Source organism: Enhydra lutris, unplaced genomic scaffold, assembly GCF_002288905.1.
Source record: "Enhydra lutris kenyoni isolate GAN:26980312 unplaced genomic scaffold, ASM228890v2 scaffoldscaffold3, whole genome shotgun sequence".
In the NCBI taxonomy this organism is placed as follows: domain Eukaryota; kingdom Metazoa; phylum Chordata; class Mammalia; order Carnivora; family Mustelidae; genus Enhydra; species Enhydra lutris.
This window is the reverse complement of record NW_019154087.1, coordinates 16,562,371-16,706,549: the sequence shown is the minus strand read 5'-3', so window position 1 is coordinate 16,706,549 and position 144,179 is coordinate 16,562,371. Positions and strand designations below refer to the sequence as shown.

Genomic DNA, 144,179 nt, shown 5'->3' with positions numbered 1-144,179 from the left:
AAGCTCTGATAGGATTATTTATGGTACGAAAGGAAAGGGAATTCGTAAATATAACTAGGTGTACCTAGTCATCACATTGTATAAACAATTTTAAAAGTAGTTTGCGTCTGTTTTACAGTAAGAACCTTAACTTCTAGTGATACCCTGGAAAGAGCCACACAATCTTGATTATCTTCACATTATAGAAATATGCTCACACTGAAGTGAGCATTTTTTCCCTACTGGGTTGCCCTTTTTATGGGATATTCCTTCAGAGAGTTTATTTATTACAGCATAGTTCTTTGATACACAAAGGTAAGGGAAGCAATGAATGGAAAACAAGGCAGGAATAGATACTCAAAATGGGATTCCAACTATAAAGTAAAACACACACAGGTAACGTAAGTCTGAACACTAGGGCCAAAGTCCTTGTATTTATTGTTTTACATTGATACAGAAATCTACTTTCTTGGCAGACCTCGGGACAGTCAGGCTTAGAACTAGCACTTAATGGACAAGCATATACTTAACAGTGTTATCTGCCAGATGATGTGTGGCCTGAGAAAGTGACCTTTGAAGTACTATGATTCCAAGATAACCACATGAAATGAGTCATACATAATTGCTTATACCAATCTGCCAAAGCAAGTCCCTTATTTCTTGTTTGAAAATAATACAATTAGTTCTTTATGTTCAAAAGCAGAGGGTTTAGTTCTAAAAAAAATAAAAAAAAAATATGGTTTCTGGGTGTTCTCTTTAACCTTCCCAGTAAATGCAAGTTGACAATGCAGATAATTCATGTTTACTTTGGGAAGCACATAGACCATGATACTAGGATGATGTGATATTGGTGAGGAAGTTTTGATATTTTAGAATTATATTCAATGGCTCTGAGTACTGCTATAGAAGAGTGATAATAAAAAGATATGGATGTAGATTAGCATCTATAAAAGTGTAAAGCAGATATGGTAAACATGACCACATTCACCTAGTGCTAGAATTACTAGAACTGGTTGGTACTGCTTGGAGCTTGCAGTGTATTTAGGTCAAATAAATTATGGTGCTATAATTGGAATATATATAAAACTCTTCATTACAAGGAAGCATTATAGACTACATATAGAAAGGCTGCAATAAGAAACACCTGCAAAATGGGTGGGAAAGGAAGTGGTCGTGGACATAGCCTTAATTACCTTTGATGTTATGTAGGACTACCTTCCTCTCCTTTAAAATCTTAGCTGGTGTCACTGAAATTCAATATAGGGCTACATAGGAATCCAGTATAGCAAACTTTCCAATTCTGAAAGGCTAAAGGCCGTAAGATTTGCTACTCCCATAAGTTTCCTACAACTAACTCAGAACAGGGTTCATCATGAAGTTTTGGAAATTATTTTAAAAGATTTAACTTACAGGGTACTAGATTAGAGAGCAAAGGTTCATTGAGGACATTATCTGAGCATGAAAATAAATATTGCTTTAAAGGGACATATAGAATAAGCTAATAGCTACTGTCATATAATCAAAATTATTAAGAGTATAAGCCTTTTTGGCTTGCCTTTTATATGAGATCTACTTTTATACAGTTACAGAAAATCTTTTGATGAGAATCTGGAAGTTGTCAGGTGCTCTAGCTATCTCCATCATTTTCACAGTTCCAGAAATCCCTCTTTGTTCCTCTGATCCTTCTTCTCTGTTACAGTTGGATCCATAGATTAATTTTCTAACATTGTCTATGATGCATAGTAAAACTGAATTATGAAAAAATTACTTTGCATATTAAAAATTAAGAAAAAAATGAAATCCGTGCATATAAAAACATGGGGTATGGCACATTTGTATATAGTGTAGAATTGAAACTGAATGCAAGATGTTTGGAAGATAATAAGAGATTAAGAAAAAGGAAAAAGGAAGGAACAAAAAGGGAAAGGTGAAGATGCGACGGTGTGACTGTTTTTATCTTAGGGACTTTGTGCATGATCTTCATACTGTTTGCTCTCGGGTTTAGTGTTCTTATAAATACAGCAAGTCAGAGTCCACAGGAAACAGGAATTAAAATAATGGTGAAGATTTAAGAATTGGATACACAGAAAATTACACCCCTTTTATCATGAAGCATCTTTGTCCCATGGCATGCATATTGAGCAGTTGTTCTGGGGTATAAGACGAGACAGAGCAAGACAGGCTGGGTTCATTATGTGCTTCTTGAATTTCAAGGGTTGTCCAAATGGCCAGGTTGCATTTATGTACTTCAACTTTTTCTCTAACCAAAATTTACACTGTACTATGAGATCTAGTCTGAATGGTCCTAGTAACTTAGGGCATCATCTTTGACTCAAACAGACTTCAGTTCCCAGTTTTGTTACTTTCCACCTTGATCTTGAATAAGTTTCATTCTCCAACTCTCTGCTACTTCACCTTCAAAAGGGAACATAATAATAGTACCTACCTCCAGATTTTTTATGAGGACTAAATGAGATCATTCTTGTTAACTACTTAGCACTGTACCTGGAATACACTTTAAAAACTCAAGTAGAAGAAATAAAAATCATTATTGTTATTATGGGGGGGCAGCATCAAATTTGAGCTAATGAGTCTTTGTATATACACAGCTCCAAAAAAACCACAATCCTATCTCAAGGGGTCTTAGCAGATTTGTGAAGTCAGTGATGTTTTAAGTCATATGGTACCCCATTGGAATATATTAGAATATTTGGGAATGTTAGCAAAGGGGTGTTAGAATGTATAACCACCCATATTTCTTCCGTGATTGAATCTAAATCCATTCTGCTGTACTTTACATTATGTGGTCTACATTACAGGGTCAACTGATAACAAAATCGTGTCATTTATAACTGACTGAAGTTCAACTCTAGAAAGTTTGGTTCCAGAGCTTATGGTTAATAATCACCAGGCTAAGCTAGTATCTCTCATAGGTTACTATTTATTTAAAAAAATTATATAGGCCCAACTGGCTAAAGATCAGAACAAGCATTTTTTAAAAAATTAACAGTTGAGTATACTGATACACATGCTTATAGAAATAATGAGGAATTTTAATGTCATACTTCACATTGGCTAGAAGTTCCTTACTATAGATAATGCTGTCCAATTCAACATTTAATATACAAAAATGATAGGGAGAACTGTGTGTGTATCTGAATGGAAACTTGGAGGATAAATTAAATATGGGAAATATGCGTTAAAGAGAAGTAGCAAATGCTTTCATTATTTATCTGGTCATTCAGCCAGTAGTATTAAGTGCCAAGTACAGGTAGATTTTTTTAAAAAGGAGATTCTCACCAATTTTTTTTTATAACTATAAGCTCCAAAAATGCAATTCAACTATTTATACAATGATTGAATTAACTTGTTTTAAGCTATAGAATGTCCTGTGAATAAAGACCTGTGAGAAATTCAATAATCATTAGATAAAGACTATAGAAGGCATTACAGAGACCCCAGAAACAATACACAGGGACGTATCCACATACAATATAATAATACATTTTCCTTCCAAAAGTCTGACAAAAATCTCACATTATGGTCAGTTTACATGCTTTTATTAAGCAAAGGAATGTGACACAAATTTTAAAAAGGTTTTTCATAAAATAAAAGTTAAAGTTTCTGCTTTTTTTTTTTTTTTAAGATTTTATTTACTTATTTGACAGAGGGAGAGAGATCACAAGTAGGCGGGGGGTGGGGGGGGAAGCAGGCTCCCTGCTGAGCAGAGAGCCCTATGTGGGGCTTGATCCCAGGACCCTGAGATCATGACCGGAGCCAAAGGCAGAGGCTTAACCCACTGAGCCATGGAGGCGCCCCTCTGCTTAATTTCTAATGATTTTTTTTTTTTTTTTAACCAAGAGTTTACATGTGTTATCAAAACAACAGCTTGCAATTGCATGAACAGTTGCTTGAAGCTTGACCCTTGAGAAAAGAGTTTTTAAGTTCTCTTGTGTCAGATCATTATCTGTTATGTTTAATGTTTATTATCTTTACGTTTTCTTTTATTGCAAGTTAAATGAAAAGTAAATATAAGGGATGGTAATCTTTTGCCAGGTACAAAGACCGAGAACATACTCCTAGTGTTTTTCACAATATTTCGAATTTCTAATCTGCAAAGAAGGAAAGTGTGTTCCTTTTTGAACTCGGCATTTGAAACTCACTACTTCAGTGAACATTCTTTAGCGCGTGGACTTTAGATCCTGGACTTATTAAATACAGGAGCATTAATGAGAACAATGGTGTATATTAGTGTTTTTTCCCATTTATCATTAAGTTATAACATATACAAGAAAACATAATTTCCAATTTCTTATCTAAGTGCAGTGCCTCAACCCATTCCTGAAATTCGGTTCGGAGCAATTAAAGAATGGCCTGACTTGGCATTTTTTTTGATTTCCAGTGTTTCAGCGTATAATGTTTGTGCGCACTGGAAACATTTTAGCTTTTGGAGTTTTATGTCCCACATGATTTTCGCTCTTCTTAAAGTCGTAACAAACAATTCTGGTCACGTCATCTATGCATTTATTGAATACAATGCCTATGGGGCTTAGAGAAAATCCGAACCACACGATTAGGTTTTCCTGGTTCCCAGGAAGCTCACAATCTACCCTCAGACTCTTAAAGGCGCTTGGCCTCTCAGGTCTGAGGCGCCACAAGAAGGCTGCTCCAGCAGGCCTGGGTACGTAAAGTTGCTTCCTGGCCGGAACGCCAACTTGGCAAGGATCTGCTGCTGGCAAACGCAGATTAGTAAGGATAAAGTCGCCACAGACTCAACCAAGCAAAGCATAAATGGCCCTTTCAGCATGAGCCTGCGAGAAGGGATGTTACTGAGCCCAGCAACCCAAATTACTTCTTCTGGGATCACCAAACTCGAGTTTTTGGGGTTGTTTTGTTTTAACGCTTTCGGATTCATGAGGCAGGTACCTCATCACCTAACCCTCTCACCTCGCTTTCTTTCGCGTAACTCCTCTACCTCCTTGCTCAAGTTCAACTTTTTAATGGGATTTAGAGGAGCGCAGTAGGCTGAGAGGCTGGGAAGGTGAGGGAAAGCGCCCTACCACCACGTTGATTTCCACTGCAATAGCGTGATGGCGGGGAAAAAAAAAAGGCGGGTACGGGGACCAAAGGGGTGGTGGCAGAAAGGGCACGGGCACGCATCGCAGAGGGGGAACAGGGGGCGGGGCCACGTGCCAGTCCCAGGGTTCCCAGCTCGGGTGCGACCGGCGGGCTCCTGAGCGTCCCAGCCTGCCAGCCGACCGCCGCTCCCCGGGCGAGCATCCTTGTCCCAGTACCTCCCCCTCGACCAGCGAGCGCGTCGCACGAAGGCGCGTCCGCATCCATGCCCCAGACTGGGGAGCAGAAGGCGTTCACAGACCCGGGCGTGTGATGTGAGGCTGAGCGCGTGGCATCCGCGTCTTGCCCGGCTGAGCCGGACGCGGGAGAAGAGGGGCGCGCTCCAGCTCTTCTAGCGGTGCGCTGGGCGGGGCGCGGCTTGGGGGGGGCCCGGCCACCCGCGGGAAGCAGCGGAAGAGCAGGCGCGCTGCGGACCCGAGGGAGGGCACCGTTAAAGCTTTGCCATCAATTGTGAGCCCAGTGAATCCGTCCTAAGCTAACACACTAACTCTACAGCTTCCCTCACGCCCCCAAACCACCGAAGGCGGCGACACCTGATCCAGCGCACAAGCACGGGTCCCTTCTGTCCCCGGATACAATTACGCGGCAGAGACACATTCAAACTCACGCGCAGCAGCCCGGAGCCGAGTAAGTAGAGGGACCGCGCCGTTCCAGTGGGCGGAAGTGGGGCGGGCTGGGAGGAGGAGATGGGCGTTTGCTCCCAAAGGTGAGCGCTGGGCGAATGGCTGCGATCCAGGGGCGGGGGGCTGGGATCGGAAAGGACGGATGAGGTTGGGCTGAGAGCGACAAAGGGAGTGGGGGTGGGGGGTAAGGAGAAAGGTTAATAAGGTTTGAGGTCTTTCCTAGCTGCCCCCGGTAGCTCCCGTACTTTCTTCTCCCATATGGCACCCTTTTGAGGGTCTACTTGAGTTCATGCGTGTTGAACTCGAGAGGGGAGGGGAGAACCTGGCGCGGATCTGGCGGAGGACCTTGCACTTGACCCTGGAGGGATGGGCATCAGGGAGCTCCAAGGCCGGTGCCCGCTGCCTGCAGGGATGGGGGACCAGGAAGTTTCGGACCTCTCTTAACAGTCTTCTACTTCGTCCTCTCTCTAAAGGGGAACTGGGTGTGTTGGGGGTGGGGAATGTCTCGGGGCTGCGCGCGCGCGCGTGCACACACACACACACACACACACACACGCACACCCTCACGCACACACCCTCTCGCACACTGTCTCTGTCTCTGTCACTCACTCTTGGGACCCTTGAGCATCTGCCGGAGCCCATATGCCCGCGTGACCCCCCGCCCCCAGGAATGTATAGTGGTGGCGGGGTCGCTCGCGGGTTCACACGCGGTTGAGAGAACCATGCGGAGTGCCCTTGCGTTAGAGAAGCTCCTATGGGCTGCCGAGGTTAGAGAGGAGTTGCAAGAAGGACGTGCTGCAGGAAGTAGGGCGCCTTTCACGGGTTGGAGGAGCGGCGAGGGAGCCTGGGATGCGTGATTTGGGGTTGTAGGAGGCGAACCGCATCGGAAGGCGCAAGTATGTGCAGTGCGACCGGGCAAAAGAACAGGCAGAGGTGGGGAGGGGCGTACCCAAACGTACTTGGAAGCTTGCTGGTTCAATTTTGCGTTGATAAAGTTGAGTGCGGTGAATGTACTACTCTGCAGCACTTCCTCAGGGAAAGAACCGCTTCTGTACCTGTACTGCTGGTTGCCGTCACCTTAAAGTATCACGGAGCGCTGGGGTGGGGAAGAAGGTGGGCCAACTTCTGAGACTCCCGCAGACTAACTCACTGGAACGCAAGATCATGCTAAGTAGCCATTCTTAAGAAGGAGAGGGCGTATCACTAGAGGACGGGTGGTGGGCGGTGTTCTCCAGCAGGAGTGACCCAGAGTCCGTGTTAGTAATAGAGATAGCCCTTTATTCCAGGTGGGTTCCACCCAGAAACAAACAAAGGAACAAACAAACAAATACACACTACTCTAGAAACAGTCCCCTCAGGCTGTGACCTTGGATATTGAGTTTTTCAAGATTAATAGCCTAAAGGTGTGGTTCTTTGGCTGTATATGCCAGGTGTGCTGCGGTTTCTTCTGATAATTTCATGTTTGAAAAAAGTTCTCCACTCAGAATTTCTGTGCTTTTATATCTCTAGGGGGAAGAAATGACTGTCGTTTGAAGGAAGGATAGAAAGTCCTTTTTAATTTGTATTCTGCTCATATTAGGATTAATTACACTTTATTCTCTGGAGATTTTTAAATTAATTGAAGAGTTATGCACTTCAGTGTTATATGATAAGGGATTCCAGAATTTGTTAACTAAGCTTAATCATAAATCAGCATTTTTTTTTTTCAGTGCCAGAGGGGGAAACAGTGGATTTAGTTTTCTTCTGTAAAAACTCTCTCTTGATAGTTAGTTTGAGGTTTTGCTTTAGGAATGTAACTCGGTTCATCAAATATTCTAGATAATTCCAAAGGGAAATACTCCAGTAGTATTTGATTTGCCTGCCACCCAGAAGATGAAGGTGACATCTAGTGTGTGATTTAGTGCGGTAGGACTGTTCAAAAACTACAGTGAAGCGTGATGCCTTGACATTTGGTAAAAGCTTAATAGTGTTTTAGTAGCTGGGCATAACTTAGGAGAAACAATATTTCTGACTTTTTCTGGGTAGTACTACTATAGAGATTCAAACTCTTTTAAATTTCCAGAACTTTGTGCATGTTGTGTTAATACTTGGTGCACTTATTAGGATAAATAAACCAGTAAAATAAAAAAAGATATTTATAACAAAATCTATTTCTTATAAAATCTTTTTGTGGAAATAGTTTGACAGTTAACATTTAATTTAAATTACTTAAAACATTTCATGATACCTTATCAGCTTAATTACCACTTCAATATGGATGACAAAGGAAGAAAATAATCCACATTCCCGATTTGCAGACTCCTTTTCAAAGTTATTTAAAAATTACTTGTCAAATAATACTGAGTTGGTGCTGTTTAATTCAACTAGATTTTCAGAATATACCAGGAGAATAAGAACTCTTGATTATTTTTGTAATATATATTAATACTACAGCTATTGATACTGATAACTCTCTGGGTTGTTGCTTATTTACATAAGTGCATTTTCTCCTTAGCTGACCCCTCCCATGATCAACTGATTATTGAAACTTAATTCAGCTGTTAAATAATTTCTAAATCTTACACTCTTACTTGCTCCCTTGGATTTAAATTAAATTTTTTTTATTGGCTTTATGAGCATGAATTCATAGAGAATTGAATAGTGCTATTTGTTGAGGTGTATAGAGCTGTTTTTGTTTATAGTAAATGGTCTCAGTCTGCGCTGTTGAAATACTAGATTGGAGACAGAAGTACTATTCTTTTTACGGTTTTTCTGGGTCCTCTTTCTGTTATCAGCTATCTCTGCTGCTGTCAGGCTGTGAGCGAGTCCTGCTGCTATGTTATCTGTTGTCTTTTCTTTCTGTGAAATGATGTGGGCAATTGGTTGAGTATAAAGCCTGTGGGCTTTGTGTCAGGTACTTGGTGTTCTCATGCTTTATTTCTGCGCTGGATTGTAAACCGTATGGCTGAGGTTCCCAATGGGACTAGTAGGATGGCCTCTGTATGTATGGTTTTAATGTCATTGTTTTACAGAATATTTTGTGTATGAGATCTTTAGAAGGGTGTCTTAATTTCAGACCGTTCAGTCTTATGAAAAATCTTTGCTTTTCTGAGAAATTGCAGTAGCCCTTAAAAAAAAAGTTTACTTTTCTTAGAGTAGGCCCAGATTGTCTTTGTATAGGAATATGTGTCCAGTGATGTTTTCTTTTTATTTTTTTAATTTTTTTTTATTTTTTAAAGATTTTATTTATTTATTTGACAGACAGATCACAAGTAGGCAGAGAGGCAGGCAGAGAGAGAGAGGTGGAAGCAGGCTCTCTGCTGAGCAGAGAGCCCGATGAGGGGGCTCGATCCCAGGACCCTGGGATCATGACCTAAGCCAAAGGCAGAGGCTTTAACCCACTGAGCCACCCAGGCGCCCCCAGTGATGTTTTCTATACCACTTTCTTCCTTTGAAACTAGCTAGCTGGATGGAATGTTGGTAACATTTTCCTACTCTGTTGTAAAAGGTGTGATTTGATAATCTCGATCACCTATTGAAGTGAGGTCAATCATTTCAATACTATTTTGCAAACTCCCTGTGGAGGAGCTACATAATCAAATTAGTTTGAATAAATTAGTTTAATTTAGTTTTGGAGGACAGTAGTAATAATCAACATCTTCCTAAACTAAAACATTTCACAAGCATTCCTTCTTTTATTCAGCAAATATTTATTAAAAGCATACTATGTTCTTGTGCTTTGGGGATATACAGACACAGAAGGCCGTGAAAAGGCTCTGGGTTTAAGAGGTTAGATAGATTGAAAACACACTAGTTTCAATAAGTGCACTCACAGAACCTACAACATTATATTGCACTTACTGAAACTAGTGTTTTTAATCCATCTAACCTCTTAAACCCGGAGCCTCATAGTCCATACAGGCACGGGCAAGGTCATGGGGGGCTGTTTGCCATCATAAGGAATATGGACCATTTTCTGTTCAGGTTTGTTTCAAAAAAGGAATGATACGATGCAAAGATAGCTCTTAAAGCTGTCTAGAAGGATGGATCTGAGGAATGTGAGACAGGAACGGCAGTTTAGAAGATACCAGAGTGATCTCATTGAGGACTTTATACTGTAGTGGTAGCAGAGAGATGAAGAAAAGGTTTTGGTCACAGATGTTAAGGTAGGGGAATCTCTAGGATCAACGGTGTGACATACGAGGAGAGGCAGGTCAGAGGAGCAAGGTTGTTTCAGTTCAGTTTTGAAAGAGTATGAAGTACCTACAGAATGTCCAGCTGGAGAGGAGTGTCCAATGGATCATTGCACAGAAGTTCTGAGTAGAGGAGTCTTGGCTGGATAAATAAGGTAGATAAATGGACAGATGGATAGGAAGGTAGAAAAGTGGATGGATAGATGGAAGTGGATGGATAGATGGATGGATGATTGGATGTGCCTTCCAGGGCAAGTACAATGAGTAAGAGAGAAATAGAAGCCTAGGGAAATCCTAAAATCCTAACAATCCTAAAAATCCTAACAGTTTGGTGAGAAATAGGGAACAGTAAAGAATGAGAAGTACAGAATGAAAGGTGGGAGGAGAATGAGGCTAGAACAGCTTTTGAGTAGCCGAAGGAGGAAAGAAATTCAAGAAGTAAGATCAAGTACTAAATGAGGGGTATCAGACAGTCCTGATTCTGCTCCTGCTTAAACTCTGTGACCTTGAACTTAGGGTACTGTTCTCACCTACAAAAAGAGGATCAAAGTGTGTACACCAAGTGGCTACTTTGAGGATCAAGTGAGATAAAGTCTGGCATGCTCTGTGCCTGCAAGGTCATTGGTTTGTGCTTGGTAAACGCTAGCTGTCTTTTGTGAAAAGCAGAACTTCGATTTGGTGATTAGTTGGTCTGTGGAGACTATTGCTTTTGGCATTACTTGCTGTCAGGATTCAAGGAGGGTGATTAAAGTTATGTTTAAGATGAAAACTTGATCAGATTTATAGCCTTTGGGGAGGAAGCCAGTAGAAGAGAGGCAATTGGAAAATTTGAAGGGAGCAGAGAGAGCATTGGAAGGCATTCCTTGAGGAGAGGGTGGGAATTGCAAGAGCTCTGGGGCTTTGTTGGCATCCTCAGGACAAGCCTCACTTTTCTACCAGCCTGGAGGGTTCTTACTCTTATCCCTTATTCTAAAGCAGGCAGGTTGTTTTTTAAAAGCATCTGGTAATCAAATCAAATCATAGATGTTTTAAATGTTAAACCGTTTCTGGTATTATAAGTGAGTTCTAGTTTCTTAGATAATCTAATAAGGGCATAGGTTAATCATTTTAAAAGAGTTGGAACAAAAACAGCAAAAAACAAGACAGACGATATTAAAACTGAACAAAATATTTAATAATTGATGATTCAGAAGGCATCTCCATATCATATGGGGTCTTAAAAGTCAACACTGTGGGAAGCAGTTATTAACTTGTGTAATAAGAGAAGGACTGATTCATTAAGTGTTTTTAAAAAATTAAGTGTACTGTGGCAGATTTAAAAATACCTTTTTTCCTTAGGATTTTCTCTATTTGGAGGAGGTAATGCTTTATATTAGAGATAAACATCTAAAATTAGATTTCTATTTTAATACGTGTTTACATTTTTCACCCTGTAATTCGTGAGCATTTTGAAAAAAATGTTTGCATGTAGGAACTGGTTTGGTAACCAATCAATAGCTGAACATAATGCATATTATTTACTAATTGGTTACAAGCCATATTAATGATTAATTGGTTATAAATGATTTGATTTTTCTTTTTTAGTGCAAATTAGTATGGATCTTCCTTTCTTTTTTTTTTTTTTTTAAAGATTTTATTTATTTATTTGTCAGAGAGAGAGAGGGAGAGAGAGCAAGCACAGGCAGACAGAATGGCAGGCAGAGGCAGAGGGAGAAGCAGGCTCCCTGATGAGCAAGGAGCCTGATGCGGGACTCGATCCCAGGACGCTGGGATCATGACCTGAGCCGAAGGCAGCTGCTTAACCAACTGAGCCACCCAGGCGTCCCTAGTATGGATCTTTCAATACATACCTTTATTTGCCGCGTGTCATTTGTTTATATAGCACTTAGAGTATATGTAGTTTTTAGAATTTCTAATAAAGTTTTTTTGAATAAAATGGAATTAAATGTTCATATTTTTAAGGTGAATCGTTGTATCTGTAGTATTTACATGTTCAATGTGCGTGGTTTTTCATCTCTGTGATGATGTTCTTTACTTGAACTTCTCTAGCCACACTCTTTGTTACCAGGACCTCTCTATTTTGAGGTTGAATTTTGGTACTTTTTGTCCACTTGGCGCTAATTCCCTCACAGTGTCTCGTTTTATTCTTGCAAAGCGGGGTGGTCTGTGCATTTCCATATTGTATATTCACCAACTTGGTTTTAGACTAGATACTGTCCTGCTCAGCACTGCCTGTGGAGATGACAAATGCCAAGTTGAAATTGACTTGGCTGTGTGTGCCATCCTTAGGTCAGCATTTGGGGGTGTGGAGCCAAACAAAAACGGAACCTTTGGATTTATGAATGGTGGGGCATCTAGGACAGCATAGGTCAGTTCCTACTTCTTGGCTGGAAATTTATATAAGTATTAAAACATTTGGAAAGAACGTGTGATTAGGAACATTTCAGAGAGACTGTGTATTTTGCTCTTAGTTTTGTGCTATTTATCTGTATCGTTAATAATCAAAATAATCACTGTATTGATATATTTGCCCTGGCTTGGTTTAGATAACAGAAATACATCTGTAGGTATTCCAGTTCATTAAAAAAATTTACATTATAACCGATTTGGTAAATATTTGCTTGATTTTGGAATATTATTAATACAAAATTTGTGTAAAATTACTTTGAACTTTCCAATTCTGTTTTTTTAATTAATCCTTGAAATATTTTCAGACAATGAGTCATATTTTTTTAGCTATAGCATTGGCTATAACTAGCTTTATTAAATAATAACTGGTGCTGATTTTCTTTCAAGTGAGATGTTTCAGTTTAATACTATGTCCCCATGAATTAAAAAAAAAAAAATTAAAAGGAAGTAGGATCAAGTGTTACAAATATGCTCTATTTTTTGTATGTTCCTGAAAAGTTGTATAAAAAATCAGGTTTTATAAATCAGATAATATTTATAGAATGTAAATAAAGGTGATGGGTATACAGATGTTTGTTAATATTTATAATACTTTTTCTGTATGTTTGAAATATTTTACAGTAAAAAAAAATATGGACAAATGTACACACTAAGCCTATCCGTGTACCCAGAGACTTTGCTATTTAAAGCAATATCAAAGTAAATCTTTCCATAAAAAGAATCCCCTTTCGATTAATCTGTTTGGCAAATTCAAATTTTCCTAATCTACTTAAGCAAATACACGCCACTCCCACACCAGCCGCAAACTTTGGCATACCTCTGTACCATATTTTGAATGTAGTTGCAGCCACCAGAATTTCCTAAACTTCTGAATTTAAGATAAAGGTTTAATGTGAGCCTCATCATAATATTCCTTACTCTAAAGAGGAGGCATCCAAAGAAGGATTTGTGTTTCTATTTTCTGGTTTTGAACCAGCAGTGGAGTGAATGGTTCGAGAGCGTTGCCTTTCAGCTTTGAGAGTGTTGCTCTAAGACTGAAGGGTCAGGGCACAACTTGCAGGCCCTTCCCTATGGGCTCTTGGGAAGAAAGGCCATTGTGCTTTACACAGCTTTTGCATGTGTGCTTCTGTACCTGGTGTTCATTTGTACTCACCAGCCAATCAGGGAGAGCGGGGCTTAGAGGAAAACTAGTCAAACAGGTTTGCCGGTCTATTTAAATGGGGGGGGGCAGCACAGTGAAATTTGTGGATAAGGTCAAGGGTGAAACTATTTTAAGGAATATTAATGCTGATCACTAACTCTTATTTTCTCCAGGGTTTTGAAAATACTCTGGGGGCATTTGTGAGAATACATCTTCATGGAGCTTAGAGTGAGAGTAAAGGGAACTGAAAGAAGTGAATAAAACATAGGGAATTAGAACAACATGAACAGAGGGTAAGGAAAAACAATAGCGGAGGGGGAGTAAAAACAAAAACAAAAACAAAAAAACGATAGGAAGAGGACCAGTGTTTCAGTGCCCCTTCTAGGCTTTGTGTAAGCTTTGATCTGAGAATGAGTTTAATTAAAACAAGTGAATACCTGTGGTCTTCAGTACCCAATATGGAGAATGCTCTACTGGGTCAGGGCTGAGGCTTCCGAGGAATATTCCTGGGAAAATGTTATAGATAACCATCTCTTAACACTGACTTTATCTTGGAAGTACATCGTTCCCTTGAACAACAGTAAAATGTTATATTCATGCAGCTTTTTTGTGGCTTATAAATCTCTTACTCATATACTCTTACCATGTGATTCTCATTACACCCCTGTGCGCTGTCCAGTAAGGACTTCAGTAACTTCCGGAGGTCGCTAGCACAGTCTGTGAGGGTTTGGTGTTGGAACACAGCCTTCTTTCCTAGATCGGTCCCTGGAGCTACAGCTCACCACCTGCTGAGACCTGGACCTCCTTGAAATGACCGTTGTTGAATAAGTCTTTCTGTAGATCTCACCAGAGAAGCTTTACCCACTCATTGAAGATTTTCTTCCCCTTGACCCTCTGGGCTGGTTAGCTATTTGTGCGCAGGCATTGAGGTTTTATTTATACATCGGTGATGCAGATTTGCAAGGCTAACTCTGGTCTTTCTCTCTTTGTAGAGTCTTAACAGATAATTACATGTATTTAGTTTTTTATTTTGTATTTATATACGAATATAAGCACACCTCATGTCATAACAGCAGTTGGAAAAACAAACGATGACACACCTTAGGAAGATCTGACTTAGGAGGCATTTGAATTGCTCCCTTCCTCCTCACCCCCAGATTAAGACATTTTATACCAGTTAATTCAAAGCACCAGTCCAGGCAGAGCCCTTTTCTCCCTCCTCTGTGCTTATTTCCTCCTTTGGTAGTTGGCAAAATTCTCTGGTTGCAAATGTCTCCTCTTCTGTCTCCTTCTGGGCAGGGCAGTAGGAGTGGGCATAGGAAGGAGAGCACATTTTGAGGAATCTCTTCAGCCAAACTAAAAAGAAAATAAACAGTTTGTTAAGGCTATTTATAAGAAATGATGCCTGACTCTTCCCACTTGCCTGTTTAAATTTTTTTTTTTAAGATTTTATTTATGTATTTGACACACAGAGAGAGATCGCTGCTTGTGATTGGCAGAGAAGCAGGCAGAGGGGGAGAAGGGGGCAGGATCCCTGCTGAGCAGAGAACCCGATGCCGGGCATGATCCCAGGACCCTGGGATCATGACCCAAGCCGAAAGCAGAGGCTCAACCCACTGAGCCACCCAGGCACCCTTAATTTTTTTTTTTTTTTTTTTAATTCTTGAGAGCACTGGGAGGTAACTATGTTATTTTGATCAGTTAGACTTTAGCATATGCTTAGGAATATCATTTTTGTTCAAATTTCATAACTATGCAAAATACACAGAAACACTTTCCTCTGGCTGTCCTGCTCCTTCCTTTTGCTGGTCCACTCTCTTTCCTCCTACATCTGCTGGCCTTTCTGAAGATCAAGTCCCTGCCTTTTGTGGGGAATTCAGGAGAGGGATCCTAGTGATTGGGTTAAAATTGGTGGGAGGGATGCAGGGAAATGTGTAAGGGGGTGGGCCAGCAGGTGTCACTAACATAGGAGCTGGTCATTTTGTCCAGATCACCCTGCATAGTACTTGTTCAGCCTGTATAAGGACCTTAATTGCTTTATGCTTTCTCATCATTATTTTTACTAGTAAAAATACTTCAGCTTACAGTTTTGATACTCCTTAAATGCATTCCTCTTCCTACTCATACTTCTCTGCTCTAAAGTTCATGGCAGGGGAGACATTTTGAACCAGACATGTTGATTCCTGGAGTTCTGTATAGTGAGCATCTGTAATGTTACATGAATTAATTCAGCCATTCATTGAACAAGCAGCCTATTATATGACAGAACTCTTCTGCCTTAGAGCCACAAATACATGGCGATTCTTAAAAATCTAATACAAGGGGCGCCTGGGTGGCTCAGTGGGTTAAAGCCTCTGCCTTCGGCTCAGGTCATGATCTCAGGGTCCTGGGATCTAGCCCCGCATCGGGCTCTCTGCTCAGCGGGGAGCCTGCTTCCTCCTCTCTCTCTCTGCCTGCCTCTCTGCCTACTTGTGATCTCTCTCTCTGTCAAATAAATAAATAAAATCTTAAAAAAAAAAATCTAATACAAAACGTACAAGTTGTATGTGTAAAGGTTTAAGAAGGTCATTTTTAAGGCTTTTCAGAAACTGCTTTTGATTTGCATATCCAGAATTTAAGAAGTTGATCTGTACTCTGACACAGGACAGTGGCCACTTTGGAGAGTCTATGTGGTAGAGGTACGAGAGAGTGGATTGGGACCTGGGAAACTCAAGTGCTGCATCCCACTCTGCCAGCAAGTAGCTACAGACTTAGCCAGGTGATGCCAGGCGACCGCCCCCCTGGAGAGCTTGTCCCTTTCTTTACAAATGAGAGGATTTGGATTCTGTTATCTCTAGTTTTGAAATTGGGCCTTTGACATTTTTAAAATGAAAAACATATTTTAAAAATATTTGGTATCGTTTCATAATAAATGTAATAAGTACCAGTATTAAGTATATTTATGTTTCCAAGACTAGTAACAATGGCAGTGCTATACAAAAGACTTCTCTGACTTGCTTCATTATGCTGAATACTATTTATAATTCCAGATGAATTATATATTCAGGTAAAATTATATTTTCATCTGTTAGTAGGGAAACATCAGAGCAATGCATTCAGTCTTTCTACGGGACCTACCAAAATCTTCCTTTTCTGGGGAAACTATAACTTTGCTCTTTCATCTAATACCCCATAATAACCTTCTCTTAGTGGTTATGCAGGTATTTTATAAGACAGCATTGGGAAAGTTTGTTGTTTGTTCACGTGAATAGGGAAAGTGTCCAGAAGTTTGTTTTTTGTTTTGATTTGTTTTTGATTATGTTAACGCAGATGTCTTCCGTTCTAAAACGTGTTTAAGACCTCACTTGACAATTTTTTTTGGTGACTTGTAATAATGTAGATAATTGTTAAAAATCCATTTGAACTAGGGATAGTAACGAAAGGATTGTTTTATTAATATAAGAGAAACAATCCTGTGATATTTTGGGGTCCTTGCAACCTTAAGAATGTCATGTGATGATATTTTGAAAAGCTGTTTCCTGGGGCATCTGTTTGGCTCAGTTTGTAGAACATGTGACTCTTGATCTCATGGTTGTGAGTTCAAGCCCCACTTTGTGGACGTAGAGATTACTTCAAAAAATTATAATAAAATCTTAAAAAGAAAGCTGTCTCCCCACATGTGAATTTGTCTTGTTTTGGGAGAAGGTGAAAATTTGATCTGGATCTCCTCCACATTCACTGTGGTATTCCATGATTTAGAATCCCAGTAAAAGAGAATTATAAAAAGTCCTAATGAAACATTTTAAAACATTAACCAAACATCAGTTTTCTTTTAAGAAAGCGTATACCTATAAGAACTTAAAGTCTCAAGTAGTCTCATTTATGAAACTTTTTTCATTTGCTTAAAGATGAGATCAGAAAAAAAACAAAGAATTTCCTTATTGTTTGTTGAGTGTGATCACATGATACAGTTGCATGGAGATAACTGTACCAGGCTGGTCTTGAGATGAAAAGAAACCCACACTTATTCCTGTGTGATGTGATGATGTATATATATATATCATACATATTTTAAAACTGGGTATGTGATGGGGTGACTGGGTGGCTCAGTCAGTTAAGCATCTGCCTTGGACTCAGGTCCTGATCGCGGGGTCCTGGGATTGAGCCCCATATCCAGCTCAGTGGGGAGTTTGCTTCACCCTCTCCTCCCCTCCCCACTTATACTCTCAAATAAACAAGTAAATAAAATCTTTAAAAAAAACCCTGCGTATGTGATAAAGACCAAAAGTGTTTTAATGCCACTGTTTTCTTTATTAAAAAAGACAATTGCATTTTTTAAAATTGCAAGCTTTTATCTCTGTGATTCTGGAAATGGGGCCTGAACCAGCAGCATCAGCATCAACTGGGAATTTGTTAAAAATGAAGATTTGGGGGCCCAGCCAAGATCTCTAGAATTTGAAATTGGGAGGACACTGCCAAAAGTCTTTAATTAGCTTTCCGGATGGTTTTGATGCAGGCTGAAGTTGTAAAACCACTGATCTCTGATACTAAGTGAAATCAGTTTAGTTTTCCCATGTGATGAAAACATCTCTGATCATTTTAGGGACAAAGAAAAATTAGGTTTCGATTTCAAAATGCTTTCCTGTTAATACTTTCCTACATACACACTCTGCTCCTTCATTTATTAAATGAAGCATTTTGTTTAAATAATGGGTTGGATTAGTTGTTTACTTTTGTGTATTTTACTATGATTTTGTGTAAGTGCAGTCCAGTGGTTCTCAGTACTGTAATTACTTGGAGGGTATTATAAAAAAGCAAAAGAAAAAAATGCTAAGACCAAAGTCTTATCCCCAGAAATTCTGATTTAATTGATAAGCTAGGGGCTGGTAGTTTTCTCAGGCATCTCTAGTTCTTAGAAGCATCCAGGTGATTATAAGGTATCGTCAGAGTTGAGAGCCACTGGAATGTAGCCATATGTTTGAAGATTGGCTCACCTACCACGTAACAGTCCCTTAAAAAATTATATAAGTAAATTAGGTCCTTCCATTATTTTAAGCAAATTATCTTTTGTTTATGTGCAATTAGAAAATAATTTATGGGACGCCTGGGTGGCTCAGTGGGTTAAGCCGCTACCTTCAGCTCAGGTCATGATCCCAGGGTCCTGGGATCGAGTCCCGCATGGGCTCCTTGCTCGGCAGGGAGCCTGCTTCTCTCTCTGCCTCTGCCTGCCTCTCTGCCTGCTTGTGTGCTCGCTCTCTCTCTCCTTCTGCCTGACAAATAATGAAATATTAAAAAAAATAATAATAATTTATTTTCCAGTAGGTTATGGTATTGTTGACTGGTTGGCCATGTTATTAAATAGGTTTTAATTGTCCTTAATTCTATTTCTTGACTTTACCCTGGATCCTCACTTACCAAAAGGCATTCCGTGTCCCTGCACCCTGCTGTTCCACCAGAATGCTTAGAAGGAAATGATCCGGGGCCACACACTAGCTGTACTGAGTCAGAATTCCCATTTTAATAGCATCCCTATGAAATTTGCCTTTGCATTAAAAATTCTTGATAACATAATCCTCAAAATTGGGGTGAGTTTCCTTTTTCTCCTTTTTTTCCCCTTAGCATCTATTTATCTGATCTTGACTACTTTATGAACCAAATCATATCAGTGTCATTGAACCTATTTTTAAATCCATTTTTTCAGTAAGTTTTTTAATTGTAAGGGATCTCCAAGACGATCTAATCTCATAGCTTACCTGGCAGGAGAAGGAAATGAGGCACGGAAAAATTAAACGACTTGGCCCAAATTACAAAAGCTGTTGATCGGGGAATCCATAGATGCATGCCATATATATTTTTATTTTTTCTTGCATTATTGAGACTTCATTATAGGGTCACTAAAAATGATATTATTTTCATAATGTAAGCAACTTGAAATGCGAGCTGCCTGAAATGACAGTCTTAGGTTACCCAAGTATGACATATATCCAAAAAAACAAAACTTTAAATACACAATGACAGTTATTTAGATTACCTATCTAATGTGACACTGGTTAATACATTACTAATACACTAATATTTCAAATTACGTCATAATTTGTGGGGTTAAGTGGTAATGAGAAAGTTGGATGTGTAATATACTGAAAATTGAAAGGTACCATCATGTCCTTATAAATCACTCAAACTGTACTCATGTGTTCCTGAGAGAGTATAGGTACTTCATAACAGAATATTAAGAACATACGCTTTGGGAGCGCTTGCTTGTTTATTCTGAGTTCCTCCGGATCTTGAGTGGGTGTTATGCTTTCTGAGTACCCAGCACAACTGAGCTTTAACTCTGTCTTTCTATTTCAGAGGCACATGCCCTTTGAATCACTTGTGTTTCTCTTGATGCACATAGGATTGAATATTAGATCCTTGTCTTTCAGTCTGGTGGTTGAATTGCATCAATATCTCCAGATGCTTATTAGAAATGCAGATTTTGGGGTTCCCCCCCCCAGACTTCCTAATAGCCTGTGTGATGAAGAAACCCCAGAATCCACATTTTTTAGTAAGCACCACAGGTGATTTTTCTGGACACGAACATTTGAGGACTATTTCATTAGATAATTAAATTTGCGTGTTTAATATAGCTATATTTAATCACTAGTATTGAGTAGTAATTTGATACCTATTCTAGGCAAGGTACTGAGTGGCATTGTATGTTGGTATCCATATCATCCTGTTGTTCCTTCCTCTCTTTTGCTTGTTTGTATCTTCCCTTCCCACCTGATGATGCCGGAGAAGTGCCCAGGAGGGCCTGGGCCAGCTTCCACTGATAAGGGAATAGCATTCGGTTTCTCATGACAGCTTTACCATCTGTACTAGATGCCCGACAAGATACTGGCAGTGTAGAAAGGTGGTTAAGTGCAGCTAACTTGGAATGCTGTAAGAACAACAAAGGACAGCAGAAACATTCTTTATAATCTCTCCTTCACAAAGAGGTTTTTCGTGTGCCCCTTGGCACACGTCTAAGTCCCAAGTGCAGAATTAACATTTTTGAATGGTATTGCTACTGGTTTATTCCTTTCAGTATTTCGTGTGTATAAAGAAAAATCTGCCTGTGTGGTACATTTAGAAATTTATGTTGGTCTCATTTTCTTTAAGGTGACATGGCGTTGTCAGGAATGTGGTATTAATAGTAGAATATTTTCTTTTGTGCCTTTTGATTTTGTTATTAGACACAAAAGCAATATTAAAAAAAAAGCAAAAATGACTGTGCTAGAAATTTTGACTGAAAGCTTTTGACAAGTAACTTTGGATGAATTTATTGACTAATTTCTTAAGTCTGTGAAATGGAACCCAGGTTCTTCCTTTGCATTTAGCATATAGTGGTTGTACTTCTGTAGTTATATCGTACACTTCCATACAAATAGGTAGTAACCGTGATTTCCCGTGAGTGACCCAAAACCATGAATATGGGGAAGTGGTTGACCTTGCCAGCCTCCCATCTCCAGTCAGGGTGTTCCCTTTTCACAGCGTGATTTTAGGGGACTCCTTCCTCCCTGTAGTTTAGTTGCAAGAAGACAGTCGTGGTTAAATTCAGAGCACGAGCTATTGCCTGCTTATGAAACTGTTGACTAATTATTTAGCAATAAAGCAGTTTCCTTCCAGTTTACCCATAGTTACAACTTTTTTTTTCAGCTTGGTTTTCTTCTTGGCGTTGTAGGATAAAAGTGAGTAACGTGGTTGAGGATGTGAACCTCTGCAGTATACAAATGCTAGATCTCACTCAGGTTCTCAGTCTTCCTGTCTGTGAAATGGGAACAACTCTTTTTCCTTGGTGTAGGGTCTTTATAACATGAGGTCATGCTCATTAAGCCTGTAGGGCAGGGAAGGCACACAGTGCATAGTATAGCTCTTTTTTAAGATCTGCTATTTATTGATATTATGTGAGGATGCAGGGCCCCAGCTGGAGGGTGACTAGCTTGTTCCGGTTTGCCCAGATAAGAACCCTGGAAGGTCCACATCCTGGAAATCCCCTCAGGTCTAGGCAAGGCAGGAGGGCGACTCACCCCAATGCTGGACACAGAGACTCAAGATAACAGTGGCTTTGAAAAAAGTAGTAGTAGAGTTGCTTCACGGAGAAGGGTCCTCGGGTTGGAGCAAGGCGGGGCTGATACTAGCTTCTACCTTGTCACGCCAGTATCTTTGTTGTTCCAACTTTATACTTCTGCCTGTGTGGTCCAGGATGTTAATCATTCTCCTTCCAGCCGCCAGGAAGGTGGAAGGTGAAAAGTGAAACCTCTGAAGGCATAAATTAGAGATTGTGCCTATCGCTTCTGCTTCTGTTCTATGTCCATTCACCAGAACGTACTTTCAGGGCTCAAACTAGCTCTTAGTGAGGCTGGAAAGTGGCTTTGGTCTTCCTGGAGGTGAGTCAAGGGAAGGCAGAGGATTCCCTTACTAGAAAAGAGGATAAAAATATATGCCGCCGCTGTCTCTCCTGGGCCTAAAATGGCCTCCAACAAATTCCAGCCTCTTCTCCCATTCTTTTGTTATTTAATGTAACGGTCATTTATACATCAAATGTGTAAGAAGTTAATAAATAAGATGCAGAAAGATCCCTAAATTTAGGAAGGGCTGAAATGCAGTCTATGCTACTTTCTTCCTCCAACTGCAATACCCATTACCTTAGAAATTTTTTCTGTAACTGAGATGTGTAACTGACTTTAGCGCCTCAGGCAAAAGCTTTTGATTTAGAATTTTGTTGAGAAGTAAGGCAGTTGATAAAATTGCATTTCATTCATTGAAGATTAAAGAAAACAATGGGTCTGTTAGTGGTAATGCCTGTGGTCCAGCTACATATCCTGGTTCAAAATCACAGTTATAGTTAATTTATTCAGTAAATATTTATTGAGCACTTACTACAAGGTTAGCAAAGGGAATGAAATAGTTACCTACTTTGACTAAAATCTCCAACCTTTTGGAGCTTAAATTGTGCTAGAGGATACAGAAATTGGATTTGTTTTGTTTTGTTTTGTTTTTAAATGAAGTAAAATTAACATTCAGTGTGGTATTAGTTTTAGGTGTATAGTAGTGATTGGATAATGCTACACATTACTCAGTGTGTGCAGTGTTATTACGGTATTATTGACGTATTCCCTGTGTTCTACATTTCAGCTCCATGACTTAATTATTTATACCTAGAAGTTTGTCCCTCTTAAACCCTTTTATCTATTTCATCCCCCGCTTTGACCACCACCAGTTCTATTTAAAGTCTTGTTTTTTGTTTGTTCATTTGTTTTGTTTTTTAGATTCCTTAAATAAGTGAAATTCTATGGTGTATGTCTTTCTCTGACTTGTTTCACTTAGCATAATACCTCTAGGTCCATCCATGTTGTTGCAGATGGCAAGATCTCATTCCTTTCTATGGCTGAGTAGTACCTCATGCATATACAACACTTCTTCATCTGGTTGTCTATTGATGGACACTTTGGTGGCTTCCATAACTTGGCTTTTGTAATTAATGCTGGCAGTAAACATAGGAGTGCATATGTCTTTTCAAATTTGTGTTTTCATTTTCTCTGGATAAATACCCAGTCGTGAAATAATTGGATCCTATAATATTTCTATTTTTAATTTTTTGAGGAATCTGTACTGTTTCCCACAGTGCATTGCACTGATTTACATTTCCATCAACAGGGCACAAGATTCCCTTTTTCTCCAGATCCTCACCAACACTTGTTATCTTTTTGTCTTTTTGATACTACATTCTTCCTGGTGTGAGGGGATATCCTGCTGTGGTTTTAATTTGCATTTCCTTGATGAGTCCTGATGTGGAGCATCTTTTTGTGGGTCTGTTGGTCATCTTTATATCTTTATGTCTTCTTTGGAAAAATGCCTATTCAGGTCCTTTGCCTATTTTTAAATCAGATTTTTTGGGGGTTTTTTTGTTTTTGTTTTTGTTTTTGGTGTTGAGTGATAGAAGTTCTTTGGATATTTTGGATACTAACCCCTTATCGGACATATCATTTGCAAATATCTTCTCAGATTCCCTGGGTTGCCTTCTCATTTTGTTGACGGTTTTCTTTGCTGTGCAAAAGCTTTTCACTTTCATGTAGTTCTGGTAGTTCATTTTTTGCTTTTGTTTCCCTTGCCTGAGGCACCTATCTAGAAAAATGTTGCTAAGGCTGATTTCCAAGGGATTACTGTCCATATTTTCTTTTAGGAGTTTTATGGTTTCAGGTCTCACATTTGGGTCTTTAGTTCATTTTGAGTTTATTTTTGTGGTTGGTGTAAGAAAGTGTTAATGGAACCTGGACTGGAACCTGACGGAAGAACCAAGCGGCACTGGGAGACTTTGGAGGATTGGAGGTTTATTTAACATGGGTTGGCTCAGAGGAGGTTGTTCTCCAAAGGTCTGAGCCCCGAGCACAGGCAGGGCGGGGATTTATACCCTTCTTCTTCCGCATATTTGGTACTTCTGTCACGGGCGGAAAACAGGGTAGGAAAGGAGAACCCGGGAGGGCTTTGAGACAGGGACTGGAATTCCCTTGCTGGTTTGGTCAGCCATCTTCAAGTACAGTTTTTCCCTATCATTCCCCTCTTTGATGCCCCTTTAAATACCTAGTTTAGAGGGCATCATTATCATCTATTATAATGGCCCTGCAAGGCTAGTATCTGGGGCGCAGCTCACGTGTTAACAGTGTTTTCTATGAACTTAGCAATCCATCTTAAGGTTCCTAAGGCTGTCCAACAAGCAATAACAATAACAAGTTTCCGGGAGAAAGTCCAGTTAGAAGGGGCAGTAGTGTTAAGTCCAACAATGGAGGTGAGGGATATTGTGCTGACAATAGTCCGGGACCATGGTGAACAGATGTCCGTCAGTCGGTGGGGTCTGATTGAAGGTGGAGCTGGAGCCGGTCCATAGGATCTGGTTGGGCTTTCCACTGGTGTGATTCATCCAACTGGTGACAGCTGCCTTTACTCTAAAGCAGTGAATCCATTGGGTGACACCCAAGACCTTGAGAGCAGTAGGGGTGGTTAGAACAACAGTGTGGGGGCCCTGTCCACCATGGTTTGAGGGGGTCCTTTCTAATGCTTCTCAGGAGATGTGCCTTAGACTTTTTCCCAGGGCTTGGAGATGTTGGGACACTTCTAAGTTTCCAATCTGTTCGAGGTCTCCTCTAAGCCTACTTACTACAGGGGGTGGCCTGCCATAGAGCTTTTGAGGTGAATTATATCTGTGGCAATCTTTTAAATCCAGTTGACTAGAATAAACAGGATCAATGACCTCCAACAGTTATGTTCTACAAAAGTATGACATTCAGGTCCAGGCATAAGGATAGCTGGATTTAAAGTTTGGCAGGTTTTAGGTATTATTTCAGGCATATCTACCAGTGTACCTGGTATTAATAAGTTGGCCTCCATCATCCATTGGTGGCCTTTGGTTTCTAAGACACTCTGGACCTGATGTGAAGTCATTACAGTCAGGGACTGTCCCCTAGTGAGCTTTGAGGCTCCTTTTACCAAGAGCACTATTGTATGCTTAGCTAAAGCCTTTGTTTGCAATTGCACCTCAGTAGAGGTGGCTTCTAGGATAAATATAACTGAAAAATACCATTATGAAGACCTCTTTGTTTGAGGTAAAGAGTTAACATACTAATTACAAAGGATCACTGGCAAGTGGGAGAAAACTTGTCTCAGGAGATCCTAAGTGCATAACCCAATCCAGTCATAAAGAGAGTGGCGTCGGGGTGCCTGGGTGGCTCAGTGGGTTAAAGCCTCTGCCTTCAGCTCAGGTCATGATCCCAGGGTCCTGGGATCGAGCCCCGCATCGGGCTCTCTCCTCATCAGGGAGCCTGCTTCCTCCTCTCTCTCTCTCTGCCTGCCTCTCTGCCTACTTGTGATCTCTGTCTGTCAAATAAATAAATAAAATCTTTTTTTTTTTTAAAGATTTTATTTATTTATTTGTCAGAGAGAGAGAGAGAGGGAGAGAGAGCGAGCACACGCAGACAGAACGGCAGGCAGAGGCAGAGGGAGAAGCAGGCTCCCCGATGAGCAAGGAGCCCGATGCGGGACTCGATCCCAGGACGCTGGGATCATGACCTGAGCCGAAGGCAGCTGCTTAACCAACTGAGCCACCCAGGCGTCCCAATAAATAAAATCTTAAAAAAAAAAAAAAGAGAGAGAGAGAGTGGCGTCATCCATTATCTCCACAAGTCCATAGTCACTCTACATAGTCTACCCTCTGGAGTGGGGTATTTTCTGGCTTTTAGGGAATGATTTCGTTATCCCAGCCACTTAGAACTGGTCAAGGTGATAAGTTATACAATTGTTGGGGAATCAGTCCCCTTTTCCAGTTGTTTAATCGTGTGCCATGGAGTCCTGTTATTATTAGCTCCACAGAATAAAAACAAGAAGATTGTCTAAACGAGCTATTGCGCAGCATCTCTGAAGTTTACTTTAAGTTGTCTAGTTTAGGTAAACAAAAAACGCTTAAAGACAATGAACTCTAGAATTTACATCCACAAAGGTGGATTATTTAAACATATTTTTTCTCTCTAAAATAACCCTCATTTCCAGAGATAGCCAAATCAGGACTAACTTACTCGAGAAACAAGTTAATTAGTTACATAATTAGTTACATTAATTAGTTAATAGTTACATAAACTCAGCAAGAACAGTGAGTGATCATATTGATCTTTTAGAATCTGCTTTGCTGGAGCTTTATAAGGAATCTCTAGTTTGAACTTCTGGTAGCCTCTCCAGGCCAGAAGCCAAGCCATGCACTTGCCATCAGACATACCTGCAATACCTCTAAGATTTGGGCAGATCCTCTTCATGAGGTGCCCAGAGTATCCTGAGGTTCCTGCCCCTGCCAGGAAGTGACATTCTTTACTCATCTGGTGAGGTTCCTGGGACCTCTGAAAGCAAGGTATCAGGCCAACAGTTCCAAGGGGCTTTACGGCTCTAGGTTTCATAAAGTCAACCTTAGCTCCTTAAAGCTGTCTGGTCATATCTGAGTCTATGCATGTCTTCCTCAAATAATGATATCCCAGTCAAACAAAGCCTTGGTAAAATAACCAATGTTTCCAATAGTGTCCTGTTACAAGAACAGATTCTTACTGAACTTACACAAATGACTAGGATTGCCATGGAAGAAGGTATACTTAATGAGACCTTCTGAGTTTCAGAGGGTTCAGATAGAAAAGTTGAATGCTTTAATTTGCTTACAAATGATTATTTTATCATGTTTCTGTATGTCATAGAAATCTTATGTTTCCTTAATTAAGAAGAGTGAACATTAAGGAAGCAGCAATGTTTTTCAAACAGGGATCACAAAACTATAATCATTTTTTTAGTTCATTTAGTCCCATATTACTGATTCTTGTTCAGTCTGAATGCAGCTTCTTAGTTCTGGAAGTTCTTGCTCATTTCAGTTTTAGGATTTTTAATATACTGAATACTTGTATCTGTCCTTTATATGAATCTCTTTGAAGATCTAAGTCACTTTACAAGAGAATTAGGATAATTATAAATGACAGAAACTCAGGATAGACATGGTTAATGATCTGATAGGAGAGTTTACTATGATACGATTGATGAGGAAACTCAGTTATTCTGTGATATGTAACACTTCAATAGCCGGAACCAGATCGTTACATACCAAACAAGCAAGCCTAATTAGTCAGCAAGAGTTTGTTCATGATTTAAATCTTGGGGAAGTTTGTTAAAACCTTAAAAAGTTTTAAAACACATACCTACATAGGATTGGGGATGTTGAAGACCTGATAAAGGCAAGACATAGAAACTTTTTTTTAAGCAGGCAGAGAGAAAACAGCTATTTGCATTTTCTTATTAAGAGCAGACCAACAATTGAGAATACTGTCTTTTTTTTTTTTTTTAAAGATTTTTTTATTTATTCATTTGACAGATAGAGATCACAAGTAGGTAGAGAGACAGGCAGAGAGAGAGGAGGAAGCAGGCTCCCCACTGAGCAGAGAGCCCAATGCGGGGCTCGATCCCAGGACCCTGGGATCATGACCTGAGCTGAAGGCAGAGGCTTTAACCCACTGAGCCACCCAGGTGCCCCGAGAATACTGTCTTTTTGAACAGAGAGAAAACCAACTTTCTATACCAATGTCTTTTATTTTTTTATTTTTTTAAATTTTATTTATTTATTTGACAGAGAGAGATCACAAGTAGATGGAGAGGCAGGCAGAGAGAGAGAGAGGGAAGCAGGATCTCTGCCGAGCAGAGAACCCGATGCGGGACTCGATCCCAGGACCCTGAGATCATGACCTGAGCTGAAGGCAGCGGCTTAACCCACTGAGCCACCCAGGCGCCCTATACCAGTGTCTTTTAAAAATTCATTTCAGGGACGCCTGGGTGGCTCAGTGGGTTAAGCAGCTGCCTTCGGCTCAGGTCATGATCCCAGCGTCCTGGGATCGAGTCCCACATCGGGCTCCTTGCTCAGCAGGGAGCCTGCTTCTCCCTCTGCCTCTGCCTGCCATTCTGTCTGCCTGTGCTTGCTCTCTCTCCGTCTCTCTCTCTCTGACAAATAAATAAATAAAATCTTTAAAAAAAAAAAAAAAAATTCATTTCAATCTTAGTCCATCCTGACCACACCTAAAATTCATTTCCAAAGATTTCCCATCTGAAACCTTCTACAACTTCCCTTTGCATTCAGGTTTTGTCCCAAGCCATTTCTTTCCAAACAACCGTCTCATTTAAGACAAAATTACCTTCTTTTACCTTCAGCAAATGCATTCCCATTCTTTATCTTTCTTACATATCTCCTACTTTTCCACATACAGAGTTGATTCCCTTATTTCCATCAGTTTTACAGTTAGCAGGATTTTGCACTCTTTAGAAATCTTAATCTCCAGTGAAGACTAAGGAGTAGCCAATTGTGAACTGTTACAGCAGAATTCTTAAATGGCAAATTTGTGAAATCAGTTAAGCACAAAACATGTTTACCAACAGAGTTAAATATTCTTAGTTCTTTGCAGTAAGTCAAAAGCACAAACCTATGTCCAGTAATCAGTGCTTTAGCACTTTATCCCATTTGGAAAGGACCTAGATGTTCAACAAATTTAATTCCATCTGTTATCCAACCAAAACTTTATGAAGTTTCAGGTTACCAAAGACTTTGAAAGCTACTTTAACAATTACCCATGAAAACTTTGATGAGATAATTAACCATTTTAGTCATCTTTTTACAAACAACTCAACAGAGATAACATGAGGTTATTTGACCTTTGGTGAACCTTGATAGAATAAAAGTTTCCTGTTTACCACCAATAACTTAAAAGACACATCTTTCTTAACTAAACGAACAAACTTAGTTTAAATGCTGAATTATGTTCCACTTGGATCCTCCCCATGGTCAATTTTTACCTGAGACACATGTAGAAATCTGGAGTGGATGGTGTTAGGTCTGGGGGTGCTTTTCTTGGTCCTGACAGTGAAGAGAGGGGCCATGGTGCCTGAGGCACTGATGGTCCAGAAGCCAATAATGCAGGCCACACCCAAAGTGGTGTAGAAACAGGAAAAGGTGGATGGGGAGACAGAAGAGAGAGTGCTTCCAGAGGGCAGAGAAAAGGTTCCCGGTTCAGGAAATCATCATCAGCTCCAGACAAGCAGACACCATGTTTTCCAGCCGACAAGGGGGGATAGGTAGTCATGTCCGGCCAGATAAGACAGGGAATTTCCCGGAAACAAAGGGAGTTTCAGCAGCTGCTTGGGAATATTCCTTAAAGTCCTTGCCCTGAAGGACACCGGGGATCGTGACCTGAGCAGAAGGCAGACGCTTAACCCACTGAGCCACCCAGGCACCTCCCCCACTTTCTCTTAAAGATAAATATGAGAGCTCCTGTTATTTTACATCCTGTTTCTGTCTGGATCAAGTTTCCTATGGGCTGTCAGAGCTGCTAAATCGAGTATCTCCCCATACATGCCACTTACAAGAAGCAGAAGCACTGTCTTCCTGCTGCTCAGCTTTAGGCCCTGGGTCAGAGGACTGTGGTCCCCACACTTTCTGATGGGTTCGTCCTTGTCTAGAGCTCATCTGTGTTGCTGCCCCTGGTGCCCCTCAGGTAGGGTCTCCCTCATAGGCTTTGCTTCCTTACAGCCTTTGGGCTCTTTTACTTGGGTTACAAATGTCCTACTTTGGTCCTTCCTATTAGCACAGAATCAGACCCATGGGGGCAGAGTTTGGGCTACCTGAAGGCAAGAATCAATATATGGGAATTGAATCAGGGTGTCTGGGAGTCCCGACTATAATTTTGTAAATGACCTGGACAGTGGGTAGGTCTTAGGGCCAGTCGACCCCAAAGGTGGCCCATTCCATTTCACATAATGTGCCTAATTTTCCAGATGTTTTGATCCCATAGTCTCCTGAGAATCCTTTCTTAAAATTTTGAGCATACAGTCTAAAGACTGTAGGTTTTGAAGAGCTTCCTCCCATGAGGAGCAGGGGGGCTCTCTTGGCCACCCTGTGTGTTCCCTCCCTGTGTCATTGGTGTAAAGACAAAGGGTGGTTGTCCCTCCAAAGGAGAGACCAGTCAGATGCCCACCTGTCCGTCCTCTGGAGGAGAACTGAGTGCCTCTTAGCCTTAGTGAGTCTGTATAAATCCCAGACTGGCACCCCAAAGACCCTATGAGGTCACCATGGAAGCAGGTTAGGGCCCACTCGGAGTCTGCAGGCTTCTGGGACCCTAAGGGTGTCCACCCGTGGAGAACAGAATCAGTCTGCCTGACAAGCCAGGTCAAACAGCACATTCCCTCACGCATTCACACCGAAGTTATTACAGTTTCTCCCCCCAACTCCAGGAGGCCCTGACCTGTAGAATTCCTTTAGGAAATTCCTTCCTGTCCCCTCTTTTGGGGGTTCCTGACCTGAGGGACCTCCTCCTCTCCCCTGGGGGCCCTCTCCCACTTTGAGATCTCTAAGAGGTCTCTGGGAAGTGATCAATTTCCCCTTCCACCCTCATGGGTGGACCTGAGTGGGTCCTGGGGCCCCAGGCCTTACCGGAATCTGACATTGGGACCATGTTCTCACCTGCCAAGTCTCCTTTGAGTCCGGTGGGAACAGCGGGGCGGGCTGGCCTGAGGCGACCAGGTGGGAGACTGCCTAAAATTAGGCAGGGCACGCCTTCTCCCTTAGGATCTCTCGTTATGTCACTGCCCCACCATTGCCCCAAACAGGTGGCAACAGTGGGTCAGCACGGTTGGGTTTCCCTGTTAGGGAACCAAATGTTACAGAACCTGGACTGGATCCTGACGGAAGAACCAAGTGGCACTGGGAGATTTTGGAGGATCGGAGGTTTATATAACACTGGTGGGCTCAGAGGAGGTTGTTCTCCAAAGGTCTGAGCACCCACTCCCCAACCCCCAGCACAAGCAGGGAGGGTAATTTATACCCTTCTACTTCCTCATACTTGGTACTGTTGGCACGGGTGGGAAACGAGGTAGGAAAGAAGAACCCAGGAGGGCTTTGAGAAAGGGACTGGAATCCCTTGCTGGTTTAGTTGGCTAGCTTAGAGTACAGTTTTTCCCTGTCAGAAGGTCTAGTTTTTCCCTGTCAGAAGGTCCAGTTTCATTCTTTTGCGTGTGTCTGTTAAGTTTTCCCAATACCACTTATTTAAAGACTATCTTTTCCCCATTGTGTATTCTTGCCTCCTTTGTCGCAGGTTAATGGACCATGTAGGTATAGCTAGCTTTATTTCCGGACTCTCTGTCCTGTTGTGTTGATCTATGTGTCTGTTTTTGTGCCGGTATCATAGTCTTTTGATTACTATAGCTTTGTAGTTTATCTTGAAATCTGGATTGTGATAACCTTCAGCTTTGTTCTTCTTTCTCAAGATTGCTTTGGCTATTTGGGTCTTTCGTGGTTCCATACAAATTTTAGGATTATTTGTTCTAGTTCTGTGAAAAATGATGTTGGCATTTATTTAAAAGCACTAGTAATGATTCCTAATTAGTCTTTACTTTGATTAATTTGATTTTTTATTTTTCATTTTACTGGATGGTATTTTCTTAGGCTTACTTATAAAAGGTGCTTTGAAGAGAGATGAAATTATAATAAACAGTATTTCATGTAGTACCAAGGTTGACCTCTGGTTGTCATTATGATTGATCTATTTTTTCATGTTGATACTCAATGCCAGGGAAACTTAAAAGTACTCAGCATTCTAGCTGTTCAGTTTACCAGGCTACATAATCTGCTTTGAGAACTAAATTATTCACTTCATTTTTCTAAATAGCTCAATTCACCACGTACAGACATTTTAAATTTCCCATTAGCCTTTATTTTATTTTTCCTTTAATGCAAAAACACTTCGATCAATTCTTGTTTAAAATGATAGTCTTTTTTTTTTTTTTTAGTTTTTTTAGTTTTTACTCGATACCAGTTAGTTAACATACAGTATAATACTAGTTTCAGGTACACAATATGGTGATTCACCACTTCCATACATCACCCTGTGCTCATTGACAAATGCCCTCCTTAATCCCCATCCCCTAGGTCACCTCTCCTCCACCCACCCACCTCCCCTTAGGTAACCATCTGTTAGCTCTATAGAGAACAGGTGAGTCTGTTTCTTGGTTGGTCTCCCTCAGCCCCCCTCCCTGCTTTGCTCTGCTGCTGGGCTGGTAGACTGTCAAAACTTACATTGTTTCCTGTAGTTTAGGCGCTTGCCATTTTTTGCTTACGTAGTTCATCCTCACCTATGCTTCACAGCTCAGCATTATTCATGATCTAACCTCAAACAGCAAAAACCAGAGAAATGATTCTTTCATGTGGTGATTCTCTACTTTTTTTTTTTAATAAGTAGATGGAAATAGCATTTTAAAGTGAGGTTGCTAGAGGTCTAGTAAGGTAGGGATTAGACTCTGGTATTTTAGACTCCTGTTTGAGAAAATGGGAAAATAAGGGGTTCATGAAATCTATTTTTTTATCTTTGAAAAATTGTAGTATAGAGGCCCCTGGGTGGCCAAGTCTGGTAAGCTTCCCATCTCCCGCTTCTGGCTTCATACTAAGCACAGAGTCTACTTAAATCAAGTCTTTCTCCTGCTCCCTCTGCCTCTCCCCTCCAGCTCGCTCTTTCTCTCTGTCTCTCTAAAATAAATAAATAATTCTTTAAAAAAAAAATCTCAGTAGTATATTGGGGTGTTCTGTTGTTGAATTTCAGCTGGAATGAACCATTGAGATTTAGGATCAGGAACAATATAGCTAATCTGTTTTTTTTTCTGGTATTTTAAGAGTTTGGCCTTAGAGGGATCACTTTTGCAAATGAGTGTTTTGGATAGGCAGCAGTCAAGTAAAATGCTGCTCTGATATCCTTGCTGAACTAATTTGCACTCAAATGTTGACTGGCTTCCTTGTGGTGAGAGGTGCGCACTCTTATTAAAATTGGCACTGTTTCTTACCCTGCATGCAAGCAAAGAAATTGTTTTTTTTTCTTAAGATTTTATTTATTTATTTGACAGACAGAGATCACAAATAGGCTCAGAGGCAGGCAGAGAGAGAGAGAGGAGGAAGCAGGCTCCCCGCTGAGCAGAGAGCTTGATGAGGGGCTCGATTCCAGAACCCTGGGATCATGACCTGAGCCGAAGGCAGAGGCTTTAACCCACTGAGCCACCCAGGTGCCCCGATAGTTTTTAATATAAAGAAGAAAGGGTGGGCTGATATGCAAAATGAAATTTTTAAAAAAATATATTTTATTTATTTATCAGAGAGAGAGAGAGAGGGTGGAGGGAAGGATAGAAGGAGAAGTATACTCCCTGCTGAGCAGGGAGCCTGAGGTGGGACGTGATCCCAGGACCCCAGATCATCACCTGAGCCAAGGGCAGATGCTTCAAGAGTGTACCACCCAGGCACCCCCAAAGTGAAATTTGTTCAGAGTCTTTGAATTCTGAATTTTCTTCATTCTTTGGACGGTGGAGTACAGTCAAGTAGCAGTAGCATCTCAACTGAGAGAGAATTAGGAGGAGAAAAGGGAGAATTCGTGTATAGTGTTAGAAGTCCTGTGAGAGAAGTGTTGGGGAAAAGGGCATTTGTGTGACTATTATGAGGTATTTAGTGCTCTTAGCAATGAGTGTTTGGGCACAGTAGTGGTGGAAACAGTGCCAGACTGTAACCATTTGGGGAGTAAGTGGATCCCAACAAATAGCATTGATATTTTAAGACATTTCACTCCAAGAAGAGAGTGGGAGTAAAGCTCCAGCTAAAGGGGCATGGGAATGGAATGAGTGTGTTATAAATATTAAATATCTTTGGTAAAAAACTTCAAAAACCTGGAAATACAAAAGTAGGAAGAGAAAACATACTCCTCAACTTGAAAATCCAAATGTATTACCGACAACAGTTTCTTATTTAGTTTGTGAGTCAATATAATCATTTTACGTATATAGGTGATATATATACACACACACAGACACACACACACATATATAATTTTGTTTATGTCATGAGAATTTTTTCATGTTAAAAATGTTTGAAACATAGTCTTCATAGTTCTGTAATGCTCCATGGTAAAATATACCATGATGCAATTAATCCTCTATTGCTGGATTCGTAGTGGTGTCGGGCTGTTTGCTGTTAGAAGCAAATACAGGAACATCTTTGTACGTGTGTGTTGATATTTCTGATTTAGAGTAGTTAACATTTGTACCTATTTACATGTTCACCATCTGCCTAAAACTGTTACCATTAAAAATGATGTCCTTGCTAATTTTATAAAAGAAAAATCTAGTTTGTTTTGTTCAGTCATTCAGCAAACTTAAGCTCCTTGCCTGTACCTTGGAGGTTGGGTTCAAACTGTGCGGACGAAGCCCCGCTTTCGCTGGAAGGCACCCAGGAAAAGCCGGCATCACCTCCTGCAAGGAGGCTTTTACTCCGAGTTCTCAGGTCCGATCACTCTACGGGCACCTCACCTCTTTCTCTAGAGACCTGATGTGCGTTTTTACTTTGGGGAGCGAATGCAACTGGGAGTGAAGGGAAGATCTAACGGATGGGGAATCTGCTCTAGCTCCTCCTTCCCTTTGATTTCTTGCTCCCCCACTACTCCTGCTTCCGGGGCTGGTCCACTTCAGCTCTCAGCCATTCTGGAGGCACTTTTCACCTCTGCTCCAGGAGCCTCTTCTGTGTGTTTTGGGTCATGACTTCCTCCACTCACTTTTATTCCTCAATAAGCTATTCTTAGCATTTGTTTTCTAGAGACTTGTCAAAAATCCATTGCACTGACTCTAGTCCAGCCCACACCTTGTTTCCTCAATACCAATTCTCAGAGAGATTAGGTTTTCCTTTTATTCTGCTTTCCTGTCATTTCTGAAGAAGCTATAGGAAGAAAGGAGTAGAAACATTTGGGTTCAGTCAGTCATCTTGGACTGGAAACCTCTGCCCCAGATGTTTTAAACATTCCAAAAATATTTTATGATTATGTAGTCTAATAGTATCTGTAATAAGGATTTCTTTCTTTGCTTTATGCTCAGATTGTTTTTTGTTTTGTTTTGTTTTTCTCTTTCCAGAGATCATTTAAAGTTCAACACTTTTTTGGCTGTATTTAAAAAAAAATTAACACTATTCTGATTTGCTTTGGGGAAAGTTTAAGGTAAAAAATTCAGAGGTTTTTGTTTCTCAGATACAAAGCTAGATTTTAACACTCATTTCAAAGAAGTTATTCCTCCCTCATCTACCTGTGCTCCCTTCATCTCATGTTATGTTCCTGTTTATTCAAGGAATTGTTGTAGGCTACCTACTCTTATCCATTTATCTGAAGTAGGGTTCTTAGGCTAAATCCATAGGGTTTTAATTATTTTTAAAAAATATGCTTTAATATTTACCTTGCTGTCCCACCACTTTGCAGTTTCTTTTCTTAAAGTGTATTCCCTCTTCTTGCATATTCTAATAAGTGAACATGGATAGAATTTGGTCAAATTCCAAATAAAACAAAACCAATTATCTAGTAGGATGTCATGGGGAAATTTGTTAAGTCTATTTAAAATATGGAAAGAATTGACTTTTTTCAAATACCATCTTTCACTAAAATAATAGAGTATTTCTGGGGCACCTGGGTGGTTCAGTTGGTTAAGCGACTGCCTTCAGCTCAGGTCAGGATCCCAGGGTCCTGGGATCGAGCCTCACATCGGACTCTCTGCTCAGCGGGGAGCATGATTCTCCCTCTCCCACTCTCCTGCTTGTGTTCCCTCTCTCTCTCTGTTTCTCTCTCTCTGTCAAATAAATAAATAAAATCTTTAAAAAGGAATAATAGAGTATTTCTCTACACTTAGTATTATTTCTATGTATATGTCTTTAGGGAAAGCCTTGCCATGCTTAGTATAGTAAACAATCATCCTGTTTAGCCCATTTTAAAGGTATTTTATGTACTTTTTTGTTATTGTAAATGAGGTCCTTTATCACGTGTTATTAAAAACAATACTTACTCTTTTTATTAAGAGTAACACATGCCCATTGTAGAAAATGTGAAATTAAAATCCCTTCTAATTTACACTACTATATTCATATTATAAGTAACAGGCATTTCACTTAGTAATATGCACTTAAGTTTCTTCCCTTTTTTTTTTTTTTAAGATTTTATTTATTTGACACAGAGAGAGAAATCACAAGTAGGCAGAGAGGCAGGCAGAGAGAGAGAGGGGAGGAAGCAGGCTCCCTGCGGAGCAGAGAGCCCGATGCGGGGCTTGATCCCAGGACCCTGGGATAATGACCTGAGCCGAAGGCAGAGGCTTTAACCCACTGAGCCACCCAGGCGCCCCTCTTCCCTGTCTTTTAGTGGATTTGATAGTTCATTTTCTTTTTAGCACTAATATTCCATTCCAGTTAATCTACCCATTTACCTCCTGGAGGACATGTTGGTTGCTTCTAAGTTTTGGCAATTATGAATAAAGCTGCTGTGCACATTCATGTACAGGTTTTTGTGTGCACAGAAGTTTCAGCTCTTGGGTAAATACCAAGGAGCACAATTGCTGGATCATATGTTAAGAGTATATTTAGTTTTGTAAGAAACCACCAACCTGTCTTCCAAAGTGGCTGTACCATTTTACATTCTCACCAGCAACGAATGAGAGTTCCTATTGCTCCGTATTCTCTCTAGCGTTTGACATTGTCAGTGTTCTGGATTTTGGTCGTTCTGACAGGTGTGTAGTGGTCTCTCGTAAAGGTTTTAATTTGCATTTCCCTCATGACACATGATGTGGAGCATCTTCTCATTTGCTCATTTGCCATCTGTATATTTTCTTTATGAGTTGTCTATTAAGTCTGGCCATTTTTAAAATCAGCTTGGTTACTTTCTTATTGTTTAATTTTAAGAGTTCTTTGTATATTTTGGATGACAGTCCTTTAGCAGATGTGTCTTTTCTAAATATTTTCTCCCAGTCTGCAACTTGTCTTCTCATTCTCTTAACATTATCTTTCTCAGAGCAGAAGTTTTTAATATTCATGAACTCTAGCTTGCCAGTACACACACTCTGATAAGTCTGGACTAGCAAGAACCTCACCATTTGTTGGTAGTTGTGTTAGTTATTCTGTTTTCCACCACAGTGGTGTTTGTGTGATTAAAGTGCTGTTGTAGTCCTTCATAATTAATTTTGAATTGAACAGCAAAATAACACACTTGTACAAATGATGCTTCTTTGTTGGTAATTACTATTTTTTCATGAAGACCTAGTAGACATTCTTTTAGAAGATATTTTGTCACACAGATATTGGTATGTTTGTATAGTTTCTTTTAGAATCCATATATATAGAATATATGCACTTTTTCTAACCTTACATTAGTACTGTATAGCTACTAGTACTAAATTAATTTAGCCACATGTTAAAATGTAAAATTCATTTCCTCGATCACACTAACTACACTTCAGCTGCTCAATGCTGGATAGTGGGGATCTAGAACATTTTCATATTTGCAGAAAGCTCTGTTGAACAATGGTGTTCTTGAACATAAGCAGTTGTGCATTAAAAAAAAAATTCCTGTAAATTTTTTTACTTCGTAGTAATTACTGAAATAAAATATTAAAATGAAAAAGGAAGAATAGAATAAAAAGCTCAGTGAAGGGATTTGTTTCCCTACTGTTATTTTTGGTTTTGTGTCTTAGTCATTTATGATAGATAAAGCAATGGTTTTAACTGTAGCTGAATGAACTGTGTGTTCACTGCTCAGCCAGATGCAAAACCTAGTGGGAGGAGCAGTTCAACGGACTGGTCCATCAACCGGTCTGTCTTTGTGGACATGCAAACAGTGACAGGTAGTATTAATCACAGCCCCAGACTCTAGCTTCTGCAATAACCATGTTTGCATAAATCTCATTCCTAGAATTAAGAACATGTCTGCCGAGAATCCCTGATTTTTAATTCCTTGGAATTGGAAGGCTGCACCAGAGACACAATAGAGACACAGTACAATAGAATAAAGGCCCAGAAAATTTCCTCCAAGAATGGCTATTTTTTCTTTATTGATCTTGTAATTATTGAATAAACTTACTTGATTGTTATAGGAATAGTGTTTTCTCCAAATTTATTTTTTTAAAGCCCTCATTTAATTCAGGCAACATTTAACATAGGCTATTATATGCTTATAATGTGCTTTACTTCTGTTTATTCTTAGTGGTATAGTGTCAGCTCATCTAGAAATAGTTTGAAAATTTCTTTGGAGTGAGACAGGTAAAAGGCACCTGGAAATAGAACACATTTCGTGGTTTAATCTTGATATTGGAAGAATCTGTCATTTGTCTGCTATTGAATTCCTTTTTTGTTTTTTTAAGTTTGCTTGCAGTGTTTGAATGTTGAGAAGGTATAGTTGCTAAAGCTGCATTTAGATGGTGGGAATTTGTATGAGGAGGGTGGTTAATACGTGATAATGAGTAGCAAGGGATACTGGTTTGGGGATGTGCATATAAATCTATTTTAGCTGTTTCTTCGAGTAAAAAGATCCAGTTTGCATGGGTAACTGTTGTTTAGATCTTCGCTGTTCTTGGAGGCTGATTTAGAGCGTAAGTAAAAACTATCCTGAGTTAGGTAGAGGGAGGTGGCACACTCTAGAGGCCCATAGGTAGGACATGTATTTCTAAAAAATGACAGGGGATAACTAACTATTGTACCTACTCTACTACCATGGAAGGGTAGGAAAAGTGATAGGTGTCATCATCTGTCTTGCCCTCTGCACCTGAGTTACAGATACAACACAAAGGAAGTGTGGTCTGGGACATAATTCATTCATCATCACTTCTTCCATAAGCATTTACAGAGATCCGGTTAAGTGTCTTGAATTTTTCTATTGAAAGTTTTTCATTTAATGCCCTGAAATGAATTGGCAAATTGATAGAGGTTACGTAAATAGAGACTGCCAGGGTACATAAGCATATTTAGGTAAAGGGGAAATTCACATTAAAGATCATTTTTCCTGTAGAAAAATGTCTTTTCTATAGAACTCTTACTTGAAAGGACTATTTTTTCAAACATAATCTTCCTTTGGTATGCTTTGGTGGTAATTGGGAATGTAACTGTGATAAAATGATTTAAAAAGAGATATACATGCTAATGTACCCAGATATCAAAAATCTTGGCTCTTCTTCTGGAATTAACATTGACGTTCAATTAAAAGATAAACAGATGTTTCATAGATGGGGGATTATTCAAAGAAGAGAGATCTTTGGACATTCAATTTTAAGAAGTTTTTTTTTCAGATTTTCAAAACTAGTTTTCAAAAAACAATCTTGTTCTCTGTTGTTGCTGCAGTGGTGTGCTCAGGAATGGATACACTTGAAATATATTTTGGTTTCTGCCAGCTTTACTGTCAGTTCTCTACTTTAAAAATTATCTTTCAGAAACAGGTAATTAGAACAAAATCAGGATGCTTTTACACAGAGGAAGTATCGAATCACGTGCTACTTTGAAAAAAAAAAGCCTCTCTGATTGTTTTGAATGGTAAGGATTGTACTTTGTTTTAAGTCGTTTTCCGGTTTTCCTTTCAGCGATGAAGTCTTACACTCCGTATTTCATGCTCCTGTGGAGTGCTGTGGGGATAGCGAAGGCTGCCAAAATCATCATCGTGCCGCCAATTATGTTCGAAAGCCATATGTACATTTTCAAGACACTAGCCTCAGCCTTGCATGAGAGAGGCCACCGCACAGTGTTTCTTCTCTCCGAAGGCAGAGACATCGCGCCATCTAATCATTACAGCCTCCAGCGATACCCAGGGATTTTTAACAGTACCACCTCGGATGCTTTCCTGCAGTCCAAAATGCGGAATATCTTCTCTGGGAGATTGACAGCAATCGAACTGTTTGACATACTGGATCACTATACCAAGAACTGTGATATGATGGTTGGCAACCGTGCCCTGATTCAGGGTCTGAGGAAGGAGAAGTTTGATCTGCTGCTGGTGGACCCTAATGACATGTGTGGATTTGTGATAGCTCATCTTTTAGGGGTTAAATATGCTGTATTTTCAACTGGCCTTTGGTACCCTGCAGAAGTGGGTGCTCCCGCCCCATTAGCTTACGTCCCAGAGTTTAACTCACTCCTCACAGACCACATGAACTTGCTGCAAAGGATGAAAAATACCGGCGTTTACCTCATTTCGAGATTAGGGGTCAGCTTTCTGGTTCTTCCCAAATACGAAAGGATAATGCAGAAGTACAACCTGCTGCCGGAGAAGTCCATGTACGACCTGGTCCACGGGTCCAGTCTGTGGATGCTGTGTACAGATGTGGCGCTGGAGTTTCCGAGACCCACTCTCCCTAATGTTGTGTACGTAGGAGGAATCCTCACCAAACCGGCCAGCCCACTACCAGAAGTAAGGTTTGCTGAACTCCTTGGTAATCTTTTCTAAACTGGAAGGTCAATTTGTTAGCTTTGATTTTTGGAGAGATGGGATTGGTTATTGTTGGCTGATAAGTGCTGCTCCCAAAAGCAGCGAAAGTGGTGGCTAGAGCCTCCCGAGGTCCCTTCCCTTGTGGATGCACCATGCCTGTGCAGCACGTTTCTGCTTTAGTGGAGCGTTTCTACGATGCTGAGAGGCCATTCTGCCATATGGTCAATAGACGGGCTGGGAAATAGACTTTTGATTAAGTACTAACTGTAGTATGTGAGGAGAATGAGTTAGATAGTTAGCTTTAATGAGTATAAGTGGTTTTGCTTTTAATTAAACACAGAGTTCACTCTCTTTATTCTCCCCCAGATAGCAGTCTCCAGTCTCCACGTCTAGATCAGGTTCAGTGAAGTCAAACGGAAGCCATGTGAAGAAAGGCCCTTCTTTTAGAAGCCATAAGCACTAGAAAGCTTATGTCCAACAATGAAAAGGAGGCAGTCCCTTCTGTCAGACTCGGGAGCCAACTAATTTTTAGCAAACAGCTGTAACTGTTTTAAAGAAATCCTGCCCCATTGCGATTTCATTTCAAAGATGGAATTGACTGCCCTTTAACAAAACGCTGTGTCCTATCTAAGTCAAACGTAAATTCTTTTTCTGGTTGAGCTGTCAGTGAGTCCCTTGTATTCTCTTCTCCATCCTAGTTTGTTTTGTGTTAGGTAACTCAAACTCGCAGGAGCCAAACTTGCGTATCTGTTGTTCTAGGGTTTTCTGACCTCAGGCTGGCTCTCTGGGTTTAATCTCAACATCTGATGGCATTTACCTGGAAGCAACAAGTTGTTCTGTGATTTTGCTCATTACCGAAACTGTTTCTACTCTTGAAAATCTGAAAAGACACACAACACCTCTGCAAAATCTCTGGTCACTACATACCAAAAAATTTGTCAGGGCCTTGTTGAAGAGCAAATCCAGATTTTTTCATAGAGGCATCAAATAAGGACAGTCACAGGGCAGAATGGAGAATTAATGTGATTGAAATATACAGCCTGTAGATTTTTCTCATCCTTTCGAAGTACATTTAATAAAAAAATACCTTTATATATTATATCACATCACATGAAAAAAATAGAGCTTGCCGGATGTAGGGCTTTTTCCCCCGCCCCCTATCCCCCAGCATTTCAAACTGCTTCAGTTAGCGGAGTCTGGGAGGGCTCTGCTCTCTGACGTCAACTGTAAAGGATAGGAACTCATCTCAGCGTCTCTCAGCCATTCATGAATTTATCCAAGCCCATTTCAAATCCTTAACTGTTCTCTGCCAGAGTCACCATGTGATGTAGTAACTCCCCTTCCTAAAGCAAACAAAAATCAGATTAAGAAGGAACTTCTACTCTAGCTGAGCTTACTCTGAGTCATTCATAATGTTACACAGATCAGTCCCGTTCCCTCCAGGTCTTCCATTTTTTCCTCAACCAGAACCCTGCCCTTCTGCGTTGCTCCTTTTGGTTTCTGTTTGGAGGCTGTCTCCCTTCTTTAGTGCTGGGATTGAAGAAGGAATGGATGATGAAAAGGAACATTCTAACAAATTTTCAGTCCCTGTCCATTTGTCTTGAGTTGCAGTAATTTGACCTACATAGCCTAAGTACAGAATAATACATTTTTTTCTATCCTCTACCCTTCATTAAGATGCATAGTATGTGATAATGCTTTTTTTCCTATAACCCAAGCTTATCTTTTCCTCTGTAGATCCCTCTGCCAATTAGTTTCACTATTTTATTTTACTCTTAAAGCATCTTTTTTTTAAAAAAGATTTTATTTTATTTATTAGAGAGAGAGAGTAAGAGCGAGGATGACAGAGGAGAAGGTAAGAGGGAGAAACAGACTCCCCTCGGAGCTGGGAGCCCGATGTGGGACTCCATTCCAGGACTCCAGGATCATGACCTGAGCGGAAGGCAGTTGCTTGACCAACTGAGCCACCCAGGTGCCCTTAAAGTATCTTTTGAGTGGTTTTGAAGCCTTATGTAAGGTTATTACTCAAAATGTTTTCTGAATTGTGTAATTCTAGTTTGATACTAGCTTGACTTACTTTTTGGGCTCCTTGTTCTTTCCTCCTCTGTGGGCTTTTTGTAATGATTCTCTTGACAATGTGCTTTTTATTTACGGTAACCACTTTGGCTCTGCCGGTGAGGTCACAAACACAGACACATACAAATATGGCATGTGCACGTGTTTGATGTGTAGATCTAGATAAGTCTGTTGTTACCATTGAAAACATCTTAGGTCATAAGTGTGAAGGACCATTTTCATTTCAGTATGCCATTTCCAAAGTTTTTCACCTGGGAATGTTTTGAAAGAAGAGGTGTCCTACCCTTTCAGATACTTTCTACTGTGCTGAGGCTTTATATGCTTAGGAACACATGTGTTCCTACCGGGATTTCTCTAGTAGTTTTGTCTGATACAATAAACTGTACCTCAGCATTATACAAGTTAATGAGTTTCTCAAATACCTGTATTATTTACAGGTCATGGTTGTGACACTAAAATAATAGGGCCTAGCAAGTGATGGTTGAGAACACATGAATCACTAATAACAGCTTAATTGTTAACTGCCTTGGTATCTTACACTGGGAATGGATTAGGTTTTCCAGATGTCTGGAAATGATTTGACAGTGGGATTTCATTTCAAAACCTGGGATGAAAGGGTACAGAAAATTTGTAAAAGGCACTTTTTAGTAGCTTTCATAATGTTTGAGCCCAGAGAAACTCTAGAGAGCATCTAGTTCAGTTCCATTAATTTAGTTTACCCCTCCCCCCCAAATAAATAGTCCATTCATTTGTCACATAGGAGATTCAGAGACTTTGGATGTCTCATCCAAGGCCATTAAGCTAGTTTGTGACATAGCCAAGTAAAATGTGGATTATTTCGCTGTGAATGGATATTTTGTCAAGATGCCTACATCTCTTGTTACTCATACCACTCATTTACACGTTTATAGTGCATACAAAACTGTGCAGAGACAAATATTTTTCAGTTCTTTCTTTGATATCTCAAAGATTATGAGGACTTAATGTGAGAGTCAAATTTTAAATCATGCATATTCCCACTTATGCTTTAGAAATTTAATAATCACAATCACCAGAATCCAAATGCTTTTGATTACCAGGTATTGTCATAAAGCGAAGCAGTTGTGTGCCTTAATAATACAGTCATTTTAAAAATGCGTGTTAGCAGTGTGCCTAACTTATCATACTATTTACTACCTGAGTGCCTAGAGTGTGAGTCCTTAAAATGTGTCAGTGGAGAAGAGGTCTGGGTTGGATCATGTGTACTTCATCATTGAGGGGTGTCAGAGAACATGAATACACATTTCTTTAAAAAAGAACTTTTGCCTCGGCCAGGAAGGAGGTCTGTAAACAGATCCTATTTGACTAGGTCCTTTAAATGTTAAATGTGAATGAAATAATATCTAATAGAGAGCCATTGTAGCTTTTAGCAGTTTTATTAGGGGGGAATAATAACATAACTAAAGAGTAGTACATTTACCTAAGGAGTCTATTAATTTTTAAAATTAATGTGTTTCAGGTGATAATTTTTAAATGATTTCTCATTGACCGAAATGGCATAACCCTGCCAGGCAGCTGATCTCTCCCATTTCCTGCTTCTACAGCCCCAAATTATTTTTGCACTTAATAGATTGTACTTTAACTATCAGTTTTTCACATGGCTCTCTCCCTAACTAGAGTGTGGATGCCTCAAAGGGGATCCTCTACTTATTCATCTTTGTACCCTGAGTATCTGGAAAATGGTAGGAATTCAATGAATGTTTAAGATTAAATGAACTGCATCAAGTAGAAATAGTTGTCCCTCCCCCCCAAAATAGGTTTCAGCTAGTACAGCAATGTTAATATTATGGCCATTATCTGCTTATTTCAAATTTATGTCTACATACCATCCCAGCTACTAAGCAATTAAACATTCCAGGCTAGCTTATTTTAATGAATTAGAATTGCTACATAATATTATTGATATTGACAGAAGGTCATCATACATTACTCAGCTGGTGATCTAAGTGGTCCCTACTGTATTCCGGATGTGCATACACTAGGGTCAGTAGTGTAAATTAGTCTGGCTCTTGCTGTCTTGAAAGATGTTTTGGGGTGATGAGGTACTCATTTGGTAGACCTAACCTCCCAGGTGCTTTGTTGCGGGGCTGGGAGTATAAAGGGCAACTTCATTTCACCCCCGGTGCAGACATTTTTAATTGAAGGAAAATAGTCTTGGGGAGAGAGACAGATAAGACATGAGCATGAGGCCAAGGACGGGGTCATGAAATCCTCACTGTTTCTCATTTTGTTATTGCCACAGCTCCCTCACAGAGAAAGGTTTTAGGGAGAATGAGACATTGAACAGCGGATTCATTAACTTGTGAGCGGATCAGGTTATGAGAAGAATAACACGGGGGAGTGAAACAATGGCTTTCTATGTTCAGTTTTTATTGATTCTCCTGGAAGCCATTATTTACTGTTACATATGGTAGTGGAAAGCGGACTTCCCCAATAATGAATGAAGTGTCTAGGCTGAGAAATGGGACCAGAGTCGTGGGGCTGACAGACTTGATCCAGGATTACAGCAGATGTGGAAAATTAAGGCCATTTTAATATTGTGTAACATACAAATTTTGTTATCGTGAAATGCTAGAGATAGGATTATAACCATTGTAACATATTGATTAAAATGTCAACTTTTAAATAAGTGTCATTTAATCAAAATATATATCTTTCATATCTGGTTCCTTATTTTGAATACCATCACTCACAAAGAACTATGTAAAATGTTTTCATCTATATAGTACTGCTGTGCTGTTGGTAGCTATGTGGGAATCAGAAAATTGATAACTCTAATGTTTGGACGAGACTAATGATTTCATTCCCATTACTAATTCTGAGCTTAAATATTCACTACAACGTGGTAGCTGGGCAGAAATGATTGATTCAGCGGGATTCAATGGGAGCTCGTTAATGTAATTTGTTGTTGCAGATATTTCTTGCAGAAGTTTTATAGGTTGATCATATATTTTGTCTTTATTTTCTGGTGAGAAACGAGATTACCCTGCTAAATGAATCTGTCCAGGAAGTAAATCGGACACTGTCAGAACCATCAATAATTTACTGTTCAGCTCACTGATAGGATAATTTCCTGAGCAGCCCTGGAGTTTTAAGTAGCTTATCAGTTGCTTCTGTAAGCATTATGGGTTTACAGAGGTTCCCTGATATGATAGGAGACCCAAACATAATTGGAGTTGCAGAGTCTGATATGATTTTTAAACACCTTCCTCCCTCTGCTCTTAGGTATTTAAGCTTTAGGGTGCCCTATAGAATTGTTCATTTAGATACTAACTCAAACACTGGCCAGGTCAAGGGAAATATTTTTAACTGCTCATCTTTACAAATTACAATTTTCATCATTAAATGGCTATTGGTACTTAGGTTTTTGGTATGATATTTATCGCAAATGCTCTCATTCTAAACCCCAAACAGTTCTGTTTTTGAAATTAAAATCTCCGCTGTCAGTTGAGTTTGCCAGACCGACTCCTGAGTGCAGATTTTGACAGAGAGCACGGAGCTTCTCAAGAGTCAGTGTCACTGGAGACAAACTACCTGATTCATAGTTTTGTTGATGGAATTTTTTAATACGAACTTTCCAGGAGCTTGTGGCAGAAGTAGCAAAGTAGAAAAACATGGGCTTTTTCAGCCAAATGGTCTTGACTCTTAATCTTAGCCTTAATAGGACTCTTGGATGAGGGAGTCGGCCTCCTTAAAGGGAGGATGGCAGTGCTTACCTCGGAGGGGTTGGTAGACGAGAGCCGTGGCAGTAGCTGGTGGTGGTGCTTGTTGCTTTTGTTACTGTTCCAGTAACTCTTATCCGTTAAGATGAGCTCTCATTACTGAATCACTCTCGCTTGCTGTTTTCCACATGGCAAATAGCATGGTTTCAGGGGCGAGGGAGGGATGCGGAGGAAGTCTCTGTGGCTTCCCCTCTACTTATTTTACGGATTGGCACTTGGTCCTTCTACTTCTCTCTTGGGAATGTTTATTTCTCTTTCCTTCATCCTCTTTCTCATCCTCTTTCCCACAGAAATAGAAGGAAGATAACATGACCAGTGAGATGCGTAGACCTTAGTCCATCTGACTTGTAAGAAATTAGCAGAAGCAGACAGATGTCTTTCTCAAGGGTGAGAGAATTTTGGGAATAGCTTCATGGTACTTGGGAATGCTGGCTTCTTCAGGCTCAGTGATACTGTCTCTGGTTTTTCAGTCCTTTACATGGAGGAGCTGGGACTCAAGCCCCTGTTCTGCTGGCTCTACCCCTGTCCGTTTTCCTATTTCTGAGCTTTCCATTCCTAAAGGAGCTTAGGGCAGATAAATAACTGCCTGCCTTCTAGCCAGAGACTCTCCTCACATTCTCCTCCACAGTCAGAGCCTGTAAACTACATTGTTAGATTAGATAACTTAGAAACCTACAAAAATATATAAATAAATAAATTTAAGTTTTTTTCCCAAGATCTATAATGCAGACTCAGCAACCAACCCCAATCTTTATCTTGACTTCTTTCTATGTCTCTATATCTTGCCCCACTTGTATTTACTCTTTTCAGTATTGTTCAGATGAGAGTGCCATGACATTCTTGTTAAAACAGGGGTTGTAGGGCCAGTTAGTGGGTCTGGGATGGGCATACTAATTTATGACGAGTTCCCCAGTGATGCTGATGCTGCTGGTCTGGGGCCAACCATACTTTGTAGACAAGCTGTGTGATCTCTAAATTTTAATTATATTATGTAACGCACTTTGCTTGAGAATCTTCTTGTTTTCTGATCATTATAGTTTTCTCTCTTCTAGACAATTATTTTCAGTGTAAATTGTGTGTGCATGTGTATTTCAATAACTAGAAAAGCCCTGGATTCCAATGTACATTTGGAGAGCTTATTATCTTACCCCTCTGTGTTGTGAAATTACAGTGCTGCTGTTGAATTATCAGTCACTGCTTTAAGATACAGTCCTAAATAGAATGTCTCTGTGCAGCCATGTTAATAATAGGTAGGGTTTTCAGAACTAATACCCTCAGCTCTTTTCCCTATTTTCATTCATCTCCACTATTTTTTTTTTTTCTTTACAACATTCTAAAAATATTCTATCTCAGGGTGATATACAGAATTTGACCAAAGCAGGTTGTGGTTTTGTTTTGTTTTATTTTATTTTATCTATTTTTTTTTCTTTTTTTTTTTTTTTAAGATTTTATTTATTTGACAGAGATCACAAGTAGGCAGAGAGGCAGGCAGAGAGAGAAGAGGAAGCAGGCTACCTGCTGAGCAGTGAGCCCGATGCGGGGCTCGATCCCAGGACCCTGGGATCATGACCTGAGCCGAAGGCAGAGGCTTTAATCCACTGAGCCACCCAGGTGCCCCTTTATCTAATTTTTAATTAGGCTTTATGCTTAGTGTGGAGACCAGCATGGGGCTTGAACTCACAACCCTGATCAAGACGAGTTAAGAGCAAGAATCAGATGCTCAACTGACTGAGCCACCAGGCCCCCTAAGCAAGATATGATTTTAAAGTTATAAGATATAAATGCCTGTTTTTAAAAGTCTAAGGAGTTATATGCCACAATAATATTTTTTCTTACCTGTGATCTTATATCCAAAATTTAGTAGCCAGCAGAATGCCATGTACTCTATATAGCATTCCATAAATATTCACTACCCATTGTTGACATACTATAAATACAAAATATGAGAAAAGATTTTTTAGTGTCCAGTTTTTGTGTCTGCTTGCTTACTCCAGAAATGTTTTTATGCTGTGAGAACCACTTTATCTTTTTACTTTGAGGGCGTCTCTCATAAATTACAAATCTTGAACATGTACTTACACAAAATACTGGTCCCTGTCTGATATGCCCAGAGTTGACCTGGGACAGAGAGCTGCTTTGTGATGGGTATTTTTGTAGCAAGAAAACAGGATTAACAGCCAAAGAGAAATAGGCACTGAAGTCATGGGACAGTTTTTCAGGCACTTCTTAATCCAGAGTGGGCTCTAATTCTGTCTGAAATCACAGTGGTACAGGAAACTCCTACTTACATAGTGTCAATGAAAGATCATTTCACAAAGCACAGGGGAGCGGGCTGCAGGGCACTCATAATGCCTGCTCTCCCTCTGTTGTCTGTTCTCAGCCATGGGAACTGGGCACCAAAATAAAAATGACGGAACTCTGCAGACCAGAACCCTGGGTATTTGTGGAAGAAGGCCTATTTTGTTAAATCTTGGGCACAAAGCAGTGATAGCCCCTGAGACCCTCTGCATAGTCAGACACAATTGTGCTACCAGAAAGGGATACATGTACCTCCACCATTTTTTCTTTTGGATTTCTGTCAAGGTGTATTTTTGTAAAGCAACATTATAGAGACCACTTCTAGTAGAAGGTGCAAGAATTCTGAATCTGTCAGTATAAATATAATAGTCTGTTAACAGAGCTTGCATTCCCGTGAGTGCGTATGAGATGAAGGTGCTATGAGGAATGAAAGAGAGAGAAAAAGAAAGGAGCACAGAGAGGCATGTCTTCCTTTTTCCTAAAAAGTTTACTTCAGAGAAGAGTACCTGTTCAAAGGGGCACTTACATATAATTAGATTTTTCATATGGTGGCTTTTTGACTGGGTAGCTTTTCAGGACGGTTACGGTTTTCAGATGCAGGAGGAGAAACTTTATGCCATTTTGAAGATATTATTTGTTTCCCCTTGATTTTCTTCTGCTTTTTCCCCTAAATATATGATAGAGTAAAAGTAAACTTATTAAAGTAAGCTGACATGATTTTATACTTCTTTGACTATAATAAGTATTTAATTAATGTCATTTGAATTGTTTTATACTTAATTAGAGCTAGAGGAGTTCTTTTAAAAGCAGTTGAAAATATTTATTTGCATAGATCTTTAAGAAGAACACTAGGTTCTAAAAAACTGAAAACCTTTCAGAAAGAGTAATGGAAGAAGCAAAACTTGAGAGCAGGGATTCTAGTGCATCTATTTTTTTTTTTTTGAGAAAGAGCATGTGTAAGAGAGCATGAATTGCAGGGGGAGGGGAGAAAGAATCTCAGGCAGACATCCCGCTGAGCACACAGCCTGATGCAGGGCTCATCTCTGGGCTTGAACGTTCCCTGAGATCATGATCTGAGCAGAAATCAAGAGTCAGATACTTAACTGACTGAGCCACTACAGGGGCATATTTTTTTTTTTTTTTTTCAGATTTTATTTATTTATTTGACAGAGAGCACAAGCAGGCAGAGTAGCAGGCAGAGGGAGAGAGAGAAGCAGGCTCCCCGCTGAGCAAGGAGCCCGATGTGGGACTTGATTCCAGAACCCTGGGATCATGACCTGAGCCCAAGACAGCCGCTTAACCGACTGAGCCACCTAGGCATCCCAGGCTCATCTTTTATATCCCACCCACTAACATAGCTAGTGCACAGCACTCCTCACATATAGGCCTTAATATATGTATATAAAATGTATTTTTTTTGAATTAATGTAATTTCTAGTTGTAAAAGCCAGTGTATTTGCCCAATTTATTTTGCAAAAATTGTTTTTATCCTATAGATTCCAGAGCTCAAGTGACCAGATAAATATTACTAAAACTTTGAGGCTAACCAATTAACTTACATCTTCAGGCTGTCATGAGGGCAAAGCCAGCTTGACATTGTAGAACTTTTTCATGGGTGGGGCAGTGAAAAGCCTTTGCATATGGCAAAGGGATGGCCATTCATGAAAGGGATAGATAGCTATTTTGTTACACAGCCAGTGCATATTTCTTTCTTTCTTTTTTTTTTTTAAGATTTTATTTATGTATTTGACAGACAGAGATCACAAGTAGGCAGAGAGAGAGGGAGGAGGAAGCAGGCTCCCCGCCAAGCAGAGAGCCTGATGTGGGGCTCCATCCCAGGACCCTGAGATCATGACCTGAGCCGAAGGCAGAGGCTTTAACCCACTAAGCCACCCAGGCACCCCTGCATATATCTCGAGAGCCTAAAATGTACCAGGCACTGGGCTAGCGATATTAAGTGCAAGTCCCAGTTTCTCTGTTTGTGCCACTTAGACTGTAAGTGATTAAAAAGATGTAAATAAATGAATAAGATCCATAATTGCATCACTAACCTGTTGTGAAGGAAACCCACTCTGAGATCATGCACTGATAGAGAATGCATTGATAGGGTGCATTGATAGAGAAGAAGGAGTCTTCTCAGGAGATAAAGTAGGGTCTTTGGAGACGTTGGAGCCAGCCATGCAAGGAGAATATTCCTCAACACAGGGATACAGCATCCCAAGGTACATTTTGAAACCCTAAGAAAGTTCCGTGAGGCTGGGCTGAAGGCAAGGGACTAGGGCAGGGTGGCTCAGGGCAATGTTGACTGTTGAGCAGAGATCATCTCACAGAAGGCCTTAGAGGCTCTTAAGGGATTTGGGTTTTATTCAGTGAGTTTAACTATGACTGGATTTGCTTTTAGAAAGAATTGCTCTGGTTGCTTTGTGGAGAAATACTGTTAGAAGAGGAGAGAGAAGACAGGAAGACCAGTTGAGTGAATGTTGCCTTCACTGGGGAGAGAGGTGGGCTGGTGAAAGGAGGGATGATTCCAAGCATATTTGGGAGGTAGAATTAACTGGAGTGGAATTGGGTGAAGGAAATTTTAAGAGAATAGCAGGTTTCCTGCTTGAGTAACTGGTAGAAGGTATTTCCTTAATGGTAAAGACTGACGGATGAGTGGGGTTTTGAAAGAAAAGGCTCCATTCAGTTGGGATATACTGAATTTGAGAAACCGGGGATCTATGAGTACAAATACCAAATTTTGCAGATATGAGCACAGAGCTGATAGGAAAGGTCAGGGCTGGGTATTCAGATGTGGGGGTTATCTTCCAAGAGACTGAACTAAGGCAGTGGTAACTAATGAAATTACTTAGAGAGGTATGGAAAGAAAGGAGGACTTTTGTTCGAGCCAGCCACACTCAACCATGTAGAGGCTTTGTAAAGGAAGACAAGTCTTCAAGAGCTGTGGGAAGGCATGACCTAAGAAGTGGAGTATCCAGGAAGAAGTGGTGTTTTAGAATCTGAGAAAAAAGTGTTTCAAGAAGGAGCAGCCCACTAGTTATCACTGTTGCTGAATTAGGTTTTCTAGGTGTTAGTTGGGAACGTATACAGGTGGTCCTAGGTCACTGGACAATATTGGCGGTTTGCTGAGTAGATAAGTAGCAACAAAACAATAGATTTAGGCTCTCCTTTAACATCCTCTTATATCTGCGTCGGTCCACTGGTAAAGTTGAAAGAGTGCTCATTGGGAAGGTATATAGCCAAGGTCTCCAGTGGGGTTCTTGGAAAGATCACTTTATCTTTCTGGGCCCCAGTTTTCTTTATTACTAAATTGTGGTCAGGTCAGTGGGTGGGGATTGGATTAGTTTTTTTTTTTTTTCCCTTCCACTTCAGTGATGGTGTGAAATAGAATGTTTTGAGCACCATACATTAAAATACATACATTAAAACAGTTTATATTTTTAAAACATTTTTATTTCTGGTGTAGTTCTGTTGACAGAACCAAAGTCAAGCAGACCTCTCTGTGTAGGTGTGATCTTAGTATTAGCTTAATGAAGGTGGAGGCTCATAGAGGATGGACAGGGTTAGTTATAGAAAAGGATTTTTACAATTTATATGTAGTGAAACTTTGATTTTCTAGTAAATCATAGCAATCATTAGAAATAGTATTAAGATAAGTAGTTTTTGACTTATAAACAATTTATGATTAAAAATGCAAACCATCATTTGGTTTTATTTTATACAATACAGAAAGTATATTTTTTTCAGAGAATATAGTTGAATTACCACTTTCATTGAACAATTTTTTTTCTTGAACTGTAATCTTAAGCAGAATTTTAAGACACATCAAACCATATACATAATTTGGTTTCTTCTCACTTGAAAAATTCTTTCAGCTTTTTATGATAGATAATCTGTGAGTACATTTTGCAAAATGTGTTTCTTCTGAAAGGCAAAAATTGAAATAGGAAATGCTTAAAGCCTTTGGAAATTGGATTTCATTTTGGTAAAGTTCATACTTAGTTGAATTTTATATAGAGTAGTAAAAAAGAAGGGAACTCGCTCCCTGTGCTGCCAAAGCTCAGAGATGTAAAAATTTGGCTTGGTTAGAAATACATAAAATTGAGAATAACCAACCAGTCATCTGAGGCATGTAATACTAACCTGTTTATTACTATGCCTACCAAACAATGCATTTTTTATTTGTTTTTTTAAACTTAGAGTTATTTTGGTTAAGCCTTAGGTAATTTGCTTCATAAATAAAACTTTAAATGAGATCTATTTATACGATTTTTACCATTTAAAGGGTAGAAATGTATACTGACACATGTAATTTGGATCACTTTTCTATTACGAAGATAGAAAAATCTCCATCATTTTTAGCTATTAAGAAGTGTTAGGTGTTTTCAGGAAGAAAGCAAAGTAGAGAGGGAAATCATTCATATACTAGACAATGCACAACTTTTTTTTAGGTGAACGCAAAAAAGTTCATTTTTTCCAAAAGTATATGGGTTTCCTAGAATAATGTTTGAATGCAGATAGTTAAGTTTATCTCTCTAGACTTGCTTAGTAATAAAGTCTTTTTTTTTTTGATTAAGATGATTTAATGGAGCTCCGTACATAATACGTAATAATGTGAGGTCGACCAGTCGATGACTTAGGCTAGGCTTACTTTCTTTTAGTCCGAAGAGCTTTTCAACAGACTTGACGAATACTACATAGCTATTAGCTTTATTAATATGTTATATATGATTGCTGTTTATATTGATAACTTCCCTTCTTTCAGCTGAATAGGGCCTCAAAAGTTTTTTATCCAGTATTTGAGTACTTTTGTTTTTCTCTTTTAAAAAGTCAGTATTAGGCACTACTGGTTACTACCAGCTGAAGCCTCACACAGCTGTGTATTTAGCATTTAATCATGCTAAGAATTGCTAATTAGAACATCAAACTGGACAAAGCGTACCCAGTGGAGTTAATACAATACCATTTTTGTTCGAAAAACATAAATAAATAATCTTTACACATTACTGGTTTCATTAATAAGCATTTGTGTCGAGTATGTAAAGCAGGCAATCTTTAACAAAATGTTTTAACCTGCTGGGAATAATTTAGCAATATCATCCTTTTATCAGGATACATAATCTCTCTAAAATAATGGCCAGCTCAGTAAAAACTGTCCAGTTTACATGTGACCTTTCGATTTCTCTTTCTGTTCTTCCCTTTCCTCTTTCTGCTCCCGTTCAGCAACTGCCCCCAACTAGCCTGACTGCCCCCACCCCGCGAGCCCCCCAACACACAGAAACTATGTTCTGCTCTCCTCCCCTCTGCTTTGTTTTATGCCTAATCTAAACCCTGGTGCCAGGAACCCTTCTGTAACACCTCAGTCCTTTACCGTGGCTCCGACTGCCTTATATTCCAAAAGCCCCATCTCCTTTTCTTTTATTAAACTACCTTGTTCCTAAATAATCAGATGCAGTGAGCTGAAGCAAACAAAGGTCAGGTCTAAGAAATTTGTTTAGTGCTGTGTTAATGGCCGATAGCAATGTAACGTATTACCTTTCTAGCAGTAGTGAATATTTTATACTGAAATCGGAGGTCCAGTGACAGTAAGACCTAAGTCAGAAGAATCAATACCAGTAGCGTAATTAGTCTGGTTAGTAAAAGGCAGAGGCGAACAGGCCCAGGGGATGGGGACCACACTCTGGGTATCTCTCATATCAGCTCCCGTTGCTCACTCATGCGGGGGATTATGCTCTGAAGGGTTCAGACTGTTTCCGGGGAGGAGAAAATGCAGCATTTTTAGTTTCCCACTTCTCCGTCTCACAGTCATTATGAGTTCAGCGGTAACAGGCCTGTTAGCAAGCCTGACATGGTGCTGGGATTAGGCATGCTTAAACTGACTTCCCCCTTCTCTGGTTTGGGGATTAAATAGGCCAGACAAGGAATAATACTACATTGAGAAACTAAGGTGCGCAGAAAATCTTCAAATACTTTTTGAGTGTTTAAATGGCACAGATTTTGTTGAAAATGTTTCATTTCCTCATTCTCCAGTACGCGTTTGCGGAAGTACCGAGGTTGTGATCACCTGAAATTCCACAAGAGCACACTTCTAGTCGTGTTGCTGCTGTTAGCGACCTTCGTAGACTACCTCTGCTCCACTGACTCATGGGATCACACCCGTGTCCCTGCATAGCACGAGTGTCCTGGGATTCGAGAGACAGGAGTGTGAGTCCCATGTCTGCCCCTTGCTACCTTTGTCATCGCGACGACTGCCCATGCGAATTTCTCAGGGGCTGTTTTCTACTTGTAAAAGGAGAAGATCTTTGCCTATATATAAAAAAATGTTCACTAAAGATCAGTTTAAATAATATTTGTAAGGACCTATGAATTACAGAGTGTTACATTAAAGTAGAGGATATTTAATTATTATGTGGGGACTATACGTTATGAATTTTAAAAGATGTGTTGTTGACCTAAAGTGAGCTGCGTTTTTAAGAGAACATTTAGTGGAGATCTGAGTTTGGGTGCCATTTTTTCTGCTAACTCCAGTTACAAACAGGCTTTTTTTCTGGCAGTCTCCTTTATCTGGATGCCGACCAAGAGCTAGAAAAGCAAGTCAAAAAGACATTTGAGAAGCCAAAATAAATGCCCAGATGTCCAGGAACTCAAGTTTGTATACTTGACTCACAGTAGATATCTTTAGGTTTTGTCCATCCCGAGTTCATTTACTCTAATTATGTACCTATGAAACAGCTTGGTTAAAGGTCACCAGTGTTCTGGCAAAGCTGGCGGCTACCCAACACGAGGCCAGGCTCCAGGACTCCACTCCTCTTGGGCCACTTTTTTTTTTTTTTTTTTTTTAAAAAAAAAATTTACCCCCCCAAATTTTTTTTTTTTTTTTTTTTTTTTTTTTTTTTTTTTGCTTTGCAAAGTAATTTCAGAATGTTGAGAAATAACAAGCTCAGCTTACACATTTAAAATACAGTTTTTTTAACTAATCTCTGTGACCAATGTGGGGCTTGAACTCACCACCCCAAGATCCAGGGTAGCAAGTTCTACCAACTGAATCATTCAGATGCCCCTAGATTGATTGATTGATTGATTGAAAAGATTTTGTTTATTTATTTGACAGAGAGAGACACAGCGGGAGAGGGAGCGCAAGCAAGGGGAGTGAGAGAGGGAGAAGCAGGCTTCCTCTTGAGCAGGGAGCCCGATGTGGGGCTCCATCCCAGGACTCTGGGATCATGACCTGAGCTGAAGGCAGTTGCTTAATGACTGAGCCACCCAGGCGCCCGCCCCTAGATTTATTTTTAATTCATGCTTTCAGGAATAGTAACTTTGGAAAGCTCAGTACTAGCTTTTAAATGACAGATGTATAAATGATACAAAATCACACTATTTGGGAATGTTCTAGACCTTGGAATATTTTGACCTGATGTTCTTATTTTATGAAATTGAGGACTAAAGTTCATCTGCTGAAGATCTTAAAAGGCGAGAAACCAAGATGAAGAGTTGCCTGGGGGTGCCTGCCTGGCTCAGTCATGTGACTCTTGATGTCTTTCTGGATTGTGGGTTCAAGCCCCATATTGGGTATAGAGATTACTAAAAAACAAATTAAAAAAAAAAAGAAACACCTTGGTTATTTTATTCTCAAGCCTGCTGAAGATTAAAAGAGCAAACAAATTTTTGAGATAGGCATGCTGAAAACAGTGAAAAGTGACAGTTTAATAACATGACAGAAAAAGGAGACCCTTCCGAAATAACCATAGGAAGAGTATAGCATAGCCCTCTGGGGCCATTTAGTGTAGACACTGGGGACGTCTCTCTGTTACAGTGACACAAAATATAATTGGAACCATGTGTTGTATATTCTTTGTGTAATCAAGGACAGAAATGCATAGAGCCTTTTATAACTAACAATAGGCCTTAGATATCATGTAAACCGAAGGACCCAGAATGATGCAGTTCACAACAGGCTTCAGATGTATTTGTACTTAGGTTAAGGGATTCAGAAACACTTCATGGAGATAGGCCCAGTTTATTCATTTGCAAAATGAAGAGTTTGGACTAAAATAACTGTTGGAGTTACAGGCCAAAATATGTAACTTCATATACCCCTTCTATCAGATTAATACTACGTCTTAAAACTCTGTCAGATTTCTTAAAACCAATTTTCCAATAGAATACAAACAATATAGATCTAGAATGACATGTGGTACTTGCTTTATTCACTTAAAAACATCAAAAATGCTTTTGTCATTATGATCTGACCATAAAATAAGACTTAGAAATTTTTAGGTCATATTCATTTATTTACCAAATATGCATTGAGCTCTTGCCTAAATCCAGAGACTGCATTAGCTCCTGGGAACACAGGATTTAGCAAAACAGTCTTGTGTCCTCAAGGAACTTAAATCTGGTAGGAAAGACAGATATTAACTTCTAATCACATTAAATGACATTTGGAAGAACTATGGAAATGACAGGTGCCTGGAGAGTTTGGCATTAGAATGTAGGGATAAGAAACAGGGTCCACTAAGAGCTTTTTCCCTGCGGGTCCTAAGAATGTTCCACTGTAGTTTTTCTGGATCTGTGCTATGGAAATGCTTCCTGAGTAAGACCACTTTGCCTTTTATAGCAAGATCCTTTGGAGCAACCAGAACTAAAACTCCTTGAAAGGAATAATAAGGAAAACCCCAGGCTAGGCAAATTTTGAGGGGCAGTTACCTGTTTTTCTCTCCCACCCTGCTGCCTTCTGCTCTTTTCCTGTCTTTTGTTGTCATTTCCATAATTTATTGATGGTCATCATGTATGAGGCAGTAGGCATTCTCCCATTTTAAAATTCATCTTTCTGGACAGGGAGCAAGAACCTCCTTCTGCTACCACCGAGGCTAACATTTTAGATCATTTGGATGTTTGGTTCATGTGAAATGTTCTTTACTTATTGGAAAGTTATTCCCTCCCACAAGCTGCTTGCTTGAGTAATGAATTCTCTTTTTCAATTTGCAGTTTTACCCAGGTTCAACTGCCATTCTTAGATCGCTCTTAAACCACAGAGGAGTTTTCTAGCTTGCGTCCAACAGTCACTGAGGATTTCTAGGTCTCTCAGATCTTTTCTAATCTGACAGGAATCTTGGCTGAGAACATTTCTTTATCCTTACAAAAGAAAATGCCCAGTCCTCTTCATACCGATATCTTTGATTCATCCATCCATCCATCCATCCATTCATCCATTCATTCATTCATTATCGAGTAATACCTGTTGAGTGGCTACTGTGTGCAAGGTACTCCATTAGGTGCTGGGAATGCAGAATAAAACCTCACACTCCCTAAAACTTCAAAGGATCTTACATGCAGTCTGTGAGGTTCTATAGCCGCTGGGCATCTAGTGCTAGTTCCAGCTGCGGAAGAAAACCCCAAGTGGACATGAAGGATAGCAATCTCTGGAGCTCTGCCAGTCTTTTTATCAGACTCCCTTCACTCGTTTCATCCATCCATCAATTCTGTCACCAAATATTTATTGAGAGCTAGGTTTTGTTCTAAATGCCATGGTCAAATAGTATATTAACCATGCCTTCCATTCAAGGGACTAGAAGAGCTTGCTATCCCGAAATCCGATGTTAGGGGCATTCTAGTTCCCTGGCTCTTTTGTTTAAAAAGGGCTTTCATATCCCTGTTAGGCCTAGACACCCAGTTGAGGCCAAGAGTCAGAAATTGGTGAGGGAAAGGCAGCCTTGCTGGTTTGTAGGTAATTTGTAATGGTGAATCTGCACCCTCTGATGTTTCCCATTTCTTCCCTTTACCTTTTCTTCTTTTATGGTTCCTTGACTTTTACTTTTGGAAACCATCTTTGTTGGAGCTGACCTACGGAGGCCTCCTGGTACCAGACTGGGCAGAGATTTTAACACAAGGCAAACCTGTATTTTAATTGTCATTTACTGGTTTTAGGTTATCGGGCAAGTTACTTAATTTCTCTGAACCTCAACTTCTTTATCCATGAAATAAGAAAGATAATTTTGTTGTAAAAATACACAAGGTAAATTATAAGTACCTGGCACAGGTAGACTTAGTTTCCCTTGGTTGCCTAGTGTTGTCTCCCGGAAACGAACAGTTGGTGAGAGGAAAAGTGGATCACGGGTAAACACTGAACTGGAATGGAGATAATGGATGCTTTATTGGAGGCATAAAACACAAATTGTTGACTTTGTGTGACCTTTGGTGCATTTTCCCTTTCACTATTATGATCTCATAGATTGACAGTTTTCATGTAAAGAGATATTAGAAAAAAAGAGGAGAAAAATTCCCAAGAATTTTTCTTAGAAGAGAAACATTCCTCAGGTTCCCACTTACGTAATATTTTTCAAGAATAAAGTTATAGTTGTTTGCTAATTCAGTAGATATTAGCTGCCATCCAAAGTAAATAGAATATTTTTAAAAATACTGTTAAAGTAAAATAAATGTATGGGTCGTGTATTGCTAGATTATTTTTTAAGTAATCTCTAGCTCCAACATTTTAAGTAATCTCTAGCTCCAACATGGGGCTCAAGCTCATGACTGTGAGATCAAGTCGCATGCTCCATGGACTGAGCCAGACAGGGAAACCTGCATTGCTGGATTTTATTCAGTTCAAAGACGTGTCCTAGAAAATACCACCAAAAAAGTGAAGCCTTGGTTTTGTGACACTTTAATTCTTGTTGTCAATCTTAGAGTAATTTCTGTGGAGAAATTCTGCTAAGCTTTTGATGTTGCTATGTTCAAAAACCTGGCAGGCAAAATCCAAATTTAATACCTAAAATTAATAGCCTTTTAAAAGGCTAAGGATGAAATTCGAATTAATAATTTGTAATGAATCTTTGTCAACTGATAATTGCTATCAAAGAACCACGCAAGGCCTACTCTGGTGGCATTGCTATCTTCAGAGATAATAATGTTATCTTAGGGGTGCCTGGGTTGCTCAGTGGGTTGGGCCGCTGCCTTCGGCTCAGGTCATGATCTTGGGGTCCTGGGATCGAGCCCCGCATCGGGCTCTCTGCTCGGCGGGGAGCCTGCTTCCTCCTCTCTCTCTGCCTGCCTCTCTGCCTGCTTGTGATCTCTCTCTGTCAAATAAATAAATAAAATCTTAAAAAAAAAATAATGTTATCTTAAAATACAGTTTCATTGTTAATTTATTCTTCCTCATTCCTCCAACCGTCTAAGAGATCTATCTCTTTCTTTGCTCAATCTCACTTTGTTTTTATTTCCACAAATAAAGCGATACTTGAATTGGATTTTATTAAATTTTGGTCTGATAACTGGTCCTATATGACATAATCCTAGGTTCTAATTCATACAAGTGGTGAGAAAATTATTTTAGTCATTTCTAAAATATTAGGTCTGTAAATATTCCATAATAATGTTAATTAGGAAGAAAAGAAAGAAAGAATGTTTGGTGTCTACAAATTTCGGCCGTTGCTAGACAGAGGCTTGTTCATACACCTTTGTATGAGTGGGGTTACAGTGAGATAAGACCCACGTATATTGACAGTATTCACTGATTCATAAAATAAGGGATTACCGTTGAAGTAAACTGATAGAAAAATGAGAGAGAAGGGCAGAGAAAAAAAATTATTAAATTGTTTAATTTTTTCAAGCTGTTTTATATTCACTGCAAAATTGAGAAGGTACAGAGATTTCCCATAGATGCCCTGCACCTAACGTTATATAACCTCTTCCCCTGTCAACATCCCCCACCAGAGTGGTATGTTTGTTACAATTGATGAACCTGAATTGATACATTATAATTACACAAAATCTGTAATTTTTTTTTAAGATTTTTATTTATTTATTTTTGAGAGAGAGAGTGAGAGCATGAGAGGTGAGGTCAGAGGGAGAAGCAGACTCCCCATGGAGCTGGGACCCCAATGTGGGACTTGATCCCAGGACTCTGGGACCATGACCTGAGCCGAAGGCAGTGGCTTAACCAACTGAGCCACCCAGGCGCCCCCACAAAATCTGTAATTTACAGAAGGGTTCATTTTTGGTGTTGCACGGTCTTTGGGTATGTACAAGTGTCTTATGGTACGTATTCATCATGATAGTATCATGCAGAGCATTTCAGTGGCCTAAAAATTCTGTGTGCTCCACCTGTTCGTCCCTCCTCACCCAACCTCTGGCAATGACTGAGCTGTTTGACCATCTGTAGTTTTGTCTTTCCCAGAATGTCATCTAGTTGAAATCATACCGTATGTAGCCTTTTCAGATTGATGTCTTTGACTTCATATTATGCATTTAAAGTTCCTTTACATCTTTTCATAGCTCAGCGGCTCATTTCATTTTAGTGCTGAAAAATACTTCATTGTCTGTAGGTACCACAGTTTATGTACCTATTTACTTACTTACCGAAGGTCATCTTGATTGCTTCCAAGTTTAGCAATTATGAATAAGACCACAATAAACATCCATATGCTGGTTTTTGTGTTCTTGTTTTCATTCTCTTGGATAATTACTAAGGAGTGTGATTGCTGGATCATATGCTAAGAATATATTTAGTTTTATAAGAAACCATGAGGTTGTTTGAGTGCCTGTATAATTTTGCTCTCCCACCAGCATTGAATATAAGTTCCCTGTTGTTCCACATCTTTGCCAACATTTGATGTTGTCATTGTTCCAGATTTTGGCCATTCTGATAGGTATATAGTAGTACATCCTTGTTATTTTAATTTACGTTTCCTTGATGACAAATGATGTGGAACATTTTTTCATATGCTTATTTGTCATCTGTATATCTTCAATGTTGAGGTGTTAGGTCAGGTCTCTGGCCCATTTTTAAGTCAGGTTATTTGTTTTCTTATTGTTGAGTTTTAAGAGTTCTTTGTATATTTTGGATAACAGTCCCTTATCAGATGTGTGTTTTGCGAATATTTTCTCCTACACTATAGCTTGGCTTTTCGTTCTCTTGAAAGTATCTTCATGGAAGTTTTAATTTTAATTAGGTACAATTTATCCATTCTTTCTTTCATGGATACTGTCATTGTCACTGTATCTAAAAAGTCATCACCATACCCAAGGTCTTCTAGGTTTTCTCCTATATTATCTCCTAGGAGGTTAGTAGTTTTGTATTTTATGTTCAGATCTGTGATCCATTTTGAGTTTTCTTCTGAATGAATGGTGTAATTCTGTATCTCGATTCATTTTTTTTTTTTTTTTTTTGCATGTGGATGTCCAGCTGGTCCATTTGTTCAAAAACCATCTTTGCTCCATTGTATTGCCTTTACTACTTTGTCGAGGATTAATTGACTGTATATGGGTCTATTTGGGGGGCTCTCTTTTCTGTTGCATTGACCTATTTGTCTGTTCTTTTGTCAGTACCAAACTGTCTTAATTACTGTAGCTTTATAGTAAGTTTTGAAGCCAGGTAGCATCCTCCAACTTTTTTGTTCTTCAATATTATGTTGGCTATTCTGGGTCTTCTGATGCTCCATATAAGCTTTAAAATCATTTGTTGATATCCACAACTTGCTGGGATTTTGATTGCGATTACATTGATTCTATAGATAAAGATGGGAAGAACTGATATCTTGACAGTTTTGATTCTTCCTGCCCATGAACATGGAATATTATTTATTTAGTATCTCTGATTTTTTTCATCGAGGGTTGTGTGGTTGTCCTCATATAGATCTTCCGTGTGTTTTGTTAGGTTTATACCTAGGTACTTCAGTTTTGGTGATACTAATTTAAATGGTACTGTGTTTTTAATTTCAAATTCCACTTGTTCATTGGTGGTATCTAGGAAAGTAATTGACATTTGTGTATTAACCTCGTATCCTAAAACCTTGATATAATCACATATTAGTTGTAGGAGTTATTTTGTTGGTTGATTATGTCATCTGTGAACAAAGGCAGTTTTATTTCTTCCTTCTAAATCTATGTTTTTTAATTAACTTTTTTTTTTCTTTTTTGCCTTATTGCATTAGCTAGGGCTTGCAGTTCGGTGTTGAAAAGGGTAGTGAGAGGGGACATCCTTGCCTTGTACCTGATTTAAGTTGGAAAGCTAGTTTCTCACCATTAGGTTTGAGATAAGCTGCAGGTTATTAAGGTGAGGAAATACCTCTCTATTCCTAGTTTACTAAGAGTTTTTAATCATGAATGTGCGTTAGATTTTGTCAGATATTTTTTCTGCATCTCTGATCATGTGATTTTTCTATTTTAGCTTATTGATGTGATAGCTTATAATAATGTATTTTTGCATGTTAAACCAGCCTTATGTGCCTGGGATTTTATTAGACCTTTTGAACCTGAAACAGATGCAGTTAAACTTGAAGGAATTATAGGGTCTAAATTTCTCCATTGCCTGAATTAGTCTTCTCATCTTCCTATGCAATTTGACAGAAAAGCAAAAATTAGTAATCATTATATTTCCCATTCACCTGTTTACTGAAAGATATTGCTACATAACTGATAATTTAAAATTAATGATAATGAGAGGAAATTTCATAGTTTTTAAGTATATTGAAATTCCCGTTAAGGAAAAATAAATAAACCTCAGTAAGAGGAGGAGGAAATGGGCTCATTATGCTTTGTAACGTAATGGCTCTGAGAGTTAGTGCTCTCTACACGCTAATAGTCTCCTCTTGCTGAAGTTGTGAACATGGCCCTCACATATTTAATACAATTGTAATGTCAGATGCAGCATTGACTGGCAGAAAGATAATGAGGTTTTTCAGCATGCATTAACCTTAGTGGAGTTTTTGTTTGTTTGTTTCAGCCGTTTATATCTTTGAAATATTGGGATTTTGAGCCTACAGTTTTGTCATCTATGTACGGAAAACTTTCTACCTTGTAGTGATGTTTTGCCGTCTAAATAGGACAGCAGAGTGAGTAAAGCACATTATTTAATGTCAGGACGGGCTTATTCTAGATGCCCAATAATTGGTAGCTATTAATTTATAGCAGGATGAACATTATGTTAGAGTTTTTTTAGATAGAATTTTATTGCTGTGTTCTTTGCAGTATGAGATTCTTTAGCTACTCTTTTTACCAAATGGGGAGGCTATGACAATTTTGCTTCCCAAATTCCACTGCTGTGTTTTTACTTGAATGAGCAGCTGTATGATAAATCTCCCAGCCTAGACAGCTGGATAAGCTAACACTCAACAATTCAGTAAATAAAACTCCATTTTATTTATTTCACCTTTCTCTTTCATAGCTATTTTAGTTTGTAAGCAATGGGATTTAAGTTTGCTGTTTGACTTTAGGTTGGCCTAGGAGAAAAATGTATTTATTAGGTTATTTTAAAGGCCTATGAAAGGATAAGTCATAGAGAATTTAATAGGGTGGAATTACCTGTTTAAAGACACTCTCCTCTCGGACATAGAGAATTTTTTTTTTTAAATGCAGAATATGGTGCTTTTCTTTTGTGAATTATTATCTATGGGCCTCTGAGGTATGTGGTGTCTGTTGAGTATCATACGTCAATCAGAACAAAACTAGAAACAGTTGTCTCTTTAAAGGATTCTTTTTCTCCAAAATGGGCAATCACCCTTGGGGGTTTTGAGAAAAAAAAAAAAAAAAAAAAAAAAAAAAGACCTTTTTGGTTCTTGTTATTTTAATGGTGTTTTAGTTTGTATAATTTGGCTTAAGGTCCGGGGTAAAAATTGTGGAAGGGCAGGGCCCAGTACTTAAGATGCACGGTCACACTCTCTCTGATTGTTTTATTTATATTAAGTTCTAAAAACAATGTCTGGACGCAGGATAATGGCAGTGACCTCAATTGCAGTTCTTAGCTGATTAGGCCCTTGTGTTCAGAGAAAAATATTGTCAACGTAAATTTAAATTTTTTTAACAAGATTATTTATTTATTTATTTGTCAGAGAGGAGAGAGAGGGAGAGCGAGAGCGAGAGCGAGAGCGCACAAGCCAGGGAAGCAGCAGGCAGAGGGAGAAGGAGAAGCAGGCTTCCCGCTGAGCAAGAAGCCTGATGCTGGACTAGATTCCAGGACCCTGGGATCATGACCTGAGCTGAAGGAGGATGCCTAACCGACTGAGCCACCCAGGCGCCCCAAATTTAATAGTTACATAGTATTAGTGAATGATAAAGCACCTAAGTAAGCCTCTTGAATTACATTTAGGACAATTAGGAAAATCCTTGGAAAAAAAAAGTAGTGGTAAGTCATATGGTATCAAGGAGAAGTAGTCCATGTGTTTTATGGTATAACATTTGGTGTTTGTGAAGAGGCACTTGTGGGGCTTAGAAAAACATGTTTCCATATTTTCCTGAGTGAGTTAATAATACTTAGTCCTTAAATAGCTTCTTCAGGGCATTATTTTAGAGTCAGATACTATTTCACAAATCAAAAAAAAAAATAAACCAGTCAAGCTTTAATTTTTTTCTGGTGGTGCTGAGCTTGTTATTTGGCATATATGCGTGGTAGGTACTCTGTGATCTTCGTGGGATGCATGAACACATTTATAATTTTTATATTAGTTTCTCAGATGGAAACTCAGCCTTCAAGCATAATACATAGCAGAGTTTAGAGAGGGAATCTCTTTGGTGAATGTAGGCATTCTTTCTTAATGTTGTACTGAAAACTCTTGGAAGCCATGGAACATCAAAAATGAAACACATCTTTCTTAAACTCCTTCATGTTTCTTTCTGGCTTCAGCAAATACTGGTGCTTCTTCCTTGGAAATGATATCTGTCCTTTTCTGTTCTATTTTCTTTCCACTCCCAGTTTTTGCAAATTACAGTAACCTCACATATGAACAATTACAGAGCCTGCTGACCTGCTTCCCTGGCTTCCTTCTGTAGGTGCGGTGCCCTTTTCCCTGATGCTAATCTACCCTAAAAACGACGAGAGATTAATCTTCAAGTACTACAGCACTCTGCAGTTATTTCTCTAACGATAAATTCTCTCGTTCCCTTACATAAATGATCAAGTTCAAAAACCTGAGACTTGTAGTCAGGCCTACATGCTTACGTGTATCTATTGTTATCTCTTGCCGTTGACTCACGACCAATCTTACCGATTTTAACTATCACTCCATTTGAAAGACTTCGTGGACTTTTTTTTGAATTATGTAATCGATTTCAGCACATCACTTCGAATTGTAATTATTTTCTCCTCTTCCCAGCCTCTTGAGGTGGGCACTTTATTTCATCTCTTAGGTATCCCTGGGCTTGTAATGTTGTAGGCCCTCCATACATATGCGTGCTCATGCAACTTATAATGGGTGGTCTATACATTTTTAAGTCTTTACCTGCCTAAAATGTCCTATCGTTGTATTAAGGGCCTTTATCTCCTTTTTTTTTGTTGTTCAGTTAAAGTTTATTGAGTGTTAAGTATCTGCAAGACATGGTATTCGGTGCTTAGTATGTAGTGCTGAGTCTATTTCTCTGTGCAGTCTGTCCATAGCTGACAGTGGTGTGCTCGCCTTTGATCATTCTGATGCACTGCTTTGCTGGGAATCATCATATTGCTAGCTATTCATTCAGGTATTTATGTATTAATGTTCCTAACCTGGTTATTAGTTCATTAAAGTCATGTTCAGTTTCTGCTGTAATTAAATATGTGGAAAACACCCACTACATACTCTGCACAGAGATAGAGGTGTCCTAACCATCTTCAAGATGGAAAGTAAGGAAACTTTGTAGGAGGAATTCAGAGTCTATGACAGAGGAGAGAATTTAATGAGCGAATAAATTAAAAAGTCTAGAAATTGGTCAAAAATTGTTGGGAAAGGCGATGTAGAATTTCTTGAACGATAGTAAGCACTCAGAGGTCCTTGAAAATTACACGAGTGGATGTTGTTTGGTGCGGACTCCCCGTGAAGAGGCATGGTGTTGAGTGCTTCCCAGGCATCCTTCCTTTTCATGTTCATTGTTAATTGACGGAACGGCGGAAGACGTGTGGACACAAGCAGATGTTCTAGCCTCTGCATAATACGGTGTCCTTGCTTATTGTTAATGTATGCCAGTTCAGTGTCTTTTGTTTGCCAGTTGGGGCGGTTTTCTACCCTGAAGACTCTCAAATCTAATGAATTCAGCCTTTTCTTCTAAAGACCTTTGCCTATTCTTTACCTGGAGTATATAATGAAAGATTCCTTGTTTTGATTCGCTTTATTCATCTTCATTGTATAAGATGGAATGCCATGCCAGCATATTGAGCATGGTCTGAGCAGGTCAATTGTGGCACCAATTTGAGCGTTACTAATAACTGAACTGTGTATTAGCAAAAAAGAGTATGCACTTCTTGCCTGTGATGGGGAAGGAGGGTTATGTCATGAATATGCTGAGTAGTCTCATTTATATGTAACCTCAGTCACACAGATAGTCTGTTTTTTTATTATTATTATTATTATTATTTTTTAGTCAAATCCAGATACTTAATGACTGATACTAGGCTGTCTGTAACAGATTGGGAGAAAAGCATTATTATTATTATTTTTTTAGTCTTGGCCTATGATACAAGAACGAGATTTGAGTTATATGTACTATTCATCCAATTTTGTCATGAATCATAATGAAATAAGAATATACTTCTAAGGAAGAAGCAGTCAGCACATTTTTAAAAAATTCTATTAGCAGTGCTTTGGGTGATTTAATACCTATGCGCTAAAGCAAAAAACAAAAACAAACAACAACAAAAAGGAATGAAAGGAAATAAAATAATTAAATAAGAAAAAAAAACACAAAATATTTAGCAGTTGCAGAATTGGTTAAGATTTCTTTGTGCATGTCATTGTTTTTCTCTTCCTTCCAGTGGGCTGCAGAGAGAAAGGTAAAATGTAGTCTTTGAGGATGGAATAAAACATGGTATCTTTTCACTGACCAAGTTAAAAAAAAAAAGAAAAAAATACTTTTTATGAACTACTTGGATATTAATACCTTCAGTTTACCTAACATGATCCTTCTGAGGAACTTAAAGTAATTTTTGCATTACACCTGTCAGTTAATGTCTTGCTTCAGTTTCCTCAGCTATGAAATAAATTAGGGGGATAACATGAATTTTAGCTTGTCTTCAGACTTTGTGATGCTGGTATGATGTTGGATTTTCAGGGATAGCCTCTGGTCCCTGAGGTACTGGATTGATAATATAGTACAGGTAGAGTATTCCAGTTTCAAAGCAACCCAAATGACCTAAAAATTAGTATTATATTCATACTTCGCAGTTATCGTACTTCTCAAACCTGCACGCCACACAATAATGAATGCAGTCCCCTGTGTGATACTGGGAAGGAAGCATCCAGTCAAGGAGAAGTAATGGACATTTATTTGAAGTCTTCTGTTTTGCATTCTTCATGATTTCATCACCTAGGATTAGGAATGCGAATAACAGAAAACAACTAAGGAGCCATACACAATGGCGGTTATTTTTGTGTCACATAAAGGAAGTACTGAGGTGGGCCGTTCAGGGTAGTATGGCAGTTGTGACCAGTCAGCAGGAGCCAGCCCTCTGTCCTACTGTCCCAGAAGGCTGTTCTCATCCTCATGGTCAAGATGACTGCTGTGTTTCAGCCATTGGAAGGCCCACTCTGCTTATGTGTCATTGTCCGGAATGTGGCCTAGTCACATGTTCATGCTCAGCTTCTTCAAAAGGCTGAAAAATGTTCTTTACTTGGGTTGCAGTAATGCCCAGTTAACGCTTGGGAAGTGGAATTCAGGAAGTAGAGGAAGTGGATTTTGCGAGGCAGAGAGTTTCTCCTCTACGATGATATACCTTTATTTATTATAAAAGAGGATTTAAATGCTATTTATGGGTGAAAATGAACATCCCAGGGTAATGTATTTATTTTATGGCTGTATGGTGTGTATTCCTCGTTCGCTTGGGTGTTTTCCCCACCAAGAAATACAGACTTACATGTGATTGCTTTAAATTTAGTAAACATGGATTTAAATGGTATGTGAGCTGTTGATTAAAAGCAACATTTTGGACCAGTGTTTTTGTTTGTCTTTTGTTTTGTTTTGTTTTTTTTTAACAGCATTGGATTGGTATGCAGAGATTTTTCCTGATTGTGCTCACTTGGAGATTCTGCATTTTCCCTGAGGACCTGATGTTTGCTAGGATCACTGAGTCCCCTCTCCCCAGGTGTTAAATTCTTTGCTGTGATTCCAGCCGTTGGTTGCCCTCAGAGTTGTATTATTTCAGAATGATTGGCAATTGGCCAGGCCTGGAGCCCTGCTTACCTGTGTCTTCTCTTCCTGGAGCATATTATAGTATTACAAATAGCACATGGTGGGTAATTTTCCCACATTCTCACATTCCTTTTCTGTATGGGCTATTTTTTAAAGGTTCATAGGCTTTGTAGCAGTATATATACTACTACTCCATACAATATATTAATTTGTCTGTTTTTACTTTAAAAACATGAATTCCTACATTTTAATGAAATATTTAGTCCAATATTATGACCGTGGTTTCTAGTCCCATTAAAAGATTGATTTCTTGGTGGTGGTTTTGATGCTTGATTGTTGGTTTTTAATCTATTTTAAGTGTTAATTTGTTGGAATTTGTTGGAATCATCTGCTAGGTAAGAGGAATCCAGATGATCTCATAAACTTCGGAGTTTTTGTTAATCTTTGAGCTCTCTTTAACTGATCATGCTCATTTCTTTCTTCCCATAGAAATGATTTTTTCTTTTGTAAATGCGGAAGTTCTCTTTCTATTCTGCAACATCTTTTTGCTTTTTTGCCTTGAATATGACCTTTCCTTTGCCCCAAAAGTTCTTTTTCACTCTACCATTTCCTGTCTCTACTATAAACTTTTCTTTTCTTTTTTTTTTTTTTAAGATTTTATTTATTTATTTGTCAGAGAGAGAGAGAGAGAGAGAGCGAGAGCGAGCGAGCACTGGCAGACAGAGGCAGAGGGAGAAGCAGGCTCCCTGCCGAGCAAGGAGCCCAATGTGGGACTTGATCCCAGGACGCTGGGATCATGACCCGATCCGAAGGCAGCTGCTTAACCAACTGAGCCACCCAGGTGTCCCTCTACTATAAACTTTTATACCTGAAACTCAATTCTTTAAAAACTCCTTACCTTTTTATTGTTCCTGACGAGTGTTCCTTCTGTACTTTTGTTCTCAGTTTGCCAGGTCTTAGATTTTTGGAACTAGGTGAGATGCTTGAGATCTCTGCCAGCAAACATTTTAGTTACAACTGTTAAGAGGAGGGAGTGATTTTTATCTAGTTTTCTTGTTTTTCATTCTAGTGGATGATTGTCATACAAATTTTCCTTTGGAGTCCTAGAATAAAATAAATCCCATGTATCAAGAAAATATGTCAACAATTTGACTTGGCAAGTCTTGATTCTTTCCATTTTTCCTCAACTGAGAATATTTGAAGAAGAATCTTCTTAGAGTATTAAGGTTTTTATCTTTATCCATGTCTCCTTGTTACGATATAAAATTCTCCCATGTTTTAATTTTATGAGAAATTCAGGACAGTTTTAAGGTTTAAAACAAATACTGGTTGGTTTTCAATATATGCATCATTTTTGCTCACATTCTTTTTGTTTCGTTTTGTTTTGTTTCATTGCTCTCATTCTTACATGCTCTGATAGGGATTTCCTTCATGGCCTCTCTGCTAACAAACATAGCTCGGTTTCATAAACTCATTAACTGCTTACTACTAAACCTATACGGAGAAGTGGTTTTTTGGAACACGCATAGCATGTCTGTCAGTCACTGGTGTCCAGGAATGAGAATAGAGAATATGAATTTGTTGTCCGAAAGTTCCCTTTGGAACAGTGTCATTATGCATCACAACTAGATTCTTAAGACATCTTCCAGATGTCTCTTAAAGTAATAATTGATCTGTGATATACTGAAGTCCTAAAATACAACTTTAAATATCCTAAATACCATGTAGAGTAATAACACTTTGTGAAAATGTATATATATTTCAGAAAAAGATTTACAAATGAACCTTTGGAATAAATCCATTTATAAGTTGATGGGTGTTTGCATGGATTTGATTTAGCAAAATGATGAAAATTTCATGTAAGTTATCAGATATGTATTTAATGGATGTTTGAGTATACATGATTTAGGGTCAGTACAATGTTTTGGGTGCTTTGATATTCAAGGAATTTATAGTCTGCTAAAGGAGATGACATGTGTACAAATAATTTTATAATAAGTCCATATATGAAAAATACCATAAGAGAGATATAAAGTACTATCAAAAGAGAGACGCAAATAATAATTTCTTAAAGTTGGCAAACTCAAGGGTTGGTGTAGAAGGTGGCATTTGATCTGTCCTTGAAGCTCCTGTTCAGTATGGATAGATGAAAGTACCATGATACAGGGTAACCAGAGTGAACGAGTGTGGGCAGCGATGGGACAGGCTATGAGAATGTAGAATGATCTAATGTGGTTCACTGTAGAAAGTGAGAAACAGATTGGCCTTGGATTGTCCATGAAAATCTGAAGATTTTTTTTTCACAGATTAAGTTTAAAAAATGCAGTTAACAACTTGAGCATTGAGTAGAGAGTACTTGAATAAGACTTTTTTTAGTATACTGGTTTGGATTATGCAGCCAACCTTTATGAGAGGGCTTAGGGATTAGGATAGAAAACTTGTCGAGAAAGAAATTTTGGGCTGCTCATTCAAAGGTAGACTTCTACTACAGACTTCTTTGGGAGCATAGTGTGGTTAATTATATTAATGGAAGGAAGTCATGATATTGGCGATTTAGAAGAGCAAATGAATCCAAATTTTAGTTCTGCAGAGTTGACTTGAGAGTGTGAATAATTTGATGGAGTACTCTGTAAGAGAAGTACCAGGAGAGGGACTGAGAGACGTGACAACCCCATGCAGCCTTATGGCGTTTGTCTTTCATTTATACAGCCTTTGCTGAGACCAGCTAGGAGTTTTATCTTTTTCTGATCTTCCTGTTCTTTCTCCAAGCAGTGGTGAGATTTGTTTTGTAAATTGTCTTTATATAGGTTAGTCTGTGAAAGATTACACCATCTTGCCGGCACTGTTACCATGGCTCTGGCTTGTTTCTGCCCCAAGCAGAAGTGCTTTTCCTAAGATGACTCAACTACTCATGCCATGATCAGTGTACCATTGCCCAGACCCTTCTGGGTCTTTGACTTTGTTGCATAGAAGGTGTTGCACTTCCTGAATAGCTGTGGAAATAGATTATCTAAAAGGGGAGTGAGGTTGAGGGTCAAGGGGAGATCAGTTCCTAGTTTTCCAGTCTGTATCATTACTCACCCAAGCGACTACAGAAGTAAGCCAAACACCTCTCCTGCCTTCTTCCTGTCCATGTGCAGTATTCATGCTCAGCGTGGAAAGACACTAGAGCTAATGGAAATATCTATGAGGTCATAGGGTGTGATCTTACCACACATTTGGTCTTTGTCTAGCTTCATATACATTTTTTTAGATATTTGGGAGAAAATGACTCAAGTGCACTCTGATGCTATTATTGATGTGAAAGGATCTTATTGAGTGATTTACCCAGGAAATGTTAGGAATCTGACTGGTTTTAACCAATTTCTGCATTTACTATTCTTCTCTTTATAGGTTTATAATCTAGAAACACCAAACGCCAGTATTACAGTATCAGAAAAAAGATTTTCTTTGATTTATGAAGGGATTCTTTAGTTGTCAAAGAATTTTTTGACATTTTATTTAATGAACTATTAATGTGTTTCCATTTGGTTTTGGAACCATTTGCATACAACTTTTAATTGCTGGTTGCCACATATTCCATTCCATTCTGAATTCAACTCTGAAATTAAGAGAAAACTGAACTACAATTTATAGAAACTTAATGTAAATGTGTTGTTTGAAATTATATTATTTGCAGGGTGTCCATTACCCCAGCACAGAGGGAAGAAATAGGACAAAGGTAGTATTCATGTGCTGCTGATAGTGAAGCCTGACCTGGATTATGAACTTCTGGGTGGGAAACCATATCTTGCTCTTTTTTATTCCTGGTACCTAGTGCCTGGCACTTAGAAATTGACCAATAAAAGTTTAACTGTTATTAATTCTTGGATAAATGAATATGCCTGCAGGCTAACTAAGGGCAGTGCACTCAGTCCTTGGTAATGTCCGTATACTTGAAAAGGGAACAGGGCTATAAGAATTCTTTTGGAAAAATACCAGGTGGATATTCTATTTTTCTCTGTTGATCTTGATGTAGACCATAGGTCTACTGCTCAGAATTAGGTTCTTTTGGCCTCAAGTTTGTTATCTTATTTTCTTAAATAAACAGTTTAGATGGGTTTAAAGCACAAAGTAGGCTTTCAGTGCCCACAGTTACTTCCCATTCTCTCAGTCTTTTCTGAGAAAGAGATTCTACGACTTCATATTGGATCTCTTAGCATTTTTTAAAATTAACATATAATGTATTGTTTCCAGGGGTACAGGTCTGTGTTTCATCAGTCTTATACACACAATTCACAGCACTCACCATAGCATATACCCTCGCCAGTGTCCATCACCCAGCCACCCCATCCCTCCCATCCCCACCCCCCTCCAGCAACCCCCAGTTTGTTTCCTGAGATTAAGAGTCTCTTATGGCTTGTCTCCCTCTCTGGTTCCATCCTGTTTCATTTTTCCCTCCATTTTATGATCCTCTGTCTTGTTTCTCAAGTTCCTCATATTAGTGACGACATATGATAATTATCTTTCTCTGACTTACTTTGCTTCGTGTAGTAGCCTCTAGTTCCATCCATGTCATTGCAGATGGCAAGATTTTGTCCTTTTTGATGGCTGCATAGTATTCGTGTGTGTGTGTGTGTGTATCACATCTTCTTTATCCATTCATCTGCTGATGGACATCTAGGCTCTTTCCATAGTTTGTTAGCCTTGTTTTTAAGATCCATCTGTGACTGTTGAGAAAGTAACCAAGTAAAATCCTTTGAGATGTTTCGATTCCTAGAGCTGTAAGAGCAATCTTAGTGACATTTAAACAACCATTTTTTAAAAAAAGATTTTAATTTATTTGACAGAGATAGAGAGAGCACAAGCAGGAGTTTCATCAGTCTTACACACACAGGTGGAGGGAGAGGGAGAAGCAGGCTCCCTGCTGAGCAAGGAGCCGATGCAGGACTCCATCCCAGGACCCTGGAATCATGACCTGAGCTGAAGGCGACTTTTAACAGACTGAGCCACCCAGGCGTCCCTAAACAACCATTTTTTTAATTCCTGTAGAATCTGTAGGCGAGGGATTGAGGTAGGGCCCAGCAGGTATGAATGCCTGTGCTTTACCTTCTCTATGGTATTGACTGGAAGACTTGTGAAGGAGAAGCTGGAATCATCCCCAGGCTCATTCAGTCAGATGTTGGGCTGTTGAGAGTGGCTGTGGCTGTCCACTGCGACCTTAGTGGGGGCTCTTACTAGAACTCCTATTTGCGGCTTCTCCATGTGGCCTGGATTTGCTGTAGCTCATATCATAGTGATTGGGCATCAAGGATGCATGTTCCCAGAGAGAGAAGCAGGTGGCATCTGTATCCTTTCTGATGACCTAGCTTTTCATATCACATAGCATTCCTTCTACCGTATTGATCAGAGCAGTCACAAGCCGGCCCAGCTTTGAGGGGTAGACACAGAGAGCTTCACTGGACTGGGGAATGGCAAGCTTCTGAAAGCACACGTGAGGCTGCAGCCATTGCTTTATTGCTGGGAAAGTCCAATCTACCACACGATGTAACTCCCATGTGTCTTGCTAAAATGTTCACATATGATTAATAATTTATAGCCCCCTAGAGTGCTTTTACCAAATAGACTATTTACCAATTCCTTGTATCCATTTAAAAAACAACCTGCAGTTAAATGTCTTAAACAGATGCTGAAATTGATGGAGGGAAGTTTAAATTTAAAAGAAAAAATAGTAGCTTTATTTGTATTTCTCAGTGTGGTGATTATAGGTTTGTTAATATTTTGGAGAGCGAATAGTTAGAACTTCTGATAAAATGAGATTGTACAAGGAGTAAAATGACTGCATTTCTTCTCTGACAGAAGTAAATAATGAATACTCAGCTTCTAGGTAATTTTTTCCAGTTCTTTTTGCTATATGCTATTTAACTTTTCCCATACCTTAATTTTAATCGAAGGCAACTTAGTTTAGACATATCATGAAGGCATACTTTATATAGTTCTAAGCTCTATTATGTGATTGAATAGGGAGTTATAGAGAGATTTTATACAGGAATTATCAAATTCTAAGAAATACCAAAATTGGTAAGATCCTCAAACTTCCTTTTTTAATTTGTTCTATTTGTTTTGTTTTGTTTTTTTATTCTCTCCCTTTGGGCAAGTTGCTGACTTTGCTAGTCAGAAGTTCTTTTCTTTTCTGCCTGGCCACTTCTCTTCAGGGTGAAGGTGGTCTGGAGAGGCCCAGCAGGGGACTGCCATGACCAGATTAAGTTGGACTCATTCTGGAATGAGCATCTTGGTCATTTTGAGACTGTGATCTGGTTTGGAATCCTCCCAAAGGAACCAGATTGAGTAGAGGATGAAATTGATCTTTTGTGGGATGGCCTGGACAAGGACTGTAGGCACGTACCATCAACTCTTACGTTCCAACTTATTGAACTAGTGGACCATGGTTTAAATAGTGCTGTGAACAGAAGTGTTAGTAATTTATCTTGCTGGGTATTCTAGACCCAGAGTCTCTTTTTCTCACTCTTCCTCAAGAATTGCAGTAATTTGGGGGCAACTGGGTGGCTGGGTTGGTTAAGCGTCTGTCTTCAGCTCAGGTCATGATCTCAGAGTCCTAGAATTGAGCCCCCTGTCCAAAGGGCTCGCTGCTCAGTAGGGGGTCTACTTCTCTCTCTCCCTCTGCCCTTCTTCTTCTTTCTCTGTCTCAAATAAATAAATGAAATAAAAAAATAATAATTACAGTAATTTCTTCATCATATTCTCTTTGGGAGAAAGATATAATGAGGACACCACCGGTCCTATTGTCCATAACACTCGTGTTTCTCCTTGAGGTACAAAGCTGTATCCGCAGCTGACTTTTTCCTCCCAAGTTTCATATTTCCCACTCCTTTCTAGATAGTTCCACTTGGAACAGAAGTGGCACAGAAAGCTGCTTTCCTTTTATGTTTCTTCCCTTGGTTAATTCCACAGTGATTCCAGACCAGAAACCTGAAGAGTTTTTCTTCATCCTTCGCCTTCATTTTTACTCTGTTGCAAACAAGCATATTCAAATATCTTTCATTCTCCCGAAATCTCTGGATTTTTAACTTCCTTTTGTAACAAAGAAAGATTTAGATGTTGTTTTGGGACTGATTTCTTTTTTTCTTTTTCTGGTGATATTTTCATTATTATATACCTAGTGGCTACTTTCCATCATGCCTCAGTACCTGGCCATGATCGTAACCCTGGGACGTCCCAACTGTGTGCAATTGCTGGAGGTTCTTCAGAACCTTGAGAACTTTACTCTCTTCAAAGTCAAATCCTACCTACTTTTCATTGTAACTCTAATAGCAAAAACTAAAAGCCTTATGAGAAAGAAAGAAGATACTACAGAATCCCAGTGCAAAGGAACACATGCTTCTAGGTACTTAATATACTTAATGTCATTCTCCCGAATGCTTAGTGTGTTAATAAAAAAATCATCTTCTGAGATTTTTAAAAAGTAGAACTATCACCTTGACATTCATCACTATATTGCTTCTTTAGATTAGTTGTGGCTTAAGCCTTTTGGATGATCTTGGAAATCCTTGAATGTTCTGAAAAACGAAGAACTAGATTTGATCCTGCGTGTAAAACATTTTTTTTGGTACTACTTCTCATTTGTTTGAATGAGAGTTTTTCGGAAGAATCTCAAACGTGGTGAAATGAGAGAAAATATCTTGGTGCAGAATGACCCCCCCCCACCATTGTCAATGTGGCTATCATTTCAGTCCCTGTTCAGTCTGTTGATTATCAGACATCCTGTCTAGGGAAAAATAACAGGGTAATTTTTACTTAACATGGCACTTTTATATATTTGGTCTCATTTAATCTTCGCAATGACCTTGTGAATATCATCAGCACTTTTAATGATGAGAAATCTGGGCTTGAGAGAGAATAGACTTGAGTGAGATCACACAGCAAATTATGGAACTGAGGTTTGAACAAAATCCTTTTCTAATCAGATCAGTGCAAATGATGGTTGGTACATTTCATTTTGAATGGTAACTTTCATATATATATCTTCAATGGCATTTTTTGTTGTTGTTTAATAAGTCTTGGTTAACTGTCTTAGCAGTAGCCAAAGATAAGTTTGTTGTCCCCTGATATTTTTAAAAAAATTTATATCAAGATGTTCATTATTATCTTACCTACCGAGTTTTGCAGATGAATATTCCAATTCTCTGCAGCCCACCTGACCAAAGTGGAACGTTCTTTATGTCGGGCACTTTAAAATGGGAAAAGAGGCCTATTGATGTGGGTGTTGGAAACAAGAAAAAAGGTCCCTCTTCTCCCATCGTCATCTCTGTGTAGGATTCTCTCACAGTCCAGGCATTCTTTGTCTCGGAATGGACGCGGTTGACAAAGGGAGCAGTGTTGCTGCTTTCTCAACTGTGCTGGTCCCCGCTCAAGGCTCCTATTTTGTGGGGAGAGAAGAGAGTAGGTTTGGGTCACAGGCTGCCATCAGGACAGATTTGATAGTAACTAACCAAGGCGACCCAGTCTGGCCCCAGGTCTCTGGAAACAGTGAAAGATCTCCCTACGGAATCTCTCCAGATTTCCTCAGCCCTCAGAGTGAAGCCTAGACAGGCCAGAGTTGGGCCTCTGCACTAGCCAACTTTTAATTAGTTCTTCTTTCATGGGTCCTGAAGTGATTATCTTTTTAAAATTGTTTTTACATTTCTGGGCTTGGGAGGTTTTCACATTGACCACAGCTAACAGGAGGCTTCTGTTTGTTTTTGAACAGGTGGCTAGGTATATAAAAAGGAGTTACCCAATGATTGTCTTATCTAAGTTTCTCAAGATCTTGCTTTCTCCTCCTCTTTTTTTTTTTTTTTTTAATTTTGTTTATTAGAGAGAGAACTAGGGAGAGAGAGAACAAGCAAAGTGGGGGGCAGAGGGAGAGGAAGAAACATGCTCCCCGCTGAGCAGGGAGCCCAATGTGGGACTCTATCCCGGATTTCCAGGATCACGATCTGAGCCAAAGGCAGATGCTTAACTGACTGAGCCATCCAGGCATCTCTCTACTCCTTCTTTTAATATTTTTCACATCCTTCATTTCTTGATATCCATCATGTCAAAACATGATGTAAAATTATTAAAAAAATTTTGCACTTTGGGAGCGACTTGCTCCCTGCTGTTTAACTCTGGTGCATCTCTTGGCTCCTGTTCCAGCCCTTGTCCCATCTCACAGAGCCTAATTACTTCCCCCCGGCTTGTCCTGAACTGCTCTCCATGTTAGGAACAGGGTAGAGTGCCTTATTCTCTCTGTGACCAAGTCAAGGCATTTGGTGAAAAGAAATCTGGCAGTACTAGAAAACAAATCATTGCATATCCAGGTCATGATTATAACGAGTAAAGAAAGCAAATACATTAACATACAGTAGTGATTATGATAAATATGTTATCCACATTTCCTTATTCTACTTTCTCCCATTAAGGACCAAGACAACTTAACCGTGCAAGAAGATAAAGTGATAATTTTTATTGTGAGGTTCTCTTTTCAAAAGCCTTATTATATATAGATATAGATATAGATATATCAATATAAGCTGTATTTTATAAATATAGATAGATATATTGATATTGATATTGATATATATAATACAGCTTTTGAAAAGAGAACCTCAATGAAAATAATCATTATATCTATAAAATTATAGAGTTACATTTTTATAATTATGTTAAATTATAAAATGAAAATTATCTATATATCCTACATAAGTATCTAAGTCAATTATTTTAATCGTATAAGAATGGAAATTTTCATAGTAATATAGTGAAGGAAGCACCTGCCTACTGCTGATTTCCTTCTTAATATTTGATTCATTATTGTGATAACTTCTGTCTCCTTTGGATTTGGAAAATGACCGAGTTCTTCCCCTACACAAAGCTCCGGGTCGGCCCCGGTCCTGATGGTCAGAAGCTCTGGGAGCGCTCTGCAGACGCCAGACACTCGTGCTCCGTGCTTGCTGCGCCATCTAGTGGAGCAGCGTGCCGCACGTGCCCCCGCCAGTTGAGCATAAAGGACTGAATGCGCTGTTTTAAGGATACGGTGTGTGAAATGAAGTGTTTGTCCATGTATGCGCAAATCCTCCTAACGTGTGTAAGGAGTGGTACTGCTGGAAAATGGCGGTTGGGGTATTCAAAAAGAAGATTTGGGGCTTGTCGGTTGTCTGCTTCCACAAATGCAGTTACTTATAACCTTGAAGTTATTTTTGAGCTCACTCAACACAGTAGAGAGCAGATAGGAGTAGAATGATCGATGACAAGTTCATATTAAATTCCTTTTGTTCGTCAAGTTTCCCCTTGATATTTATAAATCAAAGTCACTAATATAATACTGCAGTATTTACTACTTTGGGGGCTGCAGTAGTGTGTCCCTCGATGTATTTAACAACTATAACCAAAGCTCTTGTGATTTTTAAAACTTAACAAAATACACTGTTTTCTAATTAAAGAAAAAAAAAGGAGTTCTTAAAGAAGATGCTAAATCCGGGAATAACCAGTAAAATCCTCAGAATGAAAATTGAGAGAAATCTAACACTGCAAATATTAAAATTTGTTATAACAGTCAATAAAAGTCTCTGGCCCAGGCACAGGAATAACCAGATACATAGATCAATGGAACAGAATGGAACTCAGAAATCCGCTGTGAGGGCGGAATTTTGCATTAATGAGGACAAGAGGAAATATTCAATAGTGTTGAGAAGATTAGCTATCCATAGGGTTAAAAATAAGAATGGATCCCAGACTCATTCTTTCCCCCCAAAAGAGATTCTGGATGATGAAAGGATTAAAAATTAAAAAAAAAAAAAGAAACTATAAAATTACTAAAGGAAACTATGGATATTTGAAAGATAATCTTAATGTAGGAAAAGTGCTAAATCAATAGACCCAGAAGCCATTTAGGAAAAGACATTTTATCCTTATAGCAAAACACAAAAGTTGGTAGAAAATTACAAAACATTAATACTTAAGGGTAAATACTGCATTCCTTTTTTTCTTTTTAAAGTTAAAATGGATTAAATTTTATGTTGACACCACTAACAGAGGACTGTGGAGACTACAGAGAATAAGAGATGAAAACAATTTGAATTTGTGTTTCTCTGGCTAGTGTGTGAAGCTAAGCATCTTTCCATGTGAATGCCATTTGCTTTCCGTCTGTGAAATGGGTGTTTCCTGAGGTGGTTTGTGAAAATTCTTTTCTCATTATTTTGTTTTGGATATAAATCTTTTACTATGTATATTGAAAATATTTCTGCATCTACTTATTACTATTATTATTATTATTATTATTATTTTCCTTTTAAAAATTATCTTTTTTACTCTAGAAGTTTTATTGTTTTGCAGTCAGATCTCTCAGTGTTTTCTTTATGACTCTGGAATTTGTGACTGGACCAGGAAGGCCTTCCACACCCAGAAACAGTAAAAGTATCTTTTGGGGAGTTTCTTCAAATACTTCATATATTCTAATTCATTTTGACTTTCTAATGCTCCTGCAACTCTTACATTAGTGGGGGGATCTAGCCTCCTTTTTACTGCATCGATGGTGGGTGACTTGTGCCCCCTGATGGAAATGCTCAGTTCCTGTGTAGACAGCAGTCTAGCTTACTGCCCCCTTCATTGCAGTCTCTTCTAAAACTGAACATTTCATAGAGAGGACTCTAAATTCTGGAGTGCATTCTGATATCTAGAAGGAAAACTCTTCTTTCCCTGTACTTTTTCAAAATCTTCCTAGCCTTTCTTGTATATTTTCTTTCCCAGATGAATTTTAGACTCTGCTCTAGTTCCGTAGCAGTCCTCTTGGAATGTAGGTGGGGAATGCATTGAACTTAATTTTATTAAAAAAAAAACAAAAAAAAAAATCTTCAGGACATTGATGTTTCTTCCTTCCTGTCACATGTTACATCTCTCCACTTACTTAGTTTTTCTTTTTTGTCCTTCAGTAAATTTTTCTTCATGTACATCTTGTGTATTTTGTTAGGCTTACTCTACTCTTAGATATATGTGGTTTTTGTTGAGATCATAAATGAGGGTTTTTTTTTTTTTAACACTCTATATTTTTACCTGGTGTTTGTCAGGTAGCAAGGACATTCTAAAATACCTTTGACAGTGTTAAATATCCAGGATTGGGTTGTTTTTGTTTTGTTTTGTTTTGTTTTACATTGAACACATTTATTATGAAGGTTATTTTTTTAAGAGTTGTTATTAAATCAGTTTCACTTTATAATTGCAGAATCTTAAATTCCAGAAAATACTGCCTGAGTATATTGAGACAAGATGCCACCTGGGGCCTCTCTGCTCTTCGGAGAGCCAGGCATACTTTTCATGAAGTTCCTGTTCCCAAATCCTCACCATGAGTTCAGCAAATTCGGGATCCCTTCAGCCTCTGCCTGGTGCAGCTGTTCCTGCTGCCTGTCTCCCTTGTCAGCCAGACCCCAAACCCAGCCCCTCTGTTTCCATAAAACATCAGTCACACCAAACATTTTGTGAATTTAGGCTGAAGATGAGAGATCATGGGGACGGGTTTCCGTCCAGGACCCCAGTCAGGCTCACTGTTTTCTTCTCTGAACTTTCGCATCCCCTCTTCTTCTGGGCCAGGGAATAACAGTTTGGAAATCACCTTCCCTCATTCTAAGCCAATTGGAGTCTTATCTTCTAAAAATGCTGAGCGCTTTTCCTGAAGGGAAGTATACTGAGTAAAATTTTCTCTACTCCCTTTCATATCAATAAAGGCTACATACTTGAATATATTCTTGTAAATGGTTAATGAGTATGGCTGGAAAAAAATCTAGAAAAATAGGTTAATGGATTTTATTTTGTTTCATGCAGAACAAAGGACAAACAACGTAAGTATTTATTGCATAGAGTCAGTTCAAACTCAAAGACCTTTTAAGTCCTTGGGAAGCAAATTTAAATAACATTATGACTGTAAGGGTTGGTATATCTGAATGTAAGCTTTTTAAAAATGGCATTGACCCTGAAATTTTAATCTTTAGAGAACTGGACAGTAGGTGATAAATTACTTGAAGACAAACCATAGGGATAAAACGTAGAATTACAGTCATTCTGCCGTACAGCGTTCATATTGTTTTAAGTACATCTGGCTTAGGACCGTCTCTAAAATGAAAATTATAAATCAGTTTGCTCTTGTTTCTTATTTTGAATCCACAGATAACACTGGTATAGTTTCACTACATGGGATATTGTTGGTCAGTGCAGTAGAATGTAAATTGAGAGCTTTATTAATAATCACAACCTGTTTTACCCATTCAGTAGCCAGAAGGGTGTACCTCCTTCCATCATCATCCCAGTCATCCAGTGACACTACTTACTAACTCATTTTGGACATAAAATGTGGCCCCCTCTTTCCTGCTAAGCATGAGTACAATAGAGTTGTTAATACAGATCTCATTAAGTAATAAAAGAAAAGGGGAAAAACAAAGGAAAGGAGGCCGTCGGTGGGGTGGGGGCTAATATTCATATAAATACTCGGTATGGAGCTAGCTGGTGATGCCCTTGTGGTGACAGTGCTTACTGTGCAGTTACCATCCCCCTCCCCCGGCAATAAATCAGGGTGTGTCAGAAAGGGGTGTGAAATGCAAACACGGGTGACACCGTAGAAACTCCTTCATCTTGAATGACAGACCCGCAGGGACCGTCCGTGAGACAGCTCACTCTTCACATAGTGAATACAGAGTGGGCCTGTCCCCTGTTTTCATGCCTACATTACGGCAAAGGTGTTGTCCACAGACAGCACATTTGTTTTCCTTGCAGTGAAATTCTGTGTTCCTCAAAGTGCAGTGGCTCTATTAGTTTTCATATGGGAACCTGAAGCTCAGTGTCTTTGACAAAAGACTTACTCAAGGGGGTGATGTACCATAAAAACAGGTTTGTGCTTACAGAATAAAACAAAGCAAGGATAGTATCCCTTAAAACTAACTGCTTTCATTTTCAGTATAAGTCAACCACACTGGCAAAAATCTGTGAATGTGTCTTCCTCCAAAAGGGGAGTGATTCCTGCGGTGTTAGAGTTGTCCCTCCTTAACCTCGGATCTGCTGTGGGCCGGCATCTGTTGGCTGTCTAAGGACAGGTTTGGAATTTAGCATTTTCCCGCACTGTGAGGGAGAGCAACCACTCAGAGATTTCCAGAAACCCTGGATGCCTCACTATAGAGCATGTGTGCTTTGTGTTCTCTGTGAGTCGGAGGAATTTTTAGAGAAAGAGTACAACTCATTAGGCCTATGGATCTGTGGACCTGTCAGCTAACTCCTTCTCTTTCTTACCGTATAACACCGTATGACTCTTAGAGATGAAAATGATGGAGCTTAGACGGAGATAAAGCCAGCCCACTCCTAAAAACAAAAATCTTCTGGGTAGGAGTGAGGGTGGTAGTTCATGTTTTTGTTTTATGTCCAGTCCATATCTTTCGCTTGTATCCTCATACAATTTTTTAAAAAAGATTTTATTTATTTATTAGAGAGAGAGAGTACACACAAGCAAGGGAGGGTGGCAGGCAGGGGCAGAGGGACAAGAAGACTCCCCGCTGAGCAAGGAGCCCAGTGGGGACTCGGGACTGGATCCAATCTTGACCTGAGCCAAATGAAAGCAGACACCTCACTGACTGAGCCACCTCAGCGCCCTCCTCAAACAAATTTATCCCTGACTGTGTTTTAAACATCAGTTTCAGTTTTCTGACTGTGCTCTTAGGCCATTAGACACTGATTTTTTGTTGCTACTTGTTGATCTTACCAAATTAGCCATTCACCCTCATTTCAGTTAGTGTTGTCAGATGAACTGTTTTAAACAGAAGCAGTTATTTAGAGAAAATTATATCCGCTACTCCCTAATTGTTTAAGAAAGTTACCTGAATACTTTTTAAAAACTGGGCTCTTGATGACGCTGATTATGAACTATGTTGGCCTTTCATAAAATTAATTGCGGCGTTTTGATTGATAGGATCTCCAGAGGTGGGTAAATGGTGCTAACGAACATGGCTTTGTCCTGGTATCTTTCGGAGCTGGTGTCAAGTACCTGTCCGAAGACATTGCTAACAAGCTGGCTGGAGCTCTGGGGAGACTGCCGCAGAAGGTGATCTGGAGGTAAGGTAATCATGCTGGTTGTTTCTTCACTGCTGATTTTCGGGATCTCCTTGCCTAGCCGACAGGTCCCCCAGTCCACACAGCGTGCTGGCTCCCTGGCAAGATGAGCAGGATACCCCTGACTTCTCATTCTGTTTCTTAGCCTGTTGAAATCTAGGGACGAATTTATGAGACTCTGTGATGGATAAAGAGAGAGATATCAAGCCTATATAGCCTGCAAAGAAAATATGATGCAGAGTGATTTATCCTTGTCTCGGGTGCATTTTTGTGTTACCTTCAGCTTTATATCCTGTTTCCTTCTCTTAGTTATTGTCATTTAAAAAAAAATTGTAATTACATGCATTTCTAGATACCTTCTGTATACCTTCACATCAGTGTTGGAATGAGGTAAAGAATGATGGGTGAATGAATAAACAGGTAAAATATTTCATGGAACTGTTCGTCCTTTATACATGCTTTTTTATTTCATTTATCTAAGAGACTGGGTTTTTAAAAACACAGTAACTTGCCAGTTAATGCTGGTTAAAGCAGATCCATAGATTGCCCCCAGCTTCCTTTGGGAGACCCTGCCAGCAAGTGTCCGTCTCTGGACTCCCCCCCCCACCATGTAAATATCAGACCTGAACACCATGTACCGTGGATCTCTTTAGTCCCTGCCACTGCCCTTGGGCTCCAGGGATCCTGCAGTGACTGACATCGTCCCCAGAGGTTCAAGCCATTACTAGTAGGGTCTGAATACTACAGGTTTTTCCTTTATAACAATTGTGTAAAGATTAGGTCCCACTTTTCCTGTCTGAGCTATGAAATGGACACATATTTTTATCCCCACCGTTTAGGACTTCTTCTCTGGATGCCAGTTCGATTGCGATTTCTATATTAGGAAAACCAGAAAGCACCCTTCTGCTTTGTTGAGGACAGGTTGTGTCTGCTCAGTTCAGACCCTTGCCACTAGGCAGATGAGTCATTAAGCATGTTCATGGTTTATCTTGGAAAGATCTTGATCTTTAAGAAACCACTGAATTGTATCCTTTGCCCCACAGAGCACCTGTCTCCAGGGCCAAGCTCGAGGAGAGTACTTCCTGCTTTCTTCCAATTCTCACACCTTTCCTTAGGCTCTATCCACTGCCCAGTGGGGCCTCCCCGCTTCTTCGAGTTTCTCCTTCTGGGTCCTGCTGGAGAGTGACTTTCTAGAACAGGTTAATTTGGATCCTTCCCACCCCACCCCCTCACCCACTGTAATCGGGTGAGAAGAGCTGAAGGAAAATCTCAATATAAGCCAAGTGCTTTTTGTTCGTTTGTTTTTAATCTCAATCAGTGAAAATGTGAAAAAGAATATCAAAATTTTCTTGTTGCTAAAGCATGGTTTCCTTCTTAAAATATCAACAAAAGATCATGTAACGTTTATTTTAAATCTGATAATTTAACCACAGAGTCTATACCAGGAGTTAAGTTGGATTTTTGAAAGATTCATTGTCTGATGATGTACATTTTAGGTTTTCTGGAACCAAACCAAAGAATCTAGGAAACAACACTAAGCTCATAGAATGGTTACCACAAAATGACCTGCTTGGTAAGTCAGCTGCATGTAGGTACTTACTTGGCTTTTGGATCTGAATTGTATAAATGTGATTTTTGCATGTGAACATCTTCTCTAATATGTGTGTAGTTTATGAAAGAGTCGCCGTGTCATCCAGTGTCTCATCTTAGATTTCAAGCCAACAAGTCAAATCTTTATTTATTGGAAAATAATTTGTCAAGTATAATCCTTTGGTCTATAAATTAAAATTTTTTGGCCAGTCACTAGTTTTAATTTTCTGGAAAATATACTTAATAAGCTATATAAACTGGCAGTGAATAAAGTTCTACCTGATTAGACTAATCAGCTAAAGGTAGTAAAATTAAAACAATGAAAATACAGATTTGTGTTAGAGTTTTATTACAGACTTATCTGAGAACTCAGAAAAATTCAAAGTTATTCATTTATTTGAAACCAAAGAGAAGCAAAAGGCCAAGGAAACATCTTTAGGCCAATAAACATCCTATCTTTGTTTGGTTCATCTGTTTAGATTTCCCCTTAAGTCACCAGATATTTTTGAAACATTTTATTAAATAAACACATGATTTATTTATTTATTGATATTCTGACCCTCAGATGAAAACTAAAATAAAATTATGTGCATTTATTTTAAGATATTTGAAATATATAATTTAACTGTTGGATAAGTGTAGATAGTAATACCGTAATTTCATTAAATTTCTAGGAAAACATGATGCCATATTATTCTTTAAGATATTAAGGAAGTTATAAAAATGGTAGAGTTTTGGCAATATTGGCCATCATCTGTTCAATAATACTAAAATATACCAGATTATGTAAGTGTCTTTAAACAGTATTTTTAAAAATAAGTTTTTGGGGGAGCCTGGGTGGCTCAGTGGGTTAAAGCCTCTGCCTTCAGCTCAGGTCATGATCCCGGGGTCCTGGGATCGAGCCCCGCATTGGGCTCTCTGCTCAGTGGGGAGCCTGCTTCCTCCTCCCTCTCTCTCTGCCTGCCTCTCTGCCTACTTGTGATCTCTGTCTGTCAAATAAATAAATAAAAAATCTTTAAAAAAAAAAAATAAGTTTTTGGGTGAAAAGTATTTTTTAGAAGCTACAATGACCTGTCCTAAAAACCAGCAAATCGAATTTTGTAACTGAAAAAGTGAGGTATGTAAGTGCTATATAATATTCTTAAAAATAGGCTTTTGAAAAGAATTTTTTAGATGCAATAAAGTGACCCATCCTAAAAACCAGCAAATCAAATTTTATAACTGAAAAACAGCAAGGAATTTTCCTTACATAATTTTTTTCATCTAGTTCCTTATATATATTATTCTGTAAATGACAAAATTGAAGAAGAAACAGGGCAATTTACCTTTCTTAATACTTGTATTTCATTTTCATTTTTTAAAAATGTCTTTACTATTATGACTTCAGATTCCATAGAAGGTAGAAAGAAGCAAGAAATTTAAATAAGAGAATCTTGACTGCCTGTTCTTCAGTGCCACAGTGTGATACCATGATCTGAGAACATCTGAGCTGTTCTCAAGGGTTTTTTCGGAGAGGCTGTACAGCGAGGTCTAGCTACACAGTGGTTCACATCCAGTGGCCCTCCTCAAATTAATAGCTCTTCCGGGTTCCTCAGAATCTTAGTTCTCTACCTTTGCCAAGATTAGTGTCCTTTTAATCACCAGGTATGACTTTGTGGGTCCTCTTTTGGCTCCTCACCATGATAAGAAGATTCCTCCGGGATGAGAAGTAGGACCCGAACCACACTGTCTTTCCCCTTCCTTCCTTCCATACTCCTCCCTGCCCTCCACCCACCAGCACTATCTCATTTGTTACTTCAGAACTTGGTAGTAAGGTTTTATTCAAAGAGAAGGTTTTGCTGCTAAAAACAAAGTTTGAAAGCACTGAGAGGGCAGGTCCATTAGATGGGCTCAGTTGAGAAGTCATCTATAGACAGAGGTGACACTGAGTGACTAACCCTGCTAGCTACAGGGTGGGAGTGTCCCAGTGCCCAGCTGAGATGGAGGTTCAACACCCAGAGTCTGTACTGTACCTGGTGTGTGAATATTTAAAAGATTTGTTTCTGTGAGCTTTAGTTCCTTTCTGACCATGGCACGTACTTTCTAAGTGCAGTGTTTCTTTGTCCTACACTTCTTACACAAGGCTTTTGGTCCCTTTTTGAAATATAGGCTGCTCAGGAGGAGATCTGGGTTTGGAAATACCTCATTAATTTTGATAAATTATCTTCTTTTATCCCCGTGACAACTAGATGTTACATGATGTTCCATTGCTTACAATTAATTTTTATATGTGTCAGCCCCTACTTGTTTATATCCCCAGACTGTGAAATTGGACCCTAAAATTGTGTAGCACAGAAGCTGACATGACTTGAATATTGTAAATACTTTGTACTGCACAGTTTTCCTCCTTGGATAAGCACATAAACTCTTCATGGTCTTTAGGAGTCCAGCCCCACATCTTAACTTTTTTTTTTTTTTTAAACAAAGTGTGTTCTGCTGTTAATACAGATAAATGCCAAGGCACCTGGGTGGCTGAGTTGGTTAAGCATCTGCCTTCAGCTCAGGTCATGATCTCAGGGTCCTGGGATGGTGCCCCACAAGGGGTTCCCTGCTCAGTGAGGAGTCTGCTTCTCTCTCTCTCTGCTGCTCCCCCTGCTGGTGCTCTCTTGCACTCGCTCTCTCCCTCAGATAAATAAAATCTTTAAAAAATATATATAAAGAGAGGGATAAATGCTTGGGTATCCAGAAGTGGCTGTCTGTTTTTAGTAGAATGTGGTTGTACCCTGGTATTCTTGGCATTTCTTGCTTTCATTGACTTCCTATTTATTATTGGCCTCTTAAATAGATGTGGCTAGTCAGTTGATACTTGCGTTTGAGGGAAAGTTAAAGCCATAAATTTTAGCTATTTAAAAATGGCTTTTAACTAATATATACAAATCAGTTCATTATTTTTTTATAAGCATTTTAATTGATGTAGAAGAGGAATCCGTGAAATTATGCCTTTAAAATCTATATCTAAAATGTATATTTATTATAGGGTGGATTTTTAAGAGATTCCTGGAAGATCTCTTAGAATAATATACAGTACTGTAAATTGTTTTCTTCTTTAATCCTTCTTTAGGGCATTCAAATATTAAAGCCTTCCTGAGCCATGGTGGTTTGAATAGTATTTTTGAAACTATGTATCACGGTGTACCTGTAGTGGGAATCCCACTCTTTGGAGACCACTATGATACTATGACTCGGGTCCAGGCAAAAGGCATGGGGATATTGCTAGAATGGAAGACTGTTACTGAAGGAGAGCTGTATGAAGCATTGGTGAAAGTTATCAATAATCCCAGGTAAGTTTTCAGTTAATATGAAAGCAAATGAAAGATAAATAGCACAGCATATTGTCAGTAACCAGTTATTACCAAGAAGTTGTCAATAAACCAGTTACAGAAATATCCTTTAGATTCCTGTGTCTGATGCTTTCTGTACATCTTCCTGTAATTTGAAAAATAAAGACAGCAGTCATACAGCCAGCCAGGTATGACCTTGAATAATATTCTACCAGGATTTGCCAAATTGAGGGAGAAATTCCAGTGGGAACAATCATCGGGTTCCTAAAATGTGTCAAATTTTGTGTTCTTTGTCTCATTTTAATACTCGTAATATCTGTTTATCACTGTTTTCATTAATGACATTATAAAGATGAGGCACTTGAAACTCAGAGAGCTTAAGTAATTTGCCCATAGTTGCACAGCTATTAGAGTAGAAATTTGAACCAGGACTGTCTGATTCCAAAGTTGGTGCCCTTTGTATTGACTGCTGCTGGGTTTCCCTAAGACGAGTATCACCAAAACACAGAGATTTATTGACTCAGGTGCATGACTAATCAGAATCTTTTATTTATTTGATTTGGTTAAATATTTGATTTCTTGTGTTAACCCAGTTAACCACTGAGTCTCAAAGGGTCTGGAGAGATGACTCATGTAGTTTTAAAACAACGCAGCATCACACCAGTCAGAATGGCTAAAATTAACAAGTCAGGAAATCACAGATGCTGGCAAGGATGCGGAGAAAGGGGAACCCTCCTACACTGTTGGTGGGAATGCAAGCTGGTGCAACTGCTCTGGAAAACAGCATGGAGGTTCCTCAAAATGTTGAAAATAGAACTACCCTATGACCCAGCAATTGCACTGCTGGGTATTTACCCTAAAGATACAAACGTAGTGATCCAAAGGGGCACGTGCACCCGAATGTTTATAGCAGCAATGTCTACAATAGCCAAACTATGGAAAGAACCTAGATGTCCATCAACAGACGAATGGATAAAGAAGACGTGGTATATATACACAATGGAATAGTATGCAGCCATCAAAAGAAATGAAATCTTGCCATTTGCGACGACGTGGATGGAACTAGAGGGTATCATGCTTAGCGAAATAAGTCAGTCAGAGAAAGACAACTATCATATGATCTCCCTGATATGAGGGAGAGGAGATGCAACATGGGGGGTTAAGGGGGTAGGAGAAGAATAAATGAAACAAGATGGGATTGGGAGGGAGACAAACCATAAGTGACTCTTAATCTCACAAAACAAACTGAGGGTTGCTGGGGGAGGGGGGTTGGGAGAAGGGGGGTGGGGTTATGGACATTGGGGAGGGTATGTGCTATGGTGAGTGCTGTGAAGTGTGTAAACCTGGCGATTCACAGACCTGTACCCCTGGGGATAAAAATACATGTTTACAAAAAATAAAAAAAATTAAATTAAATTAAAAATAAATAAATAATAATTAAAAAAAACAATGCAGCAGTATTCCCCATTTTTATATGACACTCAGTTAATCTTGCATTTCATATGACAGTAGAATTTTTCTGTTTATACCTGCACGGTATGGGTAAACACTGGATTGAAAAACATTGTCATAGCCTAAGAAACAACTGACAATAAGAAAAATTCTTTCATAGAAAATGATGCAGCTTCCATATAAAAGGCTGGATTCAGGTCCACTGAGGTTCATTATGCTGCCTTAAGTGGGCTCAGAGGCAGCCTTCCTGCTCTGACCTCTTAAAGGATCCAGTGTCTTGATCCTAGCTCTGGCACTGGGAGCGCTGGGGTGCCTTAGTATGGGGATCCCTCTGTGTTCTGTAGCTCTTCTTTCAAAGTCGAGTGTTTTCAAGACAGGATTTTATGAAAAATGATAAGTATTTTACAGGCTTTTTAAGAAAGATTTGTAAAATATAGCCCCAAAGTGAAGTTTGTTGGGGGTGGGGGGAAGGATACTTGCAGAGCTTCAGGGATTGGATTTGGTCTACAGAAAAAAGCAAAAGGTTGGATTATCCACATACAATCCCTCTGTCAGTGTTCTTTGAGATATAAACAGGGCCTACCTAATTAGAGACCATGCTATAGTCATATGTCACACTGCAATTAAACCCCAGTTGTGCAGTCTTCAAGTATACAGAGGTACTCTGAGTACCGATTAACCATTTAAGAGGGTATTTTCACTACATATATATATGCATAATATGTATATATATACACACATATATATGAAATATATATACATATTTTACATGTTTAATATATTTTGTATTTATATATGTATATATTTTATTTAAATTTTATATATAAAATGAAAATGTATAAAATGAAAAACTATATATATGTATATATATGCACCATATGACAGTTATCTGTGGATGGCTTCATAGTGGTGTTTCTCAACTCCTTTTCCTCTGTTGAATAACTATAATAACCTCACACCTTCACTTAATGTTATTTTAAATCAGAGCAAAGTTAAATTTCATTGCTTAAAAAAGGTTTGGGACAAAATTCTGCATTTTTCCTCATCTCTACCTTTTAGAATCTAATAAATATACACCTCTTCCTGGTTGAGACTCATTGACTAATAGTATTTAAAAGCATAGGGAGAGAAGGAGTATGTGTGGGTAAGAGGTATGGTATAGCAAAAACAAACCAAACAAACCTGGGGTTTAGAGTCAGAAACACTTGAATCTGAATCTCAACTTTGTAATCATAATCAGGTCACTCAGTCTCTCCGAGTTCGTTTTCCTCACTTGTTTAAAATTTATTTTATTGTCTTAACACAAGATACTGTGTTTAAAGCATTAACACAGTGCTTGGCACATACTAGGTACTTAATAAATAATAGTTGGTTTTATTACTTTCCTCATTTTAGAATGAGAAAGTCTTAATACTGAACCTTATAGTGACATGATATTCTGTGTTCTGCCTCTCCACTCCATAGCTACCGTCAGAGGGCCCAGAAGCTTTCAGAAATCCACAAGGATCAGCCTGGTCACCCTGTCAATCGGACTGTCTATTGGATAGATTACATTCTTCGTCACAATGGAGCCCATCACCTACGTGCCGCTGTCCATCAAATCTCTTTCTGTCAGTATTTTTTACTGGATATAGCCTTTGTGCTTTTGCTTGGTGCTGCCTTGTTCTACTTTTTCTTGTCCTCGGTGACAAAATTTATCTACAGAAAAATCAAAAGTTTGTGGTCTAGAAATAAGCATAGCACAGTTAATGGACATTACCATAATGGAATCCTCAATGGCAAGTACAAAAAAAATGGCCATATTAAACATGAGAAGAAGGTGAAATGAGCCAACAGCCCACAGGATAGCAACAGATCTGTTCAGTCATTCAACTTTTATCACTATAATTTAGTCTAACAACTACTAAAAGTTAAATGTCAGTAAACAATCCTAACACTCCGTTCGTTACCTGATCTTACTAACAAAATTCTGTGGAATTAAGATGGCTGTAAAAAGCACAAACCTAAAATGCAAAAATGTATCTTATTCGAATACTGATACAGAGAGTTTTGGCACTGAACCTTTTAGAAGCCTTAATTATTTAAAAATCAATTAAGTGACCGTGTCAGACCTTAATTTTGAATCTTGATACGTGTGTGTCCCAGATAAGGAATGGTTTCTTTTCTTTGAAGAAGATTTGTTTGTTTGCGTGTATGTGTGTATGTATGTGTGTTTCCTAATTAAGAGAATTTTTAGGTGGCTGCTTGGCATATTTGTTGAAGGTACAACACATTCAAGAATGAATTTGAAAGGCTCCAAATGTTTCTTTTCTAGAATTTAATATATGTGAACTCAGAACACTTTACCACGAAGGAACACTTTTCCCTCAAAACTGAATGCAGTGAAAGAAAATGAAAAGATACATGGCACCGTTTTTATACTTTTTTGGGTTTTTTTGTTTGTGTTAGCTTTTTTGTTTTGTTTTGCCTTTTTGTTTTGTTTTCTTTTTCTTACAGGCTGTGGACCCTTCTGGGGGAAAAATACATGCAATTAAGTAAACTTATAAATCAGTTGTCACATTTTACTTTTGTTTTCCCCCTACCAATAATTTGCCTCTGAAAGAATTTTGTAGTTTTTTTTAATTTCATTTTAATGAATAACTTTGTGTTAAATGCGTAATTAAGACAAAGCTACAAAACTCTGACTTTGGTTCAAAGTACTGAAGATTATTGCTTATGTGGTATCTTTAAACAGGGCCGTTATTTGAATGTTTTTTTAACTGATGGATTTTTTTATAGTGTAATTTTTGAATGTTCAGGTGTTATCTTTCCAAAGTTTTAACTTTAAAAAACATGTTCTTCATCCTTTTTGTTGTCTGGGCCACACAATCCATATTACATAGGTGCCAACATTTAATTAAATGGGACATTTACAGTTCTCCCTATTGGTACCTTCTTTGAGAGGTTTGAGATTCTGTTAACAGATAGACTTTACCGGTTTCGCAGAAGTGACAGAGAAATTTTATCTCTTGCTTGTGAAAATGAGTTTCTACTTCCCTCTTCACTTCTTCACGCCCCACCTCAGTAGAGTTTTCAAGTCACTGTGGCTGACATGGAACAGTGACAGTGTTCACTGGAGAATAAGGACGCATGTCACAGACATCATAAAATCAGGACCTCCCGGCTGAACCATTCACAAGTTGGCAACTATGAGTTTATTCCATGTCATTCTGTTTACTTAGCATTTGCACTACACGTGTTGAGTGTATGCTTATTTATTCGTAGTTGGAGATCCCATGTCTGACAGCTGAGAGTAGAAACATACATTCACCTAATGACATTCACTAACATGGGAAGAGTTGTGAAAATTCTAGAATGCTGTAAATCCTTGTCATACACTATGACATACAACTTCATTACACTCCCACCAGGAGCCACTCTCTTCTACTTAGAAATAATGTCACAAATAGTTTTCTAATGTACAATGCAGACAGACGTACTGCTCTCTGAATACTTGAAGAAATGGTATTATACATATAAGTCTATTAGTTATACCTTTTCACAATCTTATCGTTATGTTGCCGTTAAAAGGGAAAAAAGGCACAGGCAATGAATGGTGGGATGGGAACAGGCTTAGAGTGTATGAATGAGTTGACTTTACTTTTTTGGAATTGGATGAAGTTGACAGTAGGCACTCAATGGATGATTAAGCATAAATTAATCTCCACTGTGATAAAAACTTAAACAATAAACATGATTTAAAATAGAGAAATGTTGTTGGAATAAAATTTTTATTCAGATTATATTTCACAATAGTATGTATATCCATTATAAACATGTTTCTGAGACATGTTTCCCAACTTTTATATGTGTATATGAGTGTAAAAAACAAAATGTTACATGGGATTTTTTTTATTACTATTAAATAGAGGGATTTACCTTATAAGTACATCAACATGGATCTTAAAATTATCCCAGAAGAATGTTAAGTGTAGGCATTTACTGTTCATTGTTCTCTCTCTCTTTTTTCTTTTTTCCTAGTAAGCTTATTGTTAGCCAGTTTTGGTAAATAGAGTGATTTTAAATTTTCCACATTTGGGCTAGATTCTCTAATAAAGTAAAGTTTTCAAGAAGGTATTTATTCATTTTATTTTTAAAAAGAGCCTCTACAAATATTTTCATAGCTGGTCGTCATATCAAATGCAAATGAGAATTAAGACATCGACCCATTTTTCTTTAAGAACCATAAGTTTTAATATCCCTCCACATAGATATAGGGGCAGAATTTGGATGTTCAGGATTGAAGGAAAGTAATATTTGGGTGAAAGTCATGGTTAGTAATTGAAGTTGAAAGTTAGAGATTCTTCTTGAGACCATAGAAACTTTGTATTAAAATGTGAGGACAATCTCAGACTGGCAGGTACTACATTGATCATTTTCTGATAAGGTCTTCGTAGGCTCGGGGATACTGTCCTCAAAGAACCACCCGTGTTCGTTACCCAACCATATATTTACCGCCCACCCCTACGCCGTGATACACAGCACCCCCTCCATCTGGGCGAGAATCCACCACACTGGATCCTCAGAGGACTGTCCTACTCTGTGATCTGCCATCTGCCCCTGCCTGCCTCCTTCCCTGCTAGGGACTAGTAGTGGTGAGACACTCCAGAGTCAAGATGTAGCATCCTGGTTTTTATCCCCCACACATTTCCTGCTTCGGCCAAGACTATAAGAATATCCATGGTCAAGCGGTCTGATAGATTCTGATAACATGTCTCAGTGGCCTGCTTCCAGATTTGCGCCCTAATTAAGGATATTAGACATTGTAATTGGATGTTACGGGGTGTAATACATGCACTGAAATTGACGGAAGTTCATTCTATTGGGAGAACATTTTGTGGACTGTTACTATTTATAAATGTAAGTACCTTCTCTGAAATACACAACTGAAGTGAATTCAATAAAAAATATCTATTTATCCTAGAATTTAGAAACTGCCAGGGCAGAGTGGCTTCCTTTCAACATTCAGGGGATGCCTGTCACACACCAGACATGATGCCAGATACCAGGGGAACTTACAAATGACGAGGTCCATCTCTCTTTCAAGGAGTCATGATCTTGTGGGAGATATGGACACATAAGTAATTATAATGTAAAGTGCTGATGGCTATAGCAGATACACATGGGATGTTGTAGAAGCACTGAGTAGCCAACAAGACCCATCACAGTGAACCCCACACTCACTACCGACTCGCTTGGTGGTGGTTGGTAATACAACTCCTGTGGCATATCTTAATCAGGATCATCCTCATCATTTTTTTTTTTTTTCCAGATAATTGTCTATTGAACCCAAGTTCTGGTTGTCCGAGGGTCTTGATGTTGGAAGCTAACTCCAACAGTTATTAATCTTCAACTTTTGTAATTCAGATTTGGCTAGTGATAATTATTTCATGGACTTACCATGAATACACGCGCACACATGCTTTCTCTGTACTGGCCACCATACTAAATGTTTTAAACACACTGTGTGTGTGTGTGTGTGTGTGCGCGCGCGTGTGGCTATTTAGCATAACTGCCAGCGTGAAATGAGCGCTCAAATCTGTCGTGGTTAGTCCTGAATCAACGAACCTCTGTCACAGTGTTGCACTTTGAGTTTTTGAAAGGTGTTGTTTGAAAAAATAATGTTTTATTCATTCATTCAGCAACCCTTTCCTGAGTCGTCTTTTCACCCCTGTGGTGTCCGAGGTGCTAGTGGCTCACTAGTCTGTCAGAGTTGTCCTGTCTTCTCTCTTCACAGCCCAAGTCCTCACCAAAGCCCAAATGCTACTAAAATTGAGTGACCCCACTGTGAAAAGAAAAGGTTTAAAAATGAGAGATCCAAAACAAGGCGACAAAACCATTTCAAGGAATAGTTCATAATCTGTTTTATTATTGAAAGTATAATTCATTTTCAGTTTTGCTTCTAAGTAATTCAGCTGGTTTCTAAATATTAAATCACAGTAGAGAATGCTAATTTATAACCGGTATAATAAAAAACATTTGAAAGAGAAAAATTTTAAATCTTACATGACAAAATTTAAGAATTATATGGATTCTATTGGTGAAAATTCTCTAAAATGTGCAGTAAAGGGCTTCTCATTCTCCTTATTTCTGGAAGGGTAAGGTTTTCAGCTGGCATTGAAAATCTATGTTTCATGCAAAAATGTTAGTGAAATTTTTGGAAGACAACAAAAACATTTTTCTAACAAATTTTAGTTATAAGTGTCTTAGGAATCCACACAATTAAAATCTTCATTTTGTCACTTTTCTACAAACTGCACAATGTTTCAGACTCCCTATCATAGACTTGGGTATTTGGGTTGTTAAGTTGGGGCTAGGGGAAGAAGAGCCTGGCTGTTCTTATTTGTCCAAGTATGGAAACTGAAAGGCACACAATAGTTATAAAATTGACATTCTTTACTTTTGGGTAAATAAGACATAATTTAAGAAAGAATTGATATAGTCCACAAGATTACTGACAATTTGCTTTGTGTAATAAAACCAGCAGATTTTTTTTTTTCAATAGCAATATGTAATCCCAGTGGACTGAAAAATAAGAATTACATGTAAAATTATGTTATTCAAATAAACCAATTATAATAGTGTAAATCTACACAAAGAAGTCTAACACCAATAGTAACAATCTCAGGTATTATAAAGCATTTTCGTTTATTCACTAATAAAACCTAAGTTCTCACTGAATTTTATATGACTAAAAATATTTTATTCTGTGTTGGTTTCTATCTACAATTAGTTTTTACTCTTTCAGTAACCTGTTTTATGGAGTAAGCAATCATTCCTTATTACAAAGACAGAATTAGTTTGAATTCAATATAGTATCCCTACTTTTAACAGGTAATTCCTACTGAGCCATGGATCCTTAGTCCTAATATTAAGATCAATTTTCCATTTAGGTCAGAAAAAAGTGTAACCAAGAATAATTTGCTATTGACATCTTAGATACAAACATAATTTTGCTATTGAAGGGACCTATTACTCTGTTACTTACCATAGCACTGCATTGGAATGTCAAACAACTAATATGTTTAAAAGGAAATTTTTAAAATTTATGCTAATTTTGCTTTAGTTACCCTTATGAAATTTTGGGTGAAGATTATGAGTATTACTTTTAGCAGAAAATTTGGAAGTTTTGAGTATAAATATCATAGGTAAATTGCATGTAATGTTAAATTTCATGTTGGTGATACTCTGTGGTATTATATTTCTGGGTGAATGCATTTTGTTCACAAATCAAAGGAACTGGTGGTTAGAGACCAGGTATCTAGAAAAGTCAAGGCTATGATACAATGAAAATGTTTAGTTCTGCTTCTGATCCTGATTCTGTCCTCTGGATATAACAAGCAGTTCAACTTATAAGTAGACAGTTGTAGAGTGCTTAAAATTGCCAGTTTGAACAAAATCAGTGAAGCCTTGGCCAATCGGAAAACAACAACAACAACAACAACAAAAAACTAATGTATATATCAAAGTGATAAAAATACATTAATATATAATGTCAATACTAACTGTGCATGTGTGTGCATGTGTGTAGTTAGCATTTAATTATACCAAACAATTCTTTAGAAACTAGATTCTAAAAAATGAACTCAAACCAAAAATTCCTTCTCTATTTTTTAAGGCCAGTATATGGACTTAAAGTCTATTTCAAGAAACAAAAATGTCTTTGAAACTGAAAAGAGTTCAAAAGAACTAGCAAGTTTAAACAGCTAGGTAAGATGTAACTCCGTAACAGTTCTTGCTAAAATGTTGGGAAGATAGGGTGAAATTGTTATAAAGTCACTCCACTGTTCTGAATATCTTCTTTCAGGAATGTCGCATCTTCTATTCTAGAACAAAAATATTTTGAGAAAAATATTTGAGATTTAGATTCAGCTGACACATGGCAGTTTCTCATTGGGGGGTGTGTCTCAAGAAGAAGAAATCGACGAAGAAACTTACTCAGGTATTTCATAGATCCAGGTGAATGGATGGGTTGATTTTGGCATATGTGAAAACAATTAACTTTGAGTATGTCAGCCTCCAGTTCCAGATTTCAAACTATGTACTTCACAAACTGATTTCCTCACTTACTAGGTCTCCCCCTTCCCCCTCCACTCCCGCCCCACTTCTCTCCTCCAAGCTTTTAGTTTCTTCTCCCGGGTTTTCCACTGTTCAGTGTTTTCTGTGTTGCCCTACCATTCCCAGGTGCATGGTGCACGGATTATGCTTACATGTCTAATGATGTTTTTGTTTTGTTTTTAACAGACTATGGAAACACATTTAGAAGTTTAAGAAACCCAAATCTACAGAAGGCTAAATTGAGAAAATGTCCAGTTATGTAAAAAAAAAACAAAAAAAACAACAAAAAAAAACCTCTTGTATGCTCTAGCTGAATGCCTTTAGGATGTAAGGTCCATCCAAAACAATAAATATTTAGGCAGTGCTTCCTTACAGGTGTGGGGAGGAAGGCCATGGCTGAGTGAGTACCGCATTCCCTCGGGACTCTGCTCAGCACTTTTGGCTGTGGGATCCCATGACCTGTTCTGGGCATAGCTCAGTGATCTCGAAACTGTTAAACCTCACATACCCCTTCTTAATCCCCACTTGATTAGTCAAAATTCTTGTACAACTGGTTTGCATGAAGAGAGACCTTAACCTTTCTCCAGGGGAAGCCTGCCTCTTAACGTTCATTATTGGTGCTCCTAGAAGGATCTGCACCAGGATGCATTCTCTTGACCTCTCCCTTATTTAGTGTCACTTGTAACTCTGATATTAACAGAAGATGCTATAACTGCAGCCAGCTGTCTAGTAGAGCCAAAGAAAGGCCCACGACTCCTTAATGGTGTCACTTAAAGGTGGCAAGCATTCAAAAACGTAGCTCAACCTAGGATCGCAGCAGGTTTCTCTCCCTTGTAGCAATAAACAAAGTAGTGGGTAGAAAGCAAGGCCCCCCGGGAATGAAGCAGCAGTTTCAGATAGGAAACTGCCTCAGAATGCCTTGTATGCTTTTCATGATGTATTTTCATCCACTTGGTATATTTCAGTGATACTCCAGAGAGGCTTATCTGAATTGGATGGATGGTTTCTCCAGCCATGCAATTTGCATTTTGGAATGGCAATCCATCTTTAAAATTTTACTTATTTATTTATTCCACCAGAGAGAAGGTGGAAAGGACCAAAAGCAAGCGAGAACCTTTAAATCTTGAATATAGAACCCAGAGAAATCGATGGGATTTGGCAAATGCAAGACTTTGGTAATATCCAGCAATCTATAAGCATGTGGGCTCTATTATGTTGTAGGTAATCTAGCAGTGCAGCTTCCACATAAACTGATATGATCCCTGAGAACGAAGCTTTACTATGAGGGGAAGTAGGTAGGGCCAGGTGGTGTTTGTGCACACCAAGATGGGAAGGGGCAAACCTATCTCTGCTTGCTATCGCTTATTTTCTCTAATAAGAGGGAAATGACTGCAGTTCAATAATTTATTAGTCTTCAGTTGTCAAAGAGATTGAATTAACATTTGATTACATTGAATTTTAATTTTATGGCCAAGCTTATTCTATTAATCTACCAGTTTCAGATGTCAGCTCCAGTATGTTTACAAAAGAATTAAGAGCTAAAAAAACTTCCTTTATTCTTTTTAATTTAAATTCAATTATGTTCCCTTATTTTTTATGTCAAAATTTTTTGAGTTTACCAAACACCTTCATAGACACCTATATTTCTGTCTACTTTTCCCCACATCATTGGTTAAGAAAGTACTAAATATTTATGGTGAATGTTTTCAAAATCCTTCCATTATTGATTCTTTGAAAATGAACTGGAAAACAAACAGATGGGGGGAGATAGTACAACTTTATAAGATGCTTTAGATTCTCTATGATTTAATGCCATCTATATTTTTATTCTATTAAATGAATGGTAGCCTTCTAGTTTCTTTTACAGCATCACTTTCTACTACTCAGGCTTTAAAAAAGTTGCGTCTTAAGAGTGCCATCCTCAATTCCTTTAAGTAAGTACAGAGGAAGATTTTAATGCTTTTTCTTAACCTCCAGACGACTTAAACTCTTCAGTCAAGCTGAATGATCTGTTACTCCATTTATCATCGTGTATGGCATGGGATGCCATGTTTTTTGTTAGTTTTGAGGTTTTGTAATAGTCTTTCCTTTTAGATTCCAATTCGTAAACTAAAAATCGTAAGCTGTGGGTGGCTTGCTAGCTTTGGGCTATAATATCCAAAGCTGTCTGTTCCCTGAACCTCACTGGCATTTCCGCCTTGGAAGGCCCTTACCGGTCAGTCCAAATGCTCTCATTAGTTCAAGGTAGGAGAACATCTTGTTATTGTCAGCATCAAATAGCTCAAGTTGCTCTTCTCCTAGAAGACTCTGTATTTCATTGTAAGTTAAATATCCATTTGCATTGTTGTCAGCACCATAGAAAACACTTGAAGATCTATGAAAATGAAAGCCTTTGCTTATTTCAACTCAGATTTTGAATGTCAACCCAAATACCTCTCACCCTTCAGAACAGCACTGTGTCCTTATTGTGGTTGTTGTATTTTATTTTTTTCCGTTTCTCACACATACTTCGGTCATCATTAGTTTCCACTTTGGCTTTTACTGTATATCTCTTCAACAAATCAATTCTTCCTTTCCTTTGCCGATTTGTCCTCTCTCTTTATTTTATTCTGAATTATCTGATTATTCATTTTAATAATTATCCTTCTGTTATTTGTATTCTTATAGTGCTCTTGTAGTTAACTATAAATTCAGTGTCTTGTTTTATACTTGTTTCATTTATTATTTAAACATTTTAATGGAATATTCTCCTTCATGTATACTACAGTTTTTGATATCTGTTGAATCTTATTTCCCCCTAAAATGTTACTGAAAATATCCATTTGACTAATTGTAATGTTCTTTTTATTCTAAGTACTTGACTTACCTTGCTTACTACATTCATTTCCTACGTCCTATTGGTCTAACATTTCTTAATATTACATCAGAAGATGCTTACTCTTTTTGCTATCAGCTTTGAACTTACCAAATCTCTTACGCTAAGTTGGATGTCATCTCTTAAGTTTATTTTAGTTTACATATTATCAAATGTTTCTTCATTTATAACGCTACTAAATAACATGCCTTTGTCAGAATTCTTACTATCTTCTCAAGTTTACTGTTATAAACACTGCCTTTATTAAAACACAATCAAACATTGTTTTCTGTGTTTCTGAAGTGCCAGGCACTGTATGGGATCCTTGGTATGCAAGGATTAAGAAGCCACAGTCCCTGATTTCAAGGAGACAAAACCAGCAAGTAAGCAGTTTCAGTAAGCAATGGAATGCACACTGAAATGCAGGTGTAGACAATGTGGCATTGAAGCATACCGGATGAGGGAAAGTTCCACCCAGGGGTGGTTTTAGTTGAATTGTAAAGAATGAAGAGAAGTTCCCCAGGTGGAGGAGTGGATGGAGGTAATTTTTGGAAGGTGTGATGTGTGGTCACAGGCATTGAGTCATGGTAAAGTGTGGCTCAGCAGGAACCTGCAGGCGGTTTGTTCTGACAGGAGTGTCTGTGGTAAAGGACACATGACCATCATGCTGAGGAAAAATATTCCTAACTGACCTGTCTTCCCTTTGGATCTCCATTTTATAATTGTCAGACACGATGTGCATTGCATTAACTATTCAATAACTTTTCCCAGGATGCCTGTTTTTATACCTGAGTGCTGGACATGGGGTCATAGGGTACAGCTTTCAAAACTGTTAGGCTCAAGCTTCTTGCATTGCAGATGATTTAACATAAGCTCTGCTATCAAACTAAATTGTAGAGAAAAGCCAAAGCATAACACTTCAAATTTACTCGTGCTTGGCTTAGGAAACCCGCGAAATACCTGCAATATGTCCACCTTCTTCTTAGCTGGTTTGAAGTAAAGGAAAGAATTTTTTTTTTTTTTTTCATTTTAAACTATGAGAGAGTATGTTCTGGTAATGAATGGATTCAGCAAAGGCAATAATATATACATTTTATTAACCTAACATGGTAAAATTAAATGCCTAGGAATACTGACTGACAGGGTGCCCAAGAATAATAGTGACAGAATAAGGATTATGATTATCTTGGTGGTCATGAATTAAATGGGAATACAGAGACTACAGTGGAATGTTGTCTATGGTAAGAAAAGAGAAATTACTATAGTAACAATAATACATGGGAAATATAGTAACTGAATGTTCTATAACTTTTAAGAGATTTAAAATCTACCCATACATACTATCCAGTTAACACTTGGCTCTTCTTAAAGTTTTTTGTTTGGGGTTTGCTTTACCGGGTATTAATCTCCATGTCACAAAAACATCATTTCAAACACCAACCAGGGTCCCCAAATCAGATCACCTGGGTTCTAAATTTGCCAAAAGTGTGGAGGGAAAAGGATAGGCCAACCGAACTTCAGGATGGCTAAAGAAACCAAGTTTGGTAACAAAGTGGGGTCAGTGACGCACCCAGGACATCCAACTATCAATTGAATAGTTAGCTCTCCTCCCAGATTCAATGACTTCTTTTTGCCAGTGGGTGAAGAAATGAGTCCTAACCAAGTCTTAGGAGAAGTTCCAGGTTTGTGCCTGGAGCCCCTGCATCTGTCTTCTGACCCCTTTTACTACTCAGATTTAATTAGATTGTTCTAGCTCAATGGGTCCATTATATCCTTGGAGCTGGCAGTAAGCAACACTCCTCCTCCTTGGGGATGAAGGGAAGTAAAACTTTTTTCCTTGATCTTGATTCATTTTTGGAAAGAAAGTGGGGGAATTCAGCAGACTTGAGTGTCTTCCTACTTGAGCTAATAATGATGTGATCTAACAGATTTACAACTCGTAAGTCTAAATACTGATATTTGGAGTTATGTTTGGTAGCATATTAAGTCCAGGGCTACATTCATAATGAGGGTTAAAAAAGTAAGATTTAGTTGTCTGATATACTGCCAAACCTGGGAGCTGGCATCAGTAGCTGATGGGGAGGGGGTTGGGTAGGGTGGGGTGAGGGGATGGGACTGAGATTGATTTCATGTCTCTTCAATGAAAAGGAATTTAAATGTCAACTCTTAAGAGAACTTTCATTACAACTTCCATCGCTCCTTTCTCTAGAGGTTTTGCTCAAGTGATCGACTGAGAAGGAATCCAGAGTTCCTTCTCTCCAAATCCTGTCAACTATTTTCTGAAAAGAAAAAGAAGAAAGAAAAAAAAAGTAAAAAATACAAATGACACAAAAAAGTCATTAAAGTAAAATACAAAAGTATCACTGACTACTTTTATACTCACTTTAGAGAATAGGAGTTAAAAATTCCTAGAGGAGGTTCTATTATGAGTTGTGATTTTGTACTTAGGAAGACAGCTACTTGGTCAAGAATTATGGAAGGTTACACTGTAAGTTTCTCTATAAGGAAGTTGGATTAGTGGCTCTTAAAGTACTTCCAAATATTGGGTGGACCATCTGACAAATGAATATCGTATTTCCTTCATGTTGTCAAAGCCATTGACCTTTTCTTTCTCTTCAGTCACCATCTCCAAGCAAATACTTTTTTTTTTTTTTTTTTTTAAATCACCCAGACCCCACTTCTGAAACATTCTACTCTCTGGCTAGTCTCCTATCATTCCAGTACCTTTCCCACTACTTTTGATCATTATTTTGTTCCATAACTGTTTCATCTTTTCATCTCAATCTAAAAGTTTCTTTCTGAAACATTTTCTTTGATAGTAAGCCTGAGCCTTTGAACCCTAATTTAAAAATCCATGATCTGAACTCACAAAACACTTGTTTCTACTTTCCTGTGGTACCCATGTAACAAAAGTCCAATCCTGGATCAACCCTACCACCTGCGTTCTTCGTTTCCCATGCCTGGATTGGTACATTATCCTGGCAAAGATCAAACAGCCCCATGGACTGATGCTACTGAAGAACCACCATCTTCATCTTAGTGGGACTGTCAACGCTGCACACTCTTCATTTCATTTGCTTCATTTTGGTTTTCTCACTCTCCATAACTATTTCAGACTTTCACTGTTTTCCCCTCAGGTTTTCTAATTTGCTAGTTTACCTCCATTTGTTTCAGTGAATGACTTTGCTATTATTGAAAAAAAAAAAAAAAGTCCATAAGCAAGTGTTCCTTCATCATTTTGCCACTTCTAATTTATTTGTATCTACACCACACCTATCTTTTTCTTTCTATAGTTTCAGTGAAAAAATCATGATCTAAAAAAACAATGACAAAATTCATATACTCTTCCTTTTAGATATAATTTCATTATATAGTTTCCACTTTGCAATTCTGAGTTTTTGTGATGCCATCAAAATATACAAATAAAAATATCTAGGAGCACCTGGGTGGCTCGGTGGGTTAAGCCTCTGCCTTAGGCTCAGGTCATGATCTCAGGGTCCTGGGATCAAACCCCACATTAGGCTCTCCGCTCAGCGGGGAGCCTGCTTCCCCCTCTATCTCTGCCTGCTGCTCTGCCTACTTGTGATCTCCCTCTCTCTGTCAAATAAATAAAATCTTTAAAAATATCTAGGAGACATTCAAATATACAGATACGGAACTTAAGAAATAAAGTCTGGCTGGAGATACATATTTGGGTTGTAGTCGCAAATAAAGGTTAAATTGTGGCAGAAGAAAAGTTCTGGCATGTGGAACACACAGTAATATAGGTTGTTCCTTGTCCCCATTTCCCTAAGCTCTTCTTTATTCTCATATCTTCTAATAAATGACCTAGCATTAATACAATACACACGCCATAAACTCTAGGATCATCTCCGACCTCTTCCTTACCACCTCTGTCCACTAACAAGATTTTGCTAATTCTACCTCTCTAGTGTCCTTTGGGTCTCTACTCCTTTGGCATTGCCTTAGTTTATATGGCCATCTTCCCAGACTCATTGACACACTTCTCTAATTGTTCTTCCAGCTTCCAGATTTCCTTCTCTACAAACTATTTTCTTTCAACTTCAAGAAAGATTTGTCAAAACCTGTAAATCTGATCATATTACTTCTTATCATCTAAGTCTTTAAGTAGCTTCCTATTCACGATAAGATAAAACTTAGACTAGCATATATGGCCTATCAGTATTTGGTGCTTGGCAACATCTCCAGACTGACTTGTTGCCACTTACTACTCTTTCTCTCTAGCCACATCAAGCAAATTGCATTTTCTTGTATGTGTTATGCTTTTTAATAAATAAATGCTTGCTTGCTTTTTTGCTTTCTTCCATTTTTTCTTTTTGTCTTTCCTACCCCCCCCATTCCCACTAACTTCTTTTTCCTCACCTCCCCCCAGTTCTGTCCTCACCCTTTTCTTGGCCAACACTTTGCCGATGGTAATGGTACCTCTAATATGAAGACTTCTCAGTCTGAGTTATGCATCCTGCCCCCGATTTCTCTTTTTTTTTTTTTTTGTGCTTGTGGCCACTGATCATACCTATTCACATATTATTTTCTCAACTAAATACACTGTCTTAATTACTTTCTACAACTGTTTTCTTAGTACTTAGCATAGACCTGAGACACAAAGCACACACAAAATGTTTGTTGAATGAATGAAAAAACATTCTAGTTCTTTTTTGCCTTACTGCTTCCATATCAGCATATTCGGATGTGGGATGAGAATTTGGAAGTGGGAATAGGGCTAAACTTATGAATGATGAGACAAATATATTTGATTTTGTCTATTGACCTTTCTGTCTCAAGTAAGCCCCCCTTTCTAGCTTTCTCTTAGCACTAAGTACATCTTTATTGTCCGCTGTTATCTGCTGGGCTTTCAGTTCCTCCAGTGTGGCAACCACGTCTGTCCTGTTCATTGATGTATAGTCAGTGTCTGGCACAGGCTGGGTTCTCAAAGCGGCTGTGGAATTCACTAATTAATTCCTTTCAGGGGGCAAGTCTAGGGGAAGAGTGAGAGATGCTCTGTTTCTTAAGTTTACATTGTTCCTTTCTTTTTTCTTTAAAGATTTTATTTATTTATTTGAGAGAGAGTGAGAGACAGAGCACAAGCAGGGAGGAGGCAGAGGGAGGTGGAGAAGCAGGCACTACACTGAAGAGGGAGCCTGAAGTCAGGCTAGTTCACAGAACCCTGAAATCATGACCTGAGGCTGAAGGCAGACACTTAACCCACTGAACCACCCAGGCGTCCCAAGTTCTCAATGTTCTTGATCCCCTAAAAATCACGTTAGTTTTAACTCTCTGCATATGTGTAGTAGTTCCCTTTCTTGTTGCTGTGGTTAGATTATAGGTGTCACAAATTAAGGCATAAACGCACTGGTTTTTCATGTTTATTGGCAAACATGAATTCAGTATACCATGTTTACCATGATTCTATATACTGTGTATATAATTATGTGTTATAATATAATTATATCCCAATGAATTATATCTCAATGAAGATATTTTAAAAAAAAATACAAGCAGATGGAAATACATTATTTTACCCAAGTGGAAAGCTCAAAAGAATAACAACTTATAGCCATGTCAGAGAGGAAGGGAACACCTGGTCATTTTCTTAAGTTCTTTAACCATTTTCCCCATTTTGGAAGGCTTTATCTTTTCATGAATAACTATTAACATGTTATTCACAAATATCCAGGTAAGAGGGGATTCATCAAAAGTTTTTGATGAATAGGACAAGTTTCACTCCCAGTGTTAGTGTGGCTTGGTTTTATGGCTCTAAAATTTGAGTCTGAATCATTTAAGTTTCTGTGTTTCTTCCTTTCATTTTATAGAATAAACTATATATAGGAGAACTACAGGATAAAATGAAGAAATTGTACTTTTCAGTCATCTCTAGCCCCACAGTTATTTTAGAGTTAAATATATAAAAATTATTTAATGGTTAAGCCAAAAAAAAAGCATATGCACATATATTAAAACTTGACATTTAATATTTATAGGATAGAATATTGCTAAAAATAAGGCTGGTGGTAGGTGGGCAGGGAGACAAATGACTTCTTACTTGTTGCATCTTTTCCAGATGATAAGAGTGGGCACCCAGCTGTGCCATGATATTATAAAACTTACCTGGGATCACCTGGGTGGCTCAGTGGGTTAAGCCTCTGCCTTCGGCTCAGGTCATGGTCTCAGAGTCCTGGGATCGAGCCCCACATCAGGCTCTCTGCTCAGCAGGAAGCCTGTTTCCCCTTCCATCTCTGCCTGCTGCTCTGCCTACTTGGTGATCTCTCTCTCTATCTCTGTCAAATAAATAAATAAAATCTTAAAAAAAATAAAAAAATAAAACTTACCTGTAAGATTCTTTATGAATGAAATAATTATCTTGGGTTTCTTTTCCAGTATTTCAGAATCTACTACATCTTCGGGATCTCATGTTATTGGTTCTGGAACACCTTTTTTTAAAGAGAACAAACAGTGACACTGGTCTAAGAGGTGTGAGAAAATCAATAGTCCCATACTTCATGTAGCATATCTAGGCAAACAAACTGTAGATCTAAATCACCACTATAACTCTATAATCATCTGGATTATAGGGATTTGGGACAGAATGTTGAATCCATCCTCTTTTCAGCTGTAAACACAATAAAAGTTTTACCTATTCCCAAAGGTTAACATTCCAGTTCCTTTTCTCTTCTTGACTCAGTGTTGGTCTATGCATGTGTCTTAGATGCCTCATCAGAATCATTTACTTCTTTGTTCATTCAAAGTCACATCTAGGGGTGCCTGAGTGGCTCAGAGGATTAAGCCTCTGCCTTGGGCTCTGGTCATGATCTCAGGGTCCTGGGATCATGCCCCACATCAGGCTCTCTGCTTAGTGGGGCGCCTGCTTCCCCCTTCTCTCTGCCTGCCTCTCTGCCTACTTGTGATCGCTCTCTCTCTGTCAAATAAATAAAATCTTAAACAAAACAAAAAACAAAGTCACAACTATTGAGTGCCCACTCTGTATGAGACCCAGGACTATGTGATGTGGATACCAGGTTGAATAAGACATTGTCTTTGGCACAAAAACTCCACTATCTAATGATAAACTTGACAGCAAGAGGTTTTTGGAGGTGTGATGTAGAAAGTGCTCAGGTTGAGATTTCTAATAAAACTAATATCCTGAAATGTAGTTTCAGCTGACTCTCTGGCAAAGCAGATATGGTGACATTGACAAACATAAGAAGAACGACTCCAAATAGCTCCAGAACCCAAGCAACAGCTAACCACTCGAGAACCCTGTGAGAAATTTTGACTAAATGTCAAATATCAGATGGCGTGAATCAAAAGAGCCCATGAGGCTGAAAGAATGGAAGATCCGCAAGAGTTTTAGAGGTCCTGGAGAGTAGGAAAGGACAACTTTTGTGATTCACTTCACTGACTCCGTTTAAATCTTGTGAGTTAAAATTGAGATCCCAAACTTCTTAGACGCAAGACCACTCTGGCTCTGGACTTTGTGAGAGTCATGACTCTATAAGCATCACACATAGAAAATAGAAATCTCCACCTCAGAGGCAGGTGGTGAAGTCAGACAAAAGTCTCACTTTGGTCTAGCAAAGATACACTTCTAAGTATTATGCATTGAACTAACCATTTCACTAACTTCAGGTGTGGATCTTCATCACACTCCCCTGAGAAAACCCAACCTTATCTACTTATTTACCTGGAATGATCAAACACTCTAGCCACTCTACACTTGCAGCAGAACAGGGGACTACTGATGGAGAGCACCGCAGTGCTGACCAGTCTTGCATTATAAGCATAACCCCATCTTAAATGGATTCACAACACTGCTCATGCCTCCTTCTACCCTGTCTTAGTAGATCTGCTATTTTTACATTGTCTTTTATTAATCCCTCCACAGTCCCTTTTCTCCCTCTGGTTCAGATGAATTTACCTCATACTTTTTTCATAAAATAGAAATAGGTATGAATTTCCTTATGTACTCACCATTAATTCTACCACTTCTCCCCACTTCTGTATCTTCATTCTGTTTGCATTGATAGTTGTTAAAATGCACAGTGTCTCTTCTCCCACCAAAGGTCAGTTCTTCTCTACTTGCAGTTTGGTCCCATCCCAATTTTTCAAAGTTTTACTACAGCAATTACTCACCATCTTTCCCACATGCTAATTTCTCTCCATACGCATTTCCAACAGAACAAAAATATGTTTTGGCATCTCCCATCTTAAAAAATTTCTTAATGTAGTGTCTACCTCCAACTACTTAATATTTTCTCTTTTCCTTTAATTGCAAAACTTCTCAAAAGTTTTCCCCATTCTTTATATAACCCACTTTTGTTGAGTTTCCACCCATGTTAGTCTATTGAAACTTTTTCCCCCAAGATCACCAGTGACCTCTGTCTTGTCAAATCCAAGGATCACTTTGCATCCTTATCTTACTCGACCTCAGCCTCTCAACATATTTGACATAATTCTCTCTTTTTCGAGATACTTGATTTTATTTATTTTTCTCAATCTCCTTTCTATAAAGGAGGAGTTGAATAGTACGTGTGCTGACTTATGCCATATGGTTGTTGTGAGGATTAAATGAGTTAGTACATGAACAGAGCTTAGAATGGCACCTGGCAAACAATACATCTCGATAACTGAAAGCTGGTGTTCTGTAAGATGTACTATCTTGTCCTCCTTCTGTTTCAAAGACCACTGCACCTGTGGTCACCTTACGGCTACACCTCTGCTGTCAGAACTCTAAAGGTTGGAGCTTCCCAGAACTGGAGTCCTGGGCCGTTTTCTCTCTCTTATCAAAACTCCCTCCCACTATGATCCCACAGAGCACCATGCCTTTGGTTATTATACAGATGTTGATGTCCCAAGTTTATGTCTTCAGCCCTTACCTGTTCGTAGAGTTCCCACTTTAACTGCTTATGTGGCATCTTTTAAGTCTAACAGCACTTCGAATTTAAGATGTCAAACAGAATTTTAGATTACCCCCAGATTTTCCGGTGTTGTGTATAGTACTAATACACACCCAGTTATTCAAAGACCTTGATTGCTATATTTTTCTTATTTTCCAAACAATTAAGTCCTATTGACTGTACCGCCAGGAGTTCTCCCAAAACCTTTCATTTTTCTCCATCTCAGCCATGATGACCTTTCACGACCCTAATGCTTAAATGTTTCCTGAAAGAGCGCTCACCTCCCATTCTTGGCTTTCTGCTATCTAGCATCTACTCAACAGCCAGTGTCATCTTCAGTTATCTTTGCCATTCAGTCCCCTGTTAAAACACCCTGGCTTCTTAAACATCTGACTGTGGCCCACCTGGGCCCACGTGATCTCACCATCACCCGTGCTTTCAAATAGCTGGACCACACTTCCCACTTCACTCACTGAGCCTTAGCCTTCAGGACATTTTCTGTTCTTCTCACATGCTAAGCTCATTTCTCCCCTAAGTTCTTTGCACTGCTATCCCCCTCCGCTGGAATTCCCCTCCTTTAGATCTTCTTGTGGATGCACCTTTTTCTTCTTCAAGGCCTCTTTGCAAGTGCCTTCTGCTCAGAGAGATTTTCCTCATCACTCAATTTAAACTGCTCTGCTCCAGTCACTTACTATCTTTCTTTCTTTTTTTTTTTTTTGAAGATTTTATTTATCTATTGAGAGAGAGAGGGAGAGAGCACAAGTTGGGGGAGCAGAAGAGGGAGAGGGAGAAGCAGACTTCCCAGTGAGTAGGGAACACCATGCGGGGCTCCATCCCAGGATCCTGGGATCATGACCTGAGCCCAAGGCCGATGTTTAACAGACTGAGGCGCCCCTTCAGTCACCTATTAACTCATTACTCTTTCTTAATTTCTTTACGAGACTTATCGTTATCTAAAATCATATTTTATTTATGCTGGTGTTTCTTCGTAGTTTATGTTTATTTCTCTCATTTGGAATGCTACCTTTATGAGAGCAGAGATCTTCGGTGCTGGGTCCCCTAGTAGATGATACCTGTTAAATATTGTTGAATAACTGAAGGCTTAAGAGGTGGTATTTCCAATAAAGGGTGAGAAGAACCAAAGGCAATCCAAATGTTCTGTGTTGGTAATGCTGTATCTCACAAGTATCTTTTCCTTCAATATAAATAAAACTTGAAGTCATAACAATTCCTTCCAAACCCTGCCCCTGGTCAGCATGGACTTGAATTCCAAAACTAGTTGGTTGCAAGCAATGTGGAATATCCATACTGTTTCAAGGAAAGATTTGTGAAATACAGTGACTCAATTTATCAATTAATTCATTTCAGACTGCTCATTTTCATCATTCATGAATTTTTGATGATAATCACTGTCTACTTGCAAATGTAACTTGCAGAAATAAAATATTGCCCATGTTAAAATGCTTTGCCAATATGTTACTGTCATTAATATTACATATGGCATTTAGATTATTTACAGAAGCAGGGATTGGTAGGGAAAAATCCACCATCTCTCTTCTCACGATTAGTCTCATGTATCATTTATGCATTTATTCATTCTTTCAACAAATACATACAGAGTACCTAAAAAGTGTCAGGAAATGTGCTGGAAGATAGGTAATGAATTAAACATATACCAAGCCCACCTTTTTCTGACTATCATACTAAAGCAAAATTATCAGTATAACCAATGTTCAACATACCAGAAACATCATAATTTTGACTAGACATTACATATGGCAATCTTGGAGTATAAAATTTATTTTCTTTTTCTTGGAAGGACTGAGTTGGTGATGAATATGAACTGAAATGTTCCATCCTGGTCATATTCAATGTTTTCTCCAAAATAGATTCTCTGTAAGCTGGGAAAGCTGCAAGGAAACATCATCTAGGTCCTAGAAAGCAAATTATCATTAGTGAGGGGTTAAAGAAAGATAAAAATGAATGATAAGTCAAAATAGGATCAATTGTATCACATTATGTATTCAAAAAAGAGATGCTATAAAGCATATCCAGGGAAAATATTTAATACCCAAAGTGTTTTCTGATAACACATTATAAAGAAGAAAGTCTATTTTTAAGATAACTTATTCATGATTTAAATTGTTTTATTATCAATTTTTCCTTCTTGAAGGTCTTTAGGTTTGAAAGTCTACCAATCCAGTAAACCTCACTGTACTCACCCAAAACAAAGAAGAGAGGATTAGATTGGATTTCAAATAAAATTATACATGTGGCATCAAAGTTTTCTCTTTAAAGGAATTCTACCATAAAAACTTATGAAGCAAATAATTTCATTATTATTTCTTATAGAAATAAAGCAATGAATAAAGAGTATATATTCAAATTATTTAAAGCAATTAAACATTGTACAACTGCCAAATTCTTCATCTTGGTCACAGTAATGTTCATAGTGATATGTACAGTTTGAATGGTGACTCAGAGTTAAAATTTTCCACATCAGTTAGGTATATCATGGGTGAAAGGACCAATCTATGTTCATTTTCTAATGAAAACTGGAGGGAAATTGTATTCACATATATTATTATATTATAAATATTCTACATATACGTTATTGTTAGATACATACATATGATACAACATTATATACATCATAAACATATCAATAGAGTGTGAGAAATAGAGCAAATCATTTTTCTGACAGGAGCCAGAAGCGTCTGATAACTAAATGCGGAGTCGCTGGTATTATGAACAAATCTTTGGTGACATCTAGTGGTCAAATACAGATTTATGTATTCACTTTTTTCAAAGCTTTAAAATGCCCATGTTGTATATAATCTTGAGAGATGCTGAAATAAATTGGAAACTGGAACAAAACGGAAAAAGTAAACTTCTTTTCTTCAGAAAATAATACCTTAAAACTGGTTAAGGATAAAGGAGAAGGCAGAAAAGAGAATCAGCTTTTACTAAACATTTTCATATTTTATTGTGAGAAATTTGTGTAGGGAATAAAATTAAAAACAATTAGTTCACCAGCTTACATTATAAATGTGTTTCTTTCTGCAATTATAGTTAGCTTATGTGGATATGCTCTGATTCTGACCAGAAGTACCACATTTATTTCTTCTAATGAGGTGAATCCCAGTAATGTAAACTTCTAACAGAATTTGATGGAAACCAGTAGGAGGGCTTGTGAATATATTTTTTATGTTCTGTAATCTACCATTATTCATTGTGTTTTATTGCCAGTATGTTTTTGGGATTATGGAGTAAATATGCACTTATGATTAGTGGCTGCAAATTTTGATAATCCAGATTCCATTTTATATGTTATTTAAGCAAGGTAACTTGCCAAACTATGAAGTCTTTGATTTTTAGTAGGTTGTGAGGGACAAAATACCTATATTTTTAACAAATGAACTCACTTAGAGCTTGAGTATGCATGTTTCAATAGCAGAAACAATGTGCTAAACAGAACCTATGCTAGGTTCTAGTATAAACCTAGTATAATAGGTTTATATAATAGAATGAAAAAATTAATAAATGTTAATAATATTTATATTAAATCAATAAAAATTATAAATAAATTAATCATAATAAATTATTATTTAATTATATTAACTATAATTATATTAATTATATTAATAATAGGATGAAAATATTGATAAACTAATGAAATACATTTGGCAAACACCAAACTTTTCCAATCCCAACTGTCTTTGATTTTTGTGACTATCTATAGGCATTATTGACTCTTTGGAACAAAATTCTACCAAAGGGTAGGAGGGGAAAATCCCAGTTACACTTTAAAGGCCATGTCCACATACTGCAAGTGGAATTGGAATTTTGTTAATTATCTGGTTAATTTAATTACTTCAGGCATTTAAATCCAAACTCAATTTTTCATAGCCTCATTTACTTACATTAATGTGTCTGTATTGATTAAATTAAATGTTTAGTCTGCACTAAGCCACGTTGATTTAACCCTGCAAACTGACAGGAAAGTAATAAGGAAGTGCATATAACGTAAACTACCACAGTTTCTCAGGGGAAATACCTATTTTCTTTACGTTAGATAGGCTCCATCGCATTAATCTTAAACAATGAAATATTTGAAATATATGATCAAAGTTTAAGGACAGTTACTATTTTTATTAGTTCATTTAAAATATATACTAAGGGGGCGCCTGGGTGGCTCAGTGGGTTAAGACTCTGCCTTTGGCTCAGGTCGTGGTCTCAGGGTCCTGAGGTCGAGCCCCACATTGGGCTCTCTGCTCAGCAGGGAGTCGGCTTCCTCCTCTCTCTCTCTGCCTGCCTCTCGGCCTACTTGTGAGCTCTGTCAAATAAATTAAAAAAAAAAATACTAAGTACCTACCAAGTGCCAAGTACATGGTATTTAGGAAGACAGTGGAGAACAACAGACTCCAAGCTTCATGCAACATACAATCAATCTAGCTGAGAAAATTGGCATTGACAGAATTCGAACTGAATGCAGTCATATAAGATGCTATGGGAATTTCTAATTACAAGAAATCCCAATGTCCAAAAATTTAGAATGCATATTAAAAAGTCACATTTATCCCTTATTTCTAGATGCCTGTCAAAGATTTTCAAGCTATTGTAGTCTGTGTTCTTGCAGGAACTAAAAGTGAGAGCTTTACTCAAAAACAGAATTAAAAGACATTGAGGATATGATCATTGTAATGTGTCATAAGTAATGACTTACTTTACAAAAAATAGAGCAAACTCAAAGCCACTCTATAAAAATGCTGTTCTCATTCATGTTTATCTTGATGTTATGGTGAATGGGAAGAAGCATTTATAGGTGGGCAATCAGGAATCTCATTGACTCCTATAAAGGTATTGTTAATGCCAACCATGGTGAACATCAAGGCTGAGGAAAGCAAAGCCTTTGCCTTTGCTTTTGAGTATCTTCTTTAGTATTTAATTTTTCTCTGAGTTGGGGTCATATGTGATTCTTGGGCCCTTCTGTTTTCCAGAAGAGTGAGCAAGTTTTTGTCTTCTTGTCCCCAAAATACAGATGTTAAAGCTGCAACTGGCATCTTCAGCTACGGGAGTCAGTGTATTATACTCTAATCGTGTATTAATACATGCCCAGCTCTGCCCGGGTTATGCTATTCCACAACACAATTTTACTAGTAAAGAAATGGGAACTTAAGAAAGGTGGAGAGACATAGAACTAACAAAGTTAGAAATAAAGGCAGAACAAAACAAAATAGTACATAACTCTACAAATGTAAATGTCTTTGTTTTAAGGAATTCTTTCTTGTCTTCATTAAAGTATTGCTTTTTTTTTCTTTTTTATCAGTGTAATCATGGTGCTGTACGTATATATATTTTTTTCACTTGGGTTTGTAAAGTATACGTTTTTCCCACACTACCACGGATTATATTTATCACTTGTAGTTTTGTGAGATAGTCTATCAGAGTATATATGTCATAGCTTACTTAATCATTGTCTATTTACCTTTATATAAATATATAAATTCATTTTGTTGTGTATTTCCCATTGTTTACTGTTAAGAAATATTCTTTTGGGAATACCTTTGTGTTTGCTACTTTTGGAATATTTACATCATTTTATTAGGATAGAGTCTTTGAGTTGAAATTCAACTGATTAATGGGTAGGATTAGTTTATAGCTTTTGATAGGCATTGTTAAGTTGCTTTCCAAAAACCTTCAATGGTTTATCATGAGTACCCTTTCTTGGAATACTATCATATTAGGAATTAGGAATATTATCATTATTAGGAATTAAGCTTATATTTTTCTTCTTTTGCTAGTCTGCTAAGTAAAAAGTGTCTCAGTTTGATTTTAATTTTCATTTCTTCACTAAAGAAGATATTTTATGTACCTTCTTGTCTGTAAGTGTTTTAATTTTTTCTTCAAAATTTCCATAAAGTTTGAGTTGTTTTTGGCAAATATATCTCTTACTATATTATTTGTCTTTAATGTTTATACATAATATCTTAATTTTTTCCTAATCTATCATTCCCTTTATGAGTTCTTCCCTTGTTTCCAGACTTACAAAGTCAATTGTGTCCCTTCTGGAATGTTGATAAATTTTTAGCTCTACTTTCTTTAAGTTTTGGAAATTTTAATTTTCAGTTGAAAGAAATTAACTCAAGTATTTGAAATGAGTTATTCACCTGAACTAATTTTCTCCCCAACTGATAAATTGTTATTCCAACTCTCTTCACTATACGCTTTCTTTACTCTGATTTGGTTGTGTTTTCTTTGTCATGTAGAAGTTTTTAAATTTATCAGGACCCATATTTGTCTTGTAAAGGGTTTCTTTTTCTTCTTGCTCAGGTTTCATACTCTGACATGCTTTGCCCATCATGGACATTGAGGAGTATTTGGTTATAATTTTTAATATATTTTTATCTCCAGATAAACTAATTAGCACTAGATCTCCTGACTCATGAGTAGGTATCTTTTGAGGCTTCAGGGTGGCTCAGTTGGTTAAGCCTCCAAGTCTTGATTTCGGCTCAAGGCATGATCTAGGAGTCGAGATCCAGCCCCGCACTGGGCTCTGCACTGGGCATTGAGCAGACTTGAGATTCTCTCTCTCCCTCTGCCCCTCCTCACCCCGCTTGCACTCTCTCCAGACTAGTTATCCATCTTTGACATTTTGTTCCTTTGCTCATTCCAATGCAGTTTTGTTTAAATGTTTCCTAAATATGTCTGATCTCAGATGTATCATGTAGGAACCTCTGAAAACCTCACTTCATTCCTTTGATGCAGCTCTTTTTCCCAGAAAAGCTACGTAGCTGCATATTTGTGAGCCGCTTAACATTTGATCAATTAGCCACAAGATACTGACTGAGAAACAAAGAAAAGTTTCAACAAAATGGCATGAACAGATGGTGAATCTCAGAAAGAAAGCCTTCTTTTATCTACATAGCCCACTGACCCTTATTCCTGGAATGAAATAAGGATGCTTTCAAAGATGCACTTATGCCATTGCACGGAATTATTCTGTACTGTTTGTGGATGAATACAAGCTCGCCATTCAGTGCAGCTGCTCTGCTGCTGTCTTAAACACAAAAGAACAATTCAAGGATAACTGACCTTGATACCCTCATATGAGGCCCTGAACAACAAATCTGGTATTTGCAGGCCGAGTCTGAGGCATACGTTTGGAAAGTAAAGCAGAAAAGTCGTGTGAATATAAACTCCGTTATTAATACTACTCATATCATTAAACTAGTCTATTTGAAAACAGTCCCAGGATGTAAGTAGTGATTTATTTGTTTGGGGTGTAGGGATGGAAAAATCCTCCTCCTCCTCACTAAACAATCTCATTTGAGTTTTTCATGTTCAGTAAATTCTAAGCACTGGGGAATACATTTTCCTTCCTATAACTCAATGTGGTTTGCATTAGTCCTTAATAAATATATTATGATATGCTATATACCTCCGTTTGCAGTTTCAGAAATCATTGTGTAGCTTCCTGCCAACCACCTCCAAAATGAACAAATAGGTTATTGCACTCAAGGTGAGTAACTGTGTATCTTTTAAAATTGAATTATTATCCTTTTAAAAAATTAATCATCCTCACTTGTGCACCAGCCTAGACAGAGTACTGACCTCCTCTAAGCGGTTGTGAAGGTTATTCAAAGCAGTGGTGACATTTTCCAGTCGTTTTTCGAAAGCATTCATTTTTGAACCAACAGGATTCTGGAGCTGCTGAAAGAGAAACACCACCAAGGCATTACCCCAGGCAAAAGCAGTGAGATCATTAGTGGGATTGCAGGTAAAATGACTTAGTTTGATTTTTGAGTCTCTTGGTTAAAATATCTAGATGTTTTTTAATGACGTAAAGGGTGCCAGTGGTATTTTAGTGTACAATACTGACATCCAATGGAGAGACAAATTTGTTTCTTTTTTTTGAAGAGATAGAAAAGAGTCATTTATGCTGTTTCTAAGGAATCATCCACCCTGAAGAATTAATTTGATTTTAACTCATGTAAATTCATATCTCAATATCATCCCTTTAAAACAATGTTACAGTGATCAACATAGTTGTGTACATATGTTAAAAATTCCCTGGTGTGATCTCTTTTCGTTGTGGTTGATTGTTGGAAGCTTACTGCAGGCAAATACTTGTTGCTTAGTTCATCAGGCTATCATTATTAAGTAAATAGGTATCATTTGCTTATACATAATTATGACATTAAAAGGGTCTTATAAAACATGCATTGTTCATCTTAAAGAGAACTGGTTATTTCCCCCCCAAATTTGGTAAAGCTGGGCTGAATCAGTGTTTGGTTGATTTTCTAGTATTTCATAATTAGATATATTTTAACTATTAAAAATTATGGAAGAGCCATTAGTGCTGCTGTATTAAATCACAGCCTGTGTAAATGAATGTTTCTAGGAGGCCCCCTGAACCTCCCGTGCCTGTAGTTTTCCTGACAGCAGATAGCAATGTGGATGTTGCCCAACAAGGATGAATGGATTCTTATTCAAATTCATATAAGCTTGGTAGTTTAGCCTGAGAGTTCAAGAACCACACTGGAAACAAACAAACAAGTTGAAAAGAGATCTGTGATGAACATCTTTATGTGTGTGCACATTCAGCATACCTCCTCATTCTTTTGATAATGGAACCTGTCTTTAGTGTGGTGTTCCATATAGTTTGGTGGGAAAATCCTTCCCCGCAGGAACAGAGATGTGCACAAGAGCGAGGCTTGGCAGTCTGAGAACCCATCTCCTGCCAGCAGTAAATAATTCAGGGATGAGCACAGGAACCCAGAGGGAACTATCTTTTCAGACTGCCGGATTGCTAACCCTGTGGGATAGGAGCTTTAAAGACAATAGCTCTGGATCACTGGATCCAGTTATACCTGAAACTGGTAATTAGATTTTCTTAGTTGTATGAGTTAATCCACTCATTTGTATACCAAGTTAGTTTAATAGAAGCTTACTTACCTTTGCTTATAATGTAGCGAACCACATGTTGATAAGAATTTTGAAATAAATCATAAAGTACTTCTTTACAGTTGTGGGTTAACTATACCAGAACATATTTCATTTCACTAAGAATTCCCTTTGAGGACAATATGAAATTGGCTGTTATCCATGCATAATAAAGATGGTATTAATAAAAAGTCAATAAGCACTAAATTAGTTGTGAAGACATTTGAGTGGAATCTATTAATAGCTTTCTTGCTAATCAACTCAGTCATTTTAAGCAAATCACACTTCTTATGTTTTTGTTTTACTCTTAACACTTTATGCAGGAGCTGACTACCATAACATACTGGATACCTGTCCCTGCTGGTACTCAGATGGCACGCCCCGACGTCTAATCATTTCCTGCACAAAACCAACTGCAAAAAACACAAGAACAAAAGAAACAAGAAAGAAAACACTAACCAACACAAAATTGAACACAAAATATGTGTCTGATATTCTAATACCCTAAGGTAATCTGTTTCAGTGTTCTTTTTCCATAAACATCTCAGCCAAGGAATTTATTCCTTTTTTCTTAGTTTACCTTTTGCCTTTCATACAATGTTTTGGGTGCTGTGAAATTCAGCGATGTGAATTTTCCCCATTTTCCTTATAATTCTATTCTGGAAAGTTTAATGAAAAATAAAAGAGATCAAGAGAGTGGAAAAATGTAAGGGGAGCATGTATTCACTAGAATGTGGAAACTCAGATTAATCGAATTTTCCCATTCATTTATTCAGCAACTAAATCTGACACATGCTTACTGAATCCCTACTATGCTAGGCACTTTGCAGAAGTATTTTTCTATTTTTCATACCGATGTGAGGTTATTTGAGCAGGAACAGATGAAGGAGGTAGAGTGGTTTTAAGCATAATTTTAGTAAGCACGTTCCCCCCCAAACACACACAATGTTGGGTCTCTCTGTATTCACATTTGGACTGAGCAAGACATGGGTGAAGCAGAGAAAATACTAAGAGGCACAAGGTGCTTTCAGGTTATCTTTGAAATTTGCTGCTGTTTTAAAATGGCTGAGGGAGAGCTTCTCTTTTCCGCACCACAGAGGGTCACTAACTTATACTTATTTTATCTGTTCAACCTCTCAGGAAACTAGACATTTCTGCTTAGTATCTGCCCTTGACAAAGATCAGGCAGTGGAAGAACTCTAACCAGATTAGTGAGTTAATGAGAAAAATGAAAATTGTAAGAGTTCACTCAGAGTCTGATTAAATGTAAAAGTGTATATGTTTACTTTATAACTTAGTTAGAAATAGTTCTATGGGAGATCCTAACTTGGTGGATATACCCAGGAAGGAGGAGAGAGAGAAAAGGAGACATGCCATCCATATTTGAACTTGGTAAGTAAAACATTGAAGCTCAGATACAAATTTACACAAGAGAGATTTAATTTTCTCAGTACAATATACCAGTGCCAATAGCAAGATTCTTAGCTAGTATCTGATTGCTTCCTACATAGTAATTGAGCTGAAATAGTAAGTAGTGTATTAGACTGTGGGAAGGGTGCTTCTTTTATGACTATGAGGGTTTTTCCTGTTGTTTTGTTTTTGTCACTATTTGATATAACTCTGAATACAGTCCATCCCAGTTTTTAAAAAGCAGCTCTTTATTTCAACAGAATGATGAATCCATTAAGATTTTGAATCAGAAATGTGTGCTAGTTTCTTGCTTAATACAAATATCTCAGGCCAATATTCTGTAAGAACTGTAAGCTGTATTTATGCACTGCTATTCTAGGCTTAACCACTATCAAACTTTCTACTTCTTTGTCACCAAACATTTCCATAGTTATCTAAGACTGTGGCTTTCACTAATGTTTTCTCAGTCTTAAATTTGTGGACAGAGATTATTAAGGATTACACTGCATGGATTAACATCAAATGGTTAACAGTGTATAAAGATTTATACTATAACACGGACAACAGAATCAAAGTCAGTAGGAATGGGTTATTGATGTATCAGAAAATGCCTTCCAGAGGAAGGAAGTAGGGACATGTTCTGGTCATTCTTTCTTCCCCCTATCTTAACATAGTCCATAAGTAGTTTGTATCTGTAGATGAATAATCCCCTGCTACAGACAATTGTATGATAAACTTCCTTATCAATGATAAGCATATCTTATCTTATATATAGAAATTAAGTAGTAGTATTACCAAGATCTCACAGTGAGATTTTTTTATGATAACTAAAAGTATGCCTTTTTAAAAAATTTCTTTTCAAGTTTTTATTTAAATTCTAGCTAGTTAACATGTTGTATAATATTGGTTTCAGGAGTGGAATTTAGTGATTCATCACTTATAATAGTGTTTTTTTTTTTTTAAAGATTTTATTTATTTATTTGACAGAGAGAGAGAGATCACAAGTAGGCAGAGAGACAGGCAGAGAGGCGGGGGAAGCAGGCTCTCCACTGAGCAGAGAGCCGGATGTGGGGCTTGATCCCAGGACCCTGAGACCATGACCTGAGCCGAAGGCAGAAGTTTAATCCACTGAGCCACCCAGGTGCCCCTATAATAGTGGTTTTAATAGAAACTAGCTCCAACAACTATTTTCTAGCAGAAAAAAAGAGCTGTAAACAAATACTCTAAAATGAAGTAAAATAGCAAAATATTTGGCATTATATATATATATATATACACACACATACCTATATACACACATGTATATAAACTCATCTTGTGCTCTGTGTGGTTTATTGGACATTTTTATACCGTTTAAGGGGCCATGGGTAGTAAACAGTAAACATGTTCTGAGCTAAAATTATTCAGTCATTGTCTATGAATTGTGAAAGCTTGCTTATCTAGTTGTTGCTGTATGAGCTCAGGATTGCTGTCGGATGATAATCTCTGTCTTACCCGTGGGTATTTCCTGACTCACCTTGGAGAATAGAGGAGTCCCTCTAGTCAAGTATATGCCCTTTTCAGGGTCCTTCATTTTTACAAGAGGAGGTCCACTCCCTCCCAGGGCAATTGCCTACTGAAGCGCAAAGTGCTGCATTGAACTCCCACAGTAAAGCAACCATACTCAAGGTCCTTTCCAAGACTATAATTGACCTGACTGTCTTTCAGTAAGATTCAAAAGCTTGGCCGAGATAAATAATAGTCATAAAGGACTGCATAAAGATGATATTATCCACCCATCCATCTAGATATGTATTTCCAAACACACTTTTTAAATAGCAGGCTACTTTTATCCAACGGGATTTTACACACTGCCTGATAAATAAAATGGATTAAAAGAAGAGTCTACCCCATGAGAGTCTCCTTTGACCAAGGTGAAACCCTGATATCTTCCAAGGAACTCATAGCTCTGCAATGAAAAATTTGAAAACCATTGCTCCAATCTGGGCTTGCAAGTTCAGTTGTCCTTAAGGGCTCTCTCAGGTAAATGTAAATGACACCGTGTCTCAGATACGTAGATAGTAGTGAGGGAAATCTATACATATATATGTATAGATTTCCCTCACTACTTTCCCTATTTTATATTATATATATAAAATATAAAACAAAAATCATATTTGAATGAATGATTTACGGAAATATATATATTCTTGGTGTGTGTGTGTGTGTGTGTGTGTGTGTGTACACGTTGGAAGAAAACTGACAGAACTATAATCTAGGACAATTATTTAATCTCTCTGAGGAACTGCTCCCATTTTAAAAACAGGAATAGTATTATTTAACAAATAAGTTTGTTGGGTATTTAAATGAGACTGTGCATATGAAATACTTATCAGAGTGCCTGGCACATAATCAGCCTCAATAACTGTTACATAGTAATACTTATTTTATAGCTAGAAGAATATATGCCAGGAGGAGAGCTAATGAAAATCATCAATTATGTTTTGGGAATTGATAGCTTTATTTTTCACTTTATAACTCCATCCTTTATTTGCTGAGCTATTGTGAAATAAATTACATACATCATTACATTTCATCTCTAAGTACTTCCAATATACATCTTTGCAAAAACAGCACTCACACACCTAAGATAACATTACCACATCTGAAAATAAAGATTCCCTCTAGTCATCCAATACTCCGCCCACTGTTAAATTTTGCTGTTTGTCCCCCAAAAGTCTTTTATGGTATGTTTGCTCAGTAAACAATTTTAAATGGGGAATAATTTACCAGGTTGCTTACTATATAATCTAAACATCGTTTGGGCATTTCAAAGCAATTAATTTTATACGAGTTGGCTAGTAGAACAAGACAAATGTTAGGCAAACGGAAAGGGCGAGGAAAAGACCTGGCTTGAACAGTCTGTTACATCTGAGCGGACAGCCAGGGCATGCTGTTCATGGCAACTGGTGTTTTCTCAGTTGGACTCTAATGTCCCCGCATAGAGTCACGTGATTCATGCTATTCATTCTGGCAAGTAATACGGCGATGAACAATAATACAAACCTGAAAATTGTCAGTATAGAACAGAGAACTCACTACCGTTTCCATAGAAAGAAACTGGTCCGACAGATTACGCATATAATTGTGCAGCTGGAGGATTTTGCCTTTCATGTCATGAAGTTCCAGTGTCGTGGATATATTCAGTTTGTGAATGCATTCAAACAAACGGGATACTTCCCATGAGGACAAAAATTGAGAAGCACAGAAAGCAAAGAATTTACTTTTTAAAAGTTAGTTTACTGATATTTTCTGTGAAATTGACTGACAATTAAACTGAAAACACTTAAGTATCAGGAAGACATTAATGAAAAGGAAAGACGGTTTGGTAAAGTGAACATGGTTCAAAATTTAGATGCTCTGTTAGAAAACTGGTACAGCAAAAAGGTTATTCTTTGCTTTTCAAAAGTGCTAATTACCTTGATTTTTTAGCTGTTGACATGTATTTCCACAACTTATGGTTCTGTACTTAGCGAGAGACTCATAGCAATCAGAGAAAAACTAAACAAGAATGAAATTAATTTTATTTATTCCAGCCTGAGGTTTTCCAAACATATATGCTGGTTCATTAATTGGAGTGAATTGTAAATTTCTGATCTTTGAAGTTAAGGCTAAATCTGTTAGTCACCTCTTTCCCTCTCCTATCTCCCAATCTCTCTCTCACACATACAGACACATAGACACACACACACACACACACACACACACACACACACACAGAGTCACATTCACACACTCCTTGCAAAATTTTTTAAAAAGATTTTATTTATTTGAAGGAGAGAGCACAAGCAGGGGGAAGGAGCAGAGGGAGAAGCAGACTCTCTGCTGTTGACAGGGAGCCAGACTTGGGGCTGAATTCCAGAATCCAGAGATGATGACCTGAGCCGAAGGCAGATGCTTAACTGACTGAGCCACCCAGGTGTCCCTGCATTATGCTTTTTAAAAGTAATTTGATGACTTCAAGAATCATCAGTGTGATTTATGCTATCACGTGAAGCAATGGATTTATTAAGAGTTTGGGAAGATGAGATTATGCTGAATGAAATAAGTCAAGCAGAGAGAGTAAATTATCATATGGTTTCACTTACTTGTGGAGCATAAGGAATAACACAGAGGACATTGGGAGAAGGAGAGAAGTGAGTTGGGGGAAATCAGAGGGGGAGAAAAACCATGAGAGACTGTGAACTCTGAGAAACAACTTGAGGGTTTTGAAGGGGAGGAGGGTGGGAGGTTGGGTGAGCCTAGTGGTAGGTTTTAAGGAGGGCACATACTGCATGGAACACTGGGTGTGGTGCATAAACAAGGAATCTTGGAACACTGAAAAAAATTAAATAAAAAAAAGATTAAAAAAAAGAGTTTGGGAAGATGGAATTAAGTCAGATATTTTAATCATTCCTTCTTAGTGTCCTTCCTTGTCTTCACTGCTCCATGTTTTCTCATTCTAAACATTCTTTCCGAGTGATTGCATTCATTATGTCTCAACTATGTTAGGTTTTCTTATTCAAAGTATATTAGTTTAGGAAATATAATCAAGCACCTGCTATACATTAGGCACTTTTTTAGGCACTAGAGATACAATAGCAAACAAGACAAAGACTTCTATCCTCGTGGAGTTCACATTCTAGAGAGAGAATAACCAAAATAAACAAGGGAAATGTATAATATGCAGTGAAGAAAAATGAAGTCAAGAAAGAAAAAAGGGAGTTCTGGTGAGGTGGGAGTGGGGGAGGTATCATAATTATCTATAGGGTAGGTAGTGAAAGGCTCTTATTATGTCAGATGCCCTGTTATGGGGCTGTATTTACTAGAGGAGAGGTAAGGTTTATAGTTTTTTTTTTTTTTTTTTAAGATTTTGTATTTTTAGGCTTACAACAAAATTGAGAGGAAGGTATAGAAATTTTCCATGTCCTGCACACACATACATAGCTTTCATTATTCAACATCACTCACCAGAGAGATACATTTTTTTAACCAAATATGATGTACATGGACACATCATTATCACCTAAAGTCCATAGTCAGTATTGGAGTTGAGTTTTGGTTTTGTACACACTATGGGTTTGCAAAAAACATATAATGACATGTATTCACCCTTATAGTATGTACAGAGTACTTTCACACACCCCAAACCCTTGGTGCTCTGCCTGTTCATCTTTCCTTCCCCTCAACTCCTAGGCACCATTTTTTTTTTTTTTTAAAGATTTTATTTATATATTTGTCAGAGAGAGAGAGCGCGAGAGTGAGCACAAGCAGATAGAGTGGCAGGCAGAGGCAGAGGGAGAAGCAGGCTCCCTGCTGAGCAAGGAGCCCGATGTGGGACTCGATCCCAGGACGCTGGGATCATGACCTGAGCCGAAGGCAGCGGCTTAACCCACTGAGCCACCCATGTGTCCCAACCATTGGTTTTTTTACAGTCTCCATACTTTTGCCTTTTTCAGAATGTCATAGAGTTGAAATCATATAGTATGTATCATTTTCAGATTGATTTCTTTTATTTAGTTATATTCATTTAAGGTTTCTCCATGTTTCTTTTAATGGTTTGATTGTTCATTTCTTTTGGGCACTGAATAATATTTCGTTGTGTAGATATGCTAGTTTATTTGCCCATTTATGAACTAAAGGACATTTTGGTTGTTTCCAAGTAGAACTGAACAAATTATGAATGAGTAAAGCTGTTATAAACATGCATGTGTAAGTTTTGTGCAGACATAAACTTCCAACTCCTTTAAAATATACCAAGGAATGCAATTGCTGGATCATATGGTAAGAGTATGTTGGGTTTTGTAAGAAACCACTGAACTATCTTCCAAAATAGCTTTACAATTTTGCATACCTGCCAGCAGTGTGTGAGAGTTCCTGCTTCCCCACATCTTTGTCAGCATTTTGTGTTGTCAGTGTTGTAGATTTTGGCTATTTTAATACATATGTAGTGGTATCTCATTATTGTTTTAATTTGCATTTCCTTGATGACATATGATGAAATATATTATGCTTACTTATGTATTTGCTTATATGCTTATTTGCCATCTGTAGGTCTTCTTTGATGAGGTGTCTGTCAAGGTCTGTGGTTCATTTTGGATCCATTTGTTTGCTTTCTTATTGTTAAGTTTGTTTTTTTTTTTTAAAGATTTTATTTATTTATTTATTTGACAGAGAGAGAGATCACAAGCAGGCAGAGAGGCAGGCAGAGAGAGAGAGAGGAGGAAGCCGGCTCCCTGCTGAGCAGAGAGCCCGATGCGGGGCTCGATCCCAGGACCCTGAGATCATGACCTGAGCCGAAGGCAGCGGCTTAACCCACTGAGCCACCCAGGCGCCCCATCTTATTGTTAAGTTTGGAGAGTTCTTTGTATATTGTGCATAACAGTCCCTTATCAGATGTGTCTTTTGCAGGTATTTTCCCCAGTCTTCAGCTTGTTTTCTCATTCTCTTGACATTGCCTTTCACGGAGCAGAAGTTTTTAATTTTAATGAAGTCCAGATTATCAGTTATTTCTTTTATGAATCATGTCTTTGTTATATCTAAAAAGGCATTACCATACCTAATGTCATCGAAGTTTTCTTCTATGTTATCTTCTAGGAGTTTTATGGTTTTGAGTTCTACATTTAGATCCGTGATCCATTTTGGATTAGATGGTAAAGGGTGTATGGTCTGTGTCTAGATTCAGCTTTTGTATGTGAATGTCCAATTATTCCAGCACCATTTGTTGAAGAGACTGTCTTTGCTTTATTGTATCACTTTTGGTCTTTTGTCAAAGGTCAACTGCCTACATTTATGAAGGTGTATTTCTGGGTTCTCTGTTATGTTCCATTGATCTATTTGTCCATTTTTTTCACCAAATACCACTGTCTTGATTACTGTAGCTTTATAGTAAGTCTCAAAATCAGGTATCATCAGTCCTCCAACTTCATTCTTCTCCTTTAATATTGTGTTGGCTATCCTGGGCAGTTCATAATGTTTTATATTAAGACTCAAATGGGCCAGACTCAGTTTTGACCAGTTAGGATGAGAAGCCAGTTGGTGGTAGCTGAGTTGAGGCCACATAGGATGTTACTGCCATAGCCAACTAAGCTCTGACCAGGGATGCTGCAGTAGATGTAAGAGAGAAATAATCAGATTCTGAAGATATTTTGAATGTAGAACCAACAGAATATGGATATGACAAAAAGAGAATTATCAAATTGTCATCCAGAGTTTGTCCAAAGTTTTTATTGAAAATTGAACATTTTGTCTAGGAAACTATGATAGTAGAGTTACAATTGAGATACAAGGTTTAAAGAGTTTAAAAGGAGCAGGTTGTGCACATGTGTGTACATGGTGTGTGTGTGTGTGTGTGTGTGTGCATGTGCCTGTGTATGTTACAGATAGGAACAATCAAAAGGCATTTTGAGGTGCATATTAAACATTCAAATGGTGATGCTGAATAGAAAATCTTGACCATAAGAGACTGGGGTTCAGGGGCGAATTCCTGGGTAGAGATATCAATTTAGGGATTTTCAGCGTAGTAGCTCAAGCCAGGAGACTGGATGAGATCACTAAGTAAGTGAGGGTAGATAGAGGGGAGTTTCACTGTATAAGATATAAGACTCTGCATTCTTAAAAGATTGGAAATAGGATAAGAAAACAGCAAAGGAGATGAAGAAGAAGAACTCACTAGAAAAGAGGAAAACCAAGAAAGGATGATGACTTGGAAACCAACTGATTAAAGTACTTTAAAAAAGACAGAATGATATATGGGATAAAATGCTATTAATAGGTCAAGTAAAATGATGGCTAATAATTACCTTTGGGTTTCGGGAATATGGGGTAATTGGTGACTTAGCAAAAGCTGCTATGTTGTAGTGTTTGAAGGATAGGAGAAATAATGGCGTATTCATCTGTAGCGTGATATAGTCCAGTAGAGAGAGAAAGGTGAAGGATGAGAGACACATGAAAATTTCTGGATTAACATCCTTGATTAGGTGAAGGGAGACAAAACCCAGTATGCAAGTAAAAAGGTGAATCATCCACAGTAGCAGAAAAAAAAATGAAAGGGTACAGATGTGGAGAGTTCAGTGTATATAGTAGTGCAAGCACGTAAATAGAATCTTTAGATTGTTTCATTTAATGAAGCAATGTAATTGACCTATAGTAATGGGGGGGGTTGATGTGAAGGTTTTGAGGAGAGAAAATAGGTCTAGACATGTTATCCAGGAAAGTGGATTAGTAAATGGACTAGAGAAATATAAGATTTTAGCTGAACCATATTAGAGATACACTAGGGACATGCAGTCAATTTAAAGTGATTGTGGTCTCCATGTGCTGTTGCCACCATTGGGTCACATGAGCTCAGGCCAAGAGCTTGCTGAGAGCTGGTGTTTGGGTTTTGCTAAGTATCACAGAGGAAGAGAGGGGGATGATTATAGTAATTGGTCATGGAATTTAAGCTGGTGAATTGATTGAATAAAGTGAAGTGAGAAGAAGGTGGGAGTCTGTGAAAATGTAGTAAAATCAGAGGTTTTTTCCTGGGGTTAAAAGATTGTTTGAGTTGAAGTACATATTAGTTTCCTATTGCTGTAGCAAATCACCACAAATTTAAAAGTTCAAAATAGCACCAATTTATTATTTTACAACCTTAAATGTGAGAAGTTTGAACTATGTCTATTCGCTAAAATCGGGGAGACGGCAAGGTTGAGCTTCTTTCTGGAGGCTGCAAAGAAGACTCTCCCCCTCCCCCCAGCTTCTAGAGACTGCTCCCATTCCTTGGCTCATGCCTCCTTGTATCTTTAAAGCCAGCAAGGTCTATTTGTGCCTTTCTCAAGATACCATCTCTTTGGCTCTGACTTTTCTGCCTCCCTCTTCACCATTTAAGTAACCTTGGGATTACACTGGGACAATCTAGATAATACAGAATAATTTACATGTTTTAAGCTTAGCTCTTTAGTAGTCTCAATTCCAGCTAAAACTTCCATTCCTCCTTGCCATGTAACAGAGCAAGGATTAGGACACTGATTTCTTTGAGGGCCATTACTCTGCCTATCACAGACTATTAAAAGTAGTGAGCAGGAATAATGGAGATGAGAGGAAACATATATAAAGAAAGAGGTCATCGGAGAGAAGGCAGCTTCAAATTGTTATGTGGTAACGAGAAGCTCTAGAGGGTGACCAGGGAAAGAGCCAACTTCAGCGGAGAAGAGTAGTCTAAAGATCTGAGAGACTAGAATATGGAAGTGATCAAGAGTTATTCAAATGCCCTTGACATTATGATATAACCAACTTGAGAGTCAATTTTAGGGATCCATGGGATAAATAGTGAATCGGTGAGGGGGAGTGATCCACGGTGGTAGATTTTATCATTGTTTAGTGAATACTAGGCTTGGCCATGTAACTTGCTTTGGCCAGAGGAATGTAGAGATGAGTGAAAGTGTGTCAGTTCTGAGCAAAGACTTTAAGAGGCATTACAAGTTTAAGGAAAATCAAACTCAGTGTTAGCGCTTTCAAGGGAATCAAGGTTCACAGAGAAGACCTGTAATTTTATTAGTGCAAGAAGGTGAAGGGAAAGTTTAAAGAAGCTGAGGATATAGGGGAATTTGCTAACGATTGTGTACAGCAACGTTCCACAGCACAGTGGTGAGATTTCTGCTTTGATTTCTGTCTCATTTTCAGGTGTTTGTTTCCCACTGTCTAGTAAACAGCTCAATATGACAAATCCAGGCATCTCAAGCTCAAAATAGCTGAGACCCAATTCACTATTACCCCCCTACACAAAATTCTTCTCTGAGAACATCTTTCTTTCCTTTCAAGCTGGAGATCTGAGGCCTCCTTGATTCTCCCTTTTCCTTTATTTCTCACAAGGAGAAGGAGAATGAGTGCCCAGATTCTGTCTATTATACTTTTAAGGTGTTTCCCAAATCAGTCCCCATTTTTCCATCCTCATGACTGCTGACTTAAAACATACCTTATTTTCATTACTTGCGTGAGATATTAGAAGAATTTTTGAAAATGCCTTTATGACTTTGGTCTCATCTCTAATTAGCCAGCTTATCTAGTGAAAGAATATGAATTCTAGAGTCAAATATTTCTCGGGTTTCATACTGGCTTTGAGACTTATGGTGGGAGCAGAGGAAAGATAATTAAAGCTTTATAATTTTAAACTTTCCTCACCTGTCAAAATGCGACACAATAAAATTACCTACTTTACAAGTGTGTTCCTAGAGTTAAATGAAATAGCACCTAGGTAATTTATGGTGCTAACTAATGTCTAATTAATGTAAATTTCCTTCTTCTTCTTATATTTCTAGAATAATCTTTCTATAATGTAAATGTGATTGTGTTATTCTACTGTGAAAAAACATCTCAGATTCTTTCTGAGTACAGAATGGAAAAGAAATCTCTACCATGACATAAAAGGACTTCAATTATTTGGCCCTCTTATATATTTTTCTTTGTCATCATTGGTCACAGCTGGTGGCCCTAAGATATAAAAAGTCTGTTGCTGCTAAACCCACATCGCTCAATTTTTAAGTAGTGCAGCATCGTGGAAATGGGCTAAGGCAGGAACTGCTAGTTGCTCATCAAAAATCCATTTTCTTTCTTTTTGTAGCAGAAACTTACAGCTGTAATCACTATCTGTGTTATCTTGTTCCTTGCATTCTTTATGTTTCAATCTTTTGCATTAAGATGGGGCCATGTCTCTGAGTGCTGGGTAGCAGAATTCACACAGAAATGATATATACTATTTCCCTGCCTGGCCCTTAAAGTCTTACATAATCCTCCATGCTCACTTTCTCTTCCTTCACCTGCAGGCCAGATGTGGACAGTACATGGGGGATTTTAAGCCTCCAAGGTATGGCAGAGACTTGAAATGACAGAAGTTTGGATCTGCGAATGATACATGAGGCAGTGTTTTCCTTCAACCTACATTGGATGTGATGCAAACAAAAAAGAAGCTTTTGGAGGGGGGTGATAATCCATTGACACCTATTATTGATTCTAATAACTGTTAGCCTACTAGACCGAGGCAGATTTTGAGTGTGTGGGGGGATGTTGCTCTAATAAAACCTGAAGTATGTGTTCATGGTTCGGTGGCTGGGAAATGAGCTACAAAGGGGCAGATATAACAGGATGACAGGTGAGGTTCGGCAAAATATTTGTTTAAAATGTAATATGATAACTAGAAAGGTAGACCTCAAGCCTGCTAATACCATCTCTATGAAAAGAAGTTGCTAAACAAAACATTGTATAGGAGTATTGGTTACTTCTGGGTGAGTCCGGTTAGGCACTGCAAGATAGAGAAGAGCTCAGAAAATAGTTGGCCTATTTGTTGCAAAAAAAGCTGTAGGAGTCATTTGGAGGCCTTATTTAGGCAGACAAGTCAACTGATTCTGAACTCCAAATGGTTAAGAGATATAAAAGACGAGATTGAAAAAAGGCTTTGAGTACTGACAACCCAGTGAGACTTTGCAGTTGAAGTGAGTTACTCAATCCCATAAACAAAGAAAATTAAAGGTTATCTTCCCATTTGGGCCCTACTGCTCCACCTGGTGTCAAGGTAACACATTAAGCTGAAACATAGGGTTTAAGGGTTAGCAAGCACAGAAATAAAGCAAGGTCTAGGAAAGTACTCTGAGTATGGTTGCAGGTGTATGAAAGTAACCAGATGAAAATGAAACAGAAACCTACCACTAAGTTCTTGAAGGACTGCTATTGTCAATGAAACAATGTCCATGAATAAAGTCTTTGAATGTTCAAACTATTAAATACATCTCAGGCCACCAGGTTTACTACAAGAAAAAATGTGTGAGCTGTGAAATCTGGACACAGGACAAACCCAAATGATGACTTTTTTCCCCCCCTGTGAAAAATGACGGAGAATGGAGAACCTTTTAATGGAGTGAGTCAGGGCACATGGACAACAACAGAAAATGAAGAGCTCCTGAGTTCCTTCCAGAAGGTGGAAATAGGGTAGAATTTAGGAAACTTTACCAGGAAAAGAACCTTTATTTACCATGTCAGCCCAAAAGGTTCAGAGTCTCTGCAAATGACTGCTTTTATTCTTCCTCTCTTCAAATGGATATAAGTATTGTAATTATTCTGCCCCTGCTCTATACTGTATATATGGCATATATATATACACTGTATATATAACTATATATATATACACACACACACATATATACACACATATATGTGTATATATTACATATATTACATACATATATATATATAGTGCATCAAAACAAATGTATCTTCTTAGTACATAACATCACCAGGAACAACATTTGCACTTAGAGACTGCACATCTCCTGGAGATTCTAGACTCTGAGCTCCAGATGGTGATTGGATGAGATTTTGGCTGTCATTTTTTGGGGAGGTGACAATGGCATTCTATGCATGGAAATCACAAGGTAACTTCAGAATACAAGAGGGTCAAAGACCCATTAGTTTTTCACAAATACTTATTTTATTTGGCAGGCAACTAGACATTACTTCACAGGCATTTCATAGATGGGAATAAATGATTAGTTAATGATTAATTTCCGCTCACAGGATCATGGGTAGAAGGGATGTCCACCACTTGCAGACCTGACCCCTCACATGATTCTCTCTCCCTTTGCCTTCTGGTCGCTGTTAAGGGTCAGGAGGAAGCCTAAAGGGTCTGGGGATATGGTCTCACATATTCTTCCACATAATATGTGGAAGAAAACAGTCCTTGAATGAAGGCATTCGGCGAGGCATTCTTGACAACCCTCCTTGTATGGGTTTGCAAGAAGCAAACATTTACATTATATTTTTACAGTGACAGGTCACTGAGGTTTTGTTTTTCTCCAGAAAAATTAGCCTTCCCTGCCAAGCCGACTTCTCTCCTTCTCCCTCTGCCCCTCTGGCTCAAGCTCGCTCTCTCTCTCAAATAAATAAGTAAATCTTAAAAAAAAAAAAAAAAAAGTCTTGAATTCCAGAAGGTGACACTGGAGTACAGTTCCCAGCTTACCTTAGTGTTAACTGTGGCCATATGGCTGACCGAGCTGTAGCAAATGGAATATGAACAGATGTGTAGTGTGCCATTTCTGAGCTGGCAGATAGAACCCTTCAAGATCTCTCATCCTATTGTTGGTTGGAGGCAGAAAGTAATCATGCCTTAGAAAACAGCAGAGACCATCAAGGAAGGAGCCTGGGTTTCTGAATTACTGCATGGAGAAAAGCCACATGTTAACCAGGAACATCTGTTTTATATGAAGGAGAGGTAGCCTTTGTTTTTATTTATATACACTTGACTCTCTTTGTAATAGCATTTAGAATTTACCCTAAGTAATAAATGGGCCATCTTCCTTTACATCTTCTCTGCTTGCCCATTTAGTCAGTTTGGGATGCCTTTCCCTGGCTTCACCTGAAAACTTCTATTCAACCTTCAAAACACATTTCAAATCTCAACTCTTCTTTAAAGTTTTCTTAATTCTCTAGGCAGTTATTTATCCTCTACAGCAAGATAATCAAGAATTTTCTATGTCTCTATGATCATGTTTATGATTGTGTTTATGATTATCAATTTGCACATCAACCTTTCCTTCCTGACCATTAAGCCATAAAGGGAAGGAGCTTGTATTTCTCTGTTTCTACCATGCTTGACATGCAGTAGAGGAGACATGGTTTTCAAATGAATGAAATCATTTTATTTGAGATACATTTTCATCTTAAGTGGTCAAAGCTACTGACATGTTTTATGAACACTGAATATATATTGAATTAATATCAAACTAAAAAATATAGTTTAACAGTAAACCTCACTAAAACAGGTTCAGTTTCGGAACAAATAGAGCAAATTATCTATGTCCATTTCAGTATATTAAAATGCTAATAATACCGTGACCCTCATGGAAGAGAATAGAGAATGCTAGAAGAGATTTTTCTTCCCACTCACCTCAGGTTAAGAAAGGATTTTAATTATTCCTACACTAATTTATTAATTATTCACAAAGCTGGACATCTGAGTGCTCTGTCTCCGTTAATAAGAGTTTCAGACACTTCTCAGGCATATGCTGTGCATGGGTTCTTCAAATACTGTAAGTCTAGACTTTTGCAGAGTTTTCTCATCACTTTCTTCAAGGTCTTTTATGACTGATTAGAAATTTTTTTTTCCATCAAATAAATTCCAACTGTGAGAGAAAGCCATTTTGGAGAAAGGTAATTATTTGAAATTTGAAAATTTGAAATTAATTGAAAGGTAAAAATTTGATTTCAGGTCCAGTATAAACAAAGGAAAATAATGTATATGCAAATCTCAATTTCTATTTGATTGGTTCACATATGACTTACTTCTGTGATTTCTAAAAGTTTCCTCCTTTAAAATTTACCTTAATAGTTAAAAAAATTGACTATCATGGACATGAATCAGATATACTTCATACAGAGAAGTGACAGAATTCTTAAAAAGTTTTATTTTTCTATTACAGCACATTGTATAAATGTAGTGACAGGGCCATAGAATGAAAAGAAATGGCTCATTTGCTTCAGGTAGAAAATAACCTTGGAGAAAATGTTGTCTTCAGATCAATTCTATTTATACATAAGAATTTATTCCTGGATATGATAAGGGTTGATCACCAAAAAACAACCAAGGTGGACCAAAATGCCAGGAGCTTAACAATCAGGGCCCTTATTTTACTTTCCTCATGTTGGTTTGTACAGACTTTCTTAGTACAGGAAATAAAGCTCTTATTTAGTATTCTCTTATAGATTACCTTTAAGTACAGCCCCAGGTTTCTTATGTATTTGTGAAAATGAACAAGCTAACGGATATCTGACACTATTTACATCAAGTTGCCTCTATTCTTTGTATCTATAATTAACTTCTTATAAAATACAACTATTGAGTTTCACATGGTATTTTGAAATGTCATCATTTTAAGCCAAAATAAGCTTAAAGGGAGATTAGCTGAGTCATACACTTATTAGAATAAAACAATAAAGCATACATCTAGAATTACAATTTCCCAGCGTATTACTGCTTATTGTTAGTGATTGAATATGTAGGGAATTTAAGCACTGGAGTGAAAAAGAGTATAATACTTGGTATTAAAGCCATCAGATGTAAATGAATGAGAAATCTTTACATTGTTTTTCCCCTTTTTCCTTAGAAAGGATTACCAAGGAATTAGAAAGAACTGACCACCCTTGGTTGTTTTATGTTTGTTTCTACACAAAATCTTATTGCTGTGGGCAAGCTATACCATGATGCCCAAATGTAGGGCACAAAAGATAGTAATGTAAGAGACATAAGGTTATTATTTTTATTTTTTGCTATTTTAAAGTGGCTTTAAAAACTAATAGAACAGAAATCATAGTAATACTTGCATTGAACATAAAAACACACTATTTCTGGCTCAAAGGAGTCAGTGCACTAACTATCTAGGTTTTGAATAATATCCTCTATACCTTATACCAGACAAAATAGAAAAGTGTTAGTGTGTTTTTCTACTTGTAAGAGGAATGGCAAAGAATTGTTATGAATTTTCTGATTCAAGATAGGAATCTGGATGGGGTAAAGTCGGTATAAAATTCCTTAGTCTAGAATTCACATTTTTTTTTTTTTACCTTAATAACTTGATGTACTCAAGGTTTCAAAATATTTTAACTTGTGATCTCTCCTATCACAATAATTCCGGCCTTCCCGTTCTCCCATCTATCTCTTGTCATTATGAAATGAACATTAGTAACTACAAACCTAACAATTCTTAAACTCAACTCTTTATTTCTTTATTTCAACTCTTGATTTCCATCTGCTCCCCCACTCCCAGCAAAGACCTTGACCTGCAACTTAACTGCATTCCCTTAGTATATAGCACCACATTTTGCTCAAGAACTCAAGCCATAGTTCAGTCCTCCTTCTCTTTTTATTTATCCTTCTTTATCTCAGCCAGTCACTTATAAAGCCTTCTCTATCTCCTAAATATCTCTCACACAAACTCCCTCCATCTCATTCTTACTGTCATACATAATGTTTGATCTTGTTATCCCTTTTTTAGAACTAGCCTCCGAACTGAGCTTCCTATGCCTGGTCTCTCTCTTTTCTAATTTTACCTCTTCCTTTCCCTCAAATTTGCATTTCTGAAACAAATTTAATCTTGTCACTATTCTGAATGAAAAACTCTATTAAGTCCTTATTATAGGTATGATAACTAATCATTTCTTAACTTGACTTATGAGGTCCTTTAGAAGGTAGCTCCACACCACCTTTCTTAAGCCACTCCCTACCATCACCTTATGTTCCTGCCCAGAATGGGATCCCCACTATCCTAAGGACCCATCTTCCTCATCCATGCATTTGGTGACCTCCTTCCTAGAATGAGAGATTAGAGAGGCAGTATCTCTCAGCATTGAGAGCCATGGATTTTAGAATCAAGTTAAACAGGTCTGGAGTGTCTGCTCTGCAGTTTGTGATCCATGAGGCCTGGTCAAGTGACCTAAAATTACTAAGCCCGAGCCCCAGTTTCTCATATATAAAATAGGGATAATAATATCTGCTTCTCATGGTTGACATGAAGACTATATCCACACGCTTATATAAAGTGCTTAGCACAAGGCTTGGGAGATAGCAGATGCTTAATAAATAGCAGTTGTTATTCCATCTACTGCTTAGGCTGCTGTTCCTACTGGGGGAGTTATTTTTGGCTTTAGCTGCTAACACTTTTTGAAATTCTCAGTGACTTTTTTTTTTCCCTGAAAGGGTGCTTATTAGAAATAACTGAAAAACATTTTTAATTCTTATAAAATGAGTGATCAACTTTTTAAGACTATTCTGGTCAAAAGATGTGATTTGATTATAAAATATTATTCTGTTACTCCAGTTTGGGTGATTGACCTTGAAAGCAATTTGGACAGATGAGTTAAAAAGTGTTTGGAGAAATATCAGCAGCATAGAATAGTCATATGGTTAGGATGACCATGTAATTAATTATCCAGTCACTTTACAGAATGAAAGAGACATTATTGATAATCATGCCAAGACTAGAGGAATAAACAAGGACAGTCCCTCTCCCCAAAGTGACCTTAATTCAATGGATTTTTTTTCCTGAAGGAGAGGCAATTTTTGGATTGTAGAAAATTAAACATCAAGCATCAAATATTGCCTCAATGCCATATAATCAAATAATCTATTACTTAACATAAAAACCCCATCCAATCAGTCATTGTCCTTTCGATAAAGTCAAATTTACCTTTGTCAGGTTTTGTGATATATGTGATACATGTAAACAAAACCCATTAAAAAGGTAATTTGTCAGATTAACAATTCCTTGACAATTTAATTTTGATGAGGGAGAAGAGTAATTTGAACAATTTCTTAAATGTGGTAAGGACAAATAGCCCGTATGTAAGATATAATATGTCCAGCTACCAATAAGCTTCTTTGGGTTATTGAGACAATAGAGAAATTTGGTGATTTTCTTTAATATGTGCACAATGCCACGAAGACATCTGTTAAGTTAAAGGCATACTGAGTGTTCCTTGAAAGAAGTGAAATGACGGGTATGAAAATCCTAAATAAGCATAGTGTTGAAAGGTTGTCATCACCACTGGGGATATCCCAAAGAAGAATCCTCTTTTCTCTTTGACGTTTAGTTCCTTATGCCTTTCACAGCTTTTTCCAATAAAGGTGACACAAAAATTTTTTCCCCAGTTTGCTTAGCTGGCAATCAGTCATCTGCACTTCAACAGGGATACAAAATTCGAGGAAAGTGCTTTATCTGCTAGAGGAACACATTTCTGAGAGTATTTACCTGCTGAGAATCTCACATGCATTTTAATAAGTTGGACCGTAAATCTCCTACTTTTTAAAAAAAATTATTATTATCACTGGCTTTATTGCATGCCCATTAGGTGCTTACTATGTGTAGAATACTTTACTAAGCACTAACATTATAAAAGTTTGTAAAGCAGAGTTTCCGATGGGGAAGATATTCAGTGGTAACTTGATTTTGTGTAATAGAATGTTGCTTGGCATTAAAACCAGCTTCACAATAGAAAGACCCAGTCTGTGTTGCCAGACTTAAAGAGACTCACTCAGTGTTTGTATTTGGATTCTTTTTTTCTTATAACTTTGTCTTGCTTTTACCAAGTCCTGATCCTTGGCTCCTATTTCTCAACTGTAATCCAGTGCTCTGGCCCATGTCACTTTGTAACTTTGTCTTACATCTTTAATGAGAGTAGTCTCTTGAATTGCATACTGATGGAATGCCACTGGTTTGGGTCTTAATGTGCCCCTATATGTGCCTCTGGAATCCACTTAAAATCTACCTAAGGAGGGGGCTGATATTTCTGGGAAGGCCATATTACTTAGAACCATTGACTATCACTGAAACGAACTGGTCAGAAGTTGGCAAATACACATAAATTCTGTCTAAATATGACAAATTCATCCAAAAACATTTGTTGAGGATGTACAGTACATCCAGTATTACTGAAAATGTGGTAGACAGAACAATCAAAAGAACACTAAAGTTCTTGTTCTCATACTGCTTATTTTCTAATGTATGTATGGAGAATGGACAATGTATTATATGCATCATGTAATATGTCAAATAGTGAAAAGTATTCTATAGAAAATTAAAGCAGAACAAGGATGCTAGGGTACATCTGGGGATACTATTTTTTTATGAAGTAAGCCTAAAGGTCATGCTGATGTGTTATTTGTGCAGACTCATGGAGGAAGTGTAGGAGCTGAGGATAGATGGGAGAAGAGAATTCTAGGTAAAGAAAATTCCAACTGTAAAGGCCTTAAGTCAAGAGTGTTCTTGGTTTTATCAAAGATTAGTAAGTGGGGTTAGAGCTCAATTAATGATAAAGAGAGTATAAAGGTAAGAGAGTTTAGAAGAGACTGAACATGGAAAACCTTTAAGGCCATGCTGAGGATTTTGAACTTTGTTGTGTGAAATGCAGAGCCATTGAGAGTTTACAGTAGATGGGTGGCATGGTCTGATTTCCGTTTTAAAGGATTATACTGGCTGCTATGTGGAGTATGGCTATAAGATGGACAAAGTTGAAGAGCAGGATATGAGACCTGAATACACCAGAATATTTAACGTGAGAGATGACAGAGTTTGGATTGTGTGGAAATAGTCAATATGGGTGAGCAGCTTTGAATCCTAGAAGTATTTTAAAGACAGAGTTGACAGAATTTGCAGATGTCAGCTGTGGGTAATAAAGATAAAGATTGCTTTTGCATATTTAGGCCTGAACAACTGGTAAAAATCAAGTTGTCATTTATTAAGATAGAAAGGACTACTGAGGAAGCAGATGTATGTGTGTGCTAATCATTTCACAATATATGTAAATCAAACCATCATGCTGTACACCTTAAACTTACAAAGTGATGTATGTCAATTATTTACTAATAGAACTGGAAAAAAAAGGTTTCCTTTCAGACATACTGAACTTGGGATTCTCATTAGATAGACAAGTCCAGGTTTTGAGTAGGAGCTGGGTATGTCAGTTTGCAGTTGACCCAAAAGTTCAGTGCTAGAGGATAAATTTGGGAGTCAGCAACTAGATGAAATTTAAAGCCCTGAATGTGAATGATGTCACCTTGGACATGAGTGGAGATGGAGATATTTAAGCCCTGATTTTGGGGGCATTCTAAGATCAAGAGGATGAGCTAGGGATGCAGCAGGTTGAGAAGAAGTGCCAGTGAACTGGGCATAAGAAGCAAGACTGGTATTCTGTGGCAAAATAGAGAACATGTTTCCAGAAGGAAGGATGGATCACTTCTTTCAAAGTGCTGATAGATGTGGCAATGACCATCAGATGTGGTAACATGGAGATCAGTGGTAAGTGTGACAAGCTGTGGTGTGATGGCAGGACAAGATTCAACTGCGTGGAGTCAGTAGTGTCCTGGGGGAGACTGCAGGATGATTTCAATCATGGACAATGTAAAATTGTCTCAGATTTATTGAGAGCTTAGGATATCTAGGTATTTCTCTAAGGACTTTATATCCATTAACTTTCTACAAGAAAGGTATGACTATTATCCACAGTTCATAGGAAAACTTGAGTTAAAAGAAAAGCTAAGTAACTTTAATAATAATACATAGTAGGGGAGACAAGATGGTGGGGAAGTAGGAGGAGGCGCCCTTTCAACCTGTACCCTAAAGTGAGCTGATTACCTTCCAAAGAACTCCGATCACCCACGAAATCAGCCTGAGATCAGAATTATACATGTCTGGATCGCTACAGGGGCAGAAGACGCCAGTGGGCAGGTAAAGCAGAGTGGGAATGTCGGACTGATATCGGAAGATAAAGAAAAGGGGGAGGGAGCCACCAGTGGTGACCAATTGGAAAGTAATACCCCAATACGAGAGTGCCCAGCATCTGGGGACGAGCATTAACTTGGAGACTGGTTGAAAGCACTCAAAGAGAGCAAAGGATCATGGGGGGTGGGGTGGGGGGGGGAGTTGTGGGAATCGGGGCAGCTAGGGACAGGGGCTTAAGTCCCGGGACCCAGGACAGCCTCCCCTGGCACTGAGCCAGAGAGAGTGTGGCGGAGAAGCCAGGTCTTGGTCCCTGAGCTGCCAGTGCACCCGAGAACGCTTGGGGTCCCGCTCCTGTGAAGTGCTGGGACCCTCGCCAGACAGCAGAATGCGGAGCCATGGTAACAGAGCCTGAGACGCCCGCGCCCCTCACCCTCCCCTGACAGAGGTACGCAAAGGCCCAGCCTGGCACTCTTAGACCCGCGCCATTCCAACAGAGCCTGAGATGGGCGCGCGTCCCTAACCCTCCCCTGAGAGAGGTGTGTGAAGGCCCAGCCTGGCGCTCTTAGGCCTGCGCCATTTCACCAGAGCCTGAGATGCGTGTGCGACCCTCACCCTCCCCTGAGAGAGGTGCGCGCAAGCCGGGCGCTCTTAGACCCAGAAAGACCAGGCACTCCCAGCCCGGGCCAGCGGGAAAATCTCAGTGTGCGATCGCTGCTTGGAACCTCTCTGGCGGTCTGGAGCTGCCCAGACAGCCGCCACTGCCGCCGTGGTTTTGGGTACAAGCGGAAGATCCTGCATCCCCAGGGACCGCGACTCGGAACCTGCTCTGCCAGAGGTCAAGGGGGAATTTATTTGGGCACTGCAGCACCCACAGGAGAGCAGACTGAGGCTTCTCTCTGAGAGGGGGGTCAGGGTGCAGTTTGCTTTCCTCTAAACCTACAAAATCCATCAAAAGTGGTCAAGGCGAGAGAAAAAAAAGAGTGAACAAACATAAAAACCTCCAGAGAACAAAAGCCTGAAAAAACCAGTTTCCTCAGAGCCCACCCCCTTGAGGAGGGCGGGAGGACTTAACTCAGGGAACATCATTGACTGAAAACCCACGTGGCAGGCCCCTCCCCCAGAAAACCAACCAGGAAAGGAAAAAAAAAAAAAAAGATGACAAGAGAACAACCACCACTAATTCATAAGACAACTTTTATTTTTAATTCGTTCCCACTATTCTGGCTCATTTTTTTTATTATATAGATAATTTTTTAACCTATTTACCATCACAGTGAGATGTCCAATACATCAAATTCCATAATAACCTTCTAACCTGAACTTTTTGATACGTACACCCACCTGTGTTTTTCTTTTGCATTTCTATTTTTAAAATTTCTTTTTTTTTTAATTTTAGTTTAGTTTAGTCTAGTTTATTCCTTTTTTATTTTTATTTTCTAATATTCATATAGAGTTAAACTTCAAGGTAATCCCCTTTCCCCAATCAATGCTACCCCTATAGGTAAACCAATTTTTAATCCCCCTTTATCTTAGGAAAGTTGAGTCCTTTAACAAAGATATCAAGATACATCCAGGAAGAATCAAAACAACCTTCCTCGCCCACACTGAGAATTTATAACCACTCTCCCATCTTTTTCTTCCACCAGTGTTTCTGTGTTTTTGTGTTTGTCCTGATAGTATATAAATCTTACACTTGGGGTTCTTTTTGACGAGGTTCTTCCTTTATTTGCTCATATATATATATATATATATTTTTTTTTTCTCTTGTCATATACTTTTATCAGTCTTTGTGTTTGTCTGTTTTTGTTTGTATACTTCATAAATCTTACCTTGGGGCCCATTTGGGCTGAACCTTCTCTTTTATCTTCCCTTTCTTTCCTGTCTCTCTCTCTCTCTTTTTTTCTTTTTCTTTTCTTTTTTCTCTCGTTTGGGTGGGGAATTCTGATTGCTCAGAAGCATTCCAGGGTGCACCTTGACTGCACCACGGTCAATACATCCAGCTACATCCGTTCAGCCGTCTCTCACCAAAATGTCTAGGAGGAGGAATGCCCAACAGAAGAAAAATACAGAGGATGGGCCTTCTGCAACAGAGCTAACGGCTATCAACATCGACAATATGTTGGAAAGAGAATTCAGGCTAACAATTATCTAGGCAATAGCTAGGTTGGAGAAAGCCATGGATGACCAAACGGAATTGATTAGGGCCAAACTGAAAGCGACCAGAGATGATGTTCACAATGTTAGGGCAGAGCTGAAAGCTACTAGGGCTGAGGTTCACAATGCTCTCAATGAGTTCCAATCTAATCTAAATTTTCTCAAAGCTAGGGTAACTGAGACAGAAGATAGAATTAGTGATCTGGAGGACAAACAGATAGAGAGAAAGGATCAGGAGGAAGCCTGGAATAAACAGCTTAGAAGCCACGAAAACAGAATCAGGGAAATAAATGATGCCATGAAATGTTCCAACATCAGAATTATTGGAATCCCTGAAGGGGAGGAGAAAGAAAGAAGTCTAGAAGATATACGGAACAAGTTCTTCATGAAAATTTTCCCAATCTCGTGAATGGAGCCAGTGCTCATGTACTAGAGGCCAAACGGTCTTCACCCAAGATTATAGATTCCAGAAAAACATCAAGGCACATGATAGTCAAATCGAGGAATCATAATTGTAGATATAATCTCTTGAAAGCCGCTAGGACAAAGAGGCTCCTTACTTACAGAGGAAAGCCCATCAGAATAATGTCAGACCTGTCCACAGAGACCTGGCAAGCCAGAAAGGGCTGGCAAGATATATTCAGGGCACTAAATGAGAAGAACATGCAGCCAAGAATACTTTATCCAGCAAGACTGACATTCAAAATGGATGGAGAGATAAAGAGTTTCCAAGACCGGCAAGGCTTAAAAGACTATGCGACCACCAAGCCGACACTGCAGGAAATATTAAGGGGGGTTCTATAAAAGAGGAAAAATCCTAAGAATAGCACTGAACAGAAATATAGAGACAATCTACAGAAAGAAAGACTTCAAAGGTAACACGATGTCAATAAAAACGTATCTCTCAATAATCACTCTCAATGTGAATGGCCTAAATGCGCCCATAAAATGGCACAGGGTTGCAGATTGGATAAAATGATAGGACCCATCCATATGTTGTCTACAAGAGACCCATTTTGAACCTAAAGATACACCCAGACTGAAAGTGAAGGGATGGAGAAGCATCTTTCATGCCAATGGGCCTCAAAAGAAGGCTGGGGTAGCAATTCTCATATCAGAAAATTTAGATTTTAAACTAAAGACTGTAGTCAGAGATACAGAAGGACACTACATCATTCTTAAAGGGACTATCCACCAAGATGGATCATCCACAAGATGATCTAACAATTGTAAATATCTATGCCCCCAATATGGGAGCAGCCAATTACGTAAGAAAACTGTTAATCAAGATAAAGAGTCATATTGATATGAATACATTAATAGTAGGAGATCTTAACATGCCTCTTTCAGAAATAGACAGATCATCGAAGCAGAAAATCAATAAAGAAACAAGAGCATTGAATGACACATTGGACCAGATGGACCTCATAGATATATACAGAACATTCCACCCTAAAACAACAGAATACTCATTCTTCTCAAGTGCACATGGAACCTTCTCAAGAATAGACCACATACTGGGTCACAAATCAGGACTCAACTGATACCAAAAGACTGAGATTATTCCCTGCATATTCTCAGATCACAATGCTTTGAAACTGGA

The 144,179-nt window shown here is 38.4% G+C and overlaps 1 protein-coding gene across 1 annotated transcript; it reads left to right on the top strand.

The window, feature by feature from the left end:
• The first annotated feature begins 39,418 nt into the window (after positions 1–39,418).
• On the top strand, positions 39,419–91,863 carry LOC111156987 (UDP glycosyltransferase 8). The gene is made up of 5 exons (XM_022518173.1): positions 39,419–40,240; positions 83,444–83,586; positions 85,080–85,156; positions 88,274–88,493; positions 91,410–91,863. Exons 1-5 carry the CDS (start codon positions 39,419–39,421, stop codon positions 91,771–91,773), a joined length of 1,626 nt encoding a protein of 541 aa, XP_022373881.1. The 3' UTR covers positions 91,774–91,863.
• Positions 91,864–144,179: the final 52,316 nt, after the last annotated feature.

Excerpts from the sequence above, each read along its gene's own strand:
- LOC111156987 (XM_022518173.1), top strand. The coding sequence starts at position 39,419 with ATGAAGTCTTACACTCCGTATTTCATGCTCCTGTGGAGTGCTGTGGGG. Across the intron at positions 40,241-83,443 it reads CGGCCAGCCCACTACCAGAA|GATCTCCAGAGGTGGGTAAA; the intron begins GTAAGGTTTGCT and ends TTTGATTGATAG. Across the intron at positions 85,157-88,273 it reads ACCACAAAATGACCTGCTTG|GGCATTCAAATATTAAAGCC; the intron begins GTAAGTCAGCTG and ends ATCCTTCTTTAG.